The sequence below is a fragment of the Lemur catta genome, chromosome 8, assembly GCF_020740605.2.
Source record: "Lemur catta isolate mLemCat1 chromosome 8, mLemCat1.pri, whole genome shotgun sequence".
In the NCBI taxonomy this organism is placed as follows: domain Eukaryota; kingdom Metazoa; phylum Chordata; class Mammalia; order Primates; family Lemuridae; genus Lemur; species Lemur catta.
The window spans coordinates 19,701,421-19,845,599 of NC_059135.1; the positions used below are offsets into that span (position 1 = coordinate 19,701,421).

The 144,179-nt window shown below is 38.1% G+C and overlaps 2 protein-coding genes across 11 annotated transcripts; one reads left to right on the forward strand and one right to left on the reverse strand.

Moving 5' to 3' along the window:
* The first annotated feature begins 40,489 nt into the window (after nucleotides 1-40,489).
* On the forward strand, nucleotides 40,490-106,774 carry FN1 (fibronectin 1). Of its 10 annotated transcripts, XM_045560156.1 has the most exons (46): nucleotides 40,590-40,991; nucleotides 41,968-42,096; nucleotides 43,017-43,154; nucleotides 44,552-44,683; nucleotides 45,661-45,798; nucleotides 48,036-48,194; nucleotides 50,081-50,272; nucleotides 51,048-51,227; nucleotides 51,847-52,023; nucleotides 53,152-53,304; nucleotides 54,595-54,723; nucleotides 55,741-55,884; nucleotides 60,165-60,286; nucleotides 63,723-63,903; nucleotides 64,097-64,273; nucleotides 65,111-65,239; nucleotides 65,343-65,432; nucleotides 66,208-66,402; nucleotides 66,888-67,160; nucleotides 68,492-68,758; nucleotides 72,769-72,863; nucleotides 74,307-74,475; nucleotides 74,999-75,085; nucleotides 77,513-77,704; nucleotides 79,020-79,292; nucleotides 80,432-80,614; nucleotides 83,110-83,199; nucleotides 84,500-84,769; nucleotides 85,565-85,681; nucleotides 86,363-86,527; nucleotides 87,078-87,233; nucleotides 87,909-88,022; nucleotides 88,850-89,119; nucleotides 90,276-90,463; nucleotides 91,368-91,455; nucleotides 92,201-92,377; nucleotides 93,152-93,241; nucleotides 93,467-93,646; nucleotides 95,098-95,187; nucleotides 96,136-96,602; nucleotides 97,558-97,696; nucleotides 99,931-100,095; nucleotides 102,294-102,419; nucleotides 102,933-103,039; nucleotides 105,560-105,664; nucleotides 106,012-106,774. In XM_045560156.1, exons 1-46 carry the CDS (start codon nucleotides 40,844-40,846, stop codon nucleotides 106,081-106,083), a joined length of 7,428 nt encoding a protein of 2,475 aa, XP_045416112.1. In that variant the 5' UTR covers nucleotides 40,590-40,843; the 3' UTR covers nucleotides 106,084-106,774. The 10 variants fall into 10 exon arrangements, with proteins under 10 accessions (XP_045416106.1, XP_045416107.1, XP_045416110.1 ...); XM_045560150.1 differs by lacking the exon at nucleotides 79,020-79,292 and having other exon boundaries at nucleotides 40,490-40,991; XM_045560151.1 differs by lacking the exon at nucleotides 79,020-79,292 and having other exon boundaries at nucleotides 40,567-40,991; nucleotides 96,211-96,602.
* Nucleotides 106,775-112,445: 5,671 nt separating this feature from the next.
* Nucleotides 112,446-138,687, reverse strand: ATIC (5-aminoimidazole-4-carboxamide ribonucleotide formyltransferase/IMP cyclohydrolase). Its single transcript, XM_045560160.1, has 16 exons — nucleotides 138,609-138,687; nucleotides 138,174-138,300; nucleotides 134,101-134,177; nucleotides 132,847-132,913; nucleotides 129,272-129,360; nucleotides 128,791-128,942; nucleotides 128,293-128,449; nucleotides 125,323-125,448; nucleotides 124,388-124,495; nucleotides 123,428-123,513; nucleotides 122,246-122,335; nucleotides 119,658-119,786; nucleotides 116,005-116,097; nucleotides 114,155-114,337; nucleotides 112,922-113,077; nucleotides 112,446-112,672 (listed from the first exon to the last, which is right to left on the reverse strand). Exons 1-16 carry the CDS (start codon nucleotides 138,625-138,627, stop codon nucleotides 112,553-112,555), a joined length of 1,779 nt encoding a protein of 592 aa, XP_045416116.1. The 5' UTR covers nucleotides 138,628-138,687; the 3' UTR covers nucleotides 112,446-112,552.
* Nucleotides 138,688-144,179: the final 5,492 nt, after the last annotated feature.

Here is a 144,179-nt window from a genome sequence, read left to right on the forward strand (position 1 = left end):
TGGTATTCTAACAATCTAATATGGGAGATAATGAGTCCCTATAATCTATATTTGCCTTAGCTTAATGATGGCAAGGCAAAGATAGAAATTTTTTTATCCAATGAATAGTTATTTTTATCCCAAATCCAATATTCTCAATGAAGAATGACTGGGTGTTAATTGAAGATAAAAAGCTCACTTTAAAAAAATCTAAGGAATCTAATGATTTAGAATTGCAATTTCTTACTTTTCCTACAATGAATATCACTGATGTCTAACATAGTATTTCTTCTACATGCACCAGGATGCCCACGTGGGGTGTTAGGACTGGTGTCCATAGTGAGTGGGAGTGCTTGCGAGACACCAGCTATTTCATATTTAGAATACTATGCCCATTCTGTGTCAAAACCATATGCCATCATAAACAGGCTATAAACACAAAGTTTATGAAATATGAGAAACAGTTTTCTTTTCATATCTCCTCCCACTGTGTACCACATTTCATAAAAATGATCCAATATTTCTTATCTTTAACAACCAATTTTCTATCTTATTTTTGTCTTTCAGGAGTCACTTTTTACATTTATACCAAGTTTTATAACTATATTAACAATTATTTAGACAGTTAATATGCTTTCCAATCTTGATATCACCCAGAATCTTTTTAGTTTTTAATTTTCCCCTTTTAAAGTTTTTATTTCTTTCTGTTGATTTTGTTCTTGGCTGGATGAAGAAATACAGGAATGTTACCTGAGTTATATACAAGGAAGGGATCCCATTTATGGGTGCCTGAACCTTAGACAATTTTAAAGTTTATATTTAAGACAAATACACAAGAATGATTTACTGTCTGTAAACCATACCTTGATTAAAAAATTAAGTATGAACATAAATTCTTATTTGAATGAGAAATAACAACAAATTGCACAATCTTAAAACATGAAAATATTCACAAAAGTCACAACATCTAGACGAATAACATAGTATTTATATTAATGAATTGCCCAGTATCCTTTTGTAATACATAATTTTTCTACATTTTTTTATTGGATCTTCTTTAGTCACTTCTCCAAATAACAATTTTGTGACATCTTTTTCTATGCAGAGAAGTCTACGAGGATCCTTACAGCTTACTTGATCAAAATTTGTTTCTTATTATTAACATTTTCAAAGATTACTTTTAATTTCACCACTTTTGGATCCTTGTCATGTTTTGGAAAAGCATGATGTAGTTTCTTTCACATAGAGTGGGATATTTGGAATACTGGAACTAGTCACAGATTCACGTCAGCTTTGCACGTATCAAACTCTGTTTCTGTCCTCCAACACCCACTCACGTCTGGTGTTGGGGTCCTTCCCATGGCAATGCGCTGCCTGCCTCTGCAGTGTCATGTCAAGATACCTTTAGTTTTCCATGTAAAGAGTTTCCTTTGTCTTTGAAACTCAGAAATATTATGCTTATGACTGTGTGTGGGGTTTGCTAGTTAATTCACCTGACATTTCCCTTGTCCTTTTGCCATGAAGACCACATCTTTACTAACTCAGGTCTGTTCCTGCCATCTCCTTCTAAAAGTCCTCACGCATATACTGAACTCCCCAGATCTCTCTTCCAATCTGTTGTCTCTTCTCTCATCCTATTTGTTTCTTTATTATTCTCTCAATGCTGGGAGAATTTTCTCCGTTGTCTTCTAATTTGCTGGTTTCATTCCTGGTTTTCAAATTTGCTATTCACTGCTTCCGTCACATTTTTAAAATAACATTTTTTTCACCTCTAGGAAATGTTTCCTGACTTCACATCTTGATCTAAATCAGATGTCCTCACAGTTTTCAGTAATACAATGAAGTACATATTTTCTAAAGTTTTCTTCTATTTCTTGCACTGTTTGTTTGATAAAAGATTTTGCCAGAGATTATATAAATCCCTGCACAAGTCTTTCAGGGTCAGGAGGGGATAGTAAGGTAAAACGTAGATTTTCATTGCTGTTGCTGTTGCTTTATTTAGTCATTTTGGAGAGTGTGCACAGCATTTGGAAGTGTCACTCTTGAGGGGAGGTCTCTTCTTGGTAATCGTGGCAGCCTCCCAGCCCACCATTCCGTAGCTGGCAACACTATCCTTGTTAGGGGCTAGTTCTGACAGGGTCCTCCTTCTCCACTGAATGTGCTATCCCAGAAAAGTGCAAGATTGCGATGAAAACCATTCCCTTTTGTCCTTTTGTCATAAGTGCAGGCATCTCTGAGGTCGTGGTTTATCTTTTCGATTTGCTAAAATGTTTTATTAACAAACTTGGTAGTATTAAAGCATGTTGGCATTTTTAAATGAAACCTTACTTGACCGTGGCATTATTCTCATTGGAGAATACTAAAAACAAATTACTATTATGGTTTTCAAAATTTTGATTCATATTCACAACTGAAATTGGCACATGGTTGATTTTTTTTCCAGCTCTCTTTGTTAGGCTTGGACATACAAGGATATGATAGTTTCATAAAATGAATTGGTACACTTCTCATGTCTTTCTGCAGTGTAGAATATTTTACATAGAATGGAAATTAGCCATCTCTTGGTTAAGTGTTAAGAACTCATCCATAAAATTGTTTCGGTCTGGGGCCTTCCTGGGGAGTAAGCTTTCTAAGAAACAATATTTACTTTAAGAAAAACATGTCCATTTATGTTCATTTTGTCCAAAAAGTTAAAAAATACATTATCAAAAAGAAGTTCATAAACTCATCTTAATATCATATTCTAGAGTATATATTAATTTTTTGCCTATTAACTATTTTAGTGTATAATTTTTTAATATTTACCTTCCTATCATTGCCAACCCTTGCTCCCACCCTCCCCCCATCCACACACATACACACAGTGCATTTATTTTACTCTTACCTGGTTTGTCTCTCTCTGTCTCTTCTTTAAACTTAGCAATATATTGTGAAAGTCGTTCCATGCCAATAAATATTTCTAATCATATTCTTTTAATGGCTGCCTTTTTTATGGCAATGTGGCACTTTAATTTATTGAATCAGTTGTGGAGGATAAGCTTTCAGACCTTTTAATCCTATCTTTTACAATCACTGTCTCATAAGAACACCTTTTCTTATAATGGTCCTCTCCTTCTGACAGCTGAGCATTCTCACCCATCTGTCCTGTGATTTATCTCTATTCACCCATCCTTACAAAAGCAGATAGGGGCTTCTCCATCGCTGCCATCAGGAATTGCAAGTCCACCTGTTTACCAGCTTGTGGACTAGGAAGGGAACTCCCAGCTGCAAGCAAAGGCTGCTCCACCTGAGAGCTCCCCTCCATTTGGGAGAATTCCCTGTGTCCTTTGTTGTGGCACCTGGCTCGCTGGAGCAGCACTTCCCTTTTCCACCTGGCACAACTGCCTCACTGGGACCCAGCAAAGGGAGCCCTGGCTTTTCACCTAGGAATGACGACCTACGTCGACTGTGAACTTCAATAATTTAAGAGCCATGGCAGGAATCGTGCTCTGTGTGAGCTGTGACCGGTGGCACAGAGAGTTGCACCTCAAAGGTCTCCCAAAGCCCAGCCTTTTCTCCAGCTCCTGTTCCTTTGGAGTAGAAGGTGCTAGTAGGTTCTTCCACCTGTCTGTGTGTTTGGCTTCTTCTTGTGTGGTAAATCAGGTTTGACTCATTACTCAACCCAATCTATCTGCATAATATCCTCCATGAATTCAATTCAGTCTGATGACCTCTTGTTCTGGCCTCAACAATGCTTCAAAGTGTCCTCTACGTTTTCAGGGTTATTTGGGGAAGGGGAGGATTCAAACCTATATGCCCAAATCACTGTCTTAAACTGGAAGCATGTATTTTGTTCTGTGAAAAAGGTCAAAAAGTAATTTTCTAAAAAAATAAAGATTTCCTACTAAGAAGATGTTTTCTTTACATCTTAAATGTAAGAGAAAAGGTAATTTACTCTTACATTTTCCCCATTGCCTGTTGGAATTCATTATACAGCAATAAGCTCTGATACTTGGTACCCTAAAAGCATGATGGAAGATATTCTCTAGATTAAAAGCTCAAGGTGACTAAAGACTGGTCTTCATACCTCTAGCACCTCACACAAAATAGGTGCTTAGTAAATATTCTTAAGTGTATTGAAAGAATGCCCATGCAGACAATGCTTCTTTAACACCGTGTAACATGCAGAGCCCATGACAACCCCAGGAGCCTTGGACTACAGAATGACCCCATGCAGTGCTCTTTACCTCCTTTCCAAAGGCGAGAGGAAAAAGCAATATTCCTCAATTGCATAGGCAGGAAGTGGAATACCATAAACCCAACCTGGGACTCAGTGTCATAATGATAAAATACAACATGGAAGATTTCGTAAAAATTAGAACAGAGCACTTTTTGTCATTTTCTCTATTTGAAATGGAGAAAAAACTATGGTAGCAAGGAGAGATGGAGGAAGGGGGGGAGTTATTCTGTGATGATTTACTTCCCCTAAATCTATGAAAAACATATTTTGGAATTCTCACTAAAAGACTTAAAGTCCTTAGATTTGAAGCTGTATGACTTCAGGAAATTGGTATTTGGCCAGGAATTTAAAGATTGCTTTCTTTATTAGGTAAGAACATAATTTCTGAATTTACTAATCCTTTTGAAACATGAGTTTCTTTTTAAAAAAATCTTACATGTGAAATTTTTTTTCTATTTCAAACATTAAAATGTGGAAGTGAGATTTGTAAGTAAAGCTGCTAATATTCATCTAAATCAACTTTGTATAAAAAATATAGAACACTGCTAATCATTTTATATTTGAAAGACTGAAAGTATAGAAAGGAATTCCTTATTATAAGGAAGAAAAAGTCACTTTTACCAAAAAGTTAAAAAAAAAAAGCTGTTAGGAAAAAAAAAAAAACCCTAAGGATGTGGCAGGATTTTAAAAAAACATATACACCCTTTCATTTGGCAAATCATTATTGAGGTTCTAGTATATGGCTGATTCTGTTATAGATATCGGGGATTAATAACAAACACACACAAAATTCTGCCCTTATGGAGCTTATATTCTAGTGTGTAGAGACAAAAAATAAACAAAATAAATAAGCAAAATATTTAGCATGTGATATGGTGATAAGTACAATGGAGAAAACTAAACAGGTGAGGCGGTGGGGATTGTAGGGGTGGGGGGTTATATTAATTTCTTGGTTTGTTTATATTTATATTAGTTCTGTATTAGTTTCTATTGCTACTATGACCCATTATCATAAACCTGACTTAAAATAACACAAATTTATCATCTTGTAGTTCTGTAGTTCAGAATTACAAAATGGGCTTCACTGGGCTTAAAATCAAAGTGTCAGCAAAATTACATTTTTTCTGGAGGCTCCAGGGGAGAATCTGTATCCTTATCTTTTCCAGCATCCAGAGGCTGCCCACGTTCCTTGGCTTGTGGCCCCTTCCAGCCGTCACATCAGTCCCACCTCTGCTTCTGACAGCCTCCCTTCTCTGACCCTCACCCTCAGGCCTCCCTCTTATCTTTGTGATGACATTGAACTCACCCAGCTAATCCAGAATAATCTCCACATCCCAAGACTCTTAACCTCATCACATCTGCAAAGTCCCTTTTGCCATGCACTATAATATATGCACAGATTTAGGGGATTAGGATGTGGACATCTTTGGGGTACATTATTCTGGATAACATAGGGGGAAATGGCAATTTTAATTAGGGTACTGATGGGTTCTCTGAGAAGGTAACTTTTGAGCAAGAATGAAGGAAGTGAGGGGGCCAGGCAAGAGGATATCTGGGGAAGAGGTTTCCAGCCACAGAAAACAGACTCTGAGCCAAGCAAAGGCCCGAGGCAAGAGCGAGGCTGGCACACTTGAAGACTAGGGACTAGGCTGGGATGACAGAAGAGGAGCAGGAGGAAGCCAGGGAGGTCCAGGGGAGCAGGTGGCATCAGGCCTGGAGGTCATGGAAAGGAGTTTGTCATTCATCCTGAAAGGACTGGGGAGATTTTGGAGATATCTGAGAAAAAAAGTTACGTCATCTGACTTAAGTTTTCAGACAATCAGTCTAAACAGACTGTGGACCAGAAAGGGCTTCCTGAAAGAGGGGGCTGGGAGTCTGACTGGAGGCTTTACAGGAATCCAGAGGGGAGATGATGGAACGGAGTCTGGGGGTGAGGAATGGCAGGTTTCTTGTGTCTGATCCACGTGAACAAGAGAGAGTGAGGTTAGTCACGACAGTCTCGAGGCTGAGCGTGGTGGCGAGACAGCGTGGGGAGCTGAGAGAGTGGGGGGGGCTCCCTTACTCCCTGCAGATGCCAAGGAGATGGGAGGGGGAGGCGGGGAGAAGCAGTTTACCCTGATAAGGCAAAGCATAGCCCAGAAAGGTAAAACTTCCTGCGCACCCAGACAGAGGAGCTTTTAGTAGCTTCCCCAATGCACACTACGCACAAACCATGGTCATGAGCAAGGGCCGCCATCATCTGCCTCAACCTCTACCCCGTCTCCTCTTTCCTAACTCTGTACCCTTTGGCTCTACATCTCACGTGAGAAGCGTGATTCTCAGCCCCCCGATGGAAGTGTGAAAGAAAATTCTGTTTTTTTATTCCTTTGAAGTCAAATTCAAGCCCGATCCATGTGCCTGTCTTGCTAGGCTGTTGGGAAATCCAGAATGAATTATGCAAGTAAAAGCACCTTTTCCTAAATAGGTACAGCTCATGCAAGGATTTGTTGGCAGGGAAAAGGCGTCTTTAAGGACCTTTAAGCATTAATAGACAAAATAATATTTGTCTTCTTTTAAACTGCCAGACAACTGAGTATTGGGTACTACAGAGCCCTGGGAGGTTTTAGATCAAAAGTGTTTGCTTTGGGTCTAAGTAGGGTGCACCAGGAGTGCACACAAGCAAATTTCATTTTGCATTTTCAGGGAGGGAACAATGAAGAAATCTTGAATTTGTGTGGCTTGTCCACAGGCTCAACAATTATCCACAACTGCTTACCCTCTTCCCCCACACAAAATGTGGTGGTCAAAATGTGGAATGTGGTAAAAATTTGTCAAAATTTGAAAATGTGGTCAAAATTTGGCTCTGGATTGAAAATTCTATTTATCTAAGAAGGCAGGTTTCTTGTTCCTTAGGACTCTACATACCTGCTGCCAGAAATAGCAGGTGCTGTGTCATCAGACAGAACCTACTGTCAGTGCAGCCCTAGAGAGCCAGAAAAACAGGGCTCAAGAGAAACCAGCAATTGAGAGGTTTCCAATACGAGGAGGAGAAAGTTATGCACTCAAACAAGACCTGGTGGCTGGGGCTGTCATTGTTACCCATTTCCAAACTGTACAGGAAGACAGAAATGTCCCCAATTCCACTCCCTAGGAATGGAGACAGTGGGCAGAATTGGATTTTTCTCCCCAATTATGGTAAATGCAGACTGCCAAAATGAACTTCTTTCCTTCTGAGAATCTTCTGTCAGTTGAATTTAAGTTTATAGGTCATGATGGAGTCCAGGCAACCAGCATCAACTGGCCGGCATCTGGGGAGGCTGAAACCAAGAATTTCATCTATTCTTTTATACAAACACATTGATGTGTCTGTAATGCTTTTTGTCAGCACTTAAAACTTAGTTTTTGATATATAATTTTGCTGAGGATGACAGCTTTAGAGGGTTGAGTATTATCTTGTTTTCTAAAATGATGGGTGTGAGGCCAGTGCTATAGAAATCTTGTGTATCTTATTAACTTTCTGATTCTTTAGAAAGTAAGAGATTTGGTGTCCAACTGATATGACCTCTGAGGTCCTAAAAGAACCACGCTCTTTCTGAAAACACAGCCCAGGCTACGTGTGCTTCAAGAGCGTCCCTCCCACTGCACCCAGAGCCCCACACACTGAGACTAATCAGCTGAATAGTAAGTTGAGGGGAATGGCTTTTGAACTTCAATTTTAACACAGAATTTTGAACTTTGATCTTTTGAGCACTTATTGATAGAATTTAATATTCTCTTGACTTTAATATCTGTGGATTGCAATTTAAAACAGGGATTTTTTAATGGACTTTATAATTTCTTCCTAGGACTTTGATTGTTAAAAGACTGTTATGGTTACATTTGGGGGATCACTAAACTGTTGGAATTATACTAGTGGAATTTCTACGCATTTCATTAATGAAGTGTCTTTATGATGGTATTTGATCTTTGAAAGGCTAGAACGGATGACCCTGGACATCCTGCTGGATGGGAAATAGAACAGGAAGTGAGCATTTGGTCTTTGCTGCAAATGGGCCTTGGAATGAGTTGGATTAATATACAAGCACACATCATTTTATTGCACTTCACAGATATCGAACTTTTTACAAATCGAAGGTTTGTGGTGTTGAGCAAGTCCATAGGTGCTACTTTTAAACAGCATGTGCTCACTGCATGCCTCTGGGTCACATTTTGGTAATTCTTACAATATTTCAAAATTTTTCATTATTACTGTATCTTTTATGGTAATCTGTGATCCATGATCTTTGATGTTACTATTGCAATGGTTTTGGAGCAACACAAACCCCACACATATAAGAAGGCAAATTTAACTCATAAATGTTGTGTGTGTTCTGACTGCCCACTGGCCGTTCTTTCATGTCTCCCTCTCCTCAGGCCTCCCTACTCTCTAAGACACAACAATATTGAAATTACACCAATTCATAACCCGGCAATAGCCTCTAAGTGTTCAAGTGAAAGGAAGAGTTGCATGTTTTTCACTCTAAATCAAAAGCTAGAAATTATTAATCTCAGCAAGGAAAGCATGTCAAAAGCCGAGATAGGCTGAAAGTTAGGTCTTTTGCAGCAAACAGTTAACCAACTCGTGTGAATGCAAAGGAAAAATTTTTGAAGGAAATTAAAAATGCTACTTCAGTGAATATGCAAACGAGAAGAAAGTGAAACAGCCTTATTGCTGATATAGAGAAAGTTTTAGTGGTCTTGATAGACAATCAAACCAGCCACAACATTCCCTTTAGCCAAATCCTAGTGCAGAGCAAGCTCCTAACTTTCTTCAATTCTATTAAGGTTGAGAGAGGTGAGGAATTTGCAGAAGAAAATTTTGAAGCTAGCACGGTTGGTTCATAAAGTTTAAGGAAAGAAGTCATCTCCATAACATACAAGTACAAGATGAAGCAGCAAGTGCTGATGCAGAAGCTACAGCAAGTTACCCAGAAAAAATCTGCTAAGACAATTGTTGATGGTGGCTACACTAAACATCACATTTCCAGTGTAGATGAAACAGCCTTCTATGCAAAATAATGCCATTTAAGACCTTCATAGCTAGAGAGAAGTCAATGAGCAGCTTCAAAGGAAAGGCTGAGTTTCCCACTAGGGGATAATGCAGCTGGCGACTTCAGTTAGAAGCCAATGCTCATTTTCCGTTCTGAAAATCCCAGGGCTCTTAAGAATGATGCTAAATCTACTCTGCCTGTGCTCTGTACATTGAACAACAAAGCCTGGATGACAGTACATCTGTTTATAGCATGGTGTATTAAATATTTTAAGATAACTGTTGAGACCTACTGCTCAGAACAAAAGATTCCTTTCAAAATATTACTGCTAGTGGACAATGCACCTAGTCAGACCAAGAGGTCTGATGGAGATGTACAAGGAGATAAATGTTGTTTCATGCCTGCTAACACAACACCCATTCTGCAGCCCATGGATCAAGGAGTAATTTTGACTTTCCAGTCTTACTATTTAAGAAATACATTTTGTAAGGCTATAGCTGGCATAGATTGTGATTCCCCTGATTGATCTGGACAAAGTAAATAAAAAACTTCTAGCAACTTCTGGCACTATTCTAGATGCCATTAAGAACATTGGTGATTCACAGGAGGAGGTCAAAATTGCAATATCAACAGGAGCTTGGAAGAAGTTGATTCCAACCCTCATGGCTGACTTTGAGGAGTTCAGGATTTAAGAGGAGCAAGTAACTTCAGATGTGGTGGAAATAGCAAGAGAACTAGAATTAGAAATGGAACCTGAGGATGTGACTGAATAGCCACAATCTCAAGATCAAACATTAATGGATAAGGAGTTGCTTCCTATGGATGAGCAAAGAAAGTAGTATCTTGAGATGGAATCTACTCCTGATGAAGATGCTATGAACACTGTTGAAATGACAACAAAGGATTTAGAATATTACGTAAACTTAGTTGATAAAGCAGCAACAAGGTTTGAGAGGATTAATTCCAATTTTGAAAGTCCTACTGTGGCTAAAATGCTACCAAACAATATTATGTGCTACAGAGATATCTTTCATGAAAGGAATAGTCAATCAACGTGGTAAACTTCATTGCGGTCTTATTTTAAGAAATTGCCACAGCCACCCCAACCTTCAGCAACCAACACCCTGATCAGTCAGCAGCCGTCATCATAGAGACAAGACCCTCCACCAACAAAAAGTTTACATCTTGCTGAAGGCTCAGATTATCATTAGCATTTTTTAGCAATAAAACATTTTCAATTAAGGTAGGTATATTGTTTTTTAGACATAATGTTATTGCACACTTAATAGACTGTTGTATAGTGTAAACATAGCTTTTATATGCACTGGGAAATCCAAAAATTTGTGTGACTTACTCTATTGTGATACTCGCTTTATTGCGGTGGTCTGGAACCAAACCCACAATACCGCTGAGGTATGTCTGTATTGCTCTGATGTGCTTCACAGCCTTCTGGAAACCGAATCCGCACTGCCTGCTGGAGGCCCAGAGGGATCGTCAACGGAGCAGTGGCCAGTACTGGGGGTGACCCCATAAAGGTGGGAATAGGACTGTCCTTGGAGGAGGCAGCCACATTCCTGGCTGCTCATGTGTTTAATGATTAATTTGGTGTCTTAAGAGAACAAAGAGCCAGGAAACACTGGGTAAGAACTTTCTCCGAATTTATGACATTTCCAGCTCTACTAGACATAACAGCTCTGGTCTTCCTGCCTCCCCCTAATCCTCAGGGAAGAGTGACTTGTCTAACTGCTAAAAATGAGAAGAATAAATAGGGTGCAATCACTGGGCCAGCCTGCCTACAGAGGCCCCCTCGGGAGGCCCGGCCCAGTGCAGCACTGCCCACGCCCGGGACTGAGCAGAATGTCTGCCCGATTCTATGGTTCACATTAGGAAGTCCATCTGCGGCCAACCGGCCAACTTTATCAGTAATAAAGGTGGTGTTTGGGCTGCTTATTATTTTTCTTATTTCTTAATTGGTTCAGAATCTAGGCTGCAAAGACTGATGCTATTTACTGAGCCCCTGGAAGAGCCCATCCGTGCGGAAAGAGGCATTCTTTTCACTGAAGTTGTTGCTAGATCAGTAGAATAGAAGCCTGGAGCTGCTGCTGGTAGACATCTTATCTCTGTGAACTTGGGTGGGGGAGTCCTGCCTGAAAACCAGCCAAGGCAAAGAAGGCAGAGCCAGAAGTATTGGAAAGAGATTGAATCCTGATGACACATATTAAACAGCTGTGTCTGATGCCTGTGAACTATTCAGTTATGGGAGCCAACATGTCCACTCCTTTGCTCAGGCCAGCTAGAGTTTAGATTTTGGACTTCTGCAATTGAAAGAGACCTGATCAATATTGTTTATGGATTGGGCTTTCTTTTCTTTCTTTCTTATTTATTTATTTATTTTTTGAATCTCAGTCAAGAAAATATTTGCCTTTTTAATTTGTTTGTGAAATGGATAAAATGAAAATGTAAATTTAAAAAGTTGCAAACCATTGACATGAGCTTACAAAGTCAGTTGTCCCTTTCAGGCAAAGTAAGTACCTTTCCCCAGTCCCACCACCTTCAGAGATATTCTCATCAGACACCTGGAGGGGGCAGGTAGATGGGTGTGGCTGCAGAATACAATGGAACTTTCCCTAATAATGGAAAGGCTGATTGCTGGGTAACTACGTTATAATATCCTTTGTGTTTTAAGCTTTCAGTAGCAAGTTAATTTTCTTCACACTCACCTATGTACTTGACTTAAAAATCACTTATGATAACTTTAGTAGTTCATATTTTAGAAAGAGTGGCATTTCTTTTTCAGGGGAAGGTTAATAAGAACTGAAAGAAATGTAATAGAAGAATTAAATATGCTTCCTTGAAGGAAGTGTCAGAAGAAAAGTTACATTAATTAAATATTAACAGCATTAAGAGTTTAAAACTGATTTTAGGTTTGTCTCATTGACATTGGTAGGAGTACAAACATGCCTGTCATCATGGAAGAATTTCCTGAAGACTCCCTTATCAAGGCCCAATTGTAACACTGAGACAATTGCTCTAGGGCAAAAGAAAATCAAGTGGAACAGCAGAGGGTGGGAATTCTACTAGGAATGTTCTCCATTAAGATGAGAACCACTGGGTCATATCTGAAAAAGTATACCAATTTTGGTGTGTAATTTGACTATCACAAGGGAAGAAGACAATAGAGTTTAAGAGACTAACAGGAAATCTAAGCACAGACAACTCACTAAACTGTGAAATTGGTTGCTTAATGGTTGGTGTGTCTAGACTAAATCCACACGTAATCATGCATGGGAGCAAGAAGAATTTACAAAACATAGGGGTGAGAAATAGGTTACGGTTTGTGCCTGAACTTATGAAAAGAAAACATGTGTAAATTAGATAACTCCTAGAGTTCATAATTTTTTATGTGCCTTTGTAAATTTTCTTTCGTTTGTTTTTTTTTTAAGTTCGATGGATTTTTTAGGCTATTTATACATTGGTGAAGCTACCTCTGAAAGTCACTGTCAAAACTGAATGTCTTCACTTCATTAATTTTAGTAAAAGCTTTTCATGATATTTTTCCAAGACAATATGGGTAGTAAGATTTTTCATACAGATGCTACCATTTCAGTCTTGAAGTAGACAAAATGGAAAATCAATCTGCTGAAGTCATGCAAGTTGAGAAGAAATTCATCTTTGATTCCTTATCAAAGCAAATGGAAAAAACTCAGCTAAAACAGAAAAGGTGCCAAATAACATGACATAATTCACCCTAGGGAGAGAGTAGAGTTAATTTGTGTTCAATCTATACCTATCAAATGTTAACTGATATAAAACTTTAAATATTTTTTTTGTTACCTGGATAAAGCTTTAGATATTAACCTTAAAAATTAGGTTCCCAACATATGCAGAAAAAAAATCTTTGCCTGACTATAAAAATGAGACAAAAAGTTTTATACCTTTTTAACTTTATGTCTAGTATATATGACTTGATATGTCATAATCAATATTTCCTTAATAAAGTTCACTCAAAGTGCTTCTACTGTAACTTTGTTCTATACAACCTGGAATTTTTACAGCTTTTATTCTTAATTATAATGAATATTATCCATTTTAAAGAGAACACTTTACATTTCTTTCCCCACTGAAGACAATGCATGTCTAATCTTTCACCTGGACACAAAGGCCTCTCAGGCCAGACAGCTCCACACACTCCCAACAGGGATGCAGTATTGTCAGTTATGACCATTTTGTTCTATCTAGTTGTGTGACGAATTAAATCTCATGTGAATCAGTGCCATCTTCATTATTACTTCTGCATTATTAAATTTTAGAGTTCTCTCACTGCAAGCAACAGAAAACAACTAGGGCTATCATAGGGCAAAAAAAAAAGAAGAATATATTAGAAAAATATCAGGGTTTCCTAGCGGCAGTGTGATTCTGGAGAACCGAGCTCAGGGTCAGAATCTTCCCTAAGCGCCAGACCTGAACACCTACAAGTGGATTTCTTAAAGGCATCTCAGGATCCCTTCCTCCCTTCCCAGACAAACTTCTCTCCTGCTTAAAACCCTTCTGTGCCTCTCCATTGCCTTTAGAAGAGTCATGTACATATCCTTAATAAAGGCTCTCTGGCCTTCAAAGATCTTGACCACGTCGCTTGCACTAACTTGTCCTTTCCCACCTCCCACTCAGCACTCAGCCCTTCCAGTCGGAACTCTGTCTACCTGGCCAGCATCCTTTCATGCCAAGTCTTCTCTTGAATGCTGAATTAGAGGAGTTCTGCAAACTGACTGCAATGGTACTGAGATATAGGGCCCTTTGGGACAGCCAGAGGCAGGGGCCGGTCCAGGACTCTCGTGTGCAACGATGGGAAAATACCAGGAAGCACCACTCCAGTCCCATCACGCGGATCTCCCTTCCCTTTCGCAAATGCATCAGCCTCTCCTCCACTTCCAGGCTTTTATCCCTGGTGTTCTCACCGCCCAGAATACTATTTTCCAACCCATCACCCCAGTTATCCTTTGAGACTCAACTTTTGCACCAATTCTTCTAGGAGGCCTTCACTGACTTCCCATATTTGGTTAGCACACCCTATCATTCAGTCCCACAGACCTCTTTACTCCTCCTTTTGGAATATCTGTGGCACTTAGAATCATTTTCACTGGTCTGTCTGACTCCTCCACTATATACCCAGTGGAGCAGGGACTCAGTCTGGTTCACCACTAAATTTCCAGCCACAAGCACAGTGCTGGCATGGAAGAGACATTCAACAAATTGTTGAGGCTGAGTGATTGTTGACAATCATGATTTCTCAGTTTTAGATAAATAAAAATAATAGCAATTATTACCTTACATGGCGTGCTCTTTTTAAATTGTTTTTATAATTAGAATTCTTTCTTATTTAAAAATAAAGAAAAGTGAAGCACTAAAAGCAAAAATCCACAATACGCCTAAGGTGGCACAACTTGCTAGCGGGAGATTAGTAACGAGAACTCAGGTTTCTTGCCTTTCCTCTCTGTTAATTAAAAGAAGTTTGGGGAAAGTCTTGGGCACATCTCTGACGTTTGAAGGCTGAAATCCTGTTGGGAAACTAGAATTCTTTTCCAGAAACACGCATGACTGCATCAGCTGAAGAGACTCTTCGGTAGCATGAGGCATCGGTCTGACCCATTGCAGCAGTCACCCCACGCCTGTGTCACTTCCTGCTGTTCTGTCTGAAATTTCAAGCATCAGGAGACATTTGATTAAAAAAATTGTGATTATCTGTCATCTATCAATTTTGTGTTTTGATTTTAAAATGCATCCAGAAAGATATAAAAAGGAGCTTTAAAAACATACCATTGTTATGGTTAGTCAAATAATTTTTTTTTTTTTTGGTGCAGTCTTGTGAAATTTCTAGCTCTCTACTTGGGTTTTTCTCTGATTCCACACAATTTACAGAGGTCACTAAAAAGAAGAAAAAAGCTTCTGGTAAGAAATGTAAGAAGGCAAGTGTAGCAACCACGTGTAATTCTGATTTCTTTTCAATGCATCACGTGACATTTCTGATTATAAATTGATGGCAGATGAGCATTGGTATGAAAAATTTACTCATATGCAATGCAGACACGTTGTTCATAGCAATGGGCCAGATGGAAAATGCAAGCACTTTAAAGGGAAAGTGAATGATTTGGTCTTTCTAGTTTTGTGTAAATCTTCAAAGCATAAATTGAAAGCAGAAGACGTATTGTATGGTTTCAGGTTCTAAAACCTCTACTGTACTCTGTAAATCTTTTCAGCGGCATGAAGGACAGCATGTTCAGCCGGCCAGACGGACACTCTTATCTATCCTCTAGTCTTGTTGCTTCACTTTGGGATGACTGGGTTAAAGAAAAATGTACCCTAAAATGAGTATTTCCAACTCTAATTCAACATGAACCTTGAGGCCAGACAGGGTTTATTTTCGTTTCTATTTGCAATGCTTTGTGTGGTGCATTATGTTGAAAGTTTTCTCATTTAGAAAATATTTCAATCTTTCATGGTTTTGCAGTGTCTATATGAGAGAGGACTCGGTGCACACAGAAATGATCTCTTAGATAGCCACTTGAAATGTATTTATTTTCTTTTTGTAGCACCTGAATAATTTATGTGGTGTATTTTGCTGCTTATAGAGACAAGGAACTTAAAAGGCAATTTTTTAGAGCTAAGAAAGCTTGTTTTTCCTCCCATAAACATCAATCTAGTACCCAGAATGTCCTCATGAGCAATATAATAAAATAAAATATGAATATTTAACATATAAGGAGAAACAGAAAAATTCACACTTACATTATTGCCATACACCTCAATGAATAAAAGAACCACAAAGCGTGAAACTGAACCGTCGAGATGACAAAACCTCTAAAAGGGATATATCTCCATTGGCCAAGAATGTAAATTATTTCTACTCTTAAATACCAGCATGGGAGACCATATATCATATTTTGAACTTAGAAAATAGGAAATGATGTTAATGTAGCTTATGTGACAATGACAAGGTGGAATATTAGGAGCTACACTGCCCTGGCCCTTTCTGCTTTGATTCGGTCTGTTGTAATTGCTAGAAGAGCTTTCTACAGTTCTGCGAATAGTTAAAAACCCTCTAGGTCTTTATTTTTGGAGATATATATTGATATATTTATGGATGAATTGATATTATGACAATGAATTGCTTCAAAATAATCCAGGGGCCAGAAAGAAAAGAGACTGGGAGTGCAGGCAAGGATGAAATAAGATTGGCCATGAGTCCATCATTATGGGAAATGAATAATAACTATACAAGATTCATTATTGGATTTTACCTGCTTTTGTGTGTTTTATAAAGCTAAGGAACAACAAGAATAACCCCTTCCCTTAACATTCAAAACCTCCTATAATTTGGACCCAATAATTTACCTTTCAAGTTTATGGTTAACCCCTCAACTACTTGTAGACACATCCAAGTTCATTGTCAGAATTTTGTCCCTGAGCATCTCTTTTCTAAACTTGGTGTCTTTGCTCAAGCTATTTTTCCTTCCTGAAATGTTCTTCTTTCTTCGCTTCACTTGTTGGTCTCCATTTCTGAGCCTGAGTTTCCTCCCTGTAGCATGGTGGGTATAGACTAGATAACGCCCCAGGTCTCCTCCAGCCTGTCATTCCTGAGCCAGACTGGACCACTCGCTTCTAAAGACAAAGATCTACTTAGGAATAAAGTCTATGAAACAAAGGACTCAACTCGCTACAGTCTGAGTTAGGACCGATAGATACCTGCAATATCAAGTTGTTTAGGGAATTTCAGTAAAATTAGAAACCCTCCTTTTACATATACACATATATTTCACTATACTTGACTTCTTGGAGATCTATCGTCCCAAATGAAAGCTCACCTAAATCATCTGTAAGATCCACTTAGCAATATATTACTGTTTCCACGGAGCCAGACTGCCTTAGGCTGAGAGGTAGCTTGAGACAGAGACTAGATCACAGGGACTCAGGAATTTGGCTAAACAGCATGAGACTATGAAGCACGTACAGGAAGAATAACTAAATGGGTTTGGGCTCTCTGTGTACCATCTGAGCACTCTTCCCTTCACTTCAGGTGACTTAGAGTGAACATTTTCATTGCTTGAATTTCCATCATTCAATGTTAATTAAAATTATTAAATAATTAAAATTATTTGAAGGACTAAAAATGCTCGGCAGCCACTGAATTTAATAAAAGAGCAAAATTTTTTAAATTATTTAGACTTCTTGAATTTATTTCAATTAATTAATTTTCAAAGTAAATAAATATTTTGGCTACCAACCAAAGGGGAAAAAATTTAAAAACAAAAATAAATAAATATTTTTATTCTCTGGTTATAAGTCACACGCATTTGAACCAAATGGCTTTTGGTATGTATCTCTGTCCCTCTTTGGTGAGAATACCCTTCCTCACTCACGCACTGAGCTAAGCCCCAACAGCAGGCATGCTTGTGCTCTCTGAGCCTATCGGATGCAGAACACAGTTGATTGGAACAGCGGGCGGAGATGTTCTCTATCGGGGCTCTATAGCTGGGACTCAAATCAACGAATCAACTGGATGGCTAAAGTAGGGATGTTAAATCTGAGGCTCTGCAGACTGTATTAGAACTTTTTTGACTGATGGTGGCAGAAATGCAAACTTGAAAGTGTTTAAGCAAAATATAATAACTTATTTGCTCATTAACATAGAAATCCAGAAGGATGATGTGTTTATCACGGCTGAATATAGGTGCTCAAATGACATCTCTGGGACCAAGTCTCTCCACCTCAAAGCTCACTTTTCTTTGGGGTGTTTTTATTTTCAGGCAGGCTCTTCTCACAAGAGACAAGGTACCCACCAGCAGCTCCATACCTACAGTTCTACCATTTTAGCAACTCCCAGTGGAAGCACAATTACTAATTAATTCTAGAAGAATTCTCAGGAAAGGTTTCCATTGGTCTAGTTTGAACTGTGAGCCCATCCATGAACCCATAATAAAGACCAGGGCATTGCAGTGGTCTGATTACCCAGATCTGAGTCAAAATCCCGTCCCTGAGGTCTGCCATGCCTAAAGATCATGGACTGAAAATGAAGAACAAATGGGTCTTTAGAGGAAAATAAGGGTGCTCTCTCATCACAGGGAGATATTTAAAAAAGAGGTGATGATTAATTGGCTAATTGGCTCTTGGTTCATTGATCTGCTGATTAGTTATCTAGGATCAGCCCTGGATCAGCTCTTTCTTGGAGAAGAAATATATAAACAGAAAGTTGATAGCAGAATGATCAGAGTGGCTACAGACTCAGGATTTTTATGATCTAAATGGCTGTGGTGCTTTCCATTCTGTCTGATTGAAGGATGAGCCTTAGTCATTGGTCATTGTCTATCTTAGCTTGGATTATGCTGGGGGAGAATTGCAAAGGCATTTGGGCCAATCAGGAGATGAAGGAAAAGCATATTCAGGATCCCTCTCTGGTCTGCTGAAGTCACATGTCTGTTTACCAAAGTCCTGGGATAAGCCTCATGTATAAGGAATAAGCCTGCTTATTCAATATAGCATGGCAGCCCGTTGTGCCTTGTTGCTTGGTCTGCTTGTTTACTTATCTTTGAAGAAAAAAAGCTATACAGACCTGGTGTTTGCCCACAGGCAGCGTGTGTGGATGGCCATTGGTCCCATTCTCTGTCCAAATAAGCAGATGTAATCAGTTTCTCATTTCTACAATGTAAAAACCTTTTATTGGTACATTTGACATAATTTAGAATAAATTCATTGCCACTCTTTACTGATTACAAAAATTCAGTTTAACTCAATCCAGCTCAAGCCTTACCCCCTTTATAAATCCTTTGTTGATCATTCTGCCTATATAAATTTCCCTCCATTTCTTTTTTCTCCCATCTTTTTTTCCACAATACTGATAGTGTGTTACTCATTGAGCAATTACTATGGGCCTGGCCCTGTGCTAAATGTTTTTTTATGGATTATTTCATTTAATCCACTCAACAAAATAGGTTATTAAAGATGATGCCTGTTTTGCAGAAACACAGAGAGGCTGAGAAACTTTGTCCAGTGTCATGTAATCCATGATCAAGCATGGCTTTGAACCCAGGCAGCCTGATTCTCCAGCATAGTCCCTTAGCCACTTTGCTACACAACCTCTCACAGCACTTTTGATTATGTTACAATGTGTGGCAAAAGGAATTTTGCAGATGTAATTAAGGTTACTAACCAATTGCCTTGAGTTAATCAAAAGCAGATGATCTGGATGGGCCTAATGTAATCATAGGAACCCTTTTAAAAGTGAAGAGCTTTCTCAGTATGGTGACAGAGAAATCAGGAAGGTTCAAGACACAAGAATTCAGCAGGCCATTGCTACCTTGGAAATGCAGGGCAATACATGCAAGGACCGGAGAGTAGATTCTAGTTTCTGAGAACCACCTCTGGCAACAACCACAGGGAACAACTGGAATCCTGCCAATAATCTGACTGAGATTGGAGACAGACTCTTCTCTGGACCCTCCAGATAAGAGCTCAGCCCCACCTTGATTTTGGCCTTGCGAGACCCTCTCAGACAAGCCCATCCAGACCTCTGACCTACTGAACTGAGAAGATAGTGAGTGTTGTTTTAAGCTGCTAAATTTGTGGTAATTTGTTATACAGAAGTAGAAAACTAACACGGATTTTTTTATTAGATTGAACCACATTAAATTGCCAATATTGACTGTTGTGACCTACAGAAATAATTACTTCATTTGGCTCAATCTAATATTATTTGAGTATGTTCAATCTAATATGATTTCGTTGATGGTTCTTACAGATTTGACATTTTAAAAGAAGACACAAAAAATATATGTTCGTAGACTTTGCTTACCCCTTTACTCCAAAAAAGCGCACGCCAAAAAATGTGTATATTATGTTGACAATTTCATTGGTCCTGTAGCAGAGAAAATGTACTCTACCCCGTAACCTGTTGTTTCTAACTGCTGCTGTTACCAATTGTGAGCATATTAGTTTGTGCCTGTTCTCAAATGTGATCTTAAAGTGTTTGAAGTCAGAAACCATATCTTTGTTTCCAGTACAATGTTTTTTTACATTAATAAATAAACATTGAGGTTTACAATATTGGCACTTTGAAATACAAAGAGTTAAGCAGAGTAATATGGGAGATTTTACATTAGCATAAACCCTAGAGAGAAAAGATATTTTTCAGTGTAGACCACAGATTGAGACTTTAGAATTCTCTATTTTCAAACTAAAAAACGAGGTGAAGAGCACTGGAAGTTCCCATGCACAGAAGCAGGACTCAGAGATGATAATTGGGCTGAAAATTCAACAAGCCATCTTTTCAAAACAGCCCATGAAAGCATCTTGAGAACAAAGGACAAAGCAACCTTCATTGTCATAAACTCTTAATTATCCAAGAATCCAGCAATTTTGTTTTTTCTACAGAACTTAAAAATACATATATTTTTCTTTACCATTTATGTATGTGAGCCAAAAGACTCAAAAGGTGAACTCAGTACAAGTTGGTGCAACGTTTGATCCCACAGAGGGTTCTGAGACAGAGTGGAGACCGAACAGCTTCTCCTAGTGGTCACTGAGGGCATGACGTTCATTATCAAAGCAGGAAATTGTTTCTGGTGAAGTCTGTAACTCTAAAGGGGAATAAGGAAACTAGTCATATATCCTGACCATTGTTGCCTCAAGGTCTGTATGTCAAGGTTGCCTCATTCATCCAGGTAATAAGAGGCTATTCTTATTATAAATTAACTTATAAATTATGGCCAGTTCACTAGAACTCATCCACTTAGCAAATCCTCAGGACCGTGCTTCCAAATTAATACTGTCCATTCTTTGGACAACTTTTGTTCAGGTGTTTCCTTCTATAAATTTTAGAATCAGCCAAATAATTTGGCCAATAAGATTTTAATCATATACAGTTTTGTTTAAGGAGTAATGCACAGAAGCTATTTTCAGAACTAACAAAGGAATACTAGCAGAATATTTGCGAGGGTCTTTTTTTAAATCTATTTAGAAAATAGATATGGTTCTCAACACTTTTTTTTTTTTTTTTTTTTTTGAGACAGAGTCTCACTCTGTTGCCCAGGCTAGAGTGAGTGCCGTGGCGTCAGCCTAGCTCACAGCAACCTCAGACTCCTGGGCTTAAGCGATCCTACTGCCTCAGCCTCCCGAGTAGCTGGGACTACAGGCATGTGCCACCATGTCCGGCTAATTTTTTCTATATATATTTTTAGTTGGCCAGATAATTTCTTTCTATTTTTAGTAGAGACGGGGTCTCGCTCTTGCTCAGGCTGGTCTCCAACTCCTGACCTTGAGCCATCCTCCCGCCTCAGCCTCCCAGAGTGCTAGGATTACAGGCGTGAGCCACCTCACCCGGCCTTCTCAACACTTTAATTTGTAAAAAATTTATTTCAAGTGGTCTCCTTCTTCCCTAACCCATTTTAAATGTTCTTGGTTCTTTTCTAGTGTATTATGGTGAGCAGAGACATGTTGTATAGTTTTAGTATATTCTATTAACTGATGTAAAAGAAAACAAGCTTGAAAAGGTTTCTATGCTTACATAATTCAGTTGCTCTTATAGAACTGGGGTCCCCAAGCCCCAGGGCATGTTCTGGTACGGGTCCGTGGGCCTATTAGGGACCGGACCAGGCTGCAGGGCTCTGCTACCCCCTCCATCCCCATCCTCCTGTCCATGGAAAAATTGTCTTCCATGAAACTGGTCCCTGGTTCCAAAAAGGTTGGAAATTTCTGTGTAGAATACAGGTATTAGAATTGGAAAAGAACTTGGAAGTCATCCAGGCCAATACAAGCACGAGTGAGTCCCCTTCAAATACCATCACCAAGTGATTTTACAGTCTGTTTAACTATAGCAGCCCATTTAAGTCTTGGATGGCTCTTACAGTTAGGAAGTTCATCTTTATGTTGAAATAAAATCTTCCTTCCTATAATTTCTATCTACAGTCATGAAAGTCAAACTGTACTTAAGATTGTGGCTATTTAGCTCTTCTCTTACTAGTTATAATTTAATTATTAGTCTTTATTTAGTCACTGTGAAAATGCTAACATTTCATGCTATCAAACTACATTCTACATAGTATATCAATTTGTATTTCCGTAGAAGCAATTTTTACAAGTAGGATTTTAATTCCCAAATAGCACCATCTTAAACATTATTTCAGAAGAATTCAAAACCATTTCTGAAATGTCTTCTAAAACACTCACATGAACTCAGATTGTGAAAATGAATTATAGCTCCTTTGTAGTCAAGTGTTTTTTTTAATTCCTCCAAATATAAGTGTTAAAACTAAAATATCAAAGTAAGCAATAGTAATATTAACACAGTTAATACTGACAGTAAATGTTAAACACATGCATACATTGCTTTGCAAAGAGCATCTGTAAATTTAAAACTCCGAGTGGTTTCATTACAGGCAAATCTAGTTGAAAAGTTATATTAAATTGCTTTACATGACATATCTTGGCATTTTATAATTTTTTTTTTAATTTGCAAAGGTTTACTTCTAGAAAACATAGCTAGTGGTGATTACGATTCTGGATTTAGAGGGAACACCTTTTCCCTGCTCCTGGTGATTTTCCGTAAGCACAGTCTTGGAACTCCCCTTCGCCAATTTTCTCATTTTGTCTTTCCTTTGGAGAAGTCAAGTGACTTCCTGGATTTGTGAATTTGGAAAGAATAACTAGACAAGAGTGCTCTGCTCTGCCCTCCCTCTTCCCGCTAGGTAGGCAGCCTGTTCACTGAGATTTTTTTGCTCCTCTGCTTATCCACACAGTTGGCCTCGCTGGGGCAGCCTCCTGCCCTGTGTGGGCCACTCCTGGGCGATGAGACTCCCTAAGGCGGGACTCACTTCCCAGGCCAACCTCACTCCCTTCCCGAGCCACTCCCTACACCATGGCCCCCATCCTCTGTCTGGAACTCAGGCCGGAAAGAGATGTGCTGTTTTAGGAGCTGTTCCTCTCACCCCTAGGGATCCTCAAAGTGGGAAGCTGTCAAGTAGAGTAACAAAGATTTTTTAATTACTTAAACAGAGGGGAGAAGCGAAGCTTTTATTCTTGCTAGAGGTAGAGTTTCAGCTCTTTACCTTTTCTCTTAGAAACAAAGACAAATTGAAGATATTAACCTATCTTCCTACCTTTTCTCTTAGAAACAAAGGCAAATTGAGGATATTAACCAATATTCATCACTAAGATGTATGTTCCAATATTCTGGGCATATGCAAAATATGTGCATGAATGCTTAGCAAGTATAAATATATCATTATTATATATTTGGGCATTTTAAAAGATAAAGGCAAAAATTATAATAGATAAGAAATTTTTTACAATTATGTAATTTTTGTGCCCAAGGAATAAGAAATAATCTTATTTAATGCACTTGTTTTATGAATAAGGAAACTGAGGCACAAAGAGATTAAAACATAATCAAGTTCACACAGATATATACCAACAGAGTAGGGACCAGAGTCCCAACTATATATATGTAAATAGTTGATAAATATCATGAAACTCAAAGCCATAAATGCCACTCTCGAGACCACTTTTTTTTTTTTTTTTGAGACAGAGTCTTGCTCTATCACCCAGGCTAGAGTGCAGTGGCACCATCATAGCTCACTGCAACCTCAAATTCCTGGGCTCAAGCAATCCTCCTGCCTCAGCCTCCAGAGTAGCTGAGACTACAGGTGTGCACCACCACACCCAGCTAATTTTTCTATTTTTTTTTTTTTTTGCAGAGACAAGGTCTCACTCTTCTTTAGGCTGGTCTCAACTCCTGGGCTCAAGCAATCCTCCTGCCTTGGCCTCCCAGAGTTCTGGGATTACAGGCGTGGGCCACCACATCTGGCCATTGGAGACCACTCTTATACATCTTTGCAATGTACTAACGGCATGGGCAAAACAGATATAATTTTATCCAGCTTTTACAAAAGAGGGTGATTAAGTTATAAAAATAAGTACTTTTTCTGTAATCCTAAAACAAATCAAGAATAAAATTAATAAATAGCTGAATTCCTATCAATGTTTCCTATGCCAGATTACACACATTCAGCATTTGACAGTAATTATACACTGAGATGTGTTGCAAAATGTTGGGTTAATTTTCAACCCCAAATTCACCTAAGAGCACATTTAGGAATAACATTGATCGGGTGTCGGGCAGATGTGGGTGGGGGAGGGGATGGGTGCATACATACATAATGAGTGCAATGCGCACTGTCTAGGGGATGGACGAGTTTGAAGCTCTGACTCAGGGAGGTGGGGGGACAAGGGCAATATATGTAACCTAAACTTTTGTACCCCCACAACATTCTGAAATAAGAAAAAAAAAAAAGAAATAACAAGGCATGGCCAGGCATGGTGGGTAACACCTGTAATCCCAGCACTTTGTGGGGCTGAGTTGGGAGGATCACTTGAAGCCAGGAGTTCAAGACCAGCCTGGGCAATAAGCAAGACCCCATCTCTACAAAAAAATTAAAAAAGAAAAAAGAAATAACACAGCAACTTAGACTAGACTGTGCTACTAAAGATTCTCGATAATATTCCTGGGTGGCTAAAAATGAAAATAATTAATTCAAGAACTATACAAATTATACATAACAGTTGACCTAAGACAGTTCTTTTTTGTTGTCAATATTAAAGACATCTTATAACTCAAGTTTCAGGCAGTCCGCAGCAAACAATTTCATCTTACCAAAAACTGAACAAGCTTTTCACGAAATCCTCATTTTTGTCTTGGACAATAAATAGTATTCCTCATTTTCACTCACATTGTTTTATGCACTATGAGGTCATTTGAACCTTATGGTCTTCTTTCACATCAGCAATTCCACAGGAGAGAGTTCTTTGAATTTTGCTGCTTAGGCAGAAGTCCAATATTGAAGGGATAGATGAGAAAACATAAAAATGAATCATGAAAGCTGACATGTCATTTGGGAGAATGGCAAAGAAGAATACAGCATCACAAATCAAAACAGATTGAGCGTCTAAAATCAGCAGTTGAGCAAACCCTTCTATGTGGCCGAGAGCTGACTTTCCTCAGGAGTTGTCACCTCCGGCTTGTGGAAGCTTCATTATTGAGTGTTTGTCATGTGCCCAGCTTGGTGCTCTAAGCTTGGAAGACGGAAACAAAGGGAATCAAAAACTGATCCCTGCCCTTGAGGGGTTTATTCTTTTGTTATGGACAGAAAAGGCAATACTTGAAACAACCAGACTATAATTACAATGTAACATCTCTTAAGCAACTTTCACTGAATCCACTCACCACAGTGCTGTTTTCCCTCCATGAAACATACTGGTGATGCCCAAGGCATGCTCAGAGCCCACGGTTCCTGGGCCAGTGCTCTTCTGCTCCTATCAGTGGAAGTATATGGGGTCAGTTGTAGGGTACCAAAACTGTTTATCACAGTTGTAATTGTTTTTCACAATCATGTAATTTAGTTAAATATTTTTTGAACCTTTGAAATAAAAATGTGAAAAGAGAGCATTTTCTTTAAAAACCAATTTGAATTACTTTGGAAAGACTCATCAAAGTTGAGGCATTTAAAATATTGCTGTTGAATTCAGTGTGGGCAACACAGCTATGAAAAATTGGGGAAAATATTATTAATACAAGAATCTGGAAGGAGATTTCACTCTGACAGCCAATACCGGGGGTCAGTGAACTTTTTCCTAAATGGACAAATAGTAAATATTTTCAGCTTTGTGGTCAACTACTGAACTGTGCCATTGTAACACAAAAGCAGCCATAGACAATATGTAAAAAAAGGGGGTGTGGCAGTATTAAAAAACTTCATTTATGAACACTGACGTTTGAATTTTGTATAATATTCTCATGTCACAAAATATTATTCTTTCCAATTTTTTCAACTATTTACAAGTCTAAAAAACACTCCCAGTTCACAGGCTGCACAAAAATGAACAGTAGTCTAGATTTGGCCTCTAGGTTTGCTGACCCCTAGGTTAGGTTAGGTATCTTAAAGAATAGACAAAGAAATTTAGAATTGCTTCATCAAAAAAGGAAAATGCATTTTGTTTTAGGATTCATCTAATTTTATTTAATGTAATATTATATAAGTATCCTTGGGCTACCAAAACAAAATACCACAGACTAGGGGTGCATAAACAATGGAAATTTATTTTCTCATAGTTCTGGAGGCTGGAACTCCCAGATCAAGGTCTGGCAGGGTATGTTTCTGGCGAGGGCTCTCTTCCTGGCTTGTGGATGGCTCCCTTCTCCAGTGTCTTCACATGCCCTTTCCCCTGTGCTTGCTGGTGGGGTGTAGGGGGTGTCTCTGGTGTCTCTTCTTGTAAGCACACTAGTCCTATAGGATCAGGGCCCCACCTTTGTGACCTCATTTAACCTTAATTACTTCTTTAGAGTCCCCACTTCAAATACAGCCACATTGGGGGTTAAGGATTGAGCATGCAAATTTTGAGGGAATACATTCAGTCAATAACATATATTAAAGTATAGTTTTGAGTATTTTTAATAGATATACATTAGAATATCAGCACATTCTGGAAATAGTCATCAGTAGTCCCTTCTGATTTTTGACCTAGTGTCTCCAATCCCCTCATAGCTCTAGTGTTCACATGGTCAGAACACACTGGGATATCTGGGGTCTAGGAACAAGCCTTTTTCTTTCCTTCCCAAGGAGCTGAAATGATTCTTGTTTGCCAAAGACAGCTTGTGGGGTCTGGGTAGCAGGATTCTCTCATTTGTCCTGGCTTCTCATTGTCCTTCCAACTCGAAAAGTCACTAAAATGGAGAAAACTACAAAATCCATCTCAGTAATAGAGTAATTAAGAACATTCAGTTTAAATCAAGTGTCTTTAACAGTTCTTGCTTCTCATTATGTTCTGTTTTTATAATTTGATTTTATTCTTACCAAAAGACAAATAGTGCTATAAGGTTTTTAACAAAAAACAGCTGCTCTTGCCTCATTCCTCCCTGTCTTTCTTTCCACCATCACCTTACTCACTCCCTATACACACTTCTTCTCTCATCTTCCTAATTCCATCATAAGTTTCAGTAAAGTCAATATTTGAGTTTCTTTCTGCTATGTTATTTTTTAATATCTGAGAGTTATTTCTTGCCCTCCAAATGTCTGTGTATATATATAGGTCACTATTCTTGTTTCCTTCCTGCAATATCTTCTCTCTCCACAGTCATTGATTTTCAGGATTTAATTCATTTTTGTTCTTCATTTTCTTCTATTTCTTGCATTGCCTCTTATCCATATCCTTTGTTTTGTCTTCTATAAGTCCATTTTGATCTTTCCTTTGTGTTGGAGGCTTTGTCACATGTTTGGTGACCTTTTGCTATCCACTCATATTTAGAATCAAGGCGCTAAGCATCTGGCTGGAAACTCTGCACGGGGGAGGAGCTTAGTGACTGATCAGCAGCACCGGAGGTGATTGGGTTGGGATCCAGCTATTTCATTGCAAAATATCAGTATCTTCACGTCATTCTCTCCAAAGAGACTAAGTTCAGGGAGAAATTTTTCAATCTACATGGAGCGTAAGCATGTAGACTTTCACTTAATCCTCCTGTTTTCAGCACTGTGCTCTTCCTCTATCACCCTCCCTGCCACTGAGTTTGAGATTTTCAACCTATCCCTATCCACGTAGTAAAATTCCTGGATTCTACCTGGGCAAGGTGAGGGAAGGGTGGGTCAGTGCTTCGCTGGACAGAATAGGAGAGGGATGAAAAAGGGTGTCTAGTTACTCCTTATTTAGAGACTTTCAAACATTTCTTTTTCTGTGTGTGTGTACCATTTTTTTTTATTTCAGCATATTAGAGGGGTAGAGATGTTTAGGTTACATATATTGCCTTTGCCCTGCCTGAGTCAAACACTTCTCAGACTCACTTTTCCCTACCATCAGGGGGTATCTTGTGCCTCCCATTATTGAGGCTTTCAAGGTTTCTTGAATGTCAATCAGCTTGCTTCTTACTGGCTTGCAGGCATTTATTCTGTGACCTCAGTTATCACTTCTCCATCTGCTTTTCTTTTTCCAAAATGATGCTGATATCTTATCTGCTGTCTTCTTTTTTATTTTATTTCTATAGAGACAGGGTCTCTATCTGTCACACAGGCTGTAGTGCAGTGGCATGATCATAGCTCACTATAGTCTCTAACTCCTGGACTCAAGCAATACTCCTTCCTCAGCCTCTCAAGTAAGGTGACTACAGGTGAACACCACCATGCCCGTCTAATTTTTCCTTTATTTTTTTGTAGAGATGGAGTATCGCTATGTTGCAAGGGTTGGTCTCAAATTCCTGGCCTCAAGTGATCCTCCCACCTCAGCCTTCCAAAGTGCTGGGGTTGCAGGCATGAGCCTTCACACCTGGCCTTTTCTTTATTTTTACAGGTTTATATTGTTTTTATCTGTGAACTATCATATTAGTGTGTTTTCAGGAGGGTATATAGGAAATGCATGTGTTCAGTCTACCATGTTATAGGAATGTGTATTTTAAATATCACCAAAATGCACTTTAAAAAGATTGCACCAATTTATGCTCCTAAAATCTGTGCACATGAATACCTTTTCCCACCTGATACGTTTGCCAACAGCACGTAAAATCAAACTTTTCATCCCTGCCAGTTTGCTACTAAATTTTACATTTCTTAAGAGTAGGGCCTACATCATGCCTGTCTTTCTTTATCTCCTACACACAATGACTGACACAAAAACATCTGTAAGAAAAAGCATGCACTAGGCCAGGCGCGGTGGCTCATGCCTATAATCCCAGCACTCTGGGAGGCCAAGGCGGGAGGATGGTTTGAGCTCAGGAGTTCAAGACCAGCCTGAGCAAGAGCGAGACCCCATTTCTACTAAAAAAATAGAAAGCAATTAGCTGGACAACTAAAAATATATACAAAAAATTAGCCGGGCATGGCGGCCCATGCCTGTAGTCCTAGCTACTTGGGAGGCTGAGGCAGGAGGATCACTTGAGCCCAGGAGTCTAAGGTTGCTGTGAGCCAGGCTGATGCCACGGGACTCTAGCCTGGGCAACAGAGTGAGACTCTGTCTCAAAAAAATAAATAAATGAATATATAAATAAATAAAAAGCATGCACCAAAACATTGAGCCATCCTGGCCCTTCAGCTAACTAGGAGTTTGCCTTTGAGCATGTTACATCATGGTTCAGAGCTCTATCAACCTGAATTCATCACTAACACTCTTCTGATCATTAATACTCTTGGTGCTTGGAATAGTTTGCCAGGGCTGTCAAAACAAAAGACTACAGACTGGATGGCTTCCACAACAGAAATGTATTGTCTTACAGTTCTGGAGGCTAGGAGTCCAAAATCAAGGGGCCAGCAGGGTGGATTCATCATGAAGACTCTGAGAGAAAATCTGTTCCATTCCTCCCTTCTAGCTTCTGGTGGTTTGCTGGAAATCTTGGGCATTCCTGGGCATTCCTGATCTCTGCCTCCCTCTTTACACGGCTTTTTTCCTGTGTGCATGTCTGTCTCCAGATTTCCCCTTTTTATAAGGACAGCAGTCCTCTTGGATTAGAGCCCACCCTAATGAACTTGTTTTAACTTGATTAGCCCTTGAAAGACTCTATCTTCTAAAAGGTCACATTCTGGAGTACCGGAGGTGAGAATTCCAGCACATGAATTTGGGAGAGATACACTTCAAGACATGACAGTGCTCTTAGCAGGTGCTCAAAAATATTTAATGGATGTCCTGAATGTATTATTTAGAAATGAACAGTAAAATATCAGGGGAGGTGAGCATACAGGCTAAAATTCTGCATGGAATTTATGGAAAGCCAGGAAAAGAGAGGAAACTCTGAAGCAGAGTTGCAAACATCAGGGCAAATCTAGTAGACAAAACACATGCAGTCACCAGGCACAGGGTAGCTCAGCAACAGGGCATATAAGGAAGGTAGTGGGAGGCCCAGTACCTCGGTTCCTGTGAAAGCTGGACCGCTGCAACAAAGATGCTTAGTGACACAGAGGCGTGAAGAATGAGGGAATGTGTTTATTTCTCATGCAACAGCCTCAGAGTGAATGAACCAGGTCAGTGGTCAAGTTCTGCTCTTCGTGGTGATTCAGGACCCAAGACTTTCTCATCATCTGCATAGTTAAAAGCCGGGTGTCTTTCGTGTCTGCACTTCAGCTGGTAGCAATGAACACGACAATCTGGAGGAAGCGTGCTAATGAATTAAGTCCCAGACCTGGAGTTGGGACACATCACTTCTTCTCACATTCCACTGATGAGAATTATTTCTATTCCCACCCCTAACCACAAGGGAGGCTGTACAATGTAGCCTAGTCGTGCACAATGGGGCTAACTGTAGAAGAAGAGGATGGATCTGAGTGGACAACTAGCAGTCTCTACCATACTCCTTAAAGAAACTCAAATGATAGGGGAAAAAAAGCCTTTCTAAAAGAACTTAATTCAGTGCCTACCATCAAAGAGTTTATAGTGCTATTGGGGACAAAAAAGATTCAATGTAAATTTTTTTTAAAGAGCTATTATAATATGCTAGTCTGTGTGGAAAAGAGTATAAGTATAATCAAAGTGAGCAGAAGAAAAGTATCAGATTGGGTCATAATAATTAGAAATGCCTATGATCATTATTACTGGCACTAATAATCATCTTTCTGTTGTTTTCTCACTTTCACACAGAGATGACAATCACCATCAATAACAACTTCACACAAAACATAATTTATATCACCTATTTACATATTAATTGTAGCGAATGATAATAGATCCCATAATTATCTGCCAATTAGCTTAATAACCACTTAATTCAACACCTAAAGAAGCCACTGTTATAGCATTTATTTCCTGTGGTGTCTTTTTCCCCCATGAGTTTGAAATTAATTATTTCAGTCTTTGACATCATGCTCCAAAAGAAATAAAATTTGTTTCCAAGAAGCACACATAGATATAATAGTATATAAGCTAAAAGGAAATATTAAAACAATAGTCAAAATTTTAGGTAATAAAAACTGTCAAAAGTAATACTTTTATCAGGCACTAAATAAAGGAGCCACAAAATAGACTTTCTAAAACTACATAACAGAAGCCCAAATTATATTTGAAGTAAGGTGCCAAGAAAGGCTAATTTTTTTTAAAAGTTATTGATTAGTATATTTAAAGTCTCTTAAAACTGAAAGGAGACTCTCATTGATAGCTGAGATGGAATAATAGGAAACAAATTTACCATCTCACCCAGAACAATCAAAAGAAAGAGAGAGAGAGCCCAAGAAGTATATGAAACAATGGTTTTCAAGACATTAGATGTCAGGCAACAAGGGACAGTGATCCTTGAGAAACACCAAACAAATAAGATAAGGAAAAAATGATGAACCGTACTCAATCAAAATTGACAATTTTGCATTTCAAAAGACACCACTGGAAAACAAGACAAGCTATAAATTAGATGAAAATATTTTCAAAGCATATACTTGATAGACAACTTGAATCCAGAATATTAACAGAGTTCTCAAAATTTGACAAAAAGAAAACAAATACCAAATTTAAAAATAAGCAAAAGATCTGGACAGCTACTTCACAAAAGAAGATAAACAAATGGCACACAAGCTCATAAAAAATGCTCATCATCGCTAGTCATTATGGAAACGTAAATTAAAGTCGCAATGAGAAGTTGCTATACACTTATTAGAATGGCTATAATTAAAAAGATTGACCATAAAAAATGTCAACTAGAATGTTAAGGAACCAGAATCATCACACATTGCTGGTGGGAGTGTAAAATGACACAACAAAGTTTGAAAAACAGCTTGGCATTTTCTTAAAATGTTAAAAATATACCTATCATATGATTTAGCCATTCCATTCCTAGATATTTGCTCAAGAGAATAAAATCGGTCCATAAAAAGTTATATACAAATATTTATTGAAGTTTTGCTTCTAATTATCAAAAACTGGAAACTACTCAAAAGTCTATCAGCAGGTGAATTGGGATAAACATATTGTGGTATATCCATTCAACTGAATACTATTCAGTAATAAAAAAATAAAATATTTTTAACAGATAGTCTTTTTTTTATTTGAATAAATTTATAGGGTACATAGGGTACATGTGAACTTTTTTTTCATGTTTATGTCTAGTGATCAAGTCAGGGTTTTTAGGGTATCCATCACCCAGGTGCAATACATTTTTGTTAACTATAGTCACCCTACTCTGCTATCAAATGTTGACTTTATGTCTTCTATCTAATTGTATGTTTACACTCTTTATACATGCAACAATATAAATGAATCTTAAAATAATTATACTGAGTGCAAGAGCCAGATCCAAATGAATATATACTGTATGATTCCATTTACAAGACTCTAGAAACTGTAAACTAATCCATAGTGACAGAACACAGACTAGTGGTTGCCTGAAGATAGCCAAGGCAGAAGGAAAGAATTTCGGGGGTACAAAGAAATTTCAAGGGGTGATATATATGTTCACTATCTTAATTGTGGTGATCAATTCTTGGATGTATACATGTGTCAACACTTATCAAATTGTACACTTTAAGTATGTGGAGTTTATTATATGGCAATTATACCTAATAAAGCTGTTTAAAAATATCTACAGGGAACATTTTAGAGAAAAACAGCATGTCCAAGTTTTTTAATTTTTAAATCTCTAACATATTCTCTCTAAATTACCTATTATGATATGAGAACAATCAGAATCACGATTTGTTGAAATATTTGAGTTGGTTGTCTAAGTTATAACTGTATCTAAGCAATTGTGATTAGTCCATAATGAAAACCCAAATTTGAAAGAGAACAGACAATTAAAAGACAAAGATTTTCATTAGCAAAGGAAAATATCTTCTAATTTAATATATTGTGTACCTAACTTGAAAAACTCAGTTCCCCAGAGGAGTTAAAAAATGTCAAAGCAAACTTGGTGCTCTAATTATAATTCCATACTATATTTACTTTATATTGTTCTTCTAAACTAAAACGGGTTTATAATTTGGTTCTATGATTATTTGTATTATTTTGCATCAAAACTTAACTGGACAAAGAAAATGGGAAGATTAATTTAATGTGTAAATTAGTAAAGTATCAGGAATCTTTCAAGTTTGTACTGACAAAAATCACTTTGCTATAAAAAATAGAGGATAAATTATTAAATATCTTTAAAATGAACTGTAAAGAAATTACTACTCACACAAAACTAAAAAAGACATTATCATTACTTTCAAATTCCAACATAACCCAAAGTAAATGGGTCCTCTAGCTTTCAAAAGATGAGTAATATAAGTTGAAAAATCTACAGAACACTATGAGAAGTTTTAACACATTTCAGAAACAGCTATGTTCCTAAATATCACATTGTATTCTAAGATTTGAAAATTGACAGATTTTTGTTTGGTTTTAATGGAAAGTCTCTAAAAGGCATAAATGATACTAGTCTACCAGATCCTCCCAAGAAGTTTTTGTTTCTACATAAGGAATTAGTCTACACTAAATATTGGCAACACCTGGGAATTTACAGCATGCTGAACTAGAGCAAATCTGAGTAAGGTTTCCTTGACTTTACAAGCTGTCAGCGAAATTATTTCAGTATCTATAGTGAATTCAAAGGCAAAGCTTGCATTTTTATATATGTGAAAATATGTAAAAATCTTTTAGCTTTTGCATTCAAGACTTTTGTAGATTTATGAGCTGCTTTTAAAGATGAACTCTGTTTCTGATGTGCTGCTAATCCCAACTTTTTTGCATGAACCAAATTACTTGGTGGACAGATCAAACTATTTCCAAGGGAGTTAAGTTAAGACAAATACCATAGACTTAAAAATAAAATTATGGTTCTTTTCTCCATCATTTTATGATCCCTAGGTTGTTTGCCCCTAACATCTCAACATTTTACTCTGGGAAACATACTAAGTTAGAAGGGCACACATTCAGCAGAGAGAAAAAAAAAAAAAACATTCAAGACATGGGAAATACAGGAGAAAGCACTGCATACTTAACATTAGTTGCTAAGTTTGGCAAGGAATTCATGTGTCCTAAATCTATTCTGCTATGATTTAAGATGAAAAACCAAAGCTTATATGAACTGTTCATGTCACGATTAGACTGCTAGAACTGGATCATCGGGGTTTCAGCAAGAGACAGAATTCGGATGATTTCCACTGGAAGAGTTTCGTGAAAGCACTGTTACCCAGGTGTGAGCATGACCAAGAGATATAGAAGGGATGGTGAGGCTCCCAGGGACTAGCAAGGTAGGAAGTTTGTCACTCTTAGGACTGTCATTGCAGGGCAGGAGTCAGAAAGAACTGGCACTGTGCAGGAGAACAGCCTGGAGGGAACTCTTGTTCCATAGCAATGTTCCTCCCCTTTTCTTTTTATTTATATGAAACTCCACCCTACCCACTCCCCTGGAAAAAAATTAAATTTAACTTCAACTCTAACTAGTAAAGTAAATTAATGACTAAAAGATGCGATTTTTATCAGATAAGGTTGAAATTTTGCAACCATGTTCTCTCTACCCCAAGAACCAATTTCCATGCTCTTGGGACAAGACTACCTCCATTGAGAACACATGTTCTAGAAAAAGGCAGCTGCCACCAGAACTGTGGCACTAAAGCCAGAAGCAGGGAGGGAGTGGGGAAGAGTACTTTGAACTCTTGTCCTCCTGTCCTCTAGCAAGCAGAGGAGACAGTCACACAGTCCAAAAGGTCAGGCTCTAGGCCCAAAGCAAGTTACAAGGATCTGGAGGAAGATAAAAGGTGACCACCAGAGAATTTTTCCAAATTTCTTATAACTTATACAGGACAAAGTCTCTTTGGCAAAAACCATGTATGTCTTGGTTAAGAACGTGAATTTTGCATCAGGAAGACCTTGATTTAAATTCCAGCTCTGTCCCTCTCTCCCAGCATAACCTAAAGACCATCTTTAAGCTCTGAGCTTTGAGGATTGCTCTGCTTTGAGGCAGTTGCTTTGAGGATAAAGTAAAATAACATATGCAGAGCACTTAGCACTGTGCCAGGCTGTATGGTCACTAAATGTGAACTTAAGGGTATTTGTCACCTGCCCTTCTTTCCTTTTATTCACTCATGTGACATTTGCCAAGCCCTTACCCGAGGATACATCATGCCTGGTGCTGGGAATACAGAGGAAACAAGACAGAGACTCAGCCCCCACCAAACTTGTCTAGCCTGAGAGTCAGTGGTAAGGATCTTCCATATTTGATTAAAATTGTCAAAACATAGTCAGCCTGTTCCAGGGAAATTAGTTCACAAAAGAATAGCCCTGCATACAATAGGTAGAAACCACCAGCCTATCAGTTAGCAGAGTCCTGTGTGGTATCTTTTGAATAAATTAGTCTTATGTTGAAGAAGTCATTCACAGCATTCTTTAGCCAATAGCTTTGCCGGTATCTTCGTTCCACACAGAGATCATTACTTAATCCCTTGATACCACACTGTCTTGGTATCAATTATGACATCACAATTTCTATAAGGTTGGTGACTTAGAAAACTTCATTCTAGTTATTTTCCTAACCCTTATATTCCTCATCTATAAGAATGACAGGTGATAGTACACATCTTAACAGGTAGTTAAATGAAAAAATGCACATGAAGCACTTAGTACTGGATCTGGCTCACAGGAAATGCTTAATAAAATCTAGCTATTTAATTATTTCTATTCAGGTACTGCAATCTTTATGGCTTTCTGACTGCTTAAATGTGCATGCATTTAAGCAATGTATTGGTTTTTCACATTTAAAATAGTAATGAACTTAAATGTCCATGCCATCTCAGTAAAATTTTCATAGCTAATGAAAGAATATATAAAATTTATCTAGAAAATGGTTCCGTATAAATTTAGGGATAATTATACTTATGCTTTCATTTTTATAATTCAGTTGAATATGTCCTTAATTTATTATAGCTAATAAATTAATTAATTAGACACAAAGCATGCCTATTGACCACCTATATCACAGTTGCCTATGGTGGCATAAAAGTTTATTTAAGTGATAATGTGTATGGTTATTTTTAAGCATCTGACTCAACCTTCATGATTAGCTGCGTATGAGATGTTTAAAGTATGTGAGTGTAAAATGGCTAGAAAATAGTTTAAATACTGAAAACCATTTAATTTTTTTTAAATTTCTACCTTTCAAAACAAACAAAAACTTCAGTGCTGCCAACATACAATAAAACAAAATTGGAAAAAGGAGCAACAACACACAAAAATAAAATTTTTCCAACTGTTACCTCTCTTGGAAGTTACAGTGTTCTCTAACACAGTTTGCTTAAGTGTGCCAGCTACACAGTAGTTAGTTCCATTTTACTGGATGAATTAAACTCTTTTGCAAAGCCTTTTGGGAGTTACATCACTCTAATGAGAAAAGAGTACTCCCGTTAAGAAGCAAAAGTCATAGATTAAGGTTATTAAAAGTGCTGATTAAAAAGTAAAGTAACTTAAAATATAAACAAAATGCTTATTGGGTGAAAACTGGCTAGGTTTTAAGGCATAATTTAAAGCCCTTATCAAGTATTTTCTCCCTGGTTGCAGGCACCCTGTCAATTCTAGACAAACTGCTCAGACTTTCCATCCATGAGGGATACCCATGGGGCAGTTTATTTTTCCTTCCCACACCTGTGCTTAATGAATAGCATTTTTGCAAACTTGGCCATTTTCAAGGGAAGAAGGGAAGGATTTCATGCCAAAAAAAAAAAAAAGAGAGATAAGAAACAAAACTATCTTAATTTATCTCCATCCAACTTACCTATAAAAGACATAAAATTTATAAAGATACTATGAATAAGGCTGAAATAAAGTTCCAGAGTTTACACAATCAATGGCCTCCATTCTAGCAGGACTAAAATAGATTAAGAACAGCATAAAAACCAAAGCTTTTCAGGAAAAACAGCCCACGATCTAAATGTAACATTTAACATTAAAATGTAACATTTAATGTAACCCTTGGGGTCATTAAGTTATTTCTTATCAGGGATAAGATTTTTTTTATCAATAGGCAAGGGATTTGGCTAGGAGTATAGTCCATAATGTATTTATTAGTCTTAAAAGAAACCCATTTTTTATTTGGAAAAATGCCTTTTAAAACTTATCCCTTAAACTGTTTTAATTTCAATCCTTCTAAATGACTGGATCTGATAAATTATTTTTGTGCTTAACCAAATGTTGCCATCTCTAATCTTCAACTTGAATGAAGTCAATTTAATTCAAATTTCCGTTAGTGTTCATGCTCCTCATTAACCTTCTCCAATAGTAAAACATCCAAGTAACACCTCCCTACTCACACACAAATACACATGCTTCTTTTTGTTACTGAAAATTTAAGTTGTCTGAAGCTCTGGGAAAATCCTATCACCATGGTAATTCCAAAAAGAAACAAGCCACAGTCCTAAATAAAGATTTGTTCTGTCTGGACCTCATACATGCCATCACACAAATACTAGGTTTCATAAGTAGTTACTGGTGTAGAAGACAGAATCCCCTACTGTATTTAAGGCAAACTTCCTCTTAGAAAAATGAAGAAATGAGGACGCCTTGTGTATGTTGCTGCCACTTAGGAGTAAAGCATTGAAACAAATCAGGAGATGGTAAGCATAAAAGTAAATAAATAAATAAATAAATAAATGCTAATTTTTAAAATCAACTTTTGATAAAAAAAACTTTACTGAGGTATAAGTGACATACTGTAAAAAGTGTACAACCCCTTGATTTTTACAAACTTTTGCCAAATTGTGCAGTAGCCACCACAATTTAGTTTTAATACACTTATTTCCATCATCCTAGATAAGATTCCTTATGTCCATTTATAGGTAATTCCTGTTTGGGCCCCAGGCACCCATGAATATACTTTCTGTCTCTGTAGTTTTTCCTTTTTGTCACATTCTGCTTTCCAAATAGAGATCTTTTAAAAAAGGAATCCAAAGGTATTTTCTACAAGTAGAAGCATACTGTTTACTGAGGAAGAACTCACCCTGTCAAAATGGAATTCTTAAGGGAGTCCAAAGGAATCTTGGACAGTAGACATGTCAGTTGAGTTAGACAGTCAGTGTGGTCTTTAAGATTTAATTATCTCTCCAGTTAGAGATAATAGACTTACAAAGTTACCAGGGATTTTGCTAATGAAAGAATACTGTTGCAAGCCCTGTTATCTTAACTAAGAAACTGTCTCCATCTTCAAAAAAAAAAAACAAAAAACAAAAAACAAAAATCAACTTTCAAGTAAAAGGGTAAACTCCCAAGCATTCCTATGAAATTCAGTCAGATATTATTATATTTTTGCATGTGAGACAGAAATACTTCAGTTCCTTAAACAAATTATATTTCTATGCTATTGGAATACAAAAGTTTCTTCTAAAATGTAAGGCAGGACTCCCCCCCCCCCCCAGCTCTCACATGTATATTATTCTAGTGTATTTTGAGTACAGTAAATATATCAGACTATCATGTTTTCAGTTGACAAAATACTTTCTAACCACTTATTTCCTTCCCCCTGAATCTATGTATTTTAAGAAGGCTTTAGCTTCGGGTTAATCTTGCTTACACCCGGATTTCCAGGTATCCTTCCCTCTGGAAGCAACACTTCAGTTCCCAGAAATTTACTAAGCATTTTACAAGGAGCCCTTTTATATTTGAAAGAGAAAACTATTTTGTCAAGTGATGATGAGAAATTCCAAAAAACTCTAACTCAGACAGGATTCTAAATTTGGGGAAATCCATGGCACTCTTTCAACCTGGAGTGTTGGTCACAAAGATTCCTCAAGAGGTTATTTTACACTCCTTGTAGGAAACTGATATTTGCTGTGGTTTTTTTGTTTTTAATTCCTGGCATGAATAAAAACAAATGTTAGTTTTGTATCTTTAATGTGCTGGACATTTTATAGACCATAGAGTTCAAATTACCCCTATGGCAGTTACTGAAGGTGGAACTTTTGGAGGAAACAAGTACCTTGCAGAAATAAACATTGTGCTAGTAGCTTGCACATGTTCTCTGCAATCCCAACACCAGGAGAAGGCAAAACTTTCAGTTTGGGTCTCTCAGGAGCTACAATGAAAGTTGTGGAAGCCTCCTTCTGAAGATCTTTAAAATCAAGTTCGCTTGTGTTTGGAAAAAAAGAACCAATGTGATGAGTTGCTAAGTTGCTAGAGACTTCTCCGTTTCCTTTTCCATTCTCTGAGTTTAGAGGGAAAGACAGGGGAGCCTTAAATGGGAACTTTCCACATTCTTGGAGTAAATAACAATTGAAATATTAAAAATCTAGCGGCGGGGGCTGGATGGAGGGCCGGTTCTGTGATGAAACTGATGGTTGCAAAAACAAAATGCCAACTAAACGCAAGATAGGGTTAGGGTTCAGCTGTAGGAGGGCAAGACAGTAAATGCTCTTTTTTTTTTTTTTTTCCTTCAGCTTTTAGTGATTCAAACAAAATCTCTGCTTTGTGTGCATCTGGCACCGTGAACATGGGCCAGGACACGAAGATCTTTCCCTCTCCACCGCCGGCCCAACTTTACAGTTTGCAGGTTCTCCACTAGTGATTTCTCTTTCAGTGGAAATGGGCATCCCAACCTCAGGAAAGGCAGCCTTTCCTGTGTACTTAAAAAAGCAAACTGTTGTTTCGTCCTTTCGAAACCAACTTTGTTCTTTGAATCTCCCCCAGATCGGCAAAGCGCTCCGCAGAACCCCTGGTACTTAGTAGAAGCAGAGTTAAAGGGCCTTTCCCTCCGCTGCCCCTTCCCCGGCCAGCCCTGTCTCAGAACCAGGCGGCCACGGCGCTGGCCCAGGAGTCTGAACAGGAAGCTGTGAAGGCAACGAGTCCCAAGTCGGCGCACATTAGCCCCAGAAAGGGAACGGGGGGGGGGGGCCCGCCCCGCCCTGGACTGCAAAATCTGGATTCCTACAGCTGCAAGGTGGTGACTACTTTATGGTTTTTCTTCTCCACAAAATACACTCCAGTAAGCAGACACTTTTTCCCCCCCAGAGGTGATGCAATGTCCTCAAACACCACCACCCTTAATAAAAAAGAAAAGGGAAGGTGGGCGGGGAAGCCTTGCAACACACACGTCCAGCCTCTCCTTCTCCTCCCAGTCTACCCCTTTACAGCCGCTTGCCATCCCTTCCCCCAGCCCCCAAAAAGTTTGACGACCGCAAAGGAAACCGAAAAAAAGTTCTCTGGACCCAGCGCTGGCGGGCGATCAGCATCTCTTTTGTTCGCGGCGAACCCACAGTCCCCCGTGACGTCACCCGGAGCTCGGGCCAATCGGCGCGCGGTCGGCGGCGGCGGCGGGAGGGGCGGGGGGGACTCGGGCGGGTCCCTCCTCCCCGGCGCCCGGGGCCTCGCGGGGGGCGGGAGGGGACTGTCCCATATAAGTCCCGGCGCTCGGAGCTCGGCCGCCCGCGCCGGCTGTGCTGTACAGGGGGAGGAGAGGGAGCCCCAGGCGCGAGCGGGGAGCGGGGACCTGCAGCCACAACTCCTGTCGTCTTCTCCATCCCCTCTGTCCCCTTCCCCACCCTCTGGCCCCCACCTTCTAGGAGGCGTCAACCCCCGGGAGGCATTGGAAGGGACTTTTCCCGCAGGTTGCGAAGGGAACCAAACTTGGTGGCAACTTGCCTCCTGGTGAGGGCGTCTCTCCCCCCACCGTCTCAAGATGCTCAGGGGTCCGGGACCCGGGCTGCTGCTGCTGGCCGTCCTGTGCATGGGGACAGCGGTGCCCTCCGCTGGAGCCTCGAAGAGCAAGAGGCAGGCTCAGCAAATCGTTGAGCCCCAGGTCCCAATGGCTGTCAGTCAGAACAAGCGTGAGTACTGCTCGCGGCTGGAACAGGCTGCCCGGGGACGGGACCGCAAAGCCGACCAAAGTTGTGGCTGAAGTTTTGCGAGCGCGTGTGCGCGAGTGTGTGCGCGCTTTATTGAGAGAAACCAGCTGTGGACACAAAAGGCTCTGGTTTTGAGCAGGCTGGTTCTGAGGGCCTGGGATAAGATAATGCATTGGAGGACAGGGGCTCTGCGGTCTCCCCCAGAGTTCTAATCAATTCTGCACGTTCAGACGGTCCTTCTCTGAAGTAATCAAAATTTGCCCTAAAAGAGAAGAATGATGCGTGCCTATAAACTTTCCATCTGGGATTAGTATGGTCCTCAACTGCTCCTTATTTTCTTTGTTACTAAATAGTTGGTTAAATATTTTCAAAATGGGGGTGGGAAGAGGGTAGCTAAATAGCCATGTTGTTTCTAACTTGAAAGAGATGTAATTGGTTCAGATTGGTTTGGGGCCCCTCACAAAACTTCACCAAGAACAGAGATTGGAATTCCTTTTCCAGTTTTTCAAAGACACACCCTCCCTTTGCGTTGGCTAAAGGAAACTGCTTAAAGTTGTCCTTCTTGACTATTACCCCCAAAGAACATTAAAGTTCCTTGCACGTTTTAAAATGCAATTTCAGTTATCTGCCTTTCAAAATGTTTCCACTTTTTCCATGTAGACCCCTGGCCAGATGGAAATGACATCACTGTATAATTTTTAGCTAAGTTAAAAGAAAAAAATGAAAAAGAATACCTCAATATATATGTGTCTGAATTCTGGATAATTCTTTGGGTAGCTAGTTTCTATAACTATATTTTAATAGAATATTGCTTTTAAGTTTCCTGGTGTTCTGATAATTTATTTTTCTGTGTTTGGTACTCAGGCTCATCAATTTAGTTGTGTAAGAAAATTCCCGCAATTTGGAAAAAAGGAAGAGGGATAGAATTATAATAACGTTTTCCTTCAATTATTTACAGCCGGTTGTTATGACAATGGGAAACACTATCAGATAAATCAACAGTGGGAACGCACCTACCTAGGCAATGCCTTGGTTTGTACCTGTTATGGAGGGAGCCGAGGTTTTAACTGCGAGAGCAAACCTGAACGTAAGTGGGGGGGAGCCCCGAAGTCAGCGTCTTTTAATAGATGAAGGGTGCTTGTTAATTACACTTTGCATTAGTAAGTACAAAATACATACACTATCTTTCTAATAGAACTGTCTGTCATTTTCTTCTTGTAAACATTTAGTAACTGCTTATATTTGCTTTTCACGTGCTTTTACCTTTAAAGCAAAGAAATAAATCTATCCCAAGCTGGTGCTTAGAATCTTCTTTTTCTTTTACTCTCCCAAAGTTTTTGATGAGAAAATGAGAGATTTTTGTGTGTCCTCCCTCAAGAAAGCATTTATTTATAAAATTTTAATTTGTTAGAAAGTAATCTCAAATCTTAAACTGTAAGATTATGGGCCAGAAAACACACTGGGTACTGTATTGTAAAGTGATCTGTTAGCCGCAGTTAACACAAAACCACTGGCCCCTCCAAAGTTCTCATTCCTTTAGGACCATTGGTATGTTTCTTGTAAATTACAGCAACTTCATCAGAGAAGCCCAGATGAGGCTAAAATGGAAATGGCAGGATTATCTAGTGTCAATGCCTGGAGGGAGGTGGGGTATTCAAATTGTTTGCTTTTTATGTGGACCTTGGTTTAACTTCCTGAGTCAGAGATTGGAATCTGAACCTCTTTCTTCACAATCTAGCCCCATTAGAAGATAGTGGTTTAGATGGCTTTTTCTTAAGGGCTGGAGAATTTTTTACAATACAGAAAACTCGAGAACTTGTCAAAGGTCAAACACTGTGGCCTTATTAGGGCGTAGGATAAAATCTGTATCTTTCATTTCAATTTAAACCTTCAGTTGTACCATGCTACTTGTAGAATACAAAAGTGCGTTTTCCTCTGGATGGGATTATTGGACGAGTGAAACTTTTACCTCAGTGAAGCTCACATGGACTTTTCCTTTCCCCTCAGCTGAAGAGACTTGCTTTGACAAGTACACCGGAAACACTTACCGAGTGGGCGACACTTATGAGCGCCCTAAAGATGCCATGATCTGGGACTGTACCTGCATTGGGGCTGGGCGAGGGAGAATAAGCTGCACCATTGCAAGTAAGGAAGACGTTCAGTAAAATGATGCTAAGATATCAGAAATATGACTCTCTCTATTACCATCACTGTCATTTTCTGTTATCCATAACTGGATAGTCCTATTTGGGGGATTTACCCTTGGTGACCAGGTGCTTTTATGTGGTCATCCAACTGATTCCTGTGCTTCTTAAAGATATGTATGAGCACGGATACAATCAGTGTTTAATGTGTGTGGATTTATGAGAGAGAGAGAGAGAGAGAGTGTGTGTGTGTGTGTGTGTACATAGTGTAACCAGGTAGATTTCTTGGGTTCCATTTCAGTAAGACATGCTTAAAGGAATTGTCCATTTTAAATTACCTGGGCATTCTTGCACCAGACTGATCACATGAGTTTCTGCAGTGTTTGGGAAGATGTTCATGAAGAGTGAATCAGAGATGTGTCTGTCGTCTCTTGTTTGCAATGCAGAGACCCTCTTGCATCTCACAGAAACAGTTACTCTGTAACCAATAGGTTATACCCAGGAAGCACTCTTGGTATTCCCAAGAATAATATAGAATGATTAGCCCAATAATATTTTCTAAGGAACTTTAGGGACTGGGCTGACTCATCAACTCTAGTTTAGCTAAGGCAATCTTTCCAGTATGATTCACTGGATTACCAATAGATTCTATTAACATAGCATTTAATTTTTTTAATCCATCTTTTAACATAAATCATCTTAAAGGCTTCTGTCCAATAAAATAAGTCAATTCCTTGTGAATAGACCCAGTCAACTTTCCTGTACTTAATGTTAGGGTTTATCCAAGTTGATAGGCAAATCTCAAGAGTCAATGGCACATGGTGTTTACAATCTAGTGGACAGTGCAGCCTCTGAATGTGCCTTTGGGCTTAGCAGCCTAGAAAAGTACCAGGATTTTCACACTTTGTATGTATATACCTGGTTGCTTTCTATCCAAATGACATTTCTCTCCTAGGGTGAAATACGAACTCTCCCTACTCCCATACTCCCTACTCCCATATTCTGGAAAGCTGGGTTGTTATGCCTGCCGGGCCTTTTCACTGCATTAGTCTCAGGCTCAACCTGCTGTGTATGAGTGAAGGCCATGCCTCCCAGGCGTTCTTTTCTGCTTTTAGGACCCAATTTCCTGTGATCTCTCTGGGGAACCAGAATTTATGACCTTTTCTTTGCCATTCAGAGTTCTCTGACGTTTTTCCATTGTGCTTTAAGCAACACATTTAATTGAATAGACCCAAAGTGACCAGACCTGTTAACTTTCCCCCTGCCTCTGATGGCAAAGCTGTTCTCCCTGTCTCTACTTTGGCCAGCCTTAGTACCTATCCTGGGTGGAACATGAGACTTTTTTTTTTTAGTTTTCTGTTCTACTCTCTCCTAACATTTGCTTTGTATCTTCAATAGACCGCTGCCATGAAGGAGGTCAGTCCTACAAGATCGGTGACACCTGGAGGAGACCACATGAGACTGGTGGCTACATGTTAGAGTGTGTGTGCCTTGGTAACGGAAAAGGAGAGTGGACCTGCAAGCCCATCGGTGCGTGACTCTTGGGAACCAACAGTGGCTGGAGACCCTCATTTGTAATGTTGAGCTGGACCAAAATCACATTTACATGGACAAGAGACCTGAATTCCAATTTAAAAATAAAGAAGTGGGAATTTTATTTGAAATAATGAAAGGTTATATAATCCATAGTCTTCTTAAAGGAAACAGATCAAAAAATACTAACTATATATAGAAACCCTAACTTTTCAAAAGCACAGGATAGAGTTGAAAGACTTAGGATGAAGTAATTTCTTTTGTCTAATATTTGATCTCAGTCTCTTTGGACAAGATATTTATTTAAAAGAAAAATGAGACTTTTGACACATTTCTTTATGAAATGCACTAGACTGAAATGCAAAATAGTGTGTGCTCAGTTGCATATTGGTCATTTCTTTTCAAATTAAAAATTGTTGAGCTTCTTTTGGTCTTGATCCTCAGTAGAACTATATAGGTACAAGTCCAAAAGTTTCTGGCTATGAATTTGACTCTGTTTACTTGCTGTTCTCTAATTCAGAGGTTTTAATTTTGTTTTGTTTTGTCTTTGTTTCTATAGAAATCCAAAATTTTAAACAGCTTTATTGTCGTTTTATTTAGCCATTCCAAATTCACAATTGGTCATTCATAATTGAGAGTGGAATTTTGCATCTGTGATCTCCCACAGACCAGATACAGGCATAGATCCTTGTTACTCAAAGTGCTGGTGTGAAGTTTGCGACTAGCTGAAAATATGCAGTCCATGTACTTATTAGGAGAACGGAATTTCTGCCTGCCAAGTCAGCTTGAGTTTTCTTTTGCTTTGGCTACTTACTATGTGCTTAGACGCAGGGTGTGCCTTTCTTTCTGAACAGAGTGCCACTTATAAAAAAATGTGGCTGAATTTTTGCTTACACATACACTTTAAATTACAGGGAGGCTGCACAATGCAAAATAACCCTATTTTTCTGTTTTTCTTCCAAATTTCCCTACAGCTGAGAAATGTTTTGATCATGCTGCTGGGACTTCCTACGTTGTTGGGGAAACCTGGGAAAAGCCTTATCAAGGCTGGATGATGGTGGATTGCACTTGTCTGGGAGAAGGCAGCGGGCGCATCACTTGCACGTCTAGAAGTATGTTTTAGATTTTTATGTTACGTATTAAGCCAGATACTGTTTTCTGAATTCCTAGAGAGAATTGTAGTACTGCATCACTTGGAATACACCCCATACACCAACGTGCTTTGGTAACTTTTGGATTTCAAAAAAAATTTCATGACCAACTTCAGAGAAGACTAAATAAATAGAAAAAAAAAATCTTAGTTCAATGAGGTCTTAATGGACTATCAGCTATTAAAAGAGAACTTTAATATTTATACAAATGCCAAATGTGTCATGGACCTGAAGATTAGTGGCCAATGTTTAATGTAAATTATTACTGAGATATTTTTCAAGTGGTAAGAGCAAAGAAATCATTCAAATAACATGCAAATGCATGTTTTGGCACGTGGATGCTATTGCCATGGAATTGAACAAAACTCTAAAGGTTTAAGTTTCCTTCTATGTCTGAAATTTAAATAAGGCATATTCATAAGCAAAATGGATGAAAATAAAAAGTGTTTATCTTGTAGGTTAAAATGATTTGTCTACTGTGGAGTTAAGGATAGTGTCTCTATCCTTTTTATAGGTAAAGAGCTTTTTATTAGTGTTATAAAGAATCTACCCTTAGGCAACTTTACCGCTCTAAGATTGTCTTGAGGTCTTAATTATTACCTTCGAGTTTTAAGGCTCCTTTTTTGCCATTTCAAACTAATAACAACCATAGAGTTTGCTGAAGCAAAACAGCCATTAACCTATTGGTGATATAAATAAATTTAAAATCAACTCTAAATATTTGGAACCTATTTTGTTCATCTCGCTTAAAATATTTAACTATCTTAAAATAGCCATCGTCCACATTCAAATTCTTTGCTAGCAAAAAATAAGCCTCTCATGGAAAGTGATAACAATTCTAACCAAATCTTTCCTTAAGAAACGTGCTGATTCTATCTTATGCATTTAAAATGTTGTTGTGATCCTCAGACTTCCAAGACCTTTGTGGCAATATTTTAGCTTAAGATAAATTAGATGTCTAATTCAAACATTGATTTTTTTTAAAACTTTCTACTAGCAAATTGGGAAAAGTTTCTCAAAGAAAAGTCATTTATTCTAGAAAATTTTATAAGTACTTACTTTGCACAAGGTGTCATAGGGACACAGATACGAATGGGACGTTAACCCAGCCTTCAGAGAGCACTTAGTAGGTCAGGGTGATGACAAGGTCTTATACCTGTTTATCATCTACAAACATAACATTAACGTTTTAAAAGAATAGCGAAAATAGTGTTGTGGAGGCTCAGGGGATGGTAGTACTTTCAGCCTGGGATTTGGAGAAAAGCTCTAAACAGCAATTATACCTTCATTCAAACTTCCATTCTTAGGGCAGGTCAGTGTGGGTGTGTATTTGTATGAGCATACATCAACTGTGTCATTAGTTTTTCTCTACCCAGTAGTTGCAGTAGTATCTGATTCACAAATTAGATCCTCTACGCTCACAAGGTAGCATATGGACAAAGGTGGATTGTAATCTAAACAATCTATTTGCCAGATAAAGGGACATATAGACTGATGGTAATTTAGTTACAAATTATCATTATACATCAATAATCCTACTTTTCCATTGGAAGGCTAACACTGGAGAATTTAAGGGACTATTTTGCTAGTGGTTTTTAAATGCTGTAGGTGTTTGGGGGTAAGGGAGAGAAGAGAACATTTTAGTCAAAGAAATCATTAGTCTTCTGAATTTTTTTACATAACAAATGAAGAAAGGGATGCTACTATCTTTGCATAGCTTCTTTGCAGCAGTTGGTGGAGACCCTTGGAGACCTGCGTTGTTCCTAGCTTTCTAAAGAAAGCTCCCTATTGAAATGCGGGTCATCCACAGTAATTACTAAGAAAAAGCCTGGGAGAGCCTGAGAAAGAAAAAGATGGAATAATAGAATGCCAGAGAATGAATTTGGTCAAAGGAATGGTGTAAAAACTATAAAAAAAAGTAATGAAAGATAGTAATAAAATTTTTTGGCAAACACAGAGGTGGAACTAAACTAAACCATGCAGCTCCCTTTCCACTGTAACAAATGGAATCTCATCTTTCAGAAGTTTCATGTACTGCTCTGGTTGCAGTACCAGAGCTGAATATGAACATGTTACCAAAAAATGATGATTACTGAGCATTAAACTATTTACTATGCAGCATTTCTTTTTTAGGTTTGAATTGACCACTTGCCACTCTCGACCTGACTTACATTTTAAATGCTTCCTTTGTGACACAGACAGATGCAACGATCAGGACACGAGGACATCCTATAGAATTGGAGATACCTGGAGCAAGAAAGATAACCGAGGAAACCTGCTCCAGTGCATCTGCACAGGCAACGGCAGAGGGGAGTGGAAGTGTGAGAGGCACGCGTCTCTGCAGACCACAGCCACCGGTGAGGCATGGGACGGAGGAACAGGGACTGAAATGGGAAACCAGGGCAAACCCACCTATCCCTTGACTTGCCATTTGGGGATAATTTGCAGTGTTGTAGCTAGTAAGTTCAGCTCATTTTCAAATTGTTAGTTGTTATAACTTTTTTTAGTGCCAAGTTTTAAATTTTGGAGAAAAATTAAAGTCTTTATCTTAGGGGGAGAAAAACTAGATATAGCTCCAAGAGATAAAACTGAGATTTAAAAGACTGCTAATATAAAACAACATACCATAGACAGATACACACATACCTATATATATTTTTTGAATATCTGAAGTTCCTTTAAAGGAAATGAGAGAGTTCTGATTATCTATATAACTACTTGGTTCTGCTAGGAAAAAGGAGAAAAGTACATTTGTTCCTTTACAAAATGGAATGTACTTCCTTGTCCTGACATTCAGCTCTTCTTGTAGTGGAAACAATCCTATAATGTGTGGCTCCATGCTTCAGCGAACTTGGTTGCATTCCATAAAATAAGGAAATCATTTTCTCCATGTATTGGCATTCACTTTACACTTTCATGTTATGATCATTTTCTCCATGTATTGGCATTCAAAATTTCAGAAATTCAGAGGGGACTGAGAAATAGAAATGAAAGACACTATATCTAAATATTCTTGTTTTAAAAAAATGTTTTAATCATTTCTGATATGAGAAAAAGATTTTTGCATCATAAATGTGTTGTTAGAGTCTGAAGAAAGAAATACGGCAATCAAGGGTGTGCACTTCCCCTCTTACTATTTTTAATATGTTTTGATCAAGTTTTAACTATGTGGTATGCCAGCATTGCTGTTTAGCCCCTCAGAAATTAGGCATTTAGCTAAAAATATATTTGGATTTTTCTCCTTTTGATGAGCTTTTAATCTTGCTCTGAGCGCTTGTGAAGGTGAGCAAGATTAGATTTGATAATATTTTTGAGTTGTTTGATGATTATCAATAAAATTGCTGTTGACCCAAAAATATATAAATATTAATCTACCAAAATGATTAAAAGGGTAATGGGGAATTCAATGTGGGTAAACACTTAATAAATTTTAGCTATTTTTATTAATATTACTAATACTCTACTGAAAAGTTTCCATTGTTGAAAAAAGTTTGAGAAACACTAGGTTAAAGAAAATGGAACTTTCTCTACCAGGTCTATATGTTCCTTTGCATTGTGACTGTCTGAGGTGGGGTGTATGGGGACAGGTGCCATGTCTCCTCAGTACATTTGATGTGGGGATCCTTGGTCTATGGAGTATCTTTGGGTTCCAGTGTCCAGCAGCACCCAGGGAGATGTTGGATTCAGTCTACCCGTCATGTTAGCATCAGTCCTAACTCCATTCTGCTGGTTTAAAGAAAAGATCAACATATTCTGTTGTGTTACTCTGAGAAGAAAGCTGTCTTTAAATGGATTGACTGGTTTTGGAAGAAACACAACAGAATCACACAAATAATCTGGAGGAGAGACGAAATGCAGAAGGAGGGGGCAAAACTTCCTGAGAATCCAGGCCAGCTGCCCAAGGCACCCTGCAGTGAGCTCAGAGTTACATGGATGGGTGAGGATTTGTGGAAGGTGTCTGTGGTATCGACTGGCAGAATAATGTCTGTGATTTAGAAATATAATCCCGGTAGCTCTAGAGTAGCTGGAGGACGGAGACCAATTGGTAGACTCTTGTGGATTATTTCCCAGGCTAAATGCAAAAGCCAGTGCAGAATGGAAGGGGCATTTCTTTCCAGTTCTGGGCTAGAAATGACACGGATTGCAGAGTAACCTCTGTGAGACCCCAAACATCCTGACTCCAGAAAGCAGCCAGTTGTCTTCTCTCATCTAATTTTGCAACTGTCATTTCTCGTGCCCTTAGGACCTGGCTCCTTCGCAGATGTTCGAACAGCCATTTACCAGCCCCAGCCTCACCCCCAGCCTGCCCCATATGGCCACTGTGTCACAGACAGTGGTGTGGTCTACTCTGTGGGGATGCAGTGGCTGAAGACACAAGGAAATAAGCAAATGCTTTGCACTTGCCTGGGCAATGGAGTCAGCTGCCAAGAGACAGGTATGCATTATCTGGCAAAGAATAGTACTGATGACTTCATTATTTAGTTTTTATAAGACAATACATTCATTTAATGTGAAACAATAAAACAAGAAAAGCATGTAATCTTACCACCCTTTGATAACAATCAGGGTTGGCATTTGATATATTTTCTTCCAGTCTTTTCAGTCTATGTATTTTCTTTCCAGTCATGGGAATCCCACTGTATGTATTATCTTTATTTGTCTAAAATGTTGTTACAAGATAATTGCTTTCTGAATAGCTAATCATCTATATTTTATACTGTAAATCTCAAATTTCAGCAGCTTTGTGATGTAAATGTCTTTCAATAACCTAACGCACTCTTCTGAGCTACAAATGTGGCAGTAACTATAGCAATAAGAATTGGTACACTTGACTTTTCCCCTAGAATAACCTCATATATTAATTCTTAATGGCACAGATACTGTCATACATATCCTCTCCCCCCCAGCACCCTTAAGCAGCATCCTTAATTGTATTAATATAGCTTTACAAATAGAGAAACTGAGGCAGGAAACAGCAGTGGTAACAAAAGACATCTGCAGAAGAACTCAGGTGTCATTCTATCCACAGTAGACATGGCTTCCTGGGTAATGCATTTTGACTGAAATGAACCAGATGATTATCTATACTTAGAGCTTTTTCCTTTGAGGGCACAAGCTCAGTCTCTCATTTAAGCTATAAATTAGCAGCTGCTTACTGGTGGGAGATAAGGTAGCCGTATTTACTGAGACTCTTTTTGTTATGCTTGTAGCTATAACCCAGACTTACGGTGGCAATTCAAACGGGGAGCCATGTGTCTTACCGTTCACCTACAATGGCAGGACTTTCTACTCCTGCACCACAGAAGGGCGACAGGATGGACATCTTTGGTGCAGCACAACTTCAAATTATGAGCAAGACCAGAAATATTCTTTCTGTACAGACCATACCGGTGAGTGTCCCCAGGAGAAACTGCAGCAGTGAGAAAAACTCATCTCTCACGCCCTACTTTTATTTGCCAGCAGTCTGGCCATTAATTTTGAGGCTGCACAGGAAGCATCACTTTTGCTCAGTTTAGACCCAAGAGATAAGGAGCTAATGTAGCAGCTGAGGATGCTTCCATGTACTATTGGGAAATGACACCAAGGGACAGCCTTTCAGTTCATTCATTTTGACACATTGGGATTATGATGCGTTTAAAGATACTTGTATTTCGAAATCAGTAGGTGATCCCACAAGGCTGAAAAATACACAATGTGGATGTCTGAGTGGCTTTACTTATTTTCTGGTTAAAACTATGTTTTATTCAAAGCTAGCATTTAATCTTTTTTTTCTTTTGGCTGAGAATATGAGAGTGAAAATGGGACTTAAATCTATCTTGAAAGTGAAGGTGAATACACTAAGAAGCTTAGAACTATATTATCAGACATCTTTCATTCTGAGATAGACTCTCTGTGAATTAACTGCAGAGACCTGGCTCTCCCAGAACCTTTCCATAGTAATTTCCCTCTCATACATTGGAAAACTCAGTTGTAATCTTTTTCTTCCTTTTTGTGTGTTGTTTCGGGCAGTTTTGGTTCAAACTCGAGGTGGCAATTCCAATGGTGCCTTGTGCCACTTCCCCTTCCTGTACAACAACCACAATTACACTGATTGTACTTCTGAGGGCAGAAGAGACAACATGAAATGGTGTGGAACCACACAGAACTATGATGCTGACCAGAAGTTTGGATTCTGCCCCATGGCTGGTAAGAAGAAGTCCTTGTGGGTTGCCTTTGTGGACAACCATTTAGGGAGTCGAGACAGAAGACTGGTGTCCAGTTTGCTCCTATTTCACCTATTAAGACAATTTTAAGACATCAGAAAACTTATGTGATATGTATGTTATGTTATATCAAATACATAAGAATTGAAAAGAATATATAATAGGATAATTATTTGTATAATTTTTAAATCCCATTGACATGGTTTAATGTCCAAAATATATAAATACTGTACAATAAAAATACTTAAAGTTCGGGAAATATAAATTTGCATAGGTTTGTCTCTGTAAAGAACACACAACTGAGTAGCTTAAAACATTTCCTACATATATACACACACACATTTATATACACATCTGACTGCTGTAGTCACAGACCTACAATATTGACACATAATTATAGTTTGACTGGCATAAGATGTATCACTTATCAATAAGTACCAAAGTGACCAAAACTCAATGCTTTCTGACAGGTAAGGAATTTCTTTTAAAAAGAAAAGTTTCCAGTTTGTATAAATGGAGAGAGTGGAACCAATACCCTTTATTTGTTTTCAGATTTTAAGACCCCATAGATTACCTTCGATTTTCCAGTTGTAGAAGCAAGAGCCTGTGCACTGTGCATTGTCAAACGTGCATTGCACTGAGGCAAAGAAACTACTTACACTTACCTTTATTTCTCTCATTTCAACAAAAGAAAATGTTGGGTTTAGAAGGAAAACACACTTTTACTTGATATTTTCTACCCGAACACATAGTTTTTCCTTGAACCAGAATAAATTGGAACTAGGGAAAATTATAGAGCAGTAATCAAATCCAGACTTCTAAAACTGTGCCAATTCTTTGTATGAATGTGTAGGTGTTATCTTAGTTTAACATTCCCTAACCTTCCTGTAACTCTTTTCTGCAATATATTTCACCTTTAGACCATGTTTTCTCCCTGCGGGGTTCAAAATTCTGTGCCTCCACTTAGAGGCACTTAGGTTCCTTTGAGCCACGCAAGGCTTCTTCCCAAGTGAGAGCTTAGAATGAGCAGACGGGACTGATATTATTGCATGCATACCTGTTTAGACCCGTGACTGTTTATCAAGTGCACTTCTCTTCTGTTTCCACACAGCCCACGAGGAAATCTGTACAACCAATGAAGGGGTCATGTATCGCATTGGAGATCAGTGGGATAAACAGCATGACATGGGCCACATGATGAGGTGCACATGTGTTGGGAATGGCCGTGGGGAGTGGACGTGTGTTGCCTACTCCCAGCTCCGAGGTACGCTGGCTTATTAATGAAAACATTTGAGAGGTCAAAGTGTACAAGGAAGCAGACTTTTATGTGAAAACTTGTACTTTGCCAAAAGCAGGAGAAGAAATACGCAGTGCCACTCCATTCATTAGTCTGCTGTTCTGGACAGGTGTTGCCTTTCAGACAGCCAGTTAAGAAAAGCTGGCATGGTAATGCCAAGGTTCTGAAACATTCCCAGGATGTAAGTACTTAGGCTGAGCCAAAAAGATGACTTCAAAGGCGAGAACACAGTATTTGATCCTTTTAGCTTTTGGTTATGCCACTGGCTTCACGTCTAGAAATGATCGAATAATTTCTGTAAAGAAAAAAAGACTTTGCTATTCTAAAATTAGATCCTTACAGATCCAAATTTAAGGAGACAAATACATACAGGGATGAATTTTCTTTGTTCCGATTAGTTTTTCCCCTTTGGACCCAGTTATATGAGAGGAGGAGATATTGATTTATTAAAACCATTTTAGTTTTCCATTTCTTTGATTTGAAAAGTAATATTTAGGTACAACTGTCAGCTAATAAATAGTCTATGTAGCTAGTGTGAGGATTATTGGCCCGAATATGTCCTCCGTTGTGGTGTCCAATGCCAACACAATCCAAGAGTGATAATAATTGCATTGGATGTTGTGCAGCTGAAAGGGACCGTAGTAAGTTGTACAGACCAACTCCTCATTTTACAGGTGAAGAAGCTGAGACCCAAAGAGGGAAAATCACTTTCTCAGAATCTCTCAGAGAGTGAGGGACAGAGTTGGCCTATTTTTTTTTAACTTTATAAACATTATAGATGTCATCTTATTTCCCAAATTAAAATGTTTCCTCCCTCCACCCCATGCCAGAGACCAGATCAGACCACCACACCATGCTGAGTGCTGTATACATGTGTTTAATCTTCTCATTTATCACATACAAGCAGAGGTACAAAGGAAATCATCAAATAAGCAAGAACTTGTTAGAAAGCAAGATACATATTTGTTAAAAAATTGGCTTTTCACAGGAAGGTGTATTTTACTGCATTCTTCAATTATGTATACTTTAACCTCCGCAACATTTACAAGTTTATGAGAGAATTGTTTTTGGCAAAAATCGGATGACTGACTAAGCTTTGAAAAAAGTTTATTCTATGCCAGTGGAAAAGTTATTTTAGTGGAAGGTGTTGATCATTAACTGGAAGAAACTGTACGCTTTGAAAAGCATAATTTCTTTTATTTTATCAAAGTGGAACTTAAAAAACATATCGCACCCATCCAACTGTTTCCTAAATAGATCAGTGCATTGTTGACGACATCACTTACAACGTGAACGACACGTTCCACAAGCGTCACGAAGAGGGACACATGCTGAACTGCACGTGCTTCGGCCAGGGTCGGGGCAGATGGAAGTGCGATCCCGTCGGTAAGTGACCCCATCTCCCTAGCTGACTTTGGACACAGAGAACGGTTAGCCAGTTTCAAATAAGAAAAGCTATTTGATGTGACATGACTGAAGTTGGCTCCAGACTTCAATCAGTTGCTTGCTGGGAGCTTTGAAAGTCTTCTCTCTAATCATGAACCAATATATTAATATAATCTCAATATTGGTAGTCATATCTGCTTTTTGCTGAATTTGGTAATGAATGCAATTGAATGGAATTTATTCTCTGGTTCTGAATCACCAAGATAGTCCATGTTATGAAAAGGAATTTTCCTTTGCTAATTGTGCAAAAACAGAAGCAAAGAATTATGCCAGTAAATATCTCCCTCCAAAATACTCTTTTTTTTGGCTGCCCTTTATAGTAGAACTGAGCAAACAGTGAAGGTTGGGAGACTTAAAAGAGTTATGTTACTAGCACTCCAAAGTTTAAGGTAATTCATTAATATTCCTTTACTAAAAGAGATAGCTGGCTCACTAAGAAAACACACTGATAACATCAGTTTGTTTGATGTGAGATTGCCAAAGCTGAGAGAGAAGTCTGAGAGGTTTTCTTAGAAGCTGCTCAGAGAGTTATCACACTTAAAATCTAGTTCATTCATTTAAATGTAAAATTAGTTTCTCTGAGTTTTGAAGAAGTAAAGAACATAAAAGTATTGCATATTTTCACTTGCTATTTCAATTGGTAAGCCAGTTGCATTAATATGAGTAAAGTGTACTAATTTTTTCTCAAATTAGTATCAATATATACTGAAATCTAAATCTTTACATTTTTATTTAGGAATATTACCCTTTTAGAAAACTAAATATCCCCCCTACTGGTTACTTTCTTACTACTAATTGTCCTATAAAAGATGTGAACAAAATATTTTTTTAACTGCATGGGCTACAGTAAGGACATTTGCAAATTTCTATTCAAACTAAGAATGTATGCACTAGCACAGTGAAGTTAAATTTGTAGCTGTAAGTCTTCAAGGATGTTTATCTTTTCCTTGCATATAGACCAATGCCAGGATTCAGAGACCCGGACATTTTATCAAATTGGAGACTCATGGGAGAAGTATGTGCATGGTGTCAGATACCAGTGCTACTGCTATGGCCGTGGCATTGGGGAGTGGCATTGTCAGCCTTTACAGACCTATCCAGGTAAGTAGCTCTATTATTGCACATTGAGAACTGCCAGTGGGTCCAGCAACAGGGAAGTGTTTATTAATATTCTCATGCCTAAGTTGGGGTCTCCTCTCGTTCCCACCCTTTTGTCTTATCACTGTCTAATAATCAATTGAATTTTTGACTGAAATGATTTTCCTTTCTTTCTCTATCAAGTAAGAGGTTGGGAAGAATTTGAAAATGTGCATATATAATTTTTTTCTTAATGCTATAGAACATTCCATTAGGTTAAAACACTCTGGCTAATTTCATCTCACAGCCATACATGGAAATAGAAATCATAAAGTAAGTTATCTGGGAGTAAAGGATTGGAGTTTTATATTATGGTTCTTACAGAGGAGTTGCCTAGAGACATGGCATGAAATACCACATACGGTTTGTGTTCATTCAGCATGTCATCTAAATCCTCTCTGTGTCAAACTTCTCATTTGTTTGATCACTTGGCGTCTGGAACACAGTATCCTGGGCCAGCAGTTGAGTAACTTGGTCAACTCTCTGCCCACACAGTTCAAACACTTCCAAATGTTTATTGCTGGGTTTTTTCAGGTTACGAAGATACAATGCCTACCTGTGGGTGTTAATAATTCATTCTGGGGGAAAAATTGATTTAATACTCACTGAGTGATTATAATAAAATGTGTTGCATTGTGAAAAGCTAATTATTAGGCATCAGTTATTTGAGCAACTACTGAAATGCAAAGTCTCCAAAATCTCCATTAACTTTAGACTTAAAACATGGCCTACATTCAGAAACAAAAAGAATGATTTTCAGGGCATCAGAATCTGCATTTGACAGAAATTAAGATTAAATTAAGTCAGTCCCTCCATAATGTGCTGAGATTCACTATCTTGGAGAACAAACTACGGAGCAATTTGGCTAAAGACAGTGTTAGCCAAGCTTCATGCCTCATTTCCTCATCTGCAATATGGGGAGATTGCAGCTGATTACCTTTAAAGTTCCTGTCAGCAGTCACAATCCTAAATTCCAACTACACAGATGTATCCTTTCCAGGAACTTTGACGATTCTGCTCTTCTGAACCCTCAGACACAGTCGCACAGCAAGGGACAGTGACTTTGATTTTGAAGGCTCACAGGACAAATTGAACAACCTCTAAAATAGTATTTTGCAGTGGATTTGGGTGTAGGAATCACTTAAATTTTTAAAAAATTTAATAGATATTTAAATCTGATTGCTTGTATAAGTACTGTAAGTTCAGAAAGTGTATAATTGGGTTTGTTTGTTTGTTTGTTTGTTTAAATGATGCAACCAAATTAAAAAGAAGTGCTCTCTTGTTTCCATGTTTATAATTGCAATTGGTGTGGCAATTTGCTGAGAATTATTTCCTCCTGAATGATTTAGAGAGGTCTTTTTTTTTTTTTTTTTTTTCTCTCTCTTTTAAAATAAGTCTGCCCACATAGCTGCTTGCTGGAAGCATTTAGGTGGACATTTTAGAGATCAGATCTGGATGGGAAGGAGTCCTCCTGCGTTGGAGTTTTGCATGTTGACCTTATTCCTACTCTCTAAAGAGAGTAACAGCAAGAGTCCACCAAGCACAGAGGAGATTTAGAGGAGTGGGGATTGGCATTTGACCTCAGATATGCTCTTTGGTGCTTATCTGTATGTCTGGTTTGCTCAATGATTCGTGCCTGGCATGTGGGGCTTTTAAGAATGTGGTAAGAATAAAGGAATAACAGATTACCAACAGATTGTCTCTGAGCCTTGCCCTGTTTGTTCCTCCTGCAGAGGGCTTAGCGGAGTTGCTCAAACTAACAGAAGATAAGAGGCGTTTGGTTTGTCAATAAGCAACTCGGAAAGCATAGATCTCAGCAAATTAAATAGAGAAAAAAAGGACTCGGTCAAAAAATGATGAATGTTTAACTTCCCCAGGGCCACTATGACTGGAAATGACTCATTTTGACCTTATTTCAAACTAATTTTAAAAGTGTAGACATTGTATCATATCTTTAATTTACTATTTTATTGTTAGCTTGATTATACTGAATGAGAGAGAGAATAGAGATTTCACAGTGGTAATTGCTAGTAAATGCCAGTTACGTTAATTTGAAAAGTTATACCGCCTACCCAGTAGCAAAAGGATTATCGAAAATTTAAATCTAAATAATAGAAATGATGACATAATTTTTAACTTTCTCATCTTCAAATTGTATGTAGTATAGGACAGAGTGTAGCATTAATAGGTATTTAATTAGCCTAACAAACAACCGGCGCAATCTCTTTACTTCCTGCCAAAAATGTGTTAAATTCCTATTACTATTCAGTTCATTTCCTTTAAAGGTGGGCTATGGTGTAAGCCGACATGTTTAAACATAGAATTTCAGACCAGTGCTTGAAGTCTTATGAAGGAAAAGAGACTTCTGCAGTTTTGCTCCTCTTTGGCTGGGGTAAAAACCATTGCAGTAGCATTTTTCTCTTTCCCTTCCCTGCCTTCTGCCATCCTCTCCCTGTGTCCTTGTGTACATAGAAGAGAGATTAGGCATAAATGTGGACAGTAAAGGTCATTTACTTTGTCTTTTTAAAACTTAATAGATTTTTAACCATCGTAAGTTTTTTCCTCTCAAAATCATGATTGGCAGACTAAAAAAAATGCACATCAGATGTCTCTTTATTGAGGAAATTATAGTAGCCAATTATAAATAGGTTAAGGACACGATAGTCCTATATTTACTGATTTGCCTGGAATTACTTTCAATAGTCACATCTCTAAAATTTTTCTTAAATATTTATCTTTAAAAATGTATTTACGTTCGTGAGACTCTTCATGAACAGAAGGGGTGATTCAAAGAGGGACATGGAATTAACTCCTGCCAGTTGATTGAAACAAACATCCTGGTTCTGTGAAATATGTACCACTTTAGAATGGAAAACTGAGAATTTTATGCATGAATTTCGGTTTTCCTGTGGCTTGGAAATATGTACATTAAATGAAATTAAGATTCAAAGAATATTTGTTAATCTTCAACCAAGTTTTGAATTATTCCTGATGTGGAAGTACTTTATTCTAGACTTTTTGAGTCGACACAGATACCTAAGTTATATATTTTTTCTGCTGGAGAAAATTTTGTTTTCAAAGAGAATTTAACAGCTAAGAAATAAAGTTTGAAAATCAACATCTTTTTTCCTAGAAACTTTCAGAAAACATGTCTGTTAATTAGATTATTAACAGTGAAGTGCTTTATTGAATATGCACAATTTTGCTCTGTTTGACAGTATCAGTTAGAAATTCTTGGAAAGGTTATTACAAGGAATTTTATTTTTGTTTCTAGTAAGTTGAACATCAACTGACATCATAAAGAGGATAGTGTTTAAAAAAAGTCAGTTTTCTGTTCTGCAAGCATAAGTTTTCCAGCTATTTTATCATGATTCCAAATGAAGTTAACACTATTGAGACATTGATTCTACTCTTCTCATTTTCCTTTTTTCTTTTTTTAACAAAAGAACTAAAACCATACTTTAAATTTTTTTGGTAACAGTGATACATATCAAGATGTGGAAATATTGAATTTAGTGTATACTTCATAAGATTGTTTGAATTGACAACTGCTTTTGGAAAAAAATTAATTTAATTTCTTAATAATTTAACCAATCAATGGTGTGATCCAAGAGTATACTTCTTGAATAAAAATAAAACTTGAATTTTTTTCCAAACCGATAGGCTGCTTAGACTGATGAGAAATAAAACTAGGTCTTTAATTATTACCTTTGCCTATTTGTCTAAGATTCTACCCCATTTAGAAATGTGTTTGTTTTACATCATATCTTATGGCCTTTGGAATGTTGTTTCCTTCTTAGATAGTAGATTCATTCTTGATGAAAACCTCCAAAAATTAGAATTTGCCTTAAAGAGGCTTAATATAATAAGTAAATGAAGTTTATATTCCATATTACATTATTTCTGTTTGGGTGTTTCACAGTTTTCTCAGAATTTTTACTTTGGAAATAAAGAATATAAAAGCAAGCTAAGAGGCATTTTGAAAAATTTTATTTTATTTGCTATAAACAAATTCTATTTGCATTTCTCGTGTGAAGCACAATAATTATCAACCAAAAACAGATTTGTTGCATTGATTTCCAATGTCAATATGTAAAAGGATGAATTAATTCCAGATAATTTTATTATAGTCATGTGTACTGATAAGCAGAACTGCCTTTAATGATGGCTTTCCATGTACACCAAATTTTAAGTTGAAGTGAGTAGATACCCAAGATAACTAAATCCCACATTCTCATTTTCAGGCACAACTGGTCCTGTCCAAGTAATTATCACTGAGACCCCCAGTCAGCCCAACTCTCATCCCATCCAGTGGAATGCACCGGAACCATCTCACATTACCAAGTACATTCTAAGGTGGAGACCTGTGAGTATCCCACTCAGAAACCTCGGACTCTGAGTCTCCCGATCTTACCAAATTTCAGCCCAATAGATCTGATTAACTATTTATGTAGAATTTGTATTTGTGTAGTGACCAAACAGTATGTGGTCAATCAAACTGACATATGGATTGAGGGGCTTATTTTTTATTTTTTGTAGGGGGAGTTGTTTTATCTTTTTGATATTTGGAAGAATTTAGCTCTTTATGTTATAAAAATCTTTTTTGCAAGGTCTTAGAAATGATAATGCTTAAGATTGTTCTTTCCCAATATGGGAAGAAAATCTAAAGTTTTTGTATGTCTTGCAACACCACCAAAGGAAAAATAATTACTGGCATTGTTTTATAATTTGAAAAAAATAACAAAATTAGTATATTTCCCTTTTGATTCACTTTTTAAGTGATTACTTAAAAAAAAACCTTTACTTTTGATCTACTGAATTTATTTAGATAGAAGGAAAAGAGATGATAAGGAAGTATAGATAAGGGATGATAGTTGGTTTATATAAAGAATGAGCCCTGTGATTTTCTAATAAGTGTTGACAAATTGAAGGAACCATATTAGGAAGGATATTGGTCTATTAAGCTTTTGTTTCTCTTATTCTCTCAAACCTGTTCTGTTCTATCTCCAAAGTTCTTGATCATAATTTGAGAAACACTATTTTAAACATAGAAGAAAAATGTCCATTTTTAATTATAGTTGTTGAATTCTAGCAATTAAAAACAAAAAAAAATTTGACCAACTGAGATAGTTGAATTTAAACTCTACAGGAAAAATTCAAGCTGTTAAAATCATTCTTTTTCTAAATTTCCAAATCTGAAGGACATTTTTTAGATTTAAAAGGGCTTCCTGAGTGCCCAGAACAATTAGTGAAAAGAGGCATGCCTAGACACATCTTTGATGTGTCTGAGTACTGGAGATAAAAAGAAGCTTCTAATGGCTTCTGTACACAGCCAGACACCCATCAAGTGTGCAGAATAATGATATTTCCAGACAGAAAGATCTCAGAAAGTTTATTTTTTATACATTCTTTTCTTTATGGGTATTTGAAGTTATACTCCAGAAAAACAAGAGTAGCATAAGAAGGAAGTTGCAGGGTCCAGGAAATGGTGCTTCTAGTCCAGACCCTGATAGCAGTGGAAAAAATCTGCAACATGACAATTGCGTAACCAGCTTAGAGGGCATCCAGTACAGATGGAGCAGAAGGATGAGCATGAGGTTGGGGGAGCAGGGATTGAAGTCTCCAGGAAAAAAGGGGGACTTAATAGAAAAGACAGACTTGGGGGAAAATTAATTGCAAGGGCAAATAATGCAAGAAAAAGAACAATATTAGTTGGAAACTCCAAGAATCAGGTGGAGGAATGTATAACAAATCCAAATGTATAATAAGTCCATAATTCATATATGAAGCAAACTAAAATGTGGCAATACTAGGGTATGAAAACAAAGAGAAGTTCCGCTGAACCTTGATTCTGGTAACCTTGATCCACTCAGCGGTTATGATGTTAGACTTATTATAAAGAGTATGCTCCGAGTGCATGGCATGATTAGTCTATGGATGAATCATGGAGACTTGGATCCAACTTCAAGACAAAATAAAAAGTAAACATTTAACTGAAAAAATAGAACATGGAAGGTGAGGATAGAAGGTGGAGAAGAGAGAAGAAATACCAATAACTTTATCTTTTAAAGTGGGGAATCAAGAAAGATAGCATCAAATGCTGATGAAGTGAGAAATGGAGATTTAGCATAATACTTTAAATTACAAATATAAATACAAGAACAACAAAGTTAACAATGCAAATGTCAGACACTGGGAATGTCCAAGATTCTGGGAGGAGAGGGGTAGTATTATTGAGCTAAATCCTCAACTGTCATATTGAAGAATCTTTAAATACGATTTCTTGTTGAAAAATGAAAAAAAAAAAATAGAGTTGTAAGCATGTTGTCTATATGGAGGCAAGACCAGAAGAATGGAAAATAGAAACAACCTCTCTTAGAGAGGGGACTGTGTCTGTCTCATTTGCTCAGTGCTGTCTCTCTAGAGCCTAGAATGGCTGTTCAGTGCCTGGCATACTTGCTTAACAAATGGTGAATGAAAAAAAATTATTCTATTTTTTTTGTAATGTTCATATGGTATATTGATGGCCATTTGCAGAACTTGATATCTAGTGATATAAATCAATGGTGTCAATGCATTTTCCCCTCCAACATTTTGTCTTTCATCTTTTTATCTCATCACCAATTTTATTTTCTTTAAACTTAACTCTGAAGTGTTTTGTGAGACCATTGCAATAGGTGACATTTACAAGTAGGTACAAAACATACATCAAATTGGAAAGTCTTCAAAGAGTGACAGTGAAGAATTTCTTTGAGATTTTTCTAATTAAAAAAATTCATGTTTTTCCATAATGTATGCCATCTGAGAATTTATTTTCTGTTATTTTCTTCTGATAGCTAACCAAAAAAGCTCACATTGAATAAAAGGTTTACCACTAAATTTGAGCTAACTGTAATAACTAATTTTAAAGTTTTTTCATAGTATATTTGAGTTAAAATTTAAATTTAAAGACTACTAGGATCATTTTCACTTATTCCAAAAATATAAGTGGGCATTTGAGTATTTGAATTACAGAGGAATTGGTTGATTGGGTAATTTTAAAAAATCACTGGTCAAAAAACATATTTTGACTTACATTAGTTTCAAATATTTACACTTAAAAGGGTCTCGTCTTGTCTGAAGTAAGGATGTTTCTTTCCCGCAAATTTTATTGCATTGAGTTTTGTGATTCATGACATATTAATGAAGTTGGACAGGATGTAAAATGTAAACTGGAAGCAAAAGATTAAATAAACTGAAATTGCATTTTTCTGCAGTCTTGTCCAAAGTTGGCTAACCACTTCTGATGGGGTAGTTCATATCCAAGAATAAATCACAAAACCAGACGGGTTGTATCTAGTATGTTATGGTCCTAGGAACTGAGTTACAAAGCAAAATTATGCCTTTGAATGTTTCCGCAAGGCAAGAAACTTGGATTGTATCCCACCTAGTTAAAAGACAGAATATGCAGCATTTTCCCAGGTCAAAAAGGAATATATTCCTGTTCATTATAGAAATGAAAACATTGGGGAAGGGAAAGCTTAGTTTCATTATATTATTTTCCTGGTATAAAATAATTAACCTGGCAAAAATGAAGGTTTCCCAGTGTCCACAACTATGTAACCTCAGACTTGCACTTGACTCTGTTTCTCCATCTGTAAAATGGGAGCAATAATACCATTATGATTGAGTTTTCCATGATTTTCCTCCACAATGGAGCTGCATAGGTCCCTCATTCTTCTTTGAAGATTGCTGAACATCATCTCTAAAGGTTCATCCTTGTAAGCGCTGGTGTTAATTTTTTTTTTAATTCAAATTTTCAGAAAAATTCTGTAGGTGGTTGGAAGGAAGCCACCATTCCGGGCCACTTAAACTCCTACACCATCAAAGGCCTGAAGCCAGGTGTGATCTACGAGGGGCAGCTGATCAGCATCCAGCAGTACGGCCACAGAGAAGTGACCCGCTTCGACTTCACCACCACCAGCACGAGCACCCCCGTGACCAGTACGTGCCCCAGCCGCCCTCACGTCCACGCCCGGGTTTCTCAGAGTTGGGCTCCCCTCAGGGAGGGCTTTCCTTCTCAGTGCATGTTCTTCCACGAATGGCACCCACATTAAAAAAAAAATGATGTTCACAGATGAGGGTGGTAAACTTTCTCGATGGCTGAAGGCGCTTTCCCCTTTCTGCGACTCTCTAGGCAACACCGTGACAGGGGAGACAACCCCCCTTTCTCCCGTTGTGGCCACTTCTGAATCTGTGACTGAGATCACAGCCAGCAGCTTTGTGGTCTCGTGGGTCTCAGCTTCCGACACCGTGTCAGGATTCCGGGTGGAATACGAGCTGAGTGAGGAGGGAGACGAACCCCAGTACCTCGGTAAGCTGAATGCGTCACTCGTGGCAGGTTCGGGGTGGCTGCTGGTGAACCCTCCTTGGAAGGGGGCCTCCAGAAACGTGGTCTCTGTGGTTTGGAACTGGCTGACAGCTGACTGAGCAAACCACCCTCTGGTATGAGGAAGGGAGGGACTGATCCTTTCTAGAACTGGGCTGGGTTTTTCCTGAGCCGCCCTCACATGTGCCTGGTCTCTGATGGGAGCTGCAGTTTGCATTTGCCTGGGCACGGGTCCACACAACACAAGCTGTTTTCTTCATGGAACTACTAATAATCGCCAGGATGGGGACTGCAGCTGACAGTGTGATCACAGACCCTCATTCATGCCTTGCAAATTCTCATGGCTGGGGGCCTTTAAAAAACTTTATTGTAGTATAACGTATATACTGACACGTGCAGCAATCGTAAGCGCTGAGTTCGATGAATTTTTACAAACTGAACACACAGTGGGACCAGCTCCTAGATCGAGAAAAAGAATATCCCTTCTACCCTCACTCCATCTTCTTCTCCACAACCACTACCACTAACCACAGAGAGTTCTTTGTAAAAATTTGTGGGGGTGGATTATAAAAATTATACATCTTGAGAGAAAAAAAGGAAAATGAAAAGAAAGAGGAGGAAAGGGAGGAGGAGGAGAAGCAGCAGCAGCAGCAGCAGCAGAGGGATTATCCCCACAGTACATTGATAATCGCTGATTATCTATTAATACATTTCCTTCTGGTCTTTTTTCCCCATGAATGTATAGTTCTTCAAACATCCTTCGTATAAGCTGTGGAGTCATTGGAGGGATTGGTTTAGTAACCTTTTCTCTTTGTTTTAAAGATCTTCCAAGCACAGCCACTTCTGTGAACATCCCTGACCTGCTTCCTGGCCGAAAATACATTGTAAATGTCTATCAGATATCCCAGGAAGGGGAGCAGAGTTTGATCCTGTCGACTTCCCAGACAACCGGTACGTGTGCACTACATGGTGTCAAAAGTATCTGTCTCTGCCAAACACCGGCCTGTAGCCACATTTCCTGACCATCACCTCCCTTCCCTTCTCTCTTTGTTAGCACCCGACGCTCCTCCTGACCCTACCGTGGACCAAGTAGATGACACCTCAATTGTTGTTCGCTGGAGCAAGCCCCAGGCTCCCATCACAGGTCAGCTTAGCCCCCTTCTTCTTTGGTTGCTGTGTGAACCTTAATGCCACAGGTGGGGAGGGAGCGGATTCTGACTGTAGACCAGCGCACCACTTCAGATCTCCCATAGAATTATCAGAGACGTGTAAGTGTATGTGATTACTTTCAAGTCTTCCAGCCCCATTTCCTACGCATCCTTTCCCCTCCCATCCATTTTACCAACTTCCTTACACACACACACACCACAACACACGTACAACCTATAAAATGCCAACTCATCGGCACTTTAAAGCAAGCATTCTCAGAGTTGGAGAAGTGTGATTTTCCTGAAAACCTTGCTCTAAGATTTGTTCTTACAGAGGTAGCTGAGTTGCTTTGTTAGGTGACTCGACTGCCTCATCATTAAAGTTGCTAAAAGCCACAGACAGTGCTCGACAACTCTGTGCTTAGGCTGCTTCATGAATTGCTTCCATCATCTAGAGCTCAAAGAGGAGAAATCAGTTTAACATGAATATTTTCACCTAATGACTCCTCTAATTGACATTTATTAAGGATCTTGGGTCTTCAAGGATGATATTTATTACTAAAAACTTTGCATGAGTGTTCCTATTTTATCTTCATGCTGAATAATCATTATTACAAGAAGTGGCAATATTAAAAGAGTCAAAAGGAATCACTAGCTCTTAGCTAATCAAGCAAGATGCTAAGAGCTATTAGAAAAGGGAGGATTTATGATTTTTTGTAAGCCTCTGTTTCCTAAAACCAGTATGTCTTACTTTTTCTCGTGAATCTGCAGGGTACAGAATTGTCTATTCACCATCAGTAGAAGGCAGCAGCACAGAACTCAACCTTCCCGAAACCGCCAGCTCTGTAACCCTCAGTGACTTGCAACCAGGCGTCCAGTATAACATCACCATCTACGCTGTGGAAGAAAATCAAGAAAGCACTCCGGTTTTCATCCAGCAAGAAACCACTGGCGTCCCACGTGCAGGTAACTTTAAAAAAGACACTTCCCACAGTATCTTATCTCTTAGGGCTTGACCAGGTAACATCTTTAACCTGCCTTCTATTGGAGAACAAAGCTGCTTTTGGATTGTATTCATTCTATTAGCCTCCCGGGAGGACTGGAAGCATTGTCCCTGAAGGAGGGTTGTTTGGTCTCTGTCAACAGTTTCTACATTCAAGCAATCTTGAATCTAATCAAGTATTAGTTTTCCCCTAAATTGAGGAAATTCAGCTGAAATGTCATAAGTAACTTATCAAAGCCTTTCTGATTAAAAATTGATACCATACTGTTCTTTCATGGAACCATGAAAATATATGCAAAAAAGCATATTATTTGGGGTTAGAGACAAAACTTAGCATAGCTCTGGAGTGAGAGGCTCTAGGAACTGCCTAAGATGTCTGAGAAACCGGCTCCTTAAGAAATAATCTTCAGCGGGAATTGCGAATAACCAGTTGACTCTTGTCTGTTAGATAAAGTGCCCCCTCCCAGGGACCTGCAGTTTGTGGAAGTGACCGATGTGAAGATCACCATCATGTGGACACCCCCAGATAGTGCGGTGACTGGCTATCGTGTGGATGTGATCCCCGTCAACCTGCCTGGGGAGCACGGGCAGAGACTGCCCGTCAGCAGGAACACCTTTGCGGAAGTCACCGGGCTGTCCCCCGGGGTCACCTATTACTTCAAAGTCTTTGCCGTGAACCACGGGAGGGAGAGCAAGCCTCTGACTGCAGAACAGACAACCAGTACGTCCTGCTCCCGACTTCCCCTCCCCGCCCAATTCTCCACCCTCCATTCCAACCCAGGGGCGGGGGGAAGGGCAGCATGCCATTCACTCCCAGGTGGACAGCTTCGAAAGAGGAAAATGCCCAACCAATAAGGGAACATAGAATGAAGATAAAGCACACTAAACTTGAAAATAAAACTCAGACAAGCTCTATAGATACTAAGGGATAATCCGTTTGCAAAATACATGCACCAAGGGAAGGGCACTAAGAGAGGAGCATTTAAGAGATTCTAATTTCCTTTGCTAATGGAAGTATGGATTAATAATTTGAGTGCATTTTTTTGTATAACTCAATATATCTAAATCAGAGTTAAAATATAGGCTGTTAACACTTAACAATAGAATTCATTTAAGAACAGTAATTGCCAGGTACCTAGTGTTATTGGTACCAGGTTGTCTGCTCAGTTCTTTATGAGCATTATTCTCATATTTACCCTTTGTTTTGACCTTATGAAGAAAGGTCTTATTATTTTCCCTATTGGATATATGGGGTAACTGAGGCTTTTAAAAATTTCTGCAACTTTTAAGGCCACAGAGCTAGGAAGCAGTAGAGCTGACTCTGTAACTTGCGTCTTCTTGACTCCAAAGCCCCTGCTCTCAATTATTATACTTGACTGTCTCTTAAAGATTTCCTCTATCTGAAAGGTGATATAAATTTCTGGGGGGAAACTGCTAGTTATCATTCTCAAGAAGAAAACCCATAATTGATATGATTCTTTCTGATAATGCAAACTCACTGGTGTCCTATCACAAATCTGAGGTTCTGACTATAATTATTGTAATTGTTGTCTAATCTGAACCATTTGAAAATAACTTTTATTTCTCCAGCGAAGGACTATTTATTTAATAAGTGTGTAGACTATTGCTTTTGATCCATGTGGACTTTCTTCTTGTCCTCGTTTTAGTTGGCTTAGTCCTCTTTCCTTAACCTGTTTGTCTCAGAGCAAATTGTGGGGTTCAGAGATATTTCTTTTGCCTTTTTTAAAAAAATACCATCACTATAATGTAACTATAATTTCTGGGAGTGATGGGAGAGTCTTGCTGGAAAATTCGACTTTTTGAAAGAACATAGTCTAGCGAAAAATTCTGCGATCTCTCATAACTGACAGAGTTTTGGCAAAGTTCTACGTAGCACTCAATCTCTTAACGGCTCAATTTTTCCAGGGGTTTGACTTTTACTTAGTTTCAACCTTCAGGAAAGAAAACTCAGAATATTCAGTCAAGTTTTAGGATTTCAGTCTAAAAATTACGACCTAAATATGTCTTGACATGTTTCATTTTTTTTCCTAGAACTGGATGCTCCCAGTAACCTCCAGTTTATCAATGAAACGGACACCAGTGTCCTGGTGATATGGACTCCTCCTCGGGCCCGGATAGCAGGGTACCGACTGACCGTGGGCCCTACCCGAGGAGGCCAGCCCAAGCAATACAATGTGGGACCCTCTGCTTCAAAGTACCCCGTGAGGAACCTGCAGCCCGCGTCTGAGTACATTGTGACCCTCGTCGCTGTAAAGGGCAACCAACAGAGCCCCAAAGTCACTGGAGTCTTTACCACTCGTAAGTCAAAATTTAAATGCCTTTTCTTAGTGATAGGTCCTTAATTATATTGACATTCTCTCTTCTTCATTCATTTTTTAAAAAATTAATTTTTAAAAATTAGTACATAATTTAAAGCAGAAATTCTAAACATGTGTTCCATGGACTGGTTGCTAGTCCATGAATTGTTTTGCTACCCAGTCTGCAAGAAGAGAAGGAGCTTGTGCCGGAATGTAAATCACAAGGCATGCTGTTTAGTTCAGCTGATAATTTTTTTGAAGCCAGATTTTCTTGATGAAGGAAGCAGTGTGTTAATTTGCATACATTGCCAAACTCCTATTTCTTCCTGGGCCAGCCAGTACTTTAAGTAACGGGGGTTTAAAGCATTCTGTTGTTAGAAAAATTAAATTCTATTGTATTAAAGGAATTTACCAAATACTAATTAAGGTAAGAAAAAATAAGCATGTTTGTCTACATCCTGGACTTCTGGCATTGAGTGATTACGGTAAAGGTAGATTAGAAAACATCTGCAGATTGAATGGAAACCAACTGATAGAACAAGAAGCCAAGGAAATGATTTCTTTATCATTGGTGGATTGTTGGCCACAGAAGATTAAAGTAATTCTGCAGAACAGAATAGCTTTTTCTCTTAAATTGCTCTTGAAATCCACAGAGGAGAAAAATACTAACAATAACTTTTGGTCATGTCTGTCCTTTTGCTCAGCATTTTAAAGGAAGTGGTCTTAAATCTCCTACATATCTACATCACAATGAAGGCCTCTATTCACAAACCGATTTCTATTAAGTACATTTCTATTTACATTACAAAGAATTATGAGACTCCTTATTTCCAGCTGAACATTATTTGTTATTTTCAACTCGACATTTTGAATTATGAAAGCACCTAACATAAGCACGTTTTTCAGCATATATTGCAACCATGGACTAGTTTGCAATTTTCCAAGAGCTTTCAACAAATCTTACTCTTTGACTAATTTAAAAATATGGATTTTAAAAAGCATTCAAGAAGTCAATACAAATACAAGATTAGTTTGTAAATAACTATGAAATTTATTTCCCAGTGAAAATTCTCTATAAACTTTCCCCATAAAAATTCATGATTTGCCAAAAATTTATTTCCATTTAAATTTTCTGTATGAAGTTTGGCCTATGAAGGCTTTTTCCAAAGTAATTGTTAATCATAAGCAAATAATCTGCTTTTATTTTGCCAGTAAGTTTACCTTAAACTTTTGCTATTTCATGTTGCATAAATCTGAGATAGTCTAAAATCTACTTTCATATAATTAATGTCTTTGTATTTTTTGTAAGTATCCATTTCTTGTAGTGGTCCTTCACTGAATTAGAATGGAGATTTCAGTGAATGTGCCCTTTCAGTAGATGTCTTTTTACTGAAAATGTAGAATTACATAATTGTCTTTTTCATTCCTTAATATAAGATGTAATTTCATGTAGCTTCTTTTGTTGAATAGAGTGCTTATAAAAAGAAAAAAGCATTTTAAATGATGCTAACAATAATTAAGTGGAAGGTGGGGGTCAACATAAGATATTTCAAGTACTTTTGGAAACTGATAATATTGGATGCATTATTTTGTGCTCTGCATAGTACATTTATGTAAAATATAATTCTATTTGAATCAGTACTTTAGTACGGAGAGTCAAAACTAATTTTATTAAAGGTTAACATAGTGCCTGACACGTAGTGTACTTTCCAGAAATATTTGTTGAATAGATGATTGATTGAGGAATGAATGATAACAAAAACAGCTCCACCAAGCTTAGCTTTAAATAAACCAATGTAAGCAGTTAGACAGCCAATGAGTTCTCTAACTTCATTTGAACTTTCAGTACTCCCTAAGGCTGTAAACATCAGCAGGGCTCGCATATTTTTGAAATTACTTTAAGTTTCTGTAGCTTTTCGCTGTCTTACTAAAGCTGAATTCTGGGAATAACTTTTCTGAGTTTTATAACTTGTGCTAAATTCTTAAGCGCAAATGTGAGAAAAAGTGGGGGTGGGGTGGGGAGGAAACGCTGTTTCTGAGGAAAATTCAACTTATTCCTGTATTGATGGGACAAATTCTATTTAACAGCCAGGCTGTTGTTCATCTAACAAGACCTCCCGTAGGTCATACGGTCACATCCTTCGTTTGACATCAGTTTGTGGGTTTGTGGTTTGGTGATTTTCCTATAATGGTCTTCCCAGGAAGGCAGACTCATCTTAAACTCGGGAAGACTGGCTGGCTTGCTGAAGCAATAGAAAATACTTAGCCTTAAGGACAGTTGAGAAGAATGTAATTTGTGAAAAAGTTGTGGCTTTCTCTGATGTCCAGTGAAAGAAACTGACTGTTCTCTGAATTGTTTCCTGTGGGCCCTTGAAAATGGTCACGCAGGGCTGGCCATGGCATTTTGGGGAAGTCAGCAGCAGCCAAGTGGTATATGATTTCAAAGTCACTGGAAGGCACCAAGGGTCTCCTGGCCTACTTCCCCCAACATGCCATCAAAATAATAACATGCTTATGAAACAGCACACTGAACTGGTAGTTCTTCAATTCAGCCATTCGAGCAGTTATTATGAAGTGGTCCGTGCACAAATTTCACTTTTTCTCACACAGTATTTTAAAAGGAAAAATAAAAATTAGGCTGTGCATGGGGACTCACGTCTATAATCTCAGCACTTTGGGAGGCTGAGGCAGGAAGATCTCTTGAGGCCAAGAGTTTGAGACCAGCCTGGGAAACATAGCAAGACCTCGTCTCTACAAAAAAATTACAAAAAAAAAGAAAGAAAAGAAACACTTACACATTAAAATCCAGGCTGGAAAAAAAAATGGAAGAATTGCAATGTTGAACCTGAACTCCCACATAACAAAGAAAAAACACTGGAGCTGAGTAGAGACTAGAACCAGAAGACTTTTTAATCCGTTTGTATAATTCTGGAGGCTAACTCTTTGTCTCACCAGCCATTCATAATTTAATATACATGTATTCAGTAGATTTTCCCTATGGGAGCAGAACGTGGGTGGGACATAAAGAGGAAGGAATTGTGATGGCATCCAACACGTAACCAAGGCTGTTAACAAACTTGAAATCCTTGAACTTAACTCACTCAATTCAAATATCTTGGCTTTTGAAAACTCTCTTTTCTAAATGTATAATAAGATTTACAAGGTTCTTGGGAATCTCTATCTTAACTTTGTATATACATGTTATTTTTTCTTCCTTTTCTCTTTCTTTCTCTTTTTTTCTTGTGGTGCTGAAACCTGGAAACAAATCTTTTCTTTTTTTAAAGTAATAATTTCACTAAGAGAAAAACAGTGGTGTCAGAATCCTAAAAAATGCAAAATAAACTTTTGTTATAATTCCTCACTCTGGTGGTAAAATACTAAATCTTAGCAGTATTTATTATTAATGAATAATCACATATATAAAGAATAAATCTCTAGAATTTAGAGTGCATCCATGGTGGGACATTTTGTCTGACTTTTATATAGCATCTCTATTGCAAGCAAAAATAATTGGCCATCTTTATGAACTAATTCAGCATAAAGCGATTTTTAGATCATCGTCTACAATTTAATCATTTTTCTTAAATTAAGAAACAAAATGATAATCAGTTTGTGGCGACCAGCTTTCCATTTCACAAGGGACTTCATATTGACAATATAGGAAAATTTATTGTCACCAAACTTAAGTCCCAATGATGATGGAAACACACAAATTGAATTCTGTAATTGTACTGAAAAAGACTTCTCCTTTGAGGTCATTAACTGCGAGATTGTCAGAAGTGCAAACTCCCTACCCCCACATTTTGTATAGAATCAGAGCCTGCATTTTGTGTGGCACTTTAAGATTGAGAAGCCCCGATCTCCAGATTCTTACCCAATGAAAGAATTCACGTGACATTTTCTATCCACTGGTTCGTTAAGTTGAGGTTCTCATTAAAAATACTTGTCTCTATTCTATGCAATCACCTGTGAGTCCAAGGTTTGACTACATGCCTTGATTCCATCTCACAGTGCAGCCTCAGAGCTCCATCCCTCCTTACAACACCGAGGTGACCGAGACAACCATTGTGATCACATGGACACCTGCTCCAAGGATTGGTTTTAAGGTAAGTCGCAGATATTCCTAACCTCTTGCAATACAGCCCTGAGGTGCCCTTATGTTTCTTCTGGATACGGTAGAGACAGGAAGTTCAAAAGTCAGGAGCCCTGGGTTCTGCTACCTGCTTTTCTTACCTCTTTGACACATTGCCAGGGCCCAACAATACTTCTGCCCTGGCGACCTCGCTGAATTGCTGGAAGGATGGACGCACTGTGAAAGTGCTTTGCAAAGGATAAAACATTAGCACAGAGCTGTTGGCTGTTGTTGTTATCTATTTTCTCTATTCTTTCTCCCAGGGAACGACATTTAAAAAAATATAGGAAAACTCCATTTGATGTGTTGTTCTAAATGGGTGTGAACAAGCTCACAAAAGCCAATTTAGGGAGACCAATTAAACACAGAGTCACTTAAAAATCACATTTTCATCCAATCAGTTTTATCTCTAACTGTTCAAAGGCCTGCGGGTGAATCCCTTAATAGAAGTTAAGATTAAGGTCTTCCCTGTGGATATCTGGATTCATGTTCTTTAAAGTAGTGATATTAGGGAAGTGATGAATACAAATGAATATGTTTAAAAGAATTCCTTTCTTTGGCATTTAGAGTGTGGAGAGAGAAATACTTTTAGGAATAGAAATCAAAACTAAATCCCCATGATTGTTTGTTTAAAAAACATATATACCAAAGATCACTTCATTTTTGAGATATGCAAAAGGCCATATTGATGATTATGCTACTTAAATATAGAGAAACCCTTTTGAAGATTGCCAGTATATCTTTTAAATTTCCCTTAATTCTGACTTTCAGAAGCCCTAGGATGTATGAAGGATATCTCCAGAGTTGAACACTATTTGATGACACAGTGTTACCTAGGTTTTTGAAATTGAATCTTAAAAGGATTTTAAATTATGGGCACATTCATTCTCATTCTTTTGTAACTTATCCCCCTGCAGCTGAAGCCATGCACATATTTCTTCAAAAAGTGTATTTTTGCAATACAAAGCACTATAGGGGCTGGTGCCTTTAAATGGAAACTAAAAGTGAATTGAATGTTAATAAGTCATTAAAGAGAGAGCTAGGAGATTCCTTCCAGCACAAAGAAAATAAAAATAAATTACCATGTGGCCCAAAGCACCTGTGTACTTCTGGTTTGTTCTAGGGGATTCTTTATCAAACAAAACAGTATGTAATGACATTTCTCTGGAACCTTCCATGACAAGCCTCCTTAATGCAGTTTGGAAGATACCTTCCCTACCCTCGGTCCCAGTAGAGGGAATTTCCAGCTAAAGTATATGATAAAGTTAAAATAAATCCCCAATGCAATTTCTAATAAAAATACATCGTGCAGTTTCTAAGAAGGTCACATTATTTAAAGCATAACCACAGCCTCTTAGCAGTAATGCAACTCTGGAAACATTTGTCCTTCATGTTTATTTTGCTTTGCATTTTTTAGCTGGGTGTACGACCAAGCCAGGGAGGGGAAGCACCAAGAGAAGTGACTTCAGACTCGGGAAGCATCGTTGTGTCTGGCTTGACTCCAGGAGTGGAATATGTCTACACCATCCAAGTCCTGAGAGACGGGCAAGAAAGAGACCCGCCCATTGTAAACAGAGTGGTCACACGTAAGAAGAGTTCTTTCTCCCTCTTCTTTTAGTTTTTAAAACTGTTCCATTTTTTGAAAAAAGCTAATATCAGCATCACTTTTTACTTATGAGAATGACACAGGGGAAATACCTCATCCCTACTTCTGTTGTGAGCATTGCTAAATTTGGAGTAGCATGTGCAGCTCATGCCATATATTCCATGGTATCAGAAATGTTCTTTCCCTGTTAAGAAGATTAATGAACTGGCAAGATGGAAACAATTTCAACAGTATTGTAAAATCATTAATCATAAAAATTCTGTGTCACAGAATGGCTATCCATCATGTTTTCATATATTTTTACTGACTCTGAAAGCAAAGAAGGAAGGGAGGAAAGGAGAGAGGGAAAAGAGGGAGAGAAGGAAGGAAGAAAGTAAGGAGGGAAGGAGGGAGGGAGGAAGGGAAGGAGGGAAGGAAGGAAGGAAGGAAGGAAACATTTCACAGGCCAAGAGCTTTGTGTTAGTCTTAACTTTTAATTTAAGAAATTTTTTTTTTCTGCATAGCACTGTCTCCACCAACAAACTTGCACCTGGATGCAAACCCTGACACTGGAGTGCTTACAGTGTCCTGGGAGAGGAGCACCACCCCAGGTAAGCCTGGGCTGTGTCAGAGGGCAAGTATATGCAATACCTTCCCAAGGCAAAGCTTTTAGAAACTGTGTTCTGTTCAGAGAAAGAAACTGAATTACAAGTACCCGACTCTCCATAAAAAATACAGGAGTATATGATGTACCTCATAGAGCAACATGTGCTGGGTGTTTAATGCACATTTACTTAAATCACAGGAAAGAGAACAATCACACACTAGTCTATGGGGAAAAGGCAGACCCTGAGGAGCTGCAGGGACGCATGAGGACTGGGGAAAAGCACTGTGAAAGGTGCCTTTTGCTCAGTGCATTAAAAATTGTCGAACAAATGGCTGAAGTCATACTACATAATTTCCCTTTTGTAAGTTGTGATGGGTCCTAAGTTTATTATTTCCTGAAGTTTTATGAACATTTTGTCATGAATTGTATCACAAAAATCCAAGGGTGATAAAAAGCAGAAATACCTTCATTTTATAGACTGAGAAAACTGAGACTCAGAAAAAATTGACCTACCCATAGTCACAAATTTTAAATATCACAAAAGTACGATTGTAAATTTTTAGTCTCCTTCTCACACCCAGCATCACATGTTTGGGACTTAATTGCTTTTGTTTTGGGGTTTTTTTGTTTTGTTTTGTTTTGTTCTTTTCACTTATACTCTATACATACTGAGGAATTTGGTTAAGGGGTTCCATGACTATTTTTAAAGATTTAAATGAAGCTTTTGTCTAAACTCCTTGTTCATACATATTGAGCATTATTTATAAAATGGTAAAATGTATAAAAGATAGCTGTAACTATACTCAAGTAGCATGATGTTCTACAGCAATGGCAGGAAATTTTAGATCTTCATTACCTTTGCCAAAATCCCATGGCAAGTCTCTTTAGATGAAAAATATATATTAAAATGTAATTGTTTTGGGGAATCGCTATCGAGATACAACAGTTCTTTTTATTGAGAAAATTCTAAATTAAGCAAAAACAGAAGTTTCAACTAATGTTGATTGCATCCTTACCAACTATACTTCTCAAGGGATATATTTAGATTGTTATTTAACTATTTCTAATTTTACTGCTAAAATAATTATAAAATTTTTGTAAAAAAAATTCTAATACAGTTCTTATTTTTGCCTGGGCACACAGCTAAGGCAGTTTTTACTAAATCTGATCAATGTATGCAATCACAGAATAAAGCTATGAATAGCTTTAAATATCCTTTTTAATCCCTCTCTGAAGTAGAGTGATTTGGGTAAAGTTTTCATTATCTGTGGCAACAGAGTTCAAGCCAAAGCTACACTATTTCCAGCTGAGTTGCTCTGAATTTGAAACTTTAAGTTGGCAAGTTTCACGCTTGTTAGCAGCTGGGCCAGTAATATCCAGTGTAAATGGCCTAGCCTGCCCATCGGATGGTCACTCACAAATGTCATCATCTAAATGTTTATTTCTCATCCAGTTGTATTTCCTCGTTTATACCACTTTAGTGTCCCCCGTTCCTAATGACAAAATTTATACCATCATTTTCTTGCCCTTTAGAAAGTTTAATTTACTTTCTCATCTTACTTTTATTCTGGCTCTGCAGATCTCTAGTTGTCACTATCTTTATTTGAATGTCTCCTCCCCCTCAGGTTGTTTACTGACCAGTTTCTAGGATTCTTTCTAGAATAAGTATCACCACTTCTATTTTTCACTTTTCCTTCTTTCTGGATTGTCTTCCTGTAAATCCCATAGGTTCTGCCCTTTTAAAGTAGGAGAGCCCTCTTTGGGGAAATGTGCTTAGGATTGAGAGTGAATCCATATTGGGCAGGTAGAATGGAATATTCCTCAGCTGTCCTCAGACGATCCATTAAGGAAAAGCAGCCTAGAGTGGTAGAGGAAGCATGGGATTTGGAGACAGAAAAGCCTTTGGTAATCACTTCCCCATTCCAAGATTTTTTTTTAAATCAAGGGTCTTAGTACTGCCTCCAACGGTTGTTGCAAGCATTGAATGACACTGAGTCCTCAAATACCAGGTCTTGTCTGGGCATGGTGGCTCATGCCTATAATCCTAGGAGGCTCCCGCCTGTAATCCTCACCTCTAGGAGGCTGAGGTGGGAGGATTGCTTGAGCTCAGGAGTTAGAGACCAGCCTGAGCAAGAGCGAGAACCCATCTCTACTAAAAATAGAAAAAATTAACCAGGCGTGGTGGCGTATGCCTGTAGTCCCAGCTCCTCAGGAGGCTGAGACAGTTGGATTGCTTGACCCCAAGAGTTTGAGGTTGCTGTGAACTAGGCTGACACCATGGCACTTTAGCTTGGGCAACAGAGCAAGACTCTGTCTCAAAATAATAAATACATAAATAAATACATACATACCAGGTCCTTTTTCCATTCCCCTTCACGCTCTGAGTCACAATTGCTCTGTGTAGTGACTCCCACTTTTCTGTTTTCTCCAGACATTACTGGCTATAGAATTACCACAACCCCTACCAATGGCCAGCAGGGATATTCATTGGAAGAAGTGGTCCACGCTGATCAGAATTCCTGCACTTTTGAAAACCTGAGTCCTGGCCTGGAGTACAATGTCAGTGTTTACACTGTCAAAGATGACAAGGAAAGTGTCCCTATCTCTGATACCATCATCCCAGGTAATAGAAAAATAAGCTGTTATCCTCAGAATGTCACTTTCAATAAGAGTGGGGATTAGCGTCTTAATCCCCAGATGGTTGAGGGTGTCAAATATATTTGGGATTTAACTCTGACTTCCCAACTGCACTCTCCAAAACCATGAAGTCAAAGCAGCTGTTTGGACAAACGCTTGCTGTTAACACTGCTTCACTGTCTGTGCTTCACTGGGATGCTGTTTGTGGCAACGGGTATGTAATGGAGCGGCAGCCACTGCTTTAACTCTGTACTGTCTGCTCACGTGGAAATATTACTAAAACGCTGTCATGTGTCTGTACTCAGTATTGACAGGCTAAAAGTAATATGGTAAATGCAGCCCATTGGTACATTTGTGCCTGATTTTACGGTCCATATCAATTTTCAGCAGCTCTTCTATAAAATAGTTTTGTTTCCATACATGAGCACTGAAATAGCATTTGGTTGATACGTCCAATTCTTCATCTTGCAGTTTCAAATCCTTTTTTTTTTTTTAAATTGGAAAAAAACAAAAAGAAGTAAAGGCCACACCTTCAGGGTGTTCTTTCTTATGGATTGAAAGACAACACTACAAAGGCCTATCTAGGGATAGGTTTGTTGTTTGTCCAAAATTGGATTTTATCAGAATGAAAGCATTGGACAGATTGTATTTCCCTTTGCACTATTTGGCAGAATGCTTTTACTAATGCTAATCAAATAACTTTGATTATGAATTAAACAAAATAGTGGCAATAGCCTTGAACTTAGGCCTGTCTTTGGCCTGAATGTGCTTTTGAACGGCACATTTCACATCATACATTCATAATGCATTGGCGTTATGGCCATGATGTTGTCATGAGTTTTGTATGGGAGAAAACAAATCAGTTCATTGGCCAGTTATTTTTTTAACCTTCTTCATGCAAGCTTTTATTTTCTTACTAAAACAGTTTTGGATTTTTTAAAACATTGCTCATACTTACTGCAGATATTATATTTAGGTTCTAGGAATGGCTTTGACATCCTAAGTGGGCCTGTGATTTTTAGAAACCTGAGAAGTTCAAACTGTGCTGTTTAGGGATATTTTCAAAATGCAAGAAAATCCCTGAAAGAATATCGTAACCTGTTTTGCTCTCCCAGGAAGGCAAACTATTCATGATGTTTAGGAAGCCTTTTCAGAGAATTTAAAACAGATCGCATATTACCATCATTGCTTTAACATTCCATCAAATTTACTACTGGTAACCTGATATACACTGCTTTATTTTTTCCTCTTTTTTTGCTTCTATTTTTCTTTTGCCCCCTCTTTGCTTTGTAACTCAATAGAAGTGCCCCAACTCACTGACCTAAGCTTTGTTGATATAACCGATTCAAGCATCGGCCTGAGGTGGACCCCGCTAAACTCTTCCACCATTATTGGGTACCGCATCACAGTAGTTGCGGCAGGAGAAGGTATCCCTATTTTTGAAGATTTTGTGGACTCCTCAGTAGGATACTACACAGTCACAGGGCTGGAGCCGGGCATTGACTATGATATCAGCGTTATCACTCTCATTAATGGCGGAGAGAGTGCCCCTACTACACTGACACAACAAACGGGTGAATTTTGAAAACTTCTGTGTTTGAGACATGGATGGTGTTGCATGCTGCCACCAGTTACTTTGGTTAAATATGGACATTTCAAGGGAGAAGATAACAATTGGCCGAAGATTAAGACAGGATGGATTGGGAGATGAGGAATCAAGTGCATATGCTAAATGGACATAAGCTACATTTGCTTAAAAACATATGCAAGTCATCTTAAGTGCACTTTCATTTAAATCACAAATATATATAAAGCTAGATAAATATAGATATCTGGCTTATTAAATATAAAAGAGCTAAGATTAATTAAATTTGCAAACCTAGACATTTAAAAAAAAATCTAACATGAATGCCCAACTGTATAATGAGCACCAGTTAATTATAAGAAATATACTTCCAAATGTAGCATCATGCTCTTCCTTCAACCCTTTGATAAACTCCACCATGTTGCTTCTTTGTAGCTGAGTAAAAACCCATCAAAATTTAGGGTAGAATAGATGGAGGTTGTTTTGAGGTAGGAGAAAAATTTTGGAGCATTCTAGGTTTTGTTGCTATCATGAGGGAAAGAAACACCTCTTTAACCACAGTCTGGGGACAAGCATGCAACATTTTAAAGGTTCTCTGCCCTGCATGGGAAGAAACACGCTGAGAACCAATTTGCATGAACCCTTTTCACTTGTAAGTAGAATTCACTGGATAGAATTGTAGCCATGCCAGTAGCTGTAGACATCTCCTCAAGGGGGGAAATTTAGGACTCTCTTGTCTTTTTGTCGGTGTGCATGTGTTTCTTTGGAAAGTACTGCTGTGTTTCTCTTTGCTGTGTGGCAACTTAAGCCTCTTCAGCCTGGGATAAAATAATCTTCTGTGGTATTCAAAATGTATCTAAAATCAACATATTTTATAGTAGATTAAAATTATTTTTTAAAATATATCGATGATGGCAGAAAGGTTAAAGGGGCCTAACAGTACTGTGTAGTGTTTCATTTTTAACAGTAGTACACTATGATTTAGATTAGATTTATATTAGATCATTTTGCATGATTACGACTCTGTTTCCTTTATGCATGGAATGTTGGTTTTTACCTTTCCAGCTGTTTTGTTAGCTTGAATTTTGAAATTACCTTAACTAAGTCTTCCTTCTTGTTTGAAACCAGCTGTCCCTCCTCCCACTGATCTGCGATTCACCAACATTGGTCCAGACACTATGCGGATCACTTGGGCCCCACCCCCATCCATTGATTTGACCAACTTCCTGGTGCGCTACTCACCTGTGAAAAATGAGGACGATGTCGCAGAGTTGTCAATTTCTCCTTCAGACAACGCAGTGGTCTTAACAAGTAAGCCATCAAACATGTCTGTTCCGTAAATACTAACCTACAGCAAATGAATTCTGAGTTCTCAAGTAGGAGCAGCTAAGAACAAGAGAGCTCCAACAGAGCTACAAGCTAAACTCCAAATTTAATGTGCAGCTCTGTGAATTTTGAAAAATGTAATGTTTGTTGCTACCTTGATATACTTTTGATATCTCCAACTTTTTAAAAATCAAAGTGGAAAAACAGCAGCAGGGAAGTTCTAAGACTTTGAATAAATTCTGCTTCAAAATAAGCACATAAAAATAAGTGAATATCAGGAGAAATTACATGACCAAATCTAAATCTTTAGAGAGAAGAAAAAGTGAGGATTGAAAATAGTATCGCCATATCTGCTTTATTCTCATTTTTTTTTTTTAAAGTGTCAGCAGATGATCTATTTAGCATTTGAAAACTTAGAAACAGTGACTGATTGCTTGGGATGGATCTTGTTTTGAAGAAAGAGTCAAAAGTTTAATTTGTACTTCAAAAGAATCTATTTGAAGGATTTCTCAGAAGGCTGAGGACTTGTTTTCCAAGTGACATTAAATAAACAACAACAATTTATGGAAATTATCTCTCTCTAGTTCCAACCATTTCGGAATAGACATCTTTTATTAAAGAAAATAAGAGTAAGCTAACATGGTGCCGTGTTTCACATAAACATTACTTTTTTACTATTTTCGTGGTACTGTAATAATAAAATATATTAGAATAGCACCAGATTCTATATAAGGGAAAACTCGCTTACATGTAGGTACATTACCAAATGATGGTCTGAAAATATCCTCAACCTTTCGGTCATATGTTACATAAAGAAACACAAGGAAAAGCAGCTCAGTGTGACCATGATCTTGGTTTCTCATTTCGTGGCTAAAGGCAAGAATAGCCTTACGTCTGTATATCCACCTCCACGGGGCTATTGCTTCTGTTCTAGAGCACTCAGGAATCAGTAATTACAGCATCACCCCGTGTACAAGCCCCTGCATCACAATGTCTGCCCCACCTTAGCCATAGGCCTGTCACATATTAAGCATGTATTCTAAGACCTTATTATGGTCCTAATACTACAAATGACCTTAAGGTAGCTCTCTCCATGCTAGAGAAGTCAGTATCGTCCTCTTTTAAAGATGAAGCAACTGAGGTCCCCGGTGATTAAATAAATTGCCCCTGGCCAAGGAGGAGAGGAAGAGGAGTCCACACATCCACATCCAGTCCCCTGTCTAGTGCTTTTCCAAACATTGTGGGAGCGTCTGCAGAAAGGTTGAAGGGCAGATGGCATGCAGGGGAATGAGGGTCTAGTGAGTAGGAGGTCAAAGGTTAGAAACCTTACTCTGCATGTTTTTGGTACATTCATGCCCTACATAATTGACGTTGCAGTCAACCATGGACCATATATAAGGCAGTGGTCCCATAAGATTATAATACCATATTTTTGCTGTACCTTTTCTCTGCTTAGATATGTTTAGATACACACATACTTAGCATTGTGTTGCAATTGTCTAGAGCATTCAGCACAGTAACATGCTGTACAGGTTTGTAGCCTAGGAGCAATAGACTATGCCAAGCAGCCTAGGTGTGTGGTAGGCTATACCATTTAGGGTTGTGTAAGTACACTCTAAGATGTTCACACAATGATAAAATCACCTAACAATGCATTTCCCAGAAAGTCTCCCCATCATTCAGCAATGAATGACTATATGTCAAAATGGGAGAAGAGGATACTCGGGGATGTGTATATATATATATATATATTTGAATATTCTATTTTCACCTTAATATAGCAGAACTTGATTGTTTTCCCTTTGGATGGTGGCTCCTTTCCAGTAAAGGTTACTTATTAAGACCACTGGTCCTGGCCTGGGTCCACCCCTGTGTAATCTTGGGGAAATAAATTAAAGAAGATAACTTCTCTGTGTCTCAGTTTTCTCATTTATAAAATGGAGATAATTGTAGTAAATCAAACTTTTGGAGGTATTATCCTGAGTATGGTGATGGTTTCACAAGTAATACAGGTGTCAAACCTGTCAAACTATATACCCTTTAAATATATGCAGTATTTTGTATGGCAATAAAGCTGCTTTTAAAAGTAACAAACTACCTTATAGGGTTCTTGTGAGCATAAATGATAATCCACAGCACCCCCAGCAGTTATTATCATGTGGCCTCAACAGACATTCTGTCAAGTAGGTGAGAGAAAGATTGCTATGTAATACGCAACTCCACGGGACTCCAGGTCCAGCTGAGTCACAGTCCCAGAGGTGGAACTGAGGGCAGGGGCTTAGAGAAGCTACAGAGCAGAGTGACCCTTCCATATCAACAACTTACAGACCATTTCCAGGTAGTGACATTCACTTGGGTGTAAGTAGGCTATAGGACTGGATGCTTAGATATTTCATCAGTTGAAATAGTCCCAGGAGTGCTTTGTTTTTTTCATCACCTGTCAAGCACAAGTTTAAAATAAGTCCCACTTGCCTCTGCAGATCTCCTGCCTGGTACAGAATATTTGGTCAGTGTCTCCAGTGTCTACGAACAACACGAGAGCATACCTCTTGGAGGAAGACAGAAAACAGGTGAGTCATGTTGGCAATACGTTTATCAAGTATCTTTTGCCTACCAATTTTAAATAGCAAAATGAAATGCAACTTCTAAAAACATATGCCTGTTTTTGGTAGTGGTGGTAGTGTGTATAGACTTGTCATTATAGTACTTTTTTTTTATCACTGGTCTTAAAAATTAAAAGATGCCTTACTCAGTGATTATCTAGACTATCAATTACTAAGAAATTAGTCCAGAAACTTTGTTATCTGTCCTTTTAAATAAAAAATCTCCTAAGAAGAATATCTCATACTCTTTTATTTAGAGTTGGTGGATATTCCTTTTCATTAAGCAGCTCTGTCTGACGGCTGACCTAAAACTGTCATTGTCATCTCCGTAGTTTCCTTCTTTTACTAAGCCAGGAAGTTTGTGTTTTCTTTCTACTTAATAAAATATTCATTTACTACAAGAAGGAAGTTGAATTGAATCCCATAAATATTATATCCTTTTTTAAATGAGTGCTTCTTTTAATTTTTTCTTTTAAAAAAGTACAGTTTAATATATTCATTAATTTACCTATAGTTCACTTGCCTCCAAAAAGGAGTTACAACATCTCAATTTTGTTTGAGTACATTATTGAATAGAACGAGTGAATGTTATATAACTGGAAGAGAAATTTGCTGGCAGTCCCAGTGAGGCTAAGTGATTTGAATTTGAGATAAACTCTGAATTCTTATTAATTTTTCAAAAATGCACTAACTTCTCAATTCATTAGGAATTACCTACATTGTAATTGTCTAGCATAATGTCTTTAGTTTTAGAAAGTTTTATGCTTGTCATTACCACTTTATTGACTTATCAATTCCCTCTTGAGCATAGAAAGCTTCTTTAAGAGCCAAAAACTTAATTTGAGAGTGGGCAGGTCTTGCCTTACTGTGAGAAGTACACTTACTTACAGGATAGGAACATAGAATACCTGAAGACTGAAGTATTTGAAAATATCAATTCCCAGAAGATCTCCAACACCCATCTTCAAACATGATACAGAAACCTTACTGCAATAACATATAAAAATCTCTTGGATTACTTGGCAAGAGAAAAAATGAGTGTTTGAGTTGGCTATTTTGAACTGAGTCAGTTCATGATTTTGACAGTCTTACGTGACTTAGAATCAGTACATCATAATCTGATGTTTATGGCAAATCATGGCATTGATGAGATAGAACAGAAACATTGGACTATGTTACTTTCCCCTATAGTCTTTGTCACTTCCTAATCTGGTGGTGTCTTGTCTTTTTTTTTTTTACCTCTTCTTCCCCTGGGTGGGAAAAACAGGTCTTGATTCCCCAACTGGCATTGACTTTTCTGATATCACTCCCAACTCTTTCACTGTCCACTGGATGGCTCCTCGCGCCACCATCTCTGGCTACGAGATCCGCCATCATCCTGAGCACCTTAGTGGAAGACCTCGAAAAGATCGAGTGCCACCCTCCCGGAATTCCATCACCCTCACCAACCTCATTCCAGGCACAGAGTATGTGGTCAGCATTGTTGCTCTTAATGGCAGAGAGGAGAGTCCCCCCTTGGTTGGCCAACAATCAACAGGTAACTTGTTTTCTGGTCTACAGAGAAACTCAGAATACTTTCCTGCACAGTTGGTCTATTGTGTAAAAGAGCTTTATGTTGTCTGTCATCATCTCTTAAAAGAAATAGATCATGGTTAGGAGACATGGAGAGGGAAGTGAGAGAATGTGGAGAAAAATCCCCCTCTTGGAATATATCAAAGAAGATAGTTTCTTTATCCCAAGACATTTCTCACCTGATTGAAGTATTTTTGTATTTCTAATAACTAACATTTTATTTATAATATAGAAAACTTTACACTGTTTCAAAGTGCCCTTAAAAATATAATTTTAGTGTAATAGCATCATTGTTCTTAGGAGACAGATGCTGAAGTACTTAAGGGAACAGTGTCATCATAGTATCTGTATCTTAGTCTCAAATGGTTAAGAGAGAGGGAGAAAGGGAGAGAGAGGGAGAGACAGAAACAAACAAATGTGGCAAATTTTACTAATTAGCAAATACCTGAGGGAAGGGTATATGAGTGTTCATTGTGTTATTTTTGTAACTTTTCTCTAGTTTTGAAATTTTTTTTTTAAATACAAATTGGAGGGAAAAAAATCCTATGGTAAATTTGAAACAATCATTTTAGCACAATTTGAATGGGCTCCTTAACCTCTCACCTTGAATTATTCATAATTTTTCATTCTGCTCTTTTTGCATAGTATTTACATTATTGTTTGAAGGAATCAAAAAGACAATTATCTGGAAAATGAACAGAGTAAATCTGGGTATTGTTGGAAAATTATGGATGTGAAATGTTCTCCTGTTTTTTTCTAGTTTCTGATGTTCCAAGGGACCTGGAAGTTGTTGCCGCAACCCCCACCAGCCTACTAATCAAGTGGGATGCTCCTGCTGTCACCGTGAGATATTACAGGATCACCTATGGAGAAACAGGTACAGCAGCAAAATCCCATTTCACACTCTGATCAAATCAGATTCCACTGTGGATAACCTGAAAGCCCAACGGTGAACGTGCAATGAAAGAAACTTTGGCAAATCCATTCAGTGGAGCCCTGTCTTTCCCAAGAAAACATGGCAGATATGGGTGACATAATTGGTTACAAAATCAAGATAAAAAGTTGTTTATATAATACAACTAGAGGGGAAACATCAGAGCTGAGGAAAGAAAGGATCATAAATTCACAAATATATTATCAGTGGTGAGATAAGTGATTTTTATTTTTTCTTCTTTTTACTTTTGTGTATTTTCCAAATTTTATTCAACATAAGTATATTCCATTAGAATTTTTAAGAAGGACACGTTATATGCAATCCTGGGCCGAGGGCTTACCTTCTTCTCCCTTTTAATGTTAATCTACAACTCAGTGACATTTTAAAGCTGGAATGTTAAAATAGCATTAACTGCAATTTTCTCCCAATTTTTATACATTTACCAAGGTTTACTACAGGCATAAATACACCTTTCTGCTCAGGCCCTATTAATAGCACTCTTTAAAAGGGAATAAGCAGTAAGATGTGATTTACATGCTGCTTTCACTATGTTAATTTAATTAATCAGTAATACCAAAGTAACTCTAAGCCCCTCACACTCTGAACTAACCCCTTATCATACAGGAGGAAATAGCCCTGTCCAGGAGTTCACTGTGCCTGGGAGCAAGTCTACAGCCACCATCTCTGGCCTTAAACCTGGAGTAGATTACACCATCACTGTGTATGCTGTCACTGGCCGTGGGGACAGCCCAGCGAGCAGCAAGCCGATTTCCATTGATTACCGAACAGGTACAAACTCCACCTCTGGTGTTACACAGGCTTATTTATTCAGATAGTTTTTTAAATGTCCTCTCAAGGTATTTTCTTCATTGTAAAATTGATTTTCCTGTTTAATAAGACTACAACCTGCAGCTAATACCTGCAGCTAACAGAGTTTTGAGCCAGATATACAAGGAAGCCCCCCAAGGGCAGGAATTTCTGTCAGTGTTGTTAATTGATATATTCTACATGCCTGTAGTAGAGATACGCATAGAGAGCATTCAATAAATATTTGCTGAAAAATGAATGGATGAGTTGATAAAGTAAGAAAACAGACACCTGCTTGGAATGTAGCTTCTTTGTGAATGAAGCAGCTACGTTAAAAACCGATAATGGGATTCAGATGCATGCCTCATCCTCCCAAAAGCTCTCTCTGTATTCCTGCAAAAAGAAACATCTGGGAGAGATTAATAGTAGTAAGAGATCATTCAAATATGTACCAGACCTAGAGACAGGGACTTGTCCAGTCTTGTCCCCTAAAACTGGGACTTCACAGGTTTTTCTCTGCTTTTATTTGTAGAAATTGACAAACCATCCCAGATGCAAGTGACTGATGTTCAGGACAACAGCATTAGTGTCAGATGGCTGCCTTCAAGCTCCCCTGTTACTGGTTACAGAGTGACCACCACTCCCAAAAATGGCCCAGGACCATCAAAAACTAAAACTGCAGGTCCAGGTAAGAATAACCAGCATCTCACATACAACAGTATAAATGGAATAGGACCACACAATATTCTTTTTAAAATATGTGGCCACCTTGCTGTGAGTACTATGTATTTTGTGTCATATGCTGTTGTTTTCCCCATTCACTAGTTCAGGGCTCAAGACTGTTACCAAATCACTTCACAGTAGAAGTTTTAGGATAAGTACGTTTCTGTTTTTACATGCATAGTTCTGTTTAGTGATATAGACACCTTAAATTATTAGATCCACCCTGTTTTGTTTTTCATGTACACTAAGAAAAAATGAATGTACTGACTCTCTCCGATCCTTTTAGCTCTGCTGTTTTTGTCTTTATATAAAATACTTGTGAGATTAGGATCTTAAGGTAATCTCTTAAAGTCAAGTTAATTTTTATATTTTTCAAGAGCAGTATCATTAATTGTTAGGGGCATATTAGGTTTCAGTGCATATTCTTGGGTGTGTCTTTATTCCAATATGGTAATTTGTATTAGCAATGAACAAGTTTGTCCAAGAGGAAAGCGATATCTGACTCCTCCCTATTTTCATGATCAATCTTCAAATGGAAATTCTAGGCCACCATGTGTTTGTTACCAAACTCTAGAGGTCGCTCGGATGACTTTATAGTGGATGACATAGATGCTGCATTTGCTTCTCACTCCCTTTGCAGATCAAACAGAAATGACCATTGAAGGCTTGCAGCCCACAGTGGAGTATGTGGTCAGTGTCTATGCTCAGAATCGAAATGGAGAGAGTCAGCCTCTGGTTCAGACTGCGGTAACCAGTACGTAACCACTGCTTGGTGTCCATTTTCAAAGTCAGATTTTGTTCTTGGGTGTGTGAATGCCCTCTGCATGTCTTTTGCAATTATAAGTAGGGAAAGCCAACTTGTTAGTTAGTTTGTATCTTGAGCTGAGCCCTTTACAAACATTTTTCCTTCTCAGTGCCAAGCAATAAACCTATAGGGAAAGAAGTTGTGCAACTACCATAGTAGCTATGCTTTGAATTTCTTTTGCTCAAATGGCCTCAGCAAAATCTTATTTGCCTACAGCAAATCTACAAAATATTTTGCTAGGACCTTCTTTTCTATGACTGGATGGTAAAGTTGATTGAAATGTGCCTTATGTAGCTATTATATTTGAAGCATTTGGAGGACTGTGGTTGGGCCAATGTGTAATATGAATACTTAATAGAGAGGGGGAAGAATTTAAGAATGATTATAACAATTTGAATCTAACATTGAAAATCAACTTTACCACTTCTGAGGTATAGAAAATCCAGGTCTATGAGACTAACATCACATTGCAAAAACAAATCTTGGTAGAATATCTTTAAATTAATATAAATAAATCCCCACTTGGGGGACATTTTTCAGAGTGTCTGCTCATCTCATGTACACTTACTTATGTTTAATAAGTGATGCAACATTAAATATTTTCTAAACCAAAAAAATTTAAGCAAGTGTTCAGTAATTTTCTATTTCATAGTGGGTTAATTAGAATTTAATTCATCAAAGAAAATGGTATCTGCAAAACTGCTTTGCATGTAATAAAAATGCTTATTTCACAACTTGCTTTTCACATAACCTCTTACCATTAATTTGCCTAACAGACATTGATCGCCCTAAAGGACTGGCATTCACTGATGTGGATGTCGATTCCATCAAAATTGCTTGGGAAAGCCCACAGGGGCAAGTTTCCAGGTACAGGGTGACCTACTCAAGCCCTGAGGATGGAATCCATGAGCTATTCCCTGCACCTGATGGTGAAGAAGACACTGCAGAGCTGCAAGGCCTCAGGCCGGGTTCTGAGTACACAGTCAGTGTGGTTGCCTTGCACGATGATATGGAGAGCCAGCCCCTGATTGGAACCCAGTCCACAGGTATATCGTTCATTGCACCACCCAGGTGCTCATGGGAGCAGCGGCTTTACGCCCTGCTGAATGAATTCTACTTTATCGGGCTATTGATTCTTTTAGGAAAGATCCTCCTTAAAGAGGAATGGTAATAAGCAATAAAATTTAGGTGACATTTAGGTAAACACGACTGATAAAAAGAAATTTTGGAGTAGCTTAGCTTATAAACAAGGCCACAAAGCAAGACATGTGAAGATGATACTAAAATTGTGGATTATTTCCTAAGCTATGACTCCCTGTGGTTGCCCCCACTGTGTCTAAAAGAAAGAAGTTTGACATCATAGAGCTTACTCTAAAATAGGAACCCAAACTGGGGCATTTCATAGCAGCTTGATTCTGAGAACACATGGCTAAGACCTTTCTTCTCTGTTTAGATACCATATGCTGGTATATAGTTTGCTTAAATGATTAGGATCCAGACACATAGGAAACAATCAATAGGATGAATGCTTTCCACAGTACTTTATCCTCTTGTGCTTTGTTTCTGAAGCAGAGAAGAATGCTATCGATATATGCTGGTAACAGCATAAACCCTAGAGGTGACAATCCGTATTATTGCTTTTTGCTTCTCTTTTCTGCTTCTGTTGGGAGCCAATTTTCTTCTTATGCCTCACTACAGAGAATACTTCAAATTTAGCAGTGATATCTGCCCTAGGATCCAAATAAAGAAACAATAAAAACATAATTCTGTCTTTTTTGGATGGAATACTCTGTGAAATGGTTTTCCATACAAAGATAATTTATATAGAGAAAGGGCTATTGCTCATCTTTCCATACAAATGGAAAATCAATCCTAATGGCCAATAAGCCAATTCAACCTTTTTGTTTTTTAAGAGAAAACAACAACAAAAATCCTTCTAAAACCTGAAATCTCTTAGAGTTCTGGCATTTACCCAAGTGTTCCCAGTGATTCTGAGAATTGGTGGATATAAAACACATTTTTTTAGCAAGCACTTTCTTCATTTTGCATCCTTTCTTGTACTTTGTTTTACTAAATCTTCGCTTGACCAGGGAACTCACCTAACCCTACCAGAACAATCCATTCAACTGCTTGGAATTCGCATTATTTTCCCTCTTCCCCATTTCGTATAAGATAACCTCTAACCAATGACCATCCCGACAGCTATTCCTGCACCAACCAACCTGAAGTTCACTCAGGTTACACCAACAAGCCTGAGCGCCCAGTGGACACCACCCAATGTTCAGCTCACCGGATATCGAGTGCGGGTGACCCCCAAGGAGAAGACTGGACCAATGAAAGAAATCAACCTTGCTCCTGACAGCTCATCTGTGGTTGTGTCAGGACTCATGGTAGGAAGTGGCCTTCTTTCGTTAGAATAAAGAAGTAGGTCATCTCTTATATAGTTTATGAGGTGCTGGAAATATAATGTCATAATAGATCTTTTTTAAAAAATCTTTTTCATAGGTACCTATCTTGTGAATTGTCATAATAAATCTAATTGTGTTCCTTTCCTCTGCCATCAAACATTCTTATTGTAATTTTATATCAGTTGGATTCCTTTATGTTGACCTATGCTTTTCCAGATGACTATGGAGACAGAATTTTATAAATAGCTTTGGATTTTGTGCAGCTTTTAGATGAATTCTGCTTATTTTAAAGGGCATGGGAGTGGGACAAGTTATATATCCACAGGCTGAATGCATAAATCCACTTTAGTTATGCATTTTCTGAACTCCGATACCTTGGAGAGGAATATTTTCCAGTTTGTACCAACCCAACCTGGCCCTCCCCTCATTGAAACATTTTCCTTTTAGATGTGCATGCAGAAAACTAGGGAGGAACCTAGGGGATTGGTATACATCTTAACATGAGGCCAATTCCAGGGAAAACTAGAGAAAGAGTGTTCAGAGACAGAACAGAACATTCCCTTTACCTGTGACCAGAAAAAATTAATGATTTACACCTGTCAGATCATAAAGGAGAAAAACAGGCTAATACTCATTTTCCTGATTTTTTTATCAGCTATAGGTTACTTGGGCTTAACTCCTAAGAACATTTGTAAATTCATTTAATTTGACTATATTGTTGATCATCTGTTCTATAGGAATGAAATTAATCTACGAATTTACAGTGTGATGGGTTTTGCTGCTTTAGTTTTTCTTTTATAACCATCACGTTTACCCAGTGCTGTAGCAAAAATCCCAGAGTTTGAGATGGTGACACTGTTAAAACTGACCATGCCTTTGTTTCTAGGTGGCCACCAAATATGAAGTGAGTGTCTATGCTCTTAAGGACACTTTGACAAGCAGACCAGCTCAGGGAGTTGTCACCACTCTGGAGAGTAAGTAATCAAACATTTTAGTATTGATAAACCTTCTGTATAAACAAAAATTAAAGAAGGGTAAATAATGTTTTTTTAGATCAGGAAGTTAAGAGTGGAATGATTCCCAATTTGGAAATTGATCTGATAGCCTATCTGATTTTTGACATACTATTGTCACCTTCTGTGACTCTCCAGAAAGTGTTCTACTGCCACATAAAATCGAACCACTTCATAGTGTTATAATGTTGGTGTTATGGACTAGGATTAACATCTTGTTTATGCTTTATTTATTGTAATTTGTTTTCATAGAGCTTTGGGGAGGACATGCTGGCTTCTGCTGTATCTTAACAGTACAATAAGTATTAGACCAAATTGGGCTTAGATTCTAGTTTTCTGCTATATCAATAAAATTGCTTTCTGACCATGTTATTATAACTCCTACCACACATATTTTTACATTACAACAAGTTAATAATTTTAACACTTACTAAAGTATTCGTAAATACTATAAATCCAGCCCTGGCAACCACTGGTAGTATCTATAAAGTTTTTCATTCTTCAAAAGAAAAGGTGTGAGAGGTGAATATTCTCCTATTTTCTAATTACTGTTGACCTGTCTCTCTGAATGCCAAAGGAGATAATCTACATATTAATAGTTATATATTTTCTGAAATGGATATGTAATAAGGAACTATTTAAAAACACCAAAACCTTACGTGTGTGAGCCAAGTGGACATTAATCTCTAGCTATGATCCTATGCAGACGTCAGCCCTCCAAGAAGGGCCCGTGTGACAGATGCTACTGAGACCACCATCACCATCAGCTGGCGAACCAAGACTGAGACGATCACTGGCTTCCAAGTTGATGCCGTCCCAGCCAATGGCCAACCTCCAATCCAGAGAACCATCACGCCAGATGTCAGAAGCTACACCATCACGGGTCAGGAACTCACTGCACTAACCACATTTGTCAGCAGATAGCCACCATGTCAACTGACTTATTATTCTATGACTTGCACTGATTAAATTTATTTTCAATGTTTTATGCTGACCCAGTTTTAGAAAGGTATTTTCATACCATAATCTGAAATAGTTTTGTCCTTTGAATGCCTGATTTGTGTAAAGTTTGTCAGAGAATTGGCTTAAGTTTCATTCATCAAATTTGATCTTTCATCACTGTGCCCTTGTTTTCAAAAAAGGTTAACATAAGGCTTAAAACCAAAAGAAATAAGATCATGATGTATAGGTCTTAGCATTAACATAGATTAAAAAGCATAATTAAGTTATACTACTTAATAAAGGTCACAGTTGTAATCGAGAATGTTTAGTGACTGGGTCCATTTAGGCCTTTTTGAGCTTTAAAATTCTGATTCCAGGTATCAACCAGTGAGAATCTGATTACTCTAAAGAAAAAACCCTCTTGATAGGTGGCCACCCTTCATCCTGCAAGAGAGCTGCTTTTAACATAGCATTTTAGCATTTCAAAATTTACTTTAGCCAATGTCCTTGTCTGCATTAGAAATTTGCTTTGCAGATACATTTCTCATTAACAGTTAACATTCATACCATGCTCTACTTTATTGTTCAAATGTGGGCCACTTTTGTGGTGTACATGAATATGGGATAGTAGAGGAACCAAGGAAATTGTGGGTGAGCTTGAAAATTCTCCTACCAGAGCAAGCACCGGTAAAAATCATCTCTTCTCTAATACCAGGTTTGCAGCCAGGCACCGACTACAAGATCTATCTGTACACTCTGAATGACAATGCCCGGAGCTCCCCGGTGATCATCGACGCCTCCACTGGTAACTATACTCTCTACTGAGGAAATGCCACCGACTTACATGTAATCAGTTGCACGAACTGAAGAAACAAATATGAGGCTGATGTTTTTGTATTATAGATCCCAATGAACCCTGTCTACAGAATTCTCAGATTCTCCCAAGTCTGTTTAGAAGGGCTGGGGGGAAAAGTGTGGGAATTTTCTTGGTCATTCATTTTTTTAGAGACTTAATTTTGTTGTCTTTTAGCCATTGATGCACCGTCCAACCTGCGTTTCCTGGCCACCACACCCAACTCCTTGCTGGTATCATGGCAGCCACCTCGTGCCAAGATTACTGGTTACATCATCAAGTATGAGAAACCTGGGTCCCCTCCCAGAGAAGTGGTCCCTCGGCCCCGCCCTGGTGTCACGGAGGCGACTATTACTGGTATTGCTATTTCCATGCTATGATTCTCTTCCATACTCCCTAGGACACGTGACATCATTAGCAAACTCCAACTGTGTCTTTGATGCTGTATCATGAAAACAAGAAGCCCTGTTCCTGATAACTTCAAAAGGCATTCTCTGTGTAGGAGCCGTAGAGCTCAATACATCTCAAAAGGCATGAGTTCATGAAAATGCAATTTCAGTACTATCCTAATAGTATCAACTAGACTTTTTTTTTTTTTTTTTTTTTGCTGTGAATTTTCCAGATATCTGTTAGTTCAGTTCTGGAAAAAGATATTTTTCAAAGCAAACTAGCTAATTGTGATACTGTCATTATGCTCAGCTCCCTGTAGATGTGGTGATCTTTCAGGACTTGCCAGAGTACCACCTGCTGTTACCCTGGATGTCCAATCTCACAGAATAGGTCTCAAGGCAAAGCTATCCCAACCACCCACATTGGAGAGATTGCCTGGAATTGAAGAATAGTTTTCCACCTCAATGGGAAATATCATAAACCTCTGGTATTATTTTTGTCCCAGAGATTGGACATTTAACACATTAACTGCCATGTGAGTTGTATTTAACTCACGCTAGCTTTGAGGCTGGGGCCTCATGAAGCATATGTAACTCACACGTCTCTTCACCTTGGGAGCCGTGAGAACTATTTTTGAAGTTGCATCTAACTAACACACAGAAAACAATAAAAAATTACAAAGTTTTCATTAAGTTAGAGAGGATCATTTTATTTTCGAAGTTTTTATTCTATTTTTGTAATAAAACACCATGGCCCCAAGGAAAAAATTCTTTTCCTAGTGTGGCTGTCAATGTGTTAAAGTGTATATAGAGTATCATCTAGACTTAAAAATAACTATAGAATATGCAGATATTAGAAAGAGATACTGCTTTTTTTAGAATTGGGGGGATAGGAAAATAGAGTCAGATATGAGTGGAGTTGAATCAGATCCTTCCTACAGAGATCACATAAAGATTGGTCATTCTGTCCTGCACAGTACTCACCTTTAGTTTCGCTTTTCATTGATATGCCATTGAGGTCCACCTGGTTATCAGGCTTAGGTAGATGCATGTGTATAATCTGCAATGATCTCTTCCAAATTTGTATTCAGCTGGTAGTATATGATGCCAATTGATTTTTCTTAAGTTCAAAAAGGCAATAAGACCACATGTTAAAAGAATACCCTGGAAAAGTTAGCCTTTTAAGTGCTTATTCAAGGTGGGAGATTTGATAGTAAAATACTTAACTTGCTACACGGCCTTCACACGCAGAGTATTTGAGTGTTTATGGAAGAAAACTGAAGTCGATTTTACCTTTCAAGAGGCTACCAGCCAGCTGGAGAGGAGAGGCTTGCTCCCAGAAGCCTCTGCTGGGGAGGTGACTTCCACTTGGCTAGCTGAGCCCACTGACGTAATGCGCTGGTTCTTTTCTTACATTAGGCCTGGAACCAGGAACTGAGTACACAATCTACATCATTGCCCTGAAAAATAATCAGAAGAGTGAGCCTCTGATTGGGAGGAAAAAGACAGGTAAGAACACCTTTTGGGTAACAAGGAGAAAGTTAAGACAAGACTAATAACCAATGATCAATTTTGCAATGTGAAAAGGTTCTCCATGTTTTGTTGTATTTCTCATGGATTTTTTTTTCTAACAGCATAGCTTATATATTGTATTCTTTGGTAGCAGGAATAATCTAACATACTCTGCAGAGTATGGTTTTATTTTTTTCTTTACTACAACCACTCACTATAAAGCCTTGTTATTCACTGTTTAAAAATTCAAATCAGATATTAAACTGTAAAACCAAGTTGCTATCATTGCTATTCTTCTATGCCTTCCATTGAATTTTAAAATCTTTAAAAAAAAAAAAAAAGGAGGGAGAGAAACCCTTCCCATTTGTCTTTGTTTGTTATTTGGTTTCTAAAACTTGGAACTAAATGTCTTACCTTTTCATCCACTTTCAGTTTAATATGAAGAAAATGCTGTATTCATGGGGATAGGAAAATTTTAAAAATGAACGTGTGTGTTTTTATCTATTTTCACCACTTCAAACCATGAAAAACTGTTGAGCCAAACCTCTGTAATTCTCATACTTCAGACACTAATATGATTAGTCCAGATTCTTGTTCCTACAACTTGCTTCTCAAATTAAAAAAGAAAAAAGCCTGCACATTTTAGTTTCATTAGGCTTAATTTGGGCAGACGCGGCTTCTAGGGGCTTAGTGGTTCAAAGCTTTGTGTGTATGATAAATTTATACTAACACTTTTTTCTTTCTCAACTATAAAGAAACCTTTGAGAAATATCATAAAGATTTCTTTCTGGAAAAAGTGTTTTGTGATCTGAGATGTGCTGATTTTCCGGGGGCTTTGATCACATTGATGAACAGTCATTGTTGCCTGAATTGATAATGATCATTGCTGCTGCTTCCCGGAGCTTAACGCGCTTTGCTTTTTTGGCTCTAACCTCTCTCGGCTAGATGAGCTTCCCCAACTGGTAACCCTTCCACACCCCAATCTTCACGGACCAGAGATCTTGGATGTTCCTTCCACAGTTCAAAAGACCCCTTTCATCACCAACCCTGGGTATGACACTGGAAACGGTATTCAGCTTCCTGGCACTTCCGGTCAGCAACCCAGTGTTGGGCAACAAATGATCTTTGAGGAACATGGTTTTAGGCGGACCACACCACCCACAACGGCCACCCCTGTAAGGCATAGGCCAAGACCATACCCGCCGAATGTAGATGAGGACATCCAAATTGGCCACGTCCCCAGGGGAGATGTAGACCATCACCTCTACCCTCACGTTCTGGGACTCAATCCAAATGCCTCTACAGGACAAGAAGCTCTCTCTCAGACAACCATCTCTTGGACCCCATTCCAAGAAACTTCTGAGTACATCATTTCATGTCATCCTGTTGGCATTGATGAGGAACCCTTACAGGTAATTAATTTTTCTCTTCACTTCTCACAGGACAGCCCAGAAAGGAGCAATGTAACTGAAGTGACCAGAACTCTGATGTAAAGTGCTACTCTTCTAGGACCTCTGAGAAAGATTTTTTCTTTTTAATCTCAATATGGCTCCACTTTGGAGGATGTACCAGAGGGTGCCATTAGCTTTTATTTAGTGGAGAAAATGAAATAATTTCTATTATTCTCACACATGTGAGGCTCCTTAATGAGACAGAGAGATGATTCTGGAAAAGAAAGAAAAATGTTTTACCTGAATTCACATGTATGTGAAGAAGTCTGAAACACCATCTTTATCGTTTGTCCTTGAAAAAGCCCATTATGTGCGACACGTCTAAAGAAAAAGAACTTGGGGGAAGCTGTGCATCGCAGCTGTTATAAGTGATTGACTCTCTAACTCAGACTTCTATTCTTTAATTTATCTTGCTGCTATCAATTTTTGTTGTGTTCTTATTTTTAGAAAGTGGCAGAATTTTAAACACTGACTATACTGTGGGAAATGTAGGAGCTTAGAAACACGAGTTTGAGGATTTGCTGAAGTATTAATATTTTAAGTGCTCCGTGCTGGGGTCAGACATCACCTTGCGTGGCATGACTGTATCTCCCATACAGTGCAGTGCCCATGCTTTATGCGAAGGGGACATGGCCAGGGTTTCCAAAGGGTTTGCACAGACCTGTACTGCAACAAGATAAAGTGGAGGCCGTCTCCAGTATTCTTGAGGGCTCCTGGGAACTATGGAGCACATACGTAGATTTTTGGAAGGACAATCTGGCAGAAATGATAGCCCCTCACTCAGCTGGTTGGGACCCCTACACCGTCCCTCTTCATTTGGCTCCTTTTGCTTTGTTTAAAGACTGAGGGTTACTGATAAGAGAATAGTCCTCAATATAATGCTTTCTCCTCTGCTTTGGATGTATCAAAATTGCAGTTCCGAGTTCCTGGAACTTCTACCAGTGCCACTCTGACAGGCCTCACCAGAGGGGCCACCTACAACATCATAGTGGAGGCGCTAAAAGACCATAAGAGGCACAAGGTTCGGGAGGAGGTTGTTACCGTGGGTAACTCTGGTATGTAAACACGTGTTGCTTATGCAGGCACACGCTCCCCTCTGGACTGTGCCAGAGGTGGCTTTATCTATTGACTGTCCCTTTGTTGCTGCTGGCTTTTACCTTTGGAAAATAATGCTACTCATCAACATGAAATAAACGAGCAACTTTAAATTACAGTCCCCACCCACCTGCCCCGCAGAGTATACTAATGTCTTTCACATCATTGACAGACTTTCAAATGGTGAGGTGATGATAAACCGGGAAGGGACTTCAAATATTACTTAGTCCAGCACTCTGGACTGAGTTGATATGGGGAACAAGTTTCCTCGTGTCTTTTCCCAGACCCTCTCCGCCTCTCCACACTGCTGTCCTCTTGAGTGATTCTTAAGTGCCAAAACTGATTACCTGTAAAGGAATTCCCCCCTCTGCAGACCTTAGGGATGGCTGGCTTTTTGCTCCTGACATAAAATGTTACCAACATAACCCATTTCTCTCCAAAGAGCTCCCTTATTCCAATGTTATTTCAATTTTTTTTCCTTTCTGATTATATAGGTCCAAAGCCTCAACAGAGGTTAAAAGATCATTGACTTTTCTTTGTAGCCACCTGGAAAGTCCTTTTAAACCAGTAATGTGCCACCTGGCTTTTCAGTTTGCAGCAGGTGAAGATTCACCAAAGCACCTGAGATAGGGAATAATTAAAACCATGAATCCTGAATCTTCCGATGGAAGGACACTACTCCTCATCGGCAAAGGGTGCTAAATTCTGTCTTTGCCAACGTGGCAAGTTTCATGCCTAGGGCCAGTTACTTAATTTCAGCCTCCTTCCTCCTCTGATGGAAGATTGTGCTCTTTTACATGGATAAATTCCTGTGAATTATTAAGCAGTGGAGTATTTGGCCAGATGAGGGTGAGGAGGAGATTATTTTGTGTTCTCTGTATCACATATCCACCGTCCTGCTTATCTTTTGCCCTTCTGGTTTTGCTAGTACAATGCCACGTGAATGGAATTTTCAAGAGCACAAAAGTCTTTGTGCTTTCCTATCTCATTTTTTAAAAAAAGATTCCATCTCTATAACTTTAATTAGAATGGAATCTTAACTCCTGGCCCTTTTTAGAGTATTGAACCCCCTACTAACAATTTAAGCTCCTTCCATATTTCTTTGCAACTCCTTATTCCCAGTAGCAATATTCTGCATCCTAACCAGGTTCTCCTGGCTTTGAGACATTTCAGACTTCCTAGTTCTCCAAAACTATTCTCTTCCAAGGTGATGCCTTTTAAAAATACGAGGCACTTAATCTGTTGCTTTTGAGGTTTTGATTTTTGCACTGTAAAAAGAAATATACACAGTGGGATTTAAAGTCAAATTAGTTTATTTAATTTTTAGAGAATAATTTGAGGCATGCTTTGTTTGCATAGATTATTTTAAAATAAGCTTTTCCAAATTGTAAAGAGACAAGATCTTGGGTGACATGAAGAGACTCTGTTACTCATTTCTAAATCACCTATATCCCATTGCTTCCTCTTACTTGGCATAGTTGATTTTATTGATAAAGAAAAGCAATTTTTTCCATTATAATAATAATGTGCAAAACCCTAGGATTTCTGCAGTATTATGCAAAAAATACAACAATAAAAGTGAAGATTGCATTATAATGGTATATTAAAATGCTAAGACTTTTGCATTATGAGCAAAAGATAGCCTCTAATAATTACTCTTCATTTAATGAGCACTTTCTAAGTGTTGGCAAAGGATGAATATTTTGAATTCATGACCTCATGTAATCTTCATCAGATCCCCAGGAGGTAGAGATATTTTTATTATTATTCCTGTACTGCAGATGAGAGAAGTCAGGCTGAGAGATATTAAATAACTAGCCCAAGCTCACTCAGGTACCAATGGAGAGGCATCGCCAGTCTTTGTGTATCCCACAAAAGTTCTTAAGTAGCTTAAATTGCTTCAAGATCTGTTCGAAGTTCTATAAAATAGACTTATCAGAAATGATCATTTTTTACAACTGGAGGAATAAATGAAAGATGGGCTCCTTTTAAGATGCGTGTGGCAGGTGTCCACTGGCTGCACCTAAGCATTGTTTGTTAGAGCAGCTGATGCCTTGATAGAATGATGAATGCCTCTTAGTGCCATGGGAATTTTTGTTTTAGATTAATTCATTGTATATAATATTCAGTTTTCTTCTTATGGTCCCAAACCACCAATAAGATGTCTTTTTTTGCTTTTTCCTCCTTTTCTTAGTCAACGAAGGCCTGAACCAACCTACGGATGACTCCTGCTTCGACCCCTACACTGTTTCCCACTATGCCATTGGAGAGGAGTGGGAGCGATTGTCTGAATCTGGCTTTAAACTCTCGTGCCAGTGCTTAGGCTTTGGAAGTGGTCATTTCAGATGTGATTCATCTAGTGAGTAGCTTGCTGTGTCCATCCACCTGTCTGTCCATCTCTTCCAGTTCCACACATTTGCACTAATGTGCCAAGGAAGCATGTTTGGCCGACTCAGGCTCTTCCAAACATGAAGCAAACAAGGGGATTTTGTTTGACTCAAAGTAACATTTTGCATCATAGAAAAATGATGGGAAATTTTACTTGTTGGATATTGCTGCATTTAAGAGTTGTATGCCAATACAACTATTACTTAAAAATAAGACTGGTGGTAATTCAGTCTTTGAAATTTTCTCTTAAAACTAATCGATAAAGTCGAACTCTTTGGAGTCAGTCTAATTAGGAGTGTCAGGCTGGACATGGTGGCTCACACCTGTAATCCCAGTGCTTTGGGAGGCTGACGTGGAGGATCACTTGAGATCAGGAGTTCAAGACCAGCCTGGGCAACATAATGAGATCCCATCTTTATGAAGAAATTAAAAAATTAGCTAGGTGTGGTTGTACAAACCTGTAGTCCCAGATACTCTGGAGGCTGAGGCAGGAGGATTGCTTGAGCCCAGGAGTTTGAGGCTGTAGTGAGCTATGATTGTGCCATTGCACTCTAACCTGGGCAACAGAACAAGACTCCATCTCAAAGAAAAAAAAAGAAAAAGGTATCAGAGACACAGAAAAACTTCAAATCTCTTTTAATCTTTAGTGTTGAGTGAGGTTGGAGGTGAACATTTTATACTCATAGTCTCTTTCAACACAAACTACATGTCATATTACACATGCCCTCTCATATCACACACACAAACACAACCCAAGTAGCTTGAACATTGCTAGAAATATAAAGGGAAAATTACAGATAACCCACTTGTAGATAATTAAGAATCAACTTCAATTGAAAAATATTTGGTTTTCGAATTATAAAGAGATTTTAATTTTCCAATTCCTTTTTTTAGTTAAAGTGATCCTAGAAATTATCTATTATGTTTTCAGAGTTAGTATTAGAATTTATAAACCTTCCATTTATTTTTTGTTTTAAGGAGATATGATTATTATGGACAATTGGTTCATTTTTATAGGTGTTAACCATCATGCCTTATAAACGAGCCTCCTATATACAGAAAGAAATCATATTCTATGGAAATAAAATATAACAGACTTTTTAAAAAAAGATTGTCAAAGTATTTGAGTTAACTTACAGACATGAAATGGTTTAATCCAGACTGAAATTAAAAGAACAATTTTTTCAGTGTAGACTTCTGTCCTTGACCACCTGAAAATGAAAAAGCAGAACAGTACAAGTGTTGCATACTGTTTAGGAGTTGGAAATTTTAACATTTGACATCAGCTGGGTGTTTTTTAACTTCTGAAACTGAACTACTTTTAAATTTGCATGTTTATCACCTGTGTGAGTACTGGTGCAATTGTGGGAGCAGAGCTCTAAGGCCATTTAAGTGATTCTTTGGCTCAATTTACATAATCTTTGCTTAGATGTCACAGTTGTCTGCTGTCTTTATAGTATAAGGAAGGCTGAACTGTTGATAAAATGAAAGTAGTGTATTGTTATATAAACTTCTGAAGTGTTTTGTCTTAGTATAAACCTTGGAGATTAAAAAGTCATCCTTTATGTATAGTAGTTAAAGATCTACAACTTGTAACTTTTGGATATTCGTCAGAACCAGTCTTTTATTTGTAGGGATAATAACCATCAATTGATCATTATGTTTGCTTTTGTTTTGTTTTGTTACCCGGGTGTATTTTTTACTCTTCCATTTACATGAAATGGGTGTTGGCATGTAGAAATCAGCTAATCTTTGTTTTATGGTTAATTGAACTATTTTGTATCTAGGGTCTTTGTAAATCCAAAAGTGATTTTTTGTCTATGATCTATTCCTGAAAGACTACTCTAATCCTACTTTAGTTTTCCACAGTTTTATGTCTCAATAGTGAGAATTCAAACGGAAGTCATTGACTATTCTTATGACATGACCGTGGCGGAATAAACTGGATCGTAAAATGTCCTAGAAAATGTTAAATGGCAAAAATTAGTATTCTAAAATCCAGCCGAGGAAATGGTTCGTCACAGGGATTATGATCTTTAACTTTCTTTGCCACTCCTTCCAGATACGTTGTGGCTTTTAAAATCCTGTGGCAGGTGCCAGCTCACCTGGTGTATTGTGAGTCAGAACATACAAATAACTTTTGGCTCCCAACCTCTCCCACCCTTGCAGAATGGTGCCACGACAATGGCGTGAACTACAAGATTGGAGAGAAGTGGGATCGGCAGGGAGAAAATGGCCAGATGATGAGCTGCACGTGTCTCGGGAACGGAAAAGGAGAATTCAAGTGTGATCCTCGTATGTCATCACAGATCATTTTTAGTGTCTTGTTAAGCACTCCCACTTTCATTACCGGGCCGTAACTCTCATTCACAGAAGTGATTGGAGACTTTAGGTCTCCTTGAGGAGTGAACAGCGGGTTTGTTAATCTTTTGATTTGGGAAAGAGGAGACAAGCTTCAAAAACGAGTCATGATTTAATGTTATTACAGGGCACTTTAGCACTTTTCCAACCTGAGTATTTTGACCATTATCTGCAGTGAAATGTTACAAGGAAGCTTTATTGGTCTGTAGATTCAACCTTTAAAATATGATTTCCATCTTCCCGTTGGACCCTTTCCAGTTTATTAGATCTCGTTTTTGGAAAGGCTGCCCTCAGCTCCGTAGAGCAGTACCTCTCTTATGGGTGAGTCACATAAATATATGGGATTTGGGCCATGATGGGCCAAATTTAGGACAGAAAGAGAACCGCCCCTATGTCAAGTCTGGGTTATTGTTCTCAGTCTTAAACGTGCTTCTGACTTGTGCCTAGATGAGGCGACCTGTTACGATGATGGGAAGACATACCATGTAGGAGAACAGTGGCAGAAGGAGTATCTCGGTGCCATTTGCTCCTGCACATGCTTCGGAGGCCAGCGGGTAAGCCCAGATATGCCAGGCTCCCTGCAATATAGATAAGATAAAGGAGAGGCCCCTGCATAGATGTGCCGTCCACTCAGGTGTGGCAGAGCCCCTTACGAAGCATTGAAATACTGTGTTTCCTGTTGGCACACAGCTTCCGATGGAAGGCTCTGGAGTGCCCCTCCTCACTTCTCCCCCTCCTTGGCAGCCTCAGCCCCTCCCCGTGCCTGCTATTCTCAGGCTGTCTCTGTTCTTCAGCAACTAAAGTGTCAAATGCTGTGTAGCACTGAGCCTCCAGCTCCATTCTGCTGGACAGGTGTCCCTGTGCCAACATGCTTTGCACCCTCTCTAAATTTCAAAATAGGTCCTTGTTATAGGTCTAGCACTGTGCTAAGTAATATGGGACAAATAGAGAATGAGCAATGGTCCTGGCATTCAATAATATCGTTGAAAACATTAAATTGGCATACATTGCAAAGTCAAGCTAATTAAATAAGTTTCTGAGTGAGTCTGAGAAATACAGTTCCAAGCAGGCTGGCATTAGCAAGAAAGAGAAGCATCACCTGGCTGGGGCTTAGGATGGCAACAATTTGGTTGGGGGAGGAAGCAGAGAGACAGAGGACACACGCCCTGGGATAGGAAGGCACTGGTCCAGATGGGCTCCAGTGGGCCAACCCCCTACTTGGTGTCTGTGGTAAGAAATCAGATGCGAAGAAGAAGTGGATTATGGAGGCCCCTGGAAATCTGTTATTTCAGCCTGTACTTCTCAGCCATTTCTGACACGTGTTCTACTTCAATTTGGTATAACGAAAAATGCTATGCCTTTTTCTAATATTATTTGAAATTTCAAAATGAAATGACTCTTGTAACTCAAATAAAAGCAACAGAACAGGACAGTCCTTTGTTTTCAGTGAAGCCAACAATAGCTCCCCAAGTTCTGACACATGAGGAGCATGCTCCCCACCCAAGGGTGAGATTCATGGGTTGATGCATTTGGCATTACCCAATTATCAATTAACCAAGATGTAAAGGAGCATGATGGAAAATAGTCTTTAGGAAAATTAATCTGGTAGCAGGGAAGGGTCTCCAGGGACCTGTCTCTGCCCCACCTGGGGCAGCCCATGGAAACTGCTCTGATATTCTTCTACCCCTAGAGGTTAGGTGGGGAGATATGTGCTCCCAGTTCTGATGGGAGAGAAACTGTGGAATCAATCTTAATCTCTCTCTCTTTCCCTCTCTCTCTCTCATTAACACTTACAAAGACCATGATCATAGAACTCAGTCATCCTGGTATAAAAATGTGTGATGGAGAGTGAATTTATTGGGAAGTAGGTTTTGATCTCATTTCAGCATCTTCTCATTAATTATGCACTTATGAAACCTCTCATGTGTGCCACCTACTGTGTTCTCAAGAAAGGTACTAAATGAAACTCTTAAGACAGTGGGAACCGTCATATTCTTATATAAAAGCATGATTCATTGATTCTGTAAGTAGGCATTACCCATATTGCATTAGGTATTATGGGGAATATGCTCTTAAATGGAGAAATACGTCTAAAATATTTAAATTGTAATATAAGAAAGAAAATGATTATATTATTTAGGGCTCTTTTAGTTGTAAAAGTCAACTCGAGTTAGACAAAAATGGCTCACATAACAGAAAAGTCCCAGAATCTACCAGCTTCAGGGGCTGCTCAGCAATGGCACTTGGAGTCTCTCCCTCTCCACGGATCTTCTCTTGCACTGGCTTCACTCTCCAGTGGACCCCTGCTCATACTGACATCGATGTTCTCCATGAGCTCCAGTTTTACCTCCTTCCAGCTTAGGAAAAACTGAAAGAGAACATGTGCTTTCTCACATTTCCAGCAAAAATCTCAGAGATGAGGCTCACTGGCTTCATCATGGGAGGGAACAGCTTGGTTCTGTTCCCATCTTCCATCCCGTCTCTGGCCAGGTGAAAGGCTACCATGCCACTGGCTAGGGAAGTTTAGGAAGGGAGTGGCAATGTGCTGCAATAGAAAGAACTTGGCCAGGAGTCACCCCAACTCCTGGGCAGCAGCCCCAACCCCACTGTGTGACTTCCCTGCTCCCTCTGAGCAAGTCACTCTTCTCTTCCGAGTCTCTTTTACCTTCCCTGGAAAATGAGGGTGTTTGTCCATGGGATCTCAAGTCTCTTTTAAAATCTCTAGGATTCTATGAAAACCTCTTCTGTCATCTAGTGCAGAAAGCTTGTTGAGGAAGTTGGGACTGGAATGAGCCTTAGCAGATGGGTGGGTTTTGAATAGGAAGAAAAGAGAGGACATTTCAGAAGCAAAGAAAAGCATAAATAGACAGAGGTAGATATAAGATACGGTAATGAGCCAAAATGTATTCTAAGAGCTATAAATGCAGTAAATCATCATCAGAGCTTCCTTAGAGATTAACTGCTTATATTTTGCCAGTGCATAGGAGCTAAAAGTTTTCTTTAACTTAAGCACTAAATTATGATGTCCTCTGGTTGTCATAAACCCCGTTGACTTCACACCTCTGCTCTCTCAGGGCTGGCGCTGTGACAACTGCCGCAGACCTGGGGGCGAACCCGAAGGCTCCACTGGCCACTCCTACAACCAGTATTCGCAGAGATACCATCAGAGAACAAACACTGTGAGTGCATTTGCCCCAAAAGCGTCTCTCCCCTAAATACAATTAGATCCATATTAGAGTCTCTCTTTCTGTGGGTACCTTTCTTCCAAATGAACCAAATTTTCTTTATTTTTTTAAAAAATCTCATAAATGACGAGTGGAATACTGTTTTCTATAACATAATTTAAGTTATAAGTAATTAAACTCTTAAACATCTCTTATTGACCAATATATTGCTAAGTTCTTGAAACTAGGAAGAAATATTCTATCTATAAGCAGTTGTCATAGAAGTCCCCACTTCCCCTCATTTTTTTTCTGTATACTTTACAATATTTGCCACTAATTTTTCTTTTGTTCCATTTTAACAGAATGTTAATTGCCCGATCGAGTGCTTCATGCCTTTAGATGTACAGGCTGACAGAGACGATTCCAGAGAGTAAATATTTCCAACCCAGAGGAGCAAGCATGTCTCTCTGCCAAAGTCCATCCAGACTGGAGTGATGTTAGCAGACCCATCTTGGAGTGCTTGTTTCTTTCTTAAACCCTTTGCTCTGGAGTAAGTTCTCCAGCTTCAGCTCAACTCACAGCTTCTCAAGCATCACCCTGGGAGTGTTCTGAGACTCTTCTCATAAATGAAGGCAGTATGTTGCCTGTTCTGCTTCAAAGTAGTCAGTACCGCTCAGTATTTTAAATGAAATGATTCTAACTTGTGATTTGGTTTGGGATCAATAAGGAAGCACATGCAGCCAACCAGGATGCAAAATGTATTGAAATGACATGACCAAAATTTTAAGTAGGAGAGTTACCCAAACACTTCTGCTTTCACTTAACTGTCCGGCCCACAATACTGTAGGAACGGCATGTCCTTGTTACTGTGATATTTAAAATATCTACAGTACTCACTTTTTCCAAATGATTCTAGTAATTGCCTAGAGATATCTTTCTCTTACCTGTTATTTATCAATTTTTCCCAGTATTTTTATATGGAAAAAATTGTATTGAAGACACTTAGTATGCAGTTGATAAGAGGAATTTGGTACAATTATGGTTGGTGACTATTTTTTATACTGTACGTGCCAAAGCTTTACTACTGTGGAAAGACAACTGTTTTAATAAAAGATTTACATTCCACAACTTGAAGGTCATTCTTTTTATATAAAATACTTTGGGGGGAAACAATAGTTCTCACATATGTTCTTTTTGTTTTCAATTCTGTAAACATTTGAAAATCTATGATGTACAAGGCTCTCATTCTAATTGATTTCAGTACAGGATTTTTGAAGTCTGTTGCTCCAAAACACAGATTCATTGTTATCAATTCATCTCTTCAGTAGTAGAGATAGCTTTATATTTTCTGCTTTAATCGATTTAAGTGGACTCAATTATTTATTAAAATTGCTAGCTCACTCTTCAGAAACAATCTTTAGTTGGTCTTTTCTAAGCATTATAATTATTCTTTCCCTCCCTCCTCCTTTCCCTCCTTCTTCAAATGAACATCTAGTCAAAGAGATTCCCTGCAAGGAAAATAAAAAAGATGACTAAGATGTTAAAAGTACTTGACTAGTATGGTGTAGGGGAGTTTTGTCTTGGGGAAACCCCATGGTATGTTAACCCCAATCCAACTTGTCTTAATTTGTGTTAGCCGATACTTGTAGCATGACTTGATAAACTCCCAGCTGAACACAGTTTGCTTACTTCTGGTCTGCAAAGGTCATTTTCAATTTAATATTGGGGAAACAATGAAAATTAGGGATTAAATCTGACATTCAGAATAGTAAATACAGGCACTGGAAATAGTTGACTATTAGCAAAATAAAAATAGTAGTTCATGATACACAAAACGTGGAAAGCACTTTTTTATATACTCTTGTGCAATGAAAGAATTTTAATAAATACCTGGCAAAGAATAGTAAGACTAAATACAGGAAGTGATTTCCTCATAGTTCATTTTTGTTTTTAAAAAAATACTTACACTTAAATTGATTTACAGTTTATAAAATGCTTGGACATTTAGAATCTCCTTTTGGGGTGGTTTATAGCTTAATTTTACAGAGAATACATCAGATGAGTTTTCCTTAGACACTCCCAGATTCTGGACTTCTAAACATTATTAATCTTTCAGCTTTATCAGGCGAATAGTTACCAAGATAACTACTCTATATATGTTTTTTAAAAATCACAGAAAGTACAGATCAAGGTGATATAAATGACTGTCTCACATATGTAGGTCATTGCTCACTGGAGAGGGAAGATGATTCAGTACCAATCTCCACTATGAAGCATAGAACAACCCACTGAAAACATGCCCAAAAGAAAGCAAGCTGGTGCCTCCAGGTCCTTAGGTGAGGTGGGAAGGTAGAAAGCTCAGTTAGCTCTTGTTTAAAGGTCTATTTAAAAACATGAAGAGTAGTTTGAGGTTGAGAATGATTATGCTTCAAACCACTTGCTGAACTACAAACCTAAAAAGATTTTCTCTAAAATGCACTTTAAGTAAATCTAGTTGGACTGTATTAATTAAATGAAAAGCAAGCCCTTTTGATTACTTTTATACTGAAAGTAAAAATCACAATTAAATTTTTTTTAGAAAAACCACCTTTTCCAGAATGTCTGATGGATTCTCAAAAGTAATATATTAAACTTACAAATTAAGCTCAGAACCAATTAAACAAACTTAAATGGCCTTTCTGTTTTAGCATCACAATGTAAGAATAGTGAAACTTCCTCTTTTACTGACTGTTTCTCAGCAAAATCATTCAAGTATGAAAACCCAGTGTTTCCAAAAATCTTCTATATTTTCTACTGACTCATGTTATTGCTTCCCCGGAGAATTGTGTTTAGGAGGCCCAATTGAAAAGGCATAATTAAAAGACAAATCTGGATTTAGGCAAGAAATTGACAATTCAAGAGAAATCAGGTAAAGCTAGTAATATTGTCAGACTTTAAACAAGAAAAAAAAAAAATCATAGTTTTGAAGATTTACCTTGCCTTACTCTACTTGATTTGTAATGAAATTTATTGTTAGAGTATTTATATTGTTTTCAGCTCTAATGACCTAAGGGAATTATGTAGATGGGTCTGTATGATAATATCACTATAAGCCTGCAAGGCACACTTTCTATGGAGGTGAATAAAGAAATGATTAGGTGGAAATTACAAGGATAGGAAATGACTTTTCTATTTAATTATATTTCCATTGAAAATTCTATTCCATTTCTGGTGGTATGAAACTCATTAAAGTGATTAAGAAACATCACATCAGCAAATTTAAGTGCTGAAATTGCTTCCTATTTAGTAATTTCCCATTACTGTGGTGGGGAATGTGGCAGACTACAGTTAAAAAATCCCATTTTCAGGGGATACAATTCAACTATTAAAAAAAAGAAGCGCACCACTGTTGGGACTTCTCATGTTTGGAAACATTTAAGGATTACCATTAAGGCTGATAAAGCAGAAGAAACACAAAGATGACCTTGCGCAAACTGAGAAAAGTTCTTTTTCAAGAGTATATGGCACTTACGCTTGCAATGTGAGTTATTTCCATTACCGCGTTGTCGTCTCACTCCATATCCTCATTAAAATAAAAGATTCAATTTGAATTGCAAACAAAAATCTATATAAATTACAAATGAAGGGAAGAAAATACTGTAAGTAATGAAAGAGCAAGGGAAATGGGGCTTTGTCTGAAAGCCCCAAACGGGAAGTTCCTTTTTAACATTCCTCAGTAGAGTCAGGGATGAGATATTAAAGCATGTTTTACATTTTCTTGAATTCCTTTTTACTTACTCTTTAGAGACGTAAAGGTTTTAACAATCTTAGGAGCCAAATTTATCTTTAAAAAAGCTCTTGTGTGGAGCCCCCAAAGGCTTGAAATTAGCATTGGTTGAGGCTATCCAAGGCAGCTGGCCAGGGGTGAAGGTCGGCACCCTGGGGTGAAGGTCGGGATTCCTACTGCCTGGGCTGGATGCCCTGACCTGCAGGCTGCCCACCACGCTGCCCCCTTAGGCAAAATACATCGAGGGCCATGGGTTCTTCCATTGAGCTCTTTGCAACATGGTACTTTGAAAACTGTCATTTCATTCCAGAAGGAAGCACTGCCTTTGCCAGGAGACCTCTGGGCAGAACCTTACAAGGAAACCTGCCCCATCCCTGTAGTTCACCTTTAGTTGTAAGGTGCCGAGCTAAGTGCTGAAAAGCTATTTTTTTGACTCAAAAACCCTCCACTTTGGTGGAGGAATTGGAATCCTCATCCATCGCTGGTGGAAGTGTAAAATGGGGCAGCTGCTGTGGAAAACAGTCTGGTGGCTCCTCGGAAAATTAGATCATAGAGTTACCGTATGACTTTGCAATTCCGTTCCTAGATACATACTCGAGAGAACTGAAAACATATGTTCACATAAAAACCTTGTACACAAACGCTCGTAGCAGCAGTATTCATAATAGCCAAAAGGTGAAAAACAACCCAAATGTCTGTCAACGGATGAATGGATAAACGAAATATGGTATGTCCATATAATGAAATAATATTTGAGCACAAAAGGAATGTACATGCTGCAACATAAACCTTCAAAACATCATGCTAAGTTGAAGCCAGACACAAAAGGCCACATATTGGGTGATCCCATTTATGTGAAATGTCCGGAAGAGGCAAATGCATAAGGGCAGAAGGTGGATTTGTATTTGCCAGGGGCTGGGGAAGGGGCAATGGGCAGTGTTGGCTAATAGGTGCAGGGTTTCTTTTTGGCCTGACGAAGACGTTACGGGACTAGATAGTGGAGATGGCTGCACAGTTTGTGACTATGCTTAAAACCACTGAATAGTGTACTTTAAAATGGTCAAAATGGTGAATTTTATGTTGTGTGAATTTTGCCTTAATAAAAAAGAAGAAAATACCAATTTAATTACAGAAAATCTTACTATCCTTTGCTTATTGGTAAGAAGTGAGGTACCGGGAAAGAGTAGATAAAGGTTGAAGGAGCTCAGAAACTTTTTGGCTACCAATCTGGTAACAGATAAAATCATCCACAAATACACATTCAGTAGTTTTCATAGTGATGTCTATACATTAATGGATCTTCCACCACTTCCCATGCTTCCATATACACAAAAGCTTTATGAAAATAATAACTAGCACTTTTTTCTAGACAGTATCTACCATGTCCCAGGTGGTGCTCTAAGTGCCCTTAGTATTTTGTCTCATTCCCTCTTCAGAGCAACCCTAAGGGATGAGTATCATCATCACTGTCATTGCCTAATGTCACTTGGCTTGTCAGTAGCAGAGCTGGGACTTGAACCTGACAGGCCAGGTGCAGGACATGTGCTTTTACACAGCAAGTATCCAGCCTCTTAAGGAGTGAATCCAGACTCATTTTTATAGAAGAAACAAACTCTAAGAAGTTAAGGCTTGTGCCCAAGATCACCAGCTGCTGAGAGGCAAAACTAGGGAGTGATTATCTTAACAGGCATAAAGATGGGGGGAAAGATAGAGCCATAATCAAGGATTACAGGAATGTGGGGGGCTTCTGGCAATATTCCATTTCTTGATCTGGTTGGAGGTGACACAGGTGTTTGTTTAAAAATTCTTTAAATGGTGGATATTTCATGCACTTCTCTCTATATATGATTTATCATCTCTTTTTAAAGATAAATTTGTGCCTATCTTTTTGCTAAATCTTCTTTAGCAACAAGGTTTAAGAGTGTCAGAACAGAAGGCACTGGGAGCTTAAAGCCCTGTAGGTTTTTGTGTTCTGAGGAAGGGACACGGACTGTGATTTAGAAAGAGGTGCCCTGGAGAGAAACGTCGAAGGACACCTCCCAGGGGCTGCGTTCAGGAATGAATAAGGGAGTAGTCTTAGCTGGAGGCTCCCCCTCCCAGGTGGCTCACTCTCGTGGCTGGCAGCTAGCAAGAGCAAGCCGGCTTCTCTCCTTGTGGAGAGCTGGTTAAGCCTCCTTACATGGCCTCGGCTTACCCCAAGGCAAGCAAGCTGAAGTTACACTGTCTTCGGACCTACCCTCAGAAGTCAGAGATTTTTTTTTTCTGCCGTATTTTACTGCTCACACAAATTACACTTGTTTCAATGTGGTAGGGTATTTTACAAGGGCTGGAAGGTTAGCCAATATAGAAATGACTTAGAATGATGATTTAAAAAAAAAAAATTCAGAAACTTTTACTTAGCAAGATTAAAGACTTTGGAAGAAAGTAAGACATTGAGGTGGACCATGCCTAAGGGTTTAGCTGACCACAGGTACAGCACAGGTGAACAGTCAGGACCACACAAGCAGGACAGAGACGCACACTTCTGTCCTGCCTGACACAAGCAGGCACTGCCCTAAGCCCGTAATTGGAATATTATGGTCCATTTCTGGGCACCAAACATTGATTCCATTTTTTACGTAGCTCCAGAGGGCAGATCTAGGGCTGCTGAAATTATGGGAAACGTTTCACTTAACACAGAGGAAAAGTAAGCACTAGCATTGTCTATAGATGGGGTCAACAAGACACAGTAATCCCTTTTAAGGTTGCAGCTCACAGATGATAGACAATTTAGCTTTTTAGAAGTGTGATTAAAAGAAACGGCATGAGCAGAATTCCCTATGAGGAAACTTGTGGAGCTTTAAGATACTTGTGTCATCTGCTCTGGCAGCTCGGTTTCTCTGGTGACTTGCAGATTCCTGTTTCCCACAGGCAGTGCTGCGGACGAGCTGGGCTCCGGGAGGGAGGGGTGCTCCGGCATCCTCACACACCAACGGTGATGTGTGATGTGTCAGTCTAAAGAGCCCGTATCTTTGCGACAGAACACAATGACCAATTATTAAGATTTAATGTTTTATTTTTAAAAACAAGTTATTTCCAAAATTCCACACATGAATTCACCTGCACATATGCAAACCGTAAAATAATGTGTGATGAAATCAGTGGTGGAAGAGCCGGAGATTCGTGTGAGCGAGGATTATTCCCAGTTCATCACAAGCCTCAATGACAACTTTGTCAGCAGCCGAGCCGGAGGGAGCTGCAATGTACGCCACACCACTCTGAGGGAAAGACAGACACTGACTTTCAAAACACAATTCTAGGTAAAATCCTGGAAAAATTAAAATCTCCCTCTAAAAAGGCTAAACTAACAATCCAGGTGATGCCTGGATTCACTCAGTCAAAAAGGCAAAGTGGGATCTGTGTTATCCATACATCCAACAGAGAAGTCAAATAATTCTCCGGTGTTTCTGAAATAGTTTCTACATAATGTTCAATTCCATGCAAATGCACAGCAATTCCACACGTACCCTTTTAGCTCTGTCTACATTATCCCTGAAAGGAAAGAAGGCATCAGAGCTGATAGAAACTTCACTTAGTTTGTCAACCCATTCCTTCTTCTCTGCCTCAGTTAATAATTCAGGGACCTCCTCAAACAGTGCCTTCCACTTTATCAAATCTTCATCCTGTGGCGGGAGGAGAGGGCAGAAGTCAGTCTGAACCATCTTTATTTCTAACTGATATGAACCACCAGGCCAGAAAGCACCTGGGCATTTTTCCTAGGACTTAATTTTAAATAATGACTCTTATTTACATGCAGGTTCATATTTCTAGATTCTACTTGATGCTTTTAAAAACATTTTCAGTAAGAAAGAAAAGTGATTCTAAGTTTATCAAATTTGTAGAGATGGTTATCACTTTACTTTCTAAATTGGTTTATTCCAAATATATTTTGTTCTTACATCTCTAATTTAAATCTATTATTTTATATCCCTATATCAAAGGAGACAAATAGAAAATCACATTTTAAGGCTTTTCAAAAGAACCCTCCATATCCAATCTAGGAAACACACGATAATGAATGTTCTAGAACTACATTTTCTACAACACTTAGTCTCAAATATAAGAGATGTAGACAAATTAAACATGATTAATTATATTTGCTATCATTTGAATATCTGCGTCCACTCCAAAATTCATGTTGAAATTTAATCTTCAATGCAAAAGTATTAGGAGGTGGGGCCTTTAGGGGGTTATTAGTCCACGAGGGCAGGGCCCTCATGAGTGGATTAGTGACTTATAAAAGGGCTTGAGGGAGCGAGTTAGTCCTCACCTGGCAGAAGCAATTTTAATGCTCTCACATACCCCTTCAAATAGAAGACATTAAAGAACATGAAATGTAACAAAAACGTATCAAGTTGCTAATGGCACTTGTAAAAAATGTGGTGGGGGATGATAGACACCGGTCACCTGCAAGCATCATGCTCCACACATTATTATAGACACTTTAAGACAGGTGAAAGGCAGTACCTGTCGTTAACTTAAAAACAGAGAAGTTTTGTGGTTTCAGAAAGGGATAAAAAATAATGAAGTTAAATGAGACAGAAGAAAGCAGCTTTAATTAAATTAACAATTTTAGACCATATAGAATTTCAAGAAAAATACTTTTTCACTCTGGAGTGATGAAATTAAAGTCTGTTACTCATAAAAGGGTGAACGAATATTAGCACAGCTCATCCATAACCCAAGGACAAGCCTTTTACCTCGCCGATGGTTCCAGTCACATACTGGTCGACGGCATTGGAGATTTCTGCTCTCTTCACTCCTGTTTTAAACTTCATGGAAAGCACTTGTGGATGGTGTCGAAGCCACCAATAGTTTGCCTTGTCCCCTGCAAGGCGAGTGCAGTGTATCCGAGACTGCTGTCCTGCTCCAATGCCAATAACCTGAGGAACACAGGCATTAAAATGAATACCTCTTCCAATGCATTCTTATCAAATAATCTTACATGCATATTCCTCAAAACCTATCTATTCATTTTATAGAAGAAAACATCAGGCCAAAATAAGAGAAACATAATTTAAGCCACTAAAAAAGAGAAGGGTAAGAGATTTGTAACTACTATTTATGCCTTATTACCTCTTCAATGGTATTTGACATATGACTGCTAATACTAATATTCTGGAAGTTTCTACAACAATCAAATTATGTTATTGATGGTTTGAGGGAAAAAGAAAGAATTAAAAGAAAATAAAAGACCATTAAAATAGCTATGGTTATTTGAAAGTCTTTTTCTGCCCCAATTTATAACCTACAGTTTAAATACTAAATCACAGAAATTGATACAATAAGGATCTGACCAAGGGTATCCTAAGAAATAAAAACAATTCCACTGGACACAAAAATTCTCCTTCCTTCCTCTGTTTCTATGGGTTGAATTCTAAGCACCAATGACTTTACTGCACAGGTGTGTTTTATGGCTTCAGTTTCTTTACTGAACACCTCTTCAGCTGTCCCGCCATGGGCCACCCCTTTCTAAGCCTGCAGCTAGCAAATCTGCTCACAGTTACAAGAGAATAAATGAGACCACAGACACCTGTGCAACGTGTTTCTCCTGGACGTCAAAAGCAAAACAGTCATTCTACATGGACTTCCTGGAACTTATTAGAACCTGAGCTTAAGGACACCAGTAGCCCCATTCTCCCAGGATTTTGTTACTACAGAGACTGGCGGTCCTGAGTCTTCTAGGTCACATATTGATTAATACCCACCTGCCTCCCATTGCCCCTGCTTGTGGGCCAAACTTAAATGCCAAGAGACAAGCTCAAGACACTGAGAAGAAAGGGCTCCCTTCAAAGCTGCTGAGGCCACAACAAAACCAAGTTCACCCTAGAGTTAAAAGAGACCTCAGTAATGAACTAGCTCAATCTCATAATCCATGGCTCAGTACACTAGGAAATAAGTTCAGTATCTTGCATAACATCACACAGTGAGAAATGTTCGGTATCTTATCACACTGTATAATTTGTGAAATTACAGTGTGGATTACACACACTGTATAAATTGTGAAAACTAGTCAAACTGTACACTTTAAAAGGTATTTTAAATTTTACTGTATACAATTTATGCCTCAATAAACCTGATTTAAAAGATCAGGTTAACTCCTAGTCTAGCAGTCTTTCTACTTAACGGAATCTTAATACAACAACACAGGATGTATGTGAAAATACTCTGCAAGCTGCAAAAATATGGGCTGGTGGGTGGCAGTATCATTCCTTACTTCCTCTTCACTGGAAATATCACCAATGCGAGGCACGGACAGTGAATAAACCAGTTGTGTAGCAGCTACTGGAGTCCCACTAACCCAAATTGTGCCAACTACTCTAGGCAAGAAGCAGTATGACTAGTTTTAGTCCTTGGTTCCAAACATACTGTGTGACCATCATCAGTTTTTAACAGTCCACCAAAGTGCTGAGGAAACACTGACAAAGCCAGAAGAGAAAAACTTGGCAAATTTTCCCTTTCAAGCTGTTCAACACCTGAGGCAGATGGATTTCTGAATATCATTTTGTAAAACAACAGTCCCCCTGAGGTGAGGTGACAGCCCGCTTACCTGCCCGTTCTTGGCGTAGCACACGGAGTTCGACTGAGTGTACTTGACAGCAATGGTGGCCACGATGAGGTCCCTGAGGGCAGACTCTGGCAACTGAAAGAGACACAGGCCAATCACACCGGGCCTTCTAAACTGTAACCTGCAGCTTCTTAGTGCCATTTAAAGTAACAGACTTAATGTAGTCGTATCTCTCAAACGAAAGAGGGAAATTAACTCTTTGTGCTACACACTACTGTGGTTTACCAAAAGATCAAATATTTAATATATTTGTGGTGGAACTTAGCAAAATGTGTCATAGACTCAAACTAAGGCCATTCTGCAGCAATTTGGGATTAAGCCTGTGTATATCACAGGAGATATAATAGCACACCCATTCTACAACCAACAAAAATATTAGTATTTTCTCAACCAGAGTACTTTATCTGGAGACATAAAATTCGTGTTCAGAACTGATGCTGAGAATAATTTTCATAAACATTACAAATCATTGTGATGCACACACACAGCCAAGACTGTTCACAGAAAAACCAAATTAGGACCATTTTCTCCTTTGTTTACAATATTTTAAGTACAAACTATTCAAAAAGGCATTGTAAACCACTAGTCCAAACAGAACAACAAATATAATGGCCAAAAATGTCACTATCTTTAATATAAAGAGTGAATACAAATTGAAAAGGACAAAGATCCCTGTCGGTATGCTGAATGGACAGAGGATATTAGCTGTAGCTAGCTAACTGATAAATTAACTAAAAAATTGATAAATTTGACTTCATCAAAATTAAAATCTCTACAAAAGAAAGACCCCTTGTTAAGAGGATGAAAGATAAGCTACAAAACGAGAGAAAATATTTATAAGCCACATATCCAACAATGAATGAGTACTTAAAATGTAAAAAACTCTCAAAATTCAGTAACAAAAAAACAATTTAATTAGAAAATGGGCAAAAGACACGAAGAGATATTTCACCAAAAAGGATATATGGATAGCAAATAAGCACAAGAAAAATGTTCAACATCACAACCCCTTAGGAAACATAAATGAAAATCACTGAGATATTGCTACACACCTGTCAGAATGTCTTAGAATACAGAAAATACACTCCTCCATTGCTGGTGGGAATGTAAAATGTACAATGAATGAAAATTATAGAAAGGGAAAACATCAGTGGTTGCCCCAGGTTGGGGGGCGGGCAGCAGGAAGTGAGCCTGGCTACAGGAGAGCAACATGAAGGATCACTGTGGTGATGGAAATGCTCTGTACCTTGTGACTGTATCAATGTCAACGTCCCAGGGGTGGTACTGTGCTATAACTTTGCAAAATGTTACCATTAGGGGAAACCGGGTAAAGGGAACTCTTAGAACTGCATGTGAATCTACAATTTTTATCTGTCTCAAAATTAAAAGATTAAAAAACAGTTAGCATTTCTGAAGAATTGATTATTCTAAGGTGTTCTTAATGTAATATATCCTTATCTCTACCTGTTGTTTGAGTCACTAACTATAAAGGTTCCTTTGGCTCCAAGAAAGATGAATAACAAAAGCCAGCCTCCCATGTCTAGACCTTCAAAGATAACCCTGGTATTCTGAGTTAGGATGAAGGAATATGAAAATTGCCACTGAAGTGGGAGTGACAGAATCTAGTCTTAGAAACATGCTACACTAAAAACAAATTCAAGCACTAGTCAAGAAAAATGGGAGAAGAGGAAATAATTCAAACATGCCTAGTATTAATACACACTCCTTCCACCCATCTGGTTCTCTCAGGACTGAAACAGTCCCAGCCCTAATAGTACAATCTAATAATCTGAGGCTGGAATGTTAACAAAAATCTGCTTTAAAAGGCAGGGGGTGGAATATAAAGGAGAATACAGCTATCAGTCCCATCCTTAAGCTTCTGAATTTCTACTAAGAGTGCAGATGAGACAAGGAGAGAAAAATTTAGACAAAAGATTAAAATCATATCCACCTACTACTCTTGTAAAAAATATTCAGGGGCATGAAACCTACCAGAGATCACTAAATTAGTAATCAATCCAATATCCATAGAACTTTAAGAAAAACTTAAGTAAGATTCTCAATAGTCAGACACAACTGTCAACATGGGTACCACAAAACCTAGGTCAATACTTAGTTATTTTCTAAATATATTAACTAACCAGAGTGGATTCCAAAGGGCTGAAAGTATTTCTACTTATAATGCCTCTACCTTTCTTTACTTCAGTGCACCACGAATTTTCAAAGATAACAATGAAAGAATATCCACTAAATCAACAAAGGTGTGTTACTCACCATATGCTTATTAACGTATATTAACTATCCAGATAAAGATTTTAAAGCTTACTTCCAGCAATTCCACTTAAAGCCTCAGGAGTCAGACCTGGGAACAAGCCATAGCTCATCATCTTCTCCTTGTTACAGGGAATAGCCAATCCTCTGTGAACTAACAGTAAAGCTAATACCGACAGCAAGTACTGACAGGCAAAGATCCCAGAGATAAAGGAGGCAGAAGGAAATGGGCCTGATAATGTATGCTTTTCCCCTAAAGGCATTTTCTAAGTTGCATGCAATAAACTAAGAAGTAAATAAGCCGAGCACAGCTTCTGGCAGTCTTGCTGGACTAAGGGACAAATATGGAGTCCAGAGTACACCAGGGAAAAAAGACAGATACTAGTGGATACCTGGGGCTTCAGCAGAGCAGGCGTGAACCATAAACAGACCAGTCCTCACAGACTGAAGCCCAAATTCAAAGCAACTCAATTTTTAGCAGGATAAAGCTGTCTATCAGAAGTATAAATCAACTATATGGACAAAAAACAACATCCAGACCCTCAAAATATCTCTATAGTTTTTTCATACCCAATGCCCAGCATTCAATCAAAAATTCCAGGCATATCCACAGAACAGACCAGAAAACAATGGAGTGAACCTCCAAAGTACTGAAAAACAAGTACAGCCAACTTTAGATGCAGCAATAGTATCCTTCAAAATGAGGCCCAATTAAGATATTTCAGAAAACAAACACCAGCTCATCTATTCCTTCATTGTGTAACTTTGGGAAAATTTCTTAACTGTCACCTGTCACAACTTTGTGATCTTTACAGTAAAAATGATGACAGTCACCCCATAGTATGCCTTGAGTATTAAATAAGATAATATATGCAAATACAAAAGTCACCATTACTACCCTTAGTAGCATGTCCCTCCTATAAGATGACAAAGAGCACAAGTGCAAAAACTTGTCTCCACAAATACATTGATCACAGCACTGAAAACGAAGACCTCAATACCCATCATTGTACACATGGATTGCCACGTGGCCTCTCCAACAAAAATGTGGATCTATGTTACTGATACAGAGGCACGTTTGTAGCCTAGTACATGGAAAAAAGGCCAGTTCCAGAACAGAATTATAGAAGATATAATCCCATTTATGTATAACAGGAGACACATATTTCTATGTGTGCACAGAAACTTCTAGTATGGCCTTTATTCATTTTTTAAGTTCTCAGGCTTACTAGCCAACTCAAAGATGCACTAGCTATGTGTATATCAACCAGTTGATATGGGCCCTTAATAAATGTAAAACTTATAAATATTGAAAATAACCTACTGAAGTCACAAGCAGTCAGTTTAGACACTTCCAAACTTACATCTTTGTTCTTGGTAACGACATTGCTAAATAATGACTTGTTGATGACACCATTATTTCTCTTCTGGCTTAAACGAAGACCAAAGAGTGTTCGAACTTCATTTTCATCTGGGTTATAAGACTGGTCCATCTAAGATACAAATTTTAGAAGTTAAAGGTAATATAGCCACATCCCTCAAATTTTTTATTTATTCACAAAAGATTTCATTATGTTATATGCATTTTTCTAATTTAAACATGTGTAAGATCATCTCAGTATAGGTATAATACAATAGCAAGACACCAGCAATTTGCTCTGAAGTTGCAGGTTTTTTTAATAGGTTTTACTACCCACCCTATAGCATTTCATAGATTGAAAAACGTATATACAATATATTAAAACCGCTGATTCCACTAAGTGTAGTTCTAGTTGCTATCTGTATAGTCCTTTTGAAAGGCCAGCAGATAAAAAGACTTGCTAATAAACAAGTTGTGGCACAAAAATTAAATTCTCATTTTCCTTTCTTTCTAAAAATTTATTTCAAAATACCTAGCTAACACTTGAATTAAAAGTTAAAAGGTTATTCCTAAATGTGCTCTTAGGTGATGATCAGTGAAACCAATTTGATGGTGAGTACATGTGGTGCTTATTTTTCCATTCTTGGGATACTTCACTTAGGGCAAGGGCAATATACATAACCTAAACTTTTGTACCCCCACAATATGCTGAAATAAGAATTAAAAAAAAAAAAGTTGAAAGGGAAAAACAGGATTTGTAGTCTATGTCTTTGCTATTTGGAAGGGAATTTATGTCATTTATTGCTATCTTCCTCTCCCAAATTTTAAACTAAGATATTAAAATATGGGGAATAATATGCATAAGACCACTTTGGCTCAGACCATCCTTCTGCAGAATTTTTTTTTTATGCTTGTTTCTGTTTTTAAAGATAGCACCTTGCTATGTTACCCAGGCTGGACTTGAACTCATGGGCTCACATGATCCTCCTGCCTCAGCCTCCTGAGTAGCTAAGATTACAGGCGAGCACCACTGCACCCACTAGACATTACAAAATTTCTAAATTGATATGCTACCCTATTAACTGATGTCAAAAGAAACTTGTCATATGCCAGGTAGAGGTATAAGTTGTTTCATGGTTATAATTATGTGTCTAATGTGCAAACTAACCTCAATTTTCAAATAAAAAAATACTAATGAAGCCCTGGTATTCCTTTGACATCTTCCAATGTGGTATTGTCAGGTATTGAAGAGGTCATGACAATGAGCTTAGGTTTTGGAAAATATTTTCCATAATGCTACTAATACATAAAACTGATAATGGCCATTTCATTAGTTATGTTTTTAAGAGTACATAACAACTGGTTGGGATTACTCACACCAGTAATCCCAGCACTTTGGGAGGCTAAAGCAGGAGGACTGCTTGAAGCCAGGAGTTTGAGACCAGCTGGGGCAACATGGTGAAAACCCATCTTTACAAAAAATTAAAAAAGAACAGACAACTAAAAACACTTGATTAAGAAACTGAAGAATACAGTAGGGGCTATAACTATACGGTTCAACTTGCTGTCAAATGGCTTTTAAAAAAGAAAGTATGTACATTTAATGTGGGATTTTCTTCTTTTCTTGAAAGACTGCCATGGAGTCTATGGTGAACTATAGAATTATTGGTATCTTACAATCAAGGGAATTCACTTAACAATTTCCATTATATGTAGTTGAGATTTCACAGGTTTTCTGACATCAAGACCTCATGAAAAACAGCATTATGAATTTTTACTTTGTATTTAAATAACTCTTTGCTTTAACAATGCATAATCTTAGACTATGGGCTAACTTCTTTAATATAGAAGAGATCATAAAAAGTAGTAAGAAAAAGCTCAACAACCTAGCAGAAAAATCAAATATGGACAGTTCATAAAATGGAATAAAAATACCCTTAAATGCAAAAAGATGTTTACCTCACACCTAATGAGATAGAAGAAAAAATGTAAGAACACAATGCTGGCACATGTGTTGGGAAATAGGCACCCCTACACATTCCCATTAGGACATTCAATCTGTCATAGGACCTGGGAGGGGCAGTACCTACCACAATTACCAATACACATAGCCTGTGATCCAGGCCTAATTTCACCCCTAGCACTTTTCTAGGTTATTCACTGAAGGGCTGTGTGCAGTAGCTTAAGACTGGTGATTGGCTAGGTAATCTAAGATACAAAGATAAGCGACAAACTTCCAAGATGGTGAAGCAGGACACATTTGTGTCAGTTGAGAAACAGAAAAAGAAATGTCAATATTTGATAAGTATTTATAAACTTTAAAGAGAATACTTCAGGAAAGTAAGAAATTTAAGATATTAGTTATTTCTAAGAAAGATAGCAGTGACAGAAGGGAATGATGGCGGACAGTCCATTAAATAATATTTAATAGCTTTTGAATAAGTAACTATGTAAATATATTATTTTTTTTTAAATTTACAAAAAATTAAAATAAAGAATTAGAGGTGTGTCATCATACCAGAAACATTAATTGTGGGGAAAAGACACTAAATAAGAGAGCAAATTACTGTTTTAAACATGAATTGCACTAACCTGAAGAACACAGTAGTTTCCATTTTTCTTTTTAAAAAGTATTTTCAAGGCTTCTTCTTCATATCCTGGGGCAATAATACCATCAGATACCTACAAATATATTAAATGTTAATTTCTATTTTAAAAAATCAGAGACCCCCTATGAAAAATCTAACAGGAATTATCTGCCTTAAATAATGCAGCAGCACTGTCTGGTTTCTACCTCCAACAGATAATGCTCATACTATACTTAGGAGAGACAGAATTCAGCTTTCTACACAGCTGACCCTATCTCACTTGCTGTCCTTTCAAACTCTTTTTTTGTCAGTTTTAACTAAGAATATATGAATGACATGCTCTAAAATACACACCTCAGGAAGAAATATTCCCTAGTACATATTCTCTTCAGGACATGGTGTTTTACACTAGAAAGAGCAAATTCTAGTTCTCGCTCTGTCAGTACATGGCTAAATGTCCTTTGGCAAGGCACGATCCTCAACAGCAAGACAAGATTGGAGTAAATCAAAGATTTAGCATAACTAAAGATACAAATGTCATAGTCTTGCTATAACCTATGACATAAGGACGGTAGTGGTCATGGAAAGAATCCCTAAGGCAACTAAATATTGTCAAGCCACGTGGCCCCTTCATCTCTGTCTACTTTTCTTTGCCCTCCAAGCTATTTGAGCTACTTTCTTTTTTTTTCTCTCTATATTCCCACTTCCTACAGTACCTCTACCTTTCTGGAATGCTTGTTTGGTATTCAATTGATGGGGGTTGTTTTGTCTATCAATGTAGTTTATATTTTTCCCATTATATGGTCTCCTTCATTACAGACCTATGAAGGTTTATAGTAAGATTCATTATCATATCTATCACCATCCAAGGTGGCAACCTCTGCTCTTCAGGAAAGGTAACTTTGGCATTAATATAACTACTAGAGAATTTAAAAGAATTAATTATATAAATAAAAACTTTGTTAAAACAGCCAAATATCCATTTGAAACCCTATCAACTCACTAAATCCCAAAATTAATTCAAGGATCCATGTTCTACATAAAATATAAACATTAAATGATAAACTTAACTAATTGACAGGTATTATAAATATGAATATTGTAGGTTATGGTTTCAAAGAACATCATGAACAATTAAAGCTTTACTCAGTTACACATGCATCAAGATACATGAATGTCCACTAACTTCTCTGGATATGATTTTTGCAGTTGGTACATCACAAACATCAGATAATGCAACAAAATCACCAAATGAAGACATCCTATCAGCCCCTGTGAACAAAAATTAAAATGAGGCATTTATCACAAACTATTCTTGTGTAGAAAAAGACAGTGTCCTAAAAATCCCCATGTGATAATATAAAATCCATTTCTCTAAAGCTAACCTTATTATTTACATAAGATTTAAATAACAGATCAATAAGTCATTGAACTGAAGTAATCAGTAAGAAAGTATTCTCTAATTTTACCTGCTAGAGTTTAGCAAACTTTTTCTATGAAGGGCCACAGAGTAAATATTTTTTTAAAGCTTTGTCACCACATTGTCTCTACTGTAACTACTCAATGTTGCAGGTGGAGTTCAAAAATCAGCCACTGATAAGGCAAACACTGTATTTTTCAAAAACAGGTGGCAGGCTGGATTCAGCCCAAGGGCCCCGGGTTGCTGACCCCTGTCCCTGTATAGGTGGTATATACTAGGACATTAGGTTTCTCAATAATCTTCCATAAATATTATAATAATATTCATACGTAATTAAATTCAAAAGCTAAATGTTTCTGAAATATGTAAAATATAATAACTCCAGCCAAACTTAGTATAGGTAGATTGAGACTAAACTTAAAAATACAAATGCATTCAATAGCCTAATCTGAAATTACATTCCCCAAATTCCTATGGGTTTCCATTTGTTACATAAAAATACTAACATATACTTTTATAAACTAATTTATTCTCAGGCACTTATAATCATTCTCAAATACTAATGAAAACAAATGTAAAATAATTTGAAATCTTATAATGAAGCAAAGGATTTTTATTTTATTCGGTAAACTATATATTATATAGAATATCTATATATTTATTTTATGCAGGATAAAATATTGATTTTTCTCCCCCTAAAAAAACAAAAAGCCCTCTTAATCTGACCTCTTGCTCTTGCGTATGCAGTTGATATGGGAGTAAGGATTTTATAGAGATCATAGACCATGCAGACTTTGGCCTCATCTTCACTGAGTGGAATTCCAATGGCAGCACCTGGTATAGAAAACCATAAAATAATTAACAGACCAAAAAAATCTCAAGTTACCACTTGTCAACCCTTAAATCAAGACATTTTTCTTAGTATCTAGTATATGCGGCACATTTTCCAGCACCTGTGGTAAATTAAACAAAAATCTATTTAGCCAGATAATGAAACACCAAAAATATAGTTGTGAAGTAGTGGGAGAAACATCTCTCCAGCCTCTGAAAACAGAGCCACTGAAGCCTGACAGCCCCTGGCGTGCGAATGAAGCTAGTTCACTTCATTACAGACTTGCTCTCTCCATCCTGCCTGACATCACAGTTTATTTCTTCTGTTTATTTCCTCCCCATTCACATTGCTTTAATATGCAATAAACATCTGAGAACTAATTATGTGTTGGATTCTCAGCAGATCTGGTGGAAAGACGACTAAGCTGTGGAATTAGGGACTTAAAACAAAGAAGCAAAAGGTATCTCACAGTGGCTATAAAAGGCTACACATGAAGTGTCACAAGAACATTTTTATGTCTACTCAGTTACATTTTCAAACCTGAAAAAGTATTTATTATAGTCTATTGCACTAAGTCATTTCACTTTTATTTTCTAAACCTTTATATTTCCACCACAAAAAACTACTAGTCTTCCTATCCCATAACGATGTTATGCAATTATGTGTCATGTTGTCAGATTTTATACTTTATATTGATACTGTTATCAATAGACTTGATCTTAGACTTCATAGAATGTCTATACTCATATTAGGATTTGTTAATATTTAAAAAAATTTAAAAAGAAATGCATTTCCAACAGTTCCAGGGCATTCCAGAGCAAAGCTTTACCTGCTGGGCTGACATGTTTGAAAGAGGCAGCAGCTGGAATGCCTAACGCCTCTTTGAGTTCCTTCACCAGCTGCCAGGCATTCAAAGCATCACACAAGTTTATAAATCCAGGGGCTCCATTTAGAACTATAATGTATAAGAATATACACACACATCACTAAGCAGGATCAATAAGGTAATATGTACATTTCTTAAGAAGTACCATATCAAGACTACACTAATGTTTTAAGTGGAAGTATAATTAAGAGGCAAATGATAGACACAAACATATAAGAATTTTATGATAAAGGAGAACAAAGCAGCTGAGCCTGAGCCCATCTTTAAGAAAATGCACATGCACACGAATATACACATACACACACATGAAGGTGGAGGACCAAATCCAGCCAGTCTAGAAGGAAATACACATTAGCGATTCAGGAAACTATGACAAGGCTACTGACCCATCAGGGATCCACATCCAGAACTAAGGTTAAACAACTGTGGCAATTATAGAGACAGTATGAAATTGAAGTTATAAACCATATCAATTTAAAAAATTATATTACAATCTAAAGCAAGATCTGTGGGTGGGAGGTAAGGAGAGGAAAAAATATGTGCTGGTTTTTTCCTCTTCTATAGCAGACTCAGCAGACTCTGACTAAAGTAAAATTGTAAGTAAAAGAAGAACGTAATTTCAGAGTTTTCCATTACCTATTTTCTTAACATTGGCAGGATTTTTTTAAGAAGCTAGTACCTCCTATGAATAAACGTAACAAGTTCAGCACACACAAAGAAATAGTGGGCCACCACTAATTATAAACAAAAATGCATAATTTCCTTGGTGGGTAGGTTTCTTTTTGGGTTGATAAAAATGTTCTAAAATTGACTGTGGTTGCACAACTCTTTGAATATGCTAAACCCCATTAAATTGTACACTTTAAATAGGTGGATTATATGGTATGTGTATTATATCTCAATAAAGCTATCATATGAAAAAAGAAAAAAAGAAAAGTAATACCTTGCCAAACATTAACTGAGTGCCTACTACAATATTAGGCATTCTTCTAAGTACCTGGAACACATCAGTGAATAAAATAGTCCCTCTCACCCACAAAATAATCACCATCCTCCAGGAGCATAATCATGGAGGAGATAAATAAGAAACAAAATAGGTGATACAGTCAACCATGAAAGAAAATATTAGATATTTATCCAAATGAGTTGAAAACTTATATCCACACAAAAGCTTGTACACCAATGATTACAGCAGTTTTATTCACAACTGCCAAAAATTGTCCTTCAAGTTTTGATGTTTTCAACAGATTAAATGGATAAACCAACTGTGGTACATCCATACACAATGAAATACTAGTTAGTGGTAAGAAAGCCATGAAAAGACATGGAGGAACCTTGATGCATGTTGCTAAGTGAAAGTGTCTGAAAAGGCTCCATACTGTATGATTCCAACAACCTGACATTCTGGAAACAGCAAAAACACAGTCATTAAAAAGCTCAGTGACTGCAGGGGGTTGGGGAGAGGGGAATGGAGGGATGAAGTGGAGCACAGGTAATTTTAGGGCCGTGAACTCCTCTGCATGATACTGTGATGAGGACACATGACATTATGCACTTCTCCAAACACACAGAATGCACAACACAAAAATGAATGCTAATGTAAACTATGGACCTTAGTTAAGAATAATCAATCAATATTGCCTCATCAATCATAAATGTACCACACTAATGCAAGATATGCTAATAGGGGAAACTGTTGGATGGCGAGTGTAGAGCATATGAAAACTTTCTATAACCTCTGCACGTTTTTCTTTAAACCTAAAATTGTTCTAATAAAATAAAGATTATTTTTTTAAAAAATTCTTAAAAAAATAGTTCCCTCAACCAAAAACAAAACTGAAACACTGTCCTCATGGAACTTATGAGAGAGGCATAGAAGAAACTAGGCAATAAATAGTAAATAATAAAAGTAAAATATACCCCAAGGCATATAAAATGCAAGATAAAACAAGACACCACTTGTACAACTCCTCCACCTCCTCTCCTCATAGATAGCTTAGGCTAACTGTAGCAAGGGGAAGAATATTTCAAATTCTCCCTCAACTTCCCACCCTACTCCCCTCTCCATCTCTCCTTTAGCTGGTGACAGGGAAAAAGGACACTGCAGGACACTGCATCTACCCACCACCAAATGCACCAACCAGTGTGCTGCCGGCTTGCGTTCTCCCCAGGGGAAGGAGGCTGCCCTGGCCCTCCCCAATAGCCAGCCCCACCTGCCGTGCTTGGGCCTTCAAGGCCTTCACGCCTGTGACTCTCCCTCATGCCTACCCCCACTCTGCCTTCCACCAGAGTAGAGTATGCTCTCATAGCATACCTTAGGAACAAACCAGAACAAAAAAATGAAAAAAACCTTCCCTTATCTCTACAAACCCATGGAAGTCCTAAAATCTGTTCAGATAATGATCTTTATCATTATTATTTCCTAACTTCACACTTCTACTTCAGCTGACTTCAACTGAACTTCTAGACTCATAATTAGAAGGAAACGGCTTCTTGTAACATTCCCAAAGCAAATAGTCCCTTTTCTGTTCTCAACATCATAGCAACTGGTTGAAATTCTCCAAGTTCTCCTCTTCTGGCTCTTCCACTCTCTACCTCAAGCTTGAAAGGTACCCAAAGCTTAGTTTTGACCCTCTTCTATGAAATCCAGGTCATCCCATCCTGTCCCATGTCTTCAAAAACACCCACATGCCAAAGACATTCCAATCTCTACCTACAACTTGACCTCCCTCCAGTATTACAGAGCACCTTCACATTCATGCTCACAAGTCCAACCGGCATCTCAAACTTCAGGTGGTTGTAAGAGGTATTACAGAATTTACTTTATCTTCTAAACATGAACCACATCGGATACAGAGAAAGACACACATGTATCCAGACCTGGCAAACTACCACATGACACTTGGGCTTTACCTGTGATGGGAAGCTTGGGCTTCATTGTGTACAGCTGGGCAGGAGTTTGATGAGGGTTCATTCCATACCTCAAGGGCATCTGAGATATCCCTTTACTGTACTGTTTCCTGAAATAATCTGAAATTGCTTCATCATATTGTGCCGTATGGGTGAATGCCTACAAAAAGTGTAAGTTTTGTGAGAGACTAGCAGCACTTCCCAAAGATGGTTTTAGGTACACAGCAAAGAACATGCCCTCACCCTGTGCACACGGGCACACACATGAAAGACACCAAATAATACTGAATGGTACAACAAATTATTCCTTCCCAATTCTCTTTCAATCTTTTTGACAGAATCTCTGTAATATTTAGTCTCTCCACTTTTAACAAAAGAATAGCAGCTCCAAGCAGAGCCACGGTAGGTGATATAGCTAGCCAGAATTGAATACTGTTTGGTTTGGCAAACCCTGCACTAGATGGATGTTATTTTTACAAGAGTTTGAAAGTATGTCCATACCTTCAAGGCTAACTGGCGTCTAGTCTCCAAGGAGGTATCTTTACTCTCAGAGCTCTGCATCTCTGTGGATACCGCTGCGTAGTCCTCTGGTTCACATACCACTGTCACTCGGGCATGGTTTTTGGCTGCAGCTCTCAATAAGGTCACTCCACCTTTGAAGAACAAAAAGCATTGTTTTCGTATTTCAACATCAGTTTCTGAACTTCTTTTAAATAAAATCATTGTGCACATACTCCCGCTTTAATTCTTGACTTCAAAAATAAGGAAAAATAATCCAGATGAATTTCTACACACACACACACACACACACACACACACACAGAGAGAAAACCAGCTTAAAAAATATATGAATTATAGTCATCCCAGAACATAATCTAGGAGAAGAAACTATTTTCTATTTCAAATAGAAATTTAAAAAAACCTCATTAAAATTAAATAATCCTCTCCCCTATCAGTCCTCTAGGTGGTTTTTCTAACTTACCAATATCAATTTGCTCAACAGCCTCCTCAACAGTCACCTCCGGAGAAGCCACTGTCTTCACGAAGGGATACAGATTACAAGCAACAACTCTAAGACAAAGAGGAGTTTAGCTGTCATTAAAAACTCAACTTGCATGGTTTATCACTATCTAGGAAAAGAGTAAAGTTAGTACTATTAACATGACCAAAAACCATAAAGATGTAAAATATAAACCGTGAGTCTAGCATTTTAGAATTTTACAAAGGTGTGTTAAACAAGCCAAGATGGGCCAGGTGCCTGGCTCAGGCCCATAACCCCAGCACTTTGGGAGGGCCACGGCAGGAGGATCACTTGAAGACAGGAGTTCAAGACCAGCCTGGGCAACATAGTGAGACCCTGTCTCTACAAAAAATAAAAAAAATCAGCCAGGCTTGGTGGTGTGCTCCTATAGACCTAGCTACTGGGGAGGTTAAGGCAGGAGGATTGCCTGAGCCTGCGAGTTAGAGCATACAATAGGCTATGATCATAGGATCACACTACTGCACACCAGCCTGGGGGACAGAAAGAAACCCCATCTCTTTCAAAAAACAAACAAATACAAAAAACAAATACAAACAAATGCCCAAAACAGGGCATCCTACTGTTACAGAAGGTAATTTAATCAGCAGTGCTCTGAATCTGGGTACACATAATTCCCTCCAAAACATACTGCAATGTTGCTGGTTGGGTAACCTTAGCTACTCAATACTTTGAGCCATAAAAGGTTTTTGAAAATTTTAATAGAAATGTAAAATACAGGATTACAGGTAACATTCTCATTTTGGAATGTGATCACTATTATATTTGTTTATTATGCTTTCACAGAGGTCACAAGAATGATGGTAACAGAAAGGCCAAAAGAATAATTTTAAAACACAGAACTAATCTAAAATTAACAACCAGTGAAGGGGAGGTTCCACTCCCAGGACTATAATGTAGGGAGCTTTGTGGGCAGGATTCGCAGCAAAATAAGCCTAACTGGTGAAAATTAATAAACAGAAGAGGAGGGGAAACACTCACAGCCATTCTATCAGGCCTGTTACCTCGATACCAAAACCAGACACAAGAAAACCACAGTCTAGTATCTCTTACGTAAGTTGACACAAAAATCCTCAACAAAACACTGGCAAACCAAATCTAGAAGAATATAAAAATAAGTACACACTATGGCTAAGTAGGGTTTATCCCAGGAATGTAAGGTTGGTTTAGTATCTAAAAATCAGTTAATGTAATGTTAATGGAATAAAGGACAAAACCCACTTGACAATTTCAATAGATGCACAGAAAGCATCTGATAGAATTCAAAATTCATGATAAAAACAGTCAACAAATTTAGAACAGAAGGGAACTTACTCAGCATGACAAAGTGAGAGCAAAACTCACAGCTAACATACTTAATGGTGAAAGACTTTCCCCCTAAGATCAGATTGTTGAAAAAAATTAAAGAAAATCTAAAAAAATGGAGTGACATCCATGTTCATGGACTGGATGATTTAACATTGTTAAGACGGCAATATTTCCCAAATTGATCTACAGATTCAACACATTCCCTAGGAAAATTCCAACTGCTTTTTTTCTCCCAGAAATGGGAAAGCTGATTCTAAAAATTATGTGGAAATGCAAGAAACTCTAAATAGTCAGAACAATCTTGAATAAGAAAACCAAAGCTGTCCTGTAATACTCTAAAATTAAAAAAAAAAAAGAAAACCAAACTTGGAAGACTCACACTTTGTGATTTCAAAATTTACTACAAAGCCGCAGTAATGCTGTAGTACTGACATAATGACATATACACAGACCAAAGGTACCAAGACCATTCAATTGGGGAAAGAATGATCTTTTTTAACAAGTGATGCTGGGACAACAGGACAGCCACATACAAAAGAACAAAGTTGGATCTCTATCTCACACCTATATATAAAAATTCATTTAAAATGAATCAAAGACCTAAGTAAAGAGCTAAAGCTAAGAAAACTCTTAAAAGAAAACATACAAAAATCATCATCACTCAGGATCAGGCAATGGTTTCTTACATATGACATCATAAGCACAAGCAACAAAAGAAAAAAATTGATAAATTCCACATCATCAAAATTAAAAACATTTGTGATGGTCAAAAGACACGATCAAGAAAGGAACACAATCCACAGAACAGGTGGAAAAAACCTTACAACTCAGTAATAAAAAAGGTAAATAACTCAGCTAAAAAATGGACAAAGGATCTGAACAGACATTTCTCCAAAGAAGGTAAACAACTGGCTAATAAGCACATGCAAACATGCTCAGCATCATTAGGAAATACAAATCATAACAACAATAAGATGTCACTTCACAACCACTAGAATGGCTAGAATCAAAAAAATAAATAATAACAAATGTTGGTGAGAATGTGGAGAAACTGAAACCCCAGTACATTGCTGCTATTAAGGTAAAATGGTGCAGCACTCTGGAAACAGTCTGGCAGTTCCTCAAAAGGTTAAACATAGAGTGACCACATGACCAAGGAATTCCACTCCTAGATGTGTACCCAAAGAAATGAAAATATATATTCACAGAAAAACTTGCACACAAATATTCATAGCTGCATTATTCATAATATCCAAAAAGTAGAAACAACCCTAACATCCATCAACTGATGATCTGATAAAGAAAATGGGGTATATATTCACACAATGAATTATCTTTCAGCAATAAAACGAAATGAAGTACTGAGATACTATGCTATAACATGGACACACTTGAAAACATGCTAAGTGAAAGAAGCTAGTCACAAAAAACATTATGTGCAATGTTGGATTCCATTCATACGAAATGTACAAAACAGGCAAATCCATAGAGACAGAATGCAGGCTGGTGGTTGCCAAGGCTGGAGAGTGTTAGGGGAAATGCAGAATAAATGCTAATGGTTATAGGGTTTTTTTGTGTGTGTGGGGTGGGGAGGCGATGAATATGTTTAATATTAAATGTGGTAATGGTTGCACAACTTCTGTGAAAATACTAAAACCTACTGAATTGTATATTTTAATGGGTGAACTGTATGGTATATGAATTTTATCTCAATAAAGCTGTTACATATATTTGGAAGAAATCGTCAATATCTTTATACAAATAACTAAGTTAGCTGTAGAGGCTGAATATCCCTAATCTGAAAATGTGAAATTTTTTGAGTGCCAACATGATGCTCAAAGTAAACGCTCATTGGAACATTTTAGATTTCAGATTTTCAAATTAGGGATGCTCAATTGGTATATTATCTGCAAATATTCAGAAAATCTGAAATCTGAAACACTTCTGGTCCCAAGCATTTCAGATAAGGGATATTCAACCTGTATATACTAAAAGTTAGATCATAACTTCCTAAAGAAACGAAAGTTGTTTTTGGTTTAAGTATGTATTTTGGTAATATAAATTTGGCCAAACCAAAATGCTTACACACATACTATGTCACATAGAAGGTACTCAGTAAAGGTTTAAATGTGAGAAAAAGAGAGGGATACCAGGTTTGGCATATTGTTTTTTGTCCTCAATGTGTTAAAAGTTCAACTTCAAATTTTTACCTGATAAGATTGAAATCAAGTCTGGCCATGTCAGCATTATCTTCTGGGATATTACGAGCCAGGATTCCTAATTGAACAAAGTTAACCAAAGTATTAATTCAAAAAACAAGTCAGAATAAGACACTTCTTTCAACATAGTATTACACCATCAATCAAGTTAAATCTTCTAATATTCTTTTATTCTGGTTTTGGTTTTTTTTTTTTTGAGACAAGGTCTTGCTCTGGCACGAGAGAAGTGGCGTCACCATAGCTCACTGCAACCTCAAACTCCTGGATTCAAGTGATCCTCCTGCCTGGGCCTCCAGAGTTGCTGGGACCACAGGTGTGCACTGAATACTATTCAAAACATCTTCCATCCTTAAGTCTACTGTTCTCATTTAAAAAGATTTTTGAACCTGAGTTGAACAAAAAAGTTATTCTGGTTTCTTAAATCTTTCACTATACTTGATTTCTTAAGTAAAATTCTATTTACTTTTCAAAAGGCGTCCACCATACCTGGCTATTTTTTTCTATTTTTTTGTAGACAGGGTCTCACTATGTTGCTCAGGCTGGTCTCAAACTCCTAACCTCAAGCAATCCTCTGGCCTCAGGTTCCCAAAGTGCTAGGATTACAGGAGTGAGCCAACACACCTGGCCTAATATTCTCAATTAAAAAATACCAAACACGTAGTAGAGGAGTTATCAAGAAAACATTAAGATTAGGTTATTTAAATGTCTTTTTTATCTGTTCTTGATCCTTTTTTTTTGAGCAACAAAATATAAAAAAAGTAGATTTGTGTAAAATTGTTGCTAGTTCCATTACAGGCTACATGTTCCCCTAATTCTTGACTGAAGCTCCTTAGCTGTCTTAGATGAATGGATAAATGTAAAGCACTTTGGAAAAAAACTCTTTTGAAAGTCAGTTACACGGTGATGTTTTATTCTAACTTTGAATTGTTTTAAGATCTTTTCATACTATAAAATCTAAATGTTTTCAGTAACTCTAGTGGGAAATACCACCCTATAAATAAGCTATCAGGTCAAGACTAAATAACAAGCAGAGGAAAATAACCTGAATTCATCATGTAGTAAGACAAGTCAGATTTTAAACGGGTTCTAATGCATTATGAAATTTGTCAGCAAACAGGACAAAAGCAATATAACTTTACAGGTAAATTATTTTGAGCCTTTTCCCTCTTTTATTCCATGAAGTTATTGACTAAAATATTCTTGAAAGCCACTGACTGTTTTACACTGACAGTGCCAACCACTTACCTGCATGGACTGCAGGATGCAACGTTTTCACACGTCCCCCCAACATTTCAGGAAATCCCGTCAGCTCAGAGACATCTCTGAAAATAAACAGAACATTACTGTTTCAGCTAAAGTGTCATTTTGTACTATTCAAAGTATCTTCCATCCCTAAGTCTACTGTTCTCATTTAAAGAGATTTTTGAGCCTGAGTTGAACAAAAGAATTATTCTAATTTCTTAAGTCTTTCAACTATATTTGATTTCTTAAGTAAAAGTCTATTTACTTTTCAAAAAAATGTTTTAACATATTTTCCACTGGTCTGTGTACAGAGAGAATCACTGAGTATTAAAGCACTAGTTTTACTATTTTCAGAGAATTCTGAAATTGAATCACAAGCTACACCAATTAAATATTAAAAAATAGAAAGCCACTTGGCAGTATGTAACAAAAAGCATGAAAAACATCCTTACCTTAAAAACAGAACAAAGTAGAAATAAGAATTTCGCTTTATGACAAAAAAGCATAAAGATGGCATATCAAATGAGTGGGGAAATAAAAGACTGTTTAGTAAAGTGGTGTTGGTATTAGAATAACTGTTTAACCTCACACAAAAATAAATTCCTGATGAATCAAAAGTTTAAGGATTTAAAAAAATCATATAAGTACCAAAAGTATATAAAGAGGAATGTTTTCCAAACACTAAACAAAAGACTAATACATAATTAGTCTTTTGTCTGATTACATAAATGTTAAATAAAAACTTTTGCAGGGGCTGAGCACTGTGGCTAACACCTATAATCCCAGCTACTCAGGAGGCTGAGGTGGAGGATTCCTTGAGCCCAAAAGTTTGAGACCAGCCTGCGCAACACAGCAAGAATCTGTTTCCAATAAATTAGGAGGAAAAAAAACAACTTTTACATTAAAAAAAAAAAAAAAAAAGGAAACTGGACCCAAAGCAGAGAGCAGTCCCTCAATAGGGGAGAGACCCTCTGTACTCCAGGCTTGTAACTCTAACTCTTCTGGAAAGTCACTCCCCTCTCTGCCTCTACAAGAAGAAAATATCTCCCCATATTCCTTCAAAACACAGAAAAAGCAAACTAGAAAAAATAATCATAAAATATGACAAAGGGTCAAATGAAGTACAACATCTAAATATTAATCCGTACCACCAAGCTAACCTCCAGAAAGTTGAACCCACGTACACCCTCTCTGGCAGAGTTTACAAATTTTAATGATGTGGAAAAATGTACATGATATATAAACAAAACAAACAAAAAAGCAAGAAGCAAAATTCTATGAGCTATGAAATAAAATGTATGCTTATAAAAATGTTAGAAGAAAAACACATTAACATGTTGAGAACTATAAGCCATTTTTACTACCTTCTTTAGTTTTCCACATCTTTCAAATTTTCTATTAATATAATCAACATATACAGCCTTGGCAATGTTGCCAAGGCTGGAGTGCAACGGCTAGTCACAGGCCCAATCTTAGTGTCCCAAACTCCTGGGCTAGAGTGACCCTCCTGTCTCAGTCTCCTGAGTAGCTGGGGACTATAATAAACATTTTAAAGCAGCAAATTTCACCATTAAGATACAGAATTTTCCGGGTAGATTCTCCTATTAAGGAAGGTCATTTGCAAATGACTGGTGTTCAGGCAAAGACACACACAGTTAAGTTCTAACATCAATGAACAAACTGGTGACATTGTGTGCTCAAATTCAAAATTCACTTTCTTGGAGTTCAGGAAATAAAATCCAGTTTCTCTAGCTGAAAAGAATCACTTAAAACTTAGAGAAGGCATTGCATTACTAATCATGTGAATTTTAAAAAAATAAAAGAAACTTAGAGAAGGCAAATATATTCATAGAATTAAACATTTGGGGTAATTAAAAAGCATACTACTCTTTTATATTTAAGAATTTGTATGTTAAAGTTGTAGACTTCAGAAATAATTCTCTGTATGTTCACTGCTTATACTCGATGATTAAAATCTCAGCTGACCTCACGACAAGGCAATGGTTCATTTACTGGGATAAAACTGTTGGGGCTCAGAAAATGATACCCCAAAGTACAGGGCTATGCCATACTGAATACTGTGAACAAAAGGACTGTGGAAGGCCTCAGAACCTAGGTCTCTTCTACCTTCTCCTGCCTTCCTGCCTCTTACCTCTCATTCTCCCCCATATCAATGGAAACCAGAATTCCTCTTCCCCAAGGCAGGCCATTGAAACTAGAGCCCCTTTTCCCCAAAGCCAGCCATAAAAACTGGAATTATTATTCTAACCTTCCCCACCTTTCCGTCTAGGAGCTGGCCATAAAGAAATTCTCTGACCTACCTTGCCTGATAGTATATAGTAAGACCCTCAGGAGGAAAGAATGCTACAGAGAGGCAAGAGGAATCTGGACAGGCCTTCCAGGCTTTCCCCACCTCAGCCTACCAGCATTAGATCATTTCTTTTTTGTCCAATCATATTCCTACATGGCTGTCCAGTTTTCATTGAACCTAAGCATAAAAATGGGTGCTTTTCCGTGCATCGTTATGTCTCCATTCTGAAGGCTCTCATGTCACATAAAACTTTGATTCAATAAATTTTTTTATACTTTTGTCTTGTTAACTTGTCTTTTGTATCAGCCTACAAAATCTTGGCATCTTAATAGGGGTAAGATCTTGGGCAAGTTACTTAACTTCTTTGTGCCTCGGTTTCCTAACCCATCAAATGGGGTTAACACTACCCACTCCAAAAAGCTGGTGTGAGGACTATATGAATTAATATAAGTAAAACACCCCTCCAACTTGTTTATACTCTATTCAACTAACCTTACTGTGTTGGGCTCTAAAATAAACCACTTAGGGTGAACCCCCTCACCCTTTAATAGGAGAAAAACACATTTACACTCCCAATTTTTAAAAAATGATATCACAATGGAGGTAAGCAGAATGGGTAGAGGTACACAAACAAGACTAACCAGCTGATAATTATATAAACTAGGTGACAGATACAGGACGTGAGGGACAATCATACTATTTTAGATTATGTCAAAATGTATTATGTATTATGTTTCCATAATACAAAGTTTGGTGTGAAAAAAAGGCCACAGATGAGAATTTTGCTTAATTTAAAGAAGGTTCTAACTACACTAGGATGCCCCAACTTGGCCCAACGGAAAGACAGCTCTGGACTTTGGATTCTCATCCTGCTGATCAGAAGAGAACCGGCTGGCCTGCCTTCCTTGAGAACCACATTAGAGACAAGATGCAAAAGGACTCTGGAAAATATAAAGCATATATTTAATAAATAAAGTAAGGCATTCTTGTCATCTGAACTTGCCAAATTTAGGGAAGGTATGCGCAGCTCACATAGCATACAATTATAAGAAAAGGTAATAATCTACTTTTACATGGATCTAGAGGCCAAGAAGCAAATTTTCATCCCTTTTCTAAAACATATTTCAGGGGTAGGTACGTTCTTAATTCGAACTGTCATTACAGTTTATGAAATAGCTGTCTTGTGGCCTTTCCTTTTCTACCTTTTAGTTGAGTTACTCCTTCTCCTGCCAGAATGCCAGTCCTTGAGGTCAGGAATAGCATCCCAATTAATCTTTTGTACATCCCTTCTTTCCATTGCCTAGTCAGGAAATGAAAGCTTGTGAATGAGCGAACGAATGACCTGTACCTTCATGTGGTTACCAGAGATTCTAAGAGAAGAGAGGTAGCTCCGAATCTTCCTCATGTCAACAGTTTTACTAGACAGCCAAAGCAGATCATGTGAATTATAACTGGAGTTTTTCTTGCCTAACAAATGGCCCACCTAAGTTAATTTGTTAAAGGCAGTGGCTAAGAACCAGAGTTCAGAAATCAGGACAACCGGGTTCCGATCCTAGCTCTACAAACTCGTGCAGAAGTTAGGAAATCTCCCTGAGCCCCACTTCCCTCTTCCACACAGTGGGTAAGCAGCGTACCAGCCTCGCAGAGCGATGGGGAGGAGTAAAGGAGAAATTTTACTCGCAGTGCCTGGAATACAAACTTCCTGGTTAATGTGATCACACCCCCTTTCTGACTGACTTGACTTAAAAACTAAGTTGTGCCTTACCTGACGGCTAGCCCAGCATCCCTGAGAGCTTTTGCAGTGCCTCCGGAGGCGATCAGACTCAAACCAAGAGAAGTTAGGTTTCTTGCAAATTCCACAAGGCCGGTTTTGTCAGACACACTAAACAGGGCTGAAAGAGAAGACATTTTTCCTCATCACTCGCAGTATGTTACACTGTGTTCTCCAAGGCCCAGGGAGGGAACCCGGAGGAGGAGACTCAGGAACGGCAAGGCCTGCCCTGGAGCCCTCCGATCACAGGCCTCGCCCCGGGGCCTACCCCGGCGGGACCCCGCGGGCCGCACGCGCGAGCCCCAGGGGACCAGGACAGGCCCGGGCGCGGGCTCGCGGGGCCGCCGGCCGCCGCCATTGCCGGGGCGCGAGGGCTCGCGGGGGGCCGCGGGGACAGGACGCAGACGGCGCCTCCCGCCCGGGCCTCACCGAGCTGGCCGGGAGCCATGGCTGAAGGAGCGGGGTCTGGGGACAAGAGGCTGGCGGCGGCGGCGGCGGCGGCGGCGGCGACGGCGGCGGCGACGACGCCACGTGCGGAGGGAAGCGGCGCGGCCGGGACAGTAGGACTCCGGACGTAAGCGGGGCCGGGGCGGGCACCTGGCCCGTCACGTGATCCCGACCACACCCCCGCGCCCCGCCCTGCTCCGGTCTCCGCGCGACGTTGGCGCCCCGGGGTGTAGGGGAAGACGGGGTGCCCCTCCAGCTGGCGCTCCGGGCTGAGCTTGAACTTGAGGGGATCCCGTCTGCGACGCCCTAATCCGTGCGTAGGAGCCAGTGATCTGGCCCTGCCCCCAAAAGTGGGTCCACCCTCTCGCCTCTGGAGCAAACTTACCTGTTGCCTGGGGCAGTCTGTCCCAGAGGCTGGAATGTAGATAAAAGTGCCCAAAATGTCATTACTGAAAACAGAAAAAACAGGAGGAATAATAGCTCATAGGCAAAACTAGAAAGGATCCGGGCAATCTGCCATCCTCCCGTTTTACTAGGTTTAGACAATAAAACCAAGGCCTAAAGGTTTAAGTGAGGGACTCCATAGTCCACAGATGAGAGGCAAAACTAAGTGAAATTGACATTCATTTGATTTTTGATTCCACGTTAGAAAACTGCCCCAAATCTGCTTCAAGATAGTGTCTTCCAGCAGATCCGTACACATTATTTTGCCTCAAGCCTGGATGGAGGAGTGATAACGGTTAAAGGGTGGAAAAAGACCACCTTTCTTTCATTGAAAACAGGGAAAGCAAAACTGAACACATTTGTTTATTTTTGAAAATGACACCTTTGCCACAACATAAATATATATTGTGGTCTACACAAGTCTTTTTAAATGTTTCTTATTAGAATTTTATTACAAAATAATAGCATTGCCTATCTTTTAGTCTGGGGTTCACAGCTGTGAAAGGAAGTCTATTTTCTTATTATCCATATACCATTTATTTCTGTTATGCCTCTTTCCTTCTCTAATTCGTCCGGTATCTTCTTTTTACTCCCCCAAATAAAATGCCTATTGGTTAGAATCAAGAGCTCTATTTTTTGACCTCTAAATATGTTAAGTTCTTGCTCTGAATATTTCTCAGATTTCTTAAAGAAATATATTAAGATTATCACAGTGTCTTCAATGTGTTTGCCAGCTTCACATTTAAAAAGACAAGGTTCACAGTCAGCAGTAACGGAGATTTCCTTGGCCAGTCACCATTAGGTTTTTATAGTAAATAGAAAGCAGGGAAAGGAGAAAAGGATGCTGAGATTTATTGATAAGAGGGAATAAACAGTGGTTAGGCACTGGGAATGTTTCCTTCCTGTGAATTACAAATATTTATTCAATTCAATAAATTTCTATTGAGACTTTTCTGCCTGAATGGCAGAAACACAATGTCGGAAGACAGAGATAAATATCACCTAAACACTATCCTCAAGGAGCTCATGATGGAATGAAAATGTAGAATCATAGGTAGGACTGGAAAATACTAATAGAGGAAATATGGCATCAAACTGATTTTGTAGAGGTCTTTTAGTTAAAGACCATGACATAACTCCTTTCATTTAAAGATGTTTCGTCTGATTAATTTTGACTAATTCTCTCATAGTTTTAGGGTCTAGACTTGATAAGCACCCCATATGTTAATGGCAAGAAGAGTAAATGAGTTTTTTTTACTAGCTTTGTGATCCTGGCCAACTTACTCCATCTTTGGGGACCTTAGCTGTAATACAGACATAATATTTGTTCTACAGTCCTCATAATATTTTAAGAAGCAAATTAAGTACTGGTAATTGAAAGTGCAAACTGTAAAGTGACTAATAAGGGTAATATAGAAGTGTAATCTTCTTGGCTCATTCTCCTGATGTAGTTGGCTAATCAGGTATCTTTCTGAACATCAGAGTATGTCCTTAAAGATGCTAGTCACGAGCAAGATAGTGTCTTAGAAATGGAAGATGTTCCCACAAAGACATTGACTGATCATCTACCCAGGGTTTATCCCTGGCATTATTGTTTCAGACATACAGAAAAGAACATGCATACACTACAATGATTATATAATATTTCCATTTCTTCTCTTCTTATTTCATATCCCTCCCAAAGGAAGCTTAAAGACCCTGAGATCATATTAACATACCTAAAAATATTCCACATATATATATAGAAATTGTTTCAGTGCCTTAAATATGCTATAATCTGTTTTTGCCTCTATGTCATTTGTTCCTTGTGTAATCTTACCACTTTCTCCAAAAAGCCTCCATCCCACTTGGAAATCTGGGATCCCCTATTAGACTTTAAGGAGTAACAAAGTAGCCCCATCTTGGGCTCATTGCTCCAAGGTTTAGTTCACTCAAGTGAATATAATCTGTCATACAAAGTAATTCCCAGGAGCTCTTGCATTATTGGATTAAGGCATTAAGTATTGTCTACAAAACTACTGTCTGATCTCATCCAGAAGATTAAGCTATTTATGACCTATCAAGAAATTTGAACCTGGAGCTGTTTTGAATTATAAAGTTGGAAATAATACAAAGACTGAATTAGAATAGCTGGAGGCAAAGAAACTAGTGAGGAAGCTTCTGCATTCACCCACACGTACTCCTAACCACAGATCTAAAAACACAAGAAAGACGGGATCTACGTGAGATAACATCAGAGGTTAAAAATCAAGAGAATGTTGGAGGTCAATTAGGTATAGGAAATATTAGACAAAAAAAGTAAGGATGGTGATAAGATTTCTAGCTTGATCATACGAGTAGCTACTGAGGCAAATAATCCAAATAAAAATATATGTATAAGAGAAAGAACAGTTCAATGTGTGTCTACTTTTGTGTAAAGTCAGTGTGAGGGGTTGAATAAATAGCTTTGAGTTTCTAAATGTTGATTTTGATGTATAGGTAACTGAGAACACACTTAAAATTATACAATAAGTTGTCGGAAATACAAATACAGATCAGGAATGGAAGTGAGGTCAGAGATAAATAAATTTGTAAAGTTAATGACACTGAAGTAGTAGTTGAAGCCTGGAAGAAGATAAGCTTGCTTAATTAGGTCTAGCAAATAGCCTGAGCAAGAAAGAAGGCCAAAAAAAGGAAATTCGTTCAAGCAAGCATTTAATATTCTAAGAGTACATGTAGACTTTAACCATTTAGACTCCATAGAATTAATCCAGTGGTTACCAGAGTAATAAAAATGATATTATGGCAAGTGTTTCTCTGATGAGTATTTATTGAAGATGCTGTTCATTCATTCCTTCATTAATTCATTCAAAAATCATCTATTGAGGGCCTACTATGTCCCTATTTGGACAATAAATTATATAGTTCAAATGGAGTTTTTGTTGGTAATAATTTTATGACTAATAAACAACTCAGCATGAATACCAATTCCAATAATAGGTAGAAATTTTTCAAAGGCAATTCTAATGTATTATGTCCAGATATTGGTATCACATTTAAGATTTTTGTATATCTTTTCATTTTGGTAGTAACTTTAGCTCTGTTAGGTATTGAAGGCACTTAAAGCCAATTATCATTATTGTACAACCTTCATAATGATAACTGACAACTGATTGTGGGGCTTTAGCTATTGTGTAGTGCCTGTTTGGATAAAGGGCATTCTGGGTAAGGATTTACCAAAAATCCTTTAGTTTTAGTTTCTTATCTGAAGTTCCTTTTTCAGTCATCCACTAAGTAGACCTGTCCTCAGCTGGGATTGGGGCCCTGCCCTTTTCTCATCAGTCTCACTGTTCTATTCTTCTCAGACATAATTGCCTAGATTTTCAAGTATTGCTAATGCCTGGGTCTTTCTGGCTGGCCCTGCCCAGCTGTTAGGATCCTCTACCACTTATCTTATATCGGTTGGGTCAACCATTTGTCATAGCTGGTGTTAGAAATTACTCTTTAACCCCAGCCTCTATCATATTTCTCACTGCTGAATAGCCACCATCAGCACTGGTAGTTGGTACTGCTTTCTCAGCACCTGGACGCCTACTACATATGTTTCTACAAATAAAACATCATAATGAATTAATCCCAAGAAACAACAAATTGCTCTTATGTTATCTTTCTCTCTAAAGCCTTTCTTGATTGCCTGTGTTCCACATGGTAGATTGATGCTTTTCCTCTTTGGATCTTGGAACTTACTTTAATTCTAACACTTGTATCATCGTATTGCACTCATTCTTTTATAAAGCTGTCTATCCGGTTACACTGAACCCCGTTAATGGAAGGGACTACTACATTTTATTTCTGTGTTTACTCGAGTGCCTAATGCAATAACTAGTAGATAACAGACTAACTATAGAGGCTTAAAAAGTTGGTCTCTACTACTCTCTCTGCTAGTCTCTGTCACCTCAAATTCATGGACACTGTCAGTGATTCACAGAGATTTTGGCACCTGGTTCACAGTCACTTTTTTCACTTCAACTCCTACAATTATCTTGGCAAAATCAATATCCACATCAATAACTCATTAAATACCCTGGCTTTTCATTTCCTTGACTTCCATAATGAAAAAGAAACCTCAAAAATTTTAAATTCATACCAATTTCTGGGTATAATTCCTTAAAATTGTCCTTGAGAAATTCCTACTAATAAATTATTAGAATTGGAATTTTAACATGAGTTTTTACCTATTAATGACATTAAAACCAAGTAAAACTATATTATATTTCAGTGGACCATTATTTATTGTTCATACCAGGACAAATCTGGCAATCTCTGCCTTTTAATTGCATTGTTTAGTCCACTCACATTTAATGTTATTATTGATATATTTAAATTTATGTAAGCCATTTGCTATTAGTTTTCCACATGTCTCATGTCTTTTTGTTGTTGTTCCTCTTTTCTTTCTTTACTGTCTTCTTTTGTATTAAGAGGATTTCTTGGGGGAAAGCTTTTTCTATCTCTTAGAGACTTAAGGAAAAAAACCCTTTTTCTTCTGTTGGATATGATTCTAAGAACTGTGACAGCTATCCTTTAAGTATGAGAAGAACTACTCTGAAGACAAAGAAAAATGAGAGGACTCTAAGATTTTTTATGCCATTATGAATCCTCTGAATTAACCAAAACTTGAGCCACCCTACTTTTAAACTTAACATTTGAGTAAGCAATGTCATTTTTGTTCAAGGCAGTTGATTTGAAATCTGCTATACAAGTAGATAAAAATGTCCCAAAAGATTTAAAAATAAATAAATATAATTGTTTCAGAAAGAAACTAGCAAGGGATAGCACTGACCCACACCTAATATAGTGTGTTCTTGACCATTAAACTATTCAGACCAGTACTGTATTGTGGTAGTCACTAGCCACATGTGACTGTTGAGCACTTGAAATGCGGCTTGCCTGAACTGAGAAATTCTGTGAGTATAAAATAAACACCAGATTTTGAAGACTTGGACCACAACAACAAAAATAATGCAAAATATTTCTAATAATTTTAATTGATCACATGTTGAAATGACAATATTTAGAATATATTGGGTTAAATAAAATGTATTAATAAAATTAATTAATTTTCATTTTTTC

What these genes read in the sequence shown, in the direction of transcription:
- FN1 (XM_045560156.1), top strand. Translation starts at nt 40,844, where the DNA reads ATGCTCAGGGGTCCGGGACCCGGGCTGCTGCTGCTGGCCGTCCTGTGC. An exon ending in ATGGAAGTGCGATCCCGTCG is followed by an intron (nt 54,724 to 55,740) that starts GTAAGTGACCCC and finishes CCTTGCATATAG; the next exon opens with ACCAATGCCAGGATTCAGAG. An exon ending in AGTTGTCACCACTCTGGAGA is followed by an intron (nt 91,456 to 92,200) that starts GTAAGTAATCAA and finishes GATCCTATGCAG; the next exon opens with ACGTCAGCCCTCCAAGAAGG.
- ATIC (XM_045560160.1), bottom strand. An exon ending in GCATCCTGCAGTCCATGCAG is followed by an intron (nt 132,914 to 134,100) that starts GTAAGTGGTTGG and finishes TTGTTCAATTAG; the next exon opens with GAATCCTGGCTCGTAATATC. An exon ending in CTTGATTTCAATCTTATCAG is followed by an intron (nt 129,361 to 132,846) that starts GTAAAAATTTGA and finishes TCTTTGTCTTAG; the next exon opens with AGTTGTTGCTTGTAATCTGT.